General features: G+C 39.1%; 5 protein-coding genes across 11 annotated transcripts in view; 3 read left to right on the forward strand and 2 right to left on the reverse strand.

Annotated features, from left to right (window-relative positions):
- Positions 1–28,786: 28,786 nt before the first annotated feature.
- LOC124879888 (glyceraldehyde-3-phosphate dehydrogenase-like) lies at positions 28,787–41,075 on the forward strand. The gene is made up of 12 exons (XM_047384710.1): positions 28,787–28,943; positions 29,116–29,163; positions 37,658–37,757; positions 37,948–38,057; positions 38,139–38,229; positions 38,474–38,589; positions 38,722–38,803; positions 39,701–39,852; positions 39,941–40,019; positions 40,401–40,484; positions 40,655–40,752; positions 40,905–41,075. Exons 2-12 carry the CDS (start codon positions 29,141–29,143, stop codon positions 40,972–40,974), a joined length of 1,005 nt encoding a protein of 334 aa, XP_047240666.1. The 5' UTR covers positions 28,787–28,943; positions 29,116–29,140; the 3' UTR covers positions 40,975–41,075.
- Positions 41,076–42,587: 1,512 nt separating this feature from the next.
- Positions 42,588–63,068, forward strand: LOC124879344 (non-homologous end joining factor IFFO1-like). 3 transcript variants are annotated; one of them, XM_047383850.1, is made up of 10 exons: positions 42,588–42,709; positions 43,007–44,099; positions 52,092–52,152; positions 54,247–54,342; positions 54,551–54,691; positions 54,765–54,949; positions 55,034–55,151; positions 57,721–57,813; positions 57,934–58,064; positions 60,586–63,068. In XM_047383850.1, the coding sequence occupies exons 2-10, from the start codon at positions 43,150–43,152 to the stop codon at positions 60,731–60,733; spliced, it is 1,923 nt and encodes a 640-aa protein (XP_047239806.1). In that variant the 5' UTR covers positions 42,588–42,709; positions 43,007–43,149; the 3' UTR covers positions 60,734–63,068. The 3 variants fall into 3 exon arrangements, with proteins under 3 accessions (XP_047239806.1, XP_047239807.1, XP_047239809.1); XM_047383851.1 differs by having other exon boundaries at positions 60,589–63,068; XM_047383853.1 differs by having other exon boundaries at positions 57,724–57,813.
- A 331-nt stretch (positions 63,069–63,399) lies between these two features.
- Positions 63,400–78,339, forward strand: LOC124879345 (vesicle-associated membrane protein 2-like). The gene is made up of 7 exons (XM_047383854.1): positions 63,400–63,454; positions 65,245–65,311; positions 67,793–67,876; positions 71,232–71,361; positions 71,652–71,810; positions 75,285–75,336; positions 76,940–78,339. Exons 1-7 carry the CDS (start codon positions 63,445–63,447, stop codon positions 76,954–76,956), a joined length of 519 nt encoding a protein of 172 aa, XP_047239810.1. The 5' UTR covers positions 63,400–63,444; the 3' UTR covers positions 76,957–78,339.
- Positions 78,340–82,042: 3,703 nt separating this feature from the next.
- chd4a (chromodomain helicase DNA binding protein 4a) lies at positions 82,043–111,894 on the reverse strand. Of its 3 annotated transcripts, none has more exons than XM_047384308.1 (41): positions 111,692–111,894; positions 111,135–111,300; positions 109,059–109,171; positions 108,666–108,899; positions 104,254–104,372; positions 103,816–104,081; positions 103,595–103,731; positions 103,343–103,481; positions 102,092–102,261; positions 101,725–101,958; positions 101,397–101,600; positions 101,101–101,309; positions 97,203–97,334; positions 97,023–97,122; positions 96,590–96,781; positions 94,472–94,672; positions 94,244–94,381; positions 93,885–94,006; positions 93,049–93,222; positions 92,813–92,954; positions 92,474–92,605; positions 92,260–92,377; positions 91,552–91,676; positions 91,382–91,474; positions 91,103–91,241; positions 90,569–90,738; positions 90,306–90,483; positions 89,903–89,992; positions 89,615–89,709; positions 89,299–89,432; positions 89,048–89,192; positions 85,520–85,673; positions 85,295–85,404; positions 84,963–85,206; positions 84,586–84,651; positions 84,327–84,503; positions 84,144–84,252; positions 83,902–84,034; positions 82,896–83,091; positions 82,509–82,678; positions 82,043–82,368 (listed from the first exon to the last, which is right to left on the reverse strand). In XM_047384308.1, the coding sequence occupies exons 2-41, from the start codon at positions 111,193–111,195 to the stop codon at positions 82,354–82,356; spliced, it is 5,880 nt and encodes a 1,959-aa protein (XP_047240264.1). In that variant the 5' UTR covers positions 111,196–111,300; positions 111,692–111,894; the 3' UTR covers positions 82,043–82,353. The 3 variants fall into 3 exon arrangements, with proteins under 3 accessions (XP_047240264.1, XP_047240263.1, XP_047240262.1); XM_047384307.1 differs by having other exon boundaries at positions 82,043–82,371; positions 89,615–89,706; positions 111,692–111,892; XM_047384306.1 differs by having other exon boundaries at positions 82,043–82,371; positions 111,692–111,892.
- A 21,292-nt stretch (positions 111,895–133,186) lies between these two features.
- Positions 133,187–144,179, reverse strand: part of LOC124879429 (cell division control protein 42 homolog) — a 15,641-nt gene continuing 4,648 nt past the window's right edge. For all 3 annotated transcript variants that reach the window (XM_047383995.1, XM_047383997.1, XM_047383996.1), the window contains exons 3-6: positions 139,322–139,394; positions 138,992–139,101; positions 138,011–138,208; positions 133,187–136,105 (exon numbers count right to left, since the gene is read on the reverse strand). In XM_047383995.1, the coding sequence (XP_047239951.1) occupies positions 136,016–136,105; positions 138,011–138,208; positions 138,992–139,101; positions 139,322–139,394 (471 nt within the window). In that variant the 3' untranslated portion in view covers positions 133,187–136,015. The remainder of the gene's footprint in view (positions 136,106–138,010; positions 138,209–138,991; positions 139,102–139,321; positions 139,395–144,179) is intronic.

A 144,179-nucleotide genomic window follows, 5' to 3' on the forward strand; every position in this document is an offset into this window, starting at 1 on the left:
CAAAATGGGAAAGACATAAACACACGCTATTTGTGCGGGCAAATTTGTTTAAATTCATAAGTCAGAAATTGCCAAAAGAAAATAAATGCTTAAATAAACTTGTCCATTTTTCAAAGACATTTTACCCATGAACCCCAAAGATGGGATTGCACAGCCACAACATAGAACTTTGGGGAATTCGTTTATTACAGTTGTTACGTCCACTGACCTATAGGGTGCTCTCTTACTAGGAGAGAGTTTCTTGTTTTTCTCTCTCGTTTGTTTGTAGGCCTGCTGTTACACCTCATGCACAACTGAGGTCAATTCCTCTTCATCAGTGGACTGCATAAAAGCTTCTCCTTGGGCATCTGATTTTAGTTGACTGAGAAACTCAATTCTGTGGTTAATATTTTTGTTTTTGTGAATTGTTCGCTTTTAGAGATTTTGTGTGAGATGGGAAGATTGGTTGGGGTTCTGGGCCATATTGTTTGACCCAAGATTTCTTCTGTTTTGTGCCAGTCAGGCAGTTTAAGTATTGTACTTTTGTTTTGGTTGATGAGACTTGCTTTTATTTTTTCAGTCAGAATGGACATTTTTGTTTGTTATTTTGGCCTTGGAGACCCTGGGATGTATTGGTTCCCAAATACAATATCCTGTGAGAACCCTGGTTCGAGGAAATAAATGTTTTTTTTTTTTTTACACTGACCTGAGTTTTGTTTAATATGAATTGTTTGTTAGTTGATAAATTTACTTTATTATGTATTACATCCTGCTACTCCAAGACTAGGGGTTGTAACAATAGTACACAGTAAAGATTCTCAATAAGAAAAATATTTAATTAAAAAAATAGAAGATTGCTGCAATCTACTAGTTCAAATCAATCTAACAGGTAAAAATGAATTAGCAATGATTTTGCAGAAATTCCTGCATAGACAGTGGTTTGGAGAGCTCAAAAACCACTGTCTATGCTGAATGTTTATTTCTACAACCACATAATTCATAGAGCAGAAACCAGAATAACAGTTCCCTTATCTGGATCCAAACTCATTTTAATCCTGCCTGAAAGTAGAAAACCATTTTGAAACTCTTCCTGGTAACCATGGGCAGACCGTCCTCCAGGCTAAAGAGCACAGAGCCTTGCCAGCATCTGATCAAGAATGAGGGTGCATTAGAACACACTGTGTTACTCACATTCATGTGAAGTCTATTATTGCTAGTGTGCATCACAGAGTGTGTGATGTTAGAGGCAGAGACAACAAAGGGTTTTTTACAATTATGGTTTCACATCAAACATCAGTAAACTCTACTTCTACGGATCCTTTCAAAAGATATATCATTAAAAGGTCACTCCACAGGTTTTTTATTACGGTAATTAAGTCTCATGTGACCATGGATGGACATAGGTGGATTTTGTGTCTGGTGAACCATTTCCAAGTATAAGGCTATGTATTGTGGATAATTTATCCTGCTGGAAGACCCGGTGACCAATCATTTTCAGTATGTGACGTGTTCTGGTGTTTCTAAGAGCTTTTAGAAAGTCGGCACTTTAACAAGACTCACAGGGCATTTAGAAGGGAGCTTTTACAACAGGGCGGTTTGGACCACTTTAAAAACACCATATCCAGTTTCCTTCAATCGTGTGCTTCATTTGGGCAGATGTGAAAGCCTATCATTTAAATCTCACATCAAAGTGACTTGTCTCTACCCTGAGACTTAAGGTAGGTTACTTTGAGAATAAATCTTGTTATCACTCCAGGTGAGGAAGCACTTGATTTCTGCATTTTTTTCCTTCAGTGGATTATGGTGATCTGCTTTTTACAAATGCGCCTAACCAGTATCTGAAGAGATTTAAAACTGTCTGATTTCTGTGTTTTTACTGGCTGTGGAAATTGTGCTTATCAATAATCTCTGTATTATGCTGGTAAATTCCCATCTGTGTATTTATGCAGATATTCTCATTAGATGATTTGGCTACCTCCAGCTGTCATTAGGCGAGAGGCGGGGCACATCCTGGAAAGATTGGCAGTCCTTCACAGGGCAAGACATAAACACATGCTAAGCACACATTGATACCTAAAGCAAATTAGATAAACATATTAACCTCCAAATTGGAAGGAACCCAGAGTACCCAATGCATGCATGAGGAGAACATGCAAACACCATGCAGAAAGACCTCTGGCCAGGACTTGAATCTAGGACCTTACTGCTGCAAGGCAACAGTGCTACTTACAACCCCACTGCACAGCCCTAACTGGATAAATAAGCTTTCATTTGAACTCTGGTGTGGGCCAATCAAGCAATCCTTGGTCCAGCTGAAAATGTGGGTTTTAGTTCTCTTGCAAGTGAATGCTGGTTAGGTTTGGTTACAGTGAGAATGCCAGTGGACTATCTGGAGAACCAAAGAGATGCAGTGACTTATGATTAGAAGTGACATATATAGTCAGTCATTTTCTACCACTTATTCCATAGTGGGTCACGGGGGAGCTGGTGCCTATCTCCAGCAGTCTATGGGCAAGAGGCAGGGTACACCCTGGACAGGTCGCCAGTCCATCACAGGGCAACACACATACAACCATGCATACACCTAAGGGCAATTTAGAGTTACCAATTAACCTAACAGGCATGTCTTTGGACTGTGGGAGGAAGCTGGAGTACCCAGTGAGAACCGACGCATGCACGGGGAGAACATGCAAACTCCATGCAGAAAGACCCCAGGCTGGGAATTGAACCCAGGACCTTCTTGCTGCAAGGCAACAGTGCTACCAACTGCCCCACCGTGCAGCCCCTATATACATATATAGTCATATTCATCAAATTAGAATACTGCTGAAAAGTTCATTTATTTCACTAACTCAATCCACTAAGTAAAGACATTATACAGGTCCTTCTCAAAATATTAGCATATTGTGATAAAGTTCATTATTTTCCATAATGTCATGATGAAAATTTAACATTCATATATTTTAGATTCATTGCACACTAACTGAAATATTTCAGGTCTTTTATATTCTTAATACGGATGATTTTGGCATACAGCTCATGAAAACCCAAAATTCCTATCTCACAAAATTAGCATATCATTAAAAGGGTCTCTAAATGAGCTATTAACCTAATCATCTGAATCAACGAGTTAACTCTAAACACCTGCAAAAGATTCCTGAGGCCTTTAAAACTCCCAGCCTGGTTCATCACTCAAAACCCCAATCATGGGTAAGACTGCCGACCTGACTGCTGTCCAGAAGGCCACTATTGACACCCTCAAGCAAGAGGGTAAGACACAGAAAGAAATTTCTGAACGAATAGGCTGTTCCCAGAGTGCTGTATCAAGGCACCTCAGTGGGAAGTCTGTGGGAAGGAAAAGGTATGGCAGAAAATGCTGCACAACGAGAAGAGGTGACCGGACCCTGAGGAAGATTGTGGAGAAGGGCCGATTCCAGACCTTGGGGGACCTGCGGAAGCAGTGGACTGAGTCTGGAGTAGAAACATCCAGAGCCACCGTGCACAGGCGTGTGCAGGAAATGGGCTACAGGTGCCGCATTTCCCAAGTCAAGCCACTTTTGAACCAGAAACAGCGGCAGAAGCGCCTGACCTGGGCTACAGAGAAGCAGCACTGGACTGTTGCTCAGTGGTCCAAAGTACATTTTTCAGATGAAAGCAAATTCTGCATGTCATTCGGAAATCAAGGTGCCAGAGTCTGGAGGAAGACTGGGGAGAAGGAAATGCCAAAATGCCAGAAGTCCAGTGTCAAGTACCCACAGTCAGTGATGGTCTGGGGTGCCGTGTCAGCTGCTGGTGTTGGTCCACTGTGCTTTATCAAGGGCAGGGTCAATGCAGCTAGCTATCAGGAGATTTTGGAGCACTTCATGCTTCCATCTGCTGAAAAGCTTTATGGAGATGAAGATTTCATTTTTCAGCACGACCTGGCACCTGCTCACAGTGCCAAAACCACTGGTAAATGGTTTACTGACCATGGTATCACTGTGCTCAATTGGCCTGCCAACTCTCCTGACCTGAACCCCATAGAGAATCTGTGGGATATTGTGAAGAGAACATTGAGAGACTCAAGACCCAACACTCTGGATAAGCTAAAGGCCGCTATTGAAGCATCCTGGGCCTCCATAAGACCTCAGCAGTGCCACAGGCTGATTGCCTCTATGCCACACCGCATTGAAGCAGTCATTTCTGCAAAAGGCTTCCCGACCAAGTATTGAGTGCATAACTGTACATGATTATTTGAAGGTGTACGTTTTTTGTATTAAAAACACTTTTATTTTATTGGTCAGATGAAATATGCTAATTTTGTGAGATAGGAATTTGGGGTTTTTATGAGCTGTATGCCAAAATCATCCGTATTAAGACAATAAAAGACCTGAAATATTTTTGTTAGTGTGCAATGAATCTAAAATATATGAATGTTAAATTTCCATCATGACAATATGGAAAATAATGAACTTTATCACAATGTGCTAATATTTTGAGAAGGACCTGTATACAGTGCCTTGGGAAAGTACTCGGCCCCCTTGAACTTTTCAACCTCTTGCCACATTTCAGGCTTCAAATATAAAGATATAAAATTCTAATTTTTTGTGAAGAATCAACAAGTGGGACACAATTGTGAAATGGAATGAAATGTATTGGACGTGTCAAACATTTTTAACAAATAAAAAAACTGAAAAGTGGGGCGTGGAATATTATTTGGCCCCCTTGTGTTAATACTTTGTAGCGCCACCCTTTGCTGCAATTACAGCTGCAAGTCGCTTGGGGTTTGTCTCTATCAGTTTTGCACATCGAGAGACTGAAATTCTTGCCCATTCTTCCTTGCAAAACAGCTCAAGCTCAGTGAGGTTGGATGGAGAGCGTCGTGAACAGCAGTCTTCAGCTCTTTCCACAGATACTCGATTGGATTCAGGTCTGGACTTTGACTTGGCCATTCCAACACCTGGATACGTTTATTTGTGAACCATTCCATTGTAGATCTGGCTTTATGTTTTGGATCATTGTCTTGTTGGAAGATAAATCTCCGTCCCAGTCTCAGGTCTCTTGCAGACTCCAACAGGTTGTCTTCTAGAATGGTTCTGTATTTGGCCCCATCCATCTTCCCATCAATTTTGACCATCTTCTCTGTCCCTGCTGACGAAAAGCAGGCCCAAACCATGATGCTGCCACTACCATGTTTGACGGTGGGGATGGTGTGTTCAGGGTGATGAGCTGTGTTGCTTTTACGCCAAACATATCGTTTTGCATTGTGGCCAAACAGTTCGATTTTGGTTTCATCTGACCAAAGCACCTTCTTCCACATGTTTGGTGTGTCTCCCAGGTGGCTTGTGGCAAACTTTAAACGAGACTTTTTATGGATATCTTTGAGAAATGGCTTTCTTCTTGCCACTCTTCCATGAAGGCCAGATTTGTGCAGTGTATGACTGATTGTTGTCCTATGGACAGACTCTCCCACCTCAGTTGCAGATCTCTGCAGTTCATCCGGAGTGATCATGGGCCTCTTGGCTGCGTCTCTGATCAGTCTTCTCCTTGTTCGAGATGAAAGTTTAGAGGGACAGCCGGGTCTTGGTAGATTTGCAGTGGTCTGATACTCCTTCCATTTCAATATGATTGCTTGCACAGTGCTCCTTGGGATGTTTAAAGCTTGGGAAATCTTTTTGTATCGAAATCCAGCTTTAAACGTCTCCACAACAGTATCTCAGACCTGCCTGGTGTGTTCCTTGGTCTTCATGATGCTCTCTGTGCTTTGAACAGAACCCCAAGACTATCACAGAGCAGGTGCATTTTTACAGAGACTTGATTAGGCACAGGTGGATTCTATTTATCATCATCAGTCATTTGGGACAACATTGGATCATTCAGAGATCCTCACTGAACTTCTGGAGTGAGTTTGCTGCACTGAAAGTAAAAGGGGCCGAATAATATTGCACGCCCCACTTTTCAGTTTTTTATTTGTTAAGAACGTTTGACACATCCTATAGATTTCATTCCACTTCACGATTGTGTCCCACTTGTTGTTGATTCTTCACAAAAAATTAGAATTTTATATCTTTATGTTTGAAGCCTGAAATGTGGCAAAAGGTTGAAAAGTTCAAGGGGGCCGAGTACTTTCGCAAGGCACTGTATTCTTATATAGACATACAGACTAGTGTCTTAAGGTCTGTATTTCTGTTAATTATGATGATTTCTCACTTACAGCTAATGAAAACAAGACATTAAGGATTTGAATATTACATCAGACCAATAAAAACAATTTAACGCAGAAATGTGGGCTTAAGGAAAAGTATGTTTAATACCTGTTTAAATGTTGTTAGTTTTGAAAGGTAATTTTAATTTGACAAATGAGCCTCATACTCTAATTTATTGAATATGACTATATGACCTAAAATCCTTGCAGTACTTTACTGTCTGTTACCATAGCAGCATGTCGTAGTCTCTCACTCTCCACCTTCTTTTTCTGTTGCATTGACTGATGTACAGAGCAAAATGGCTAGTTTATTACCTTGCCTGCTGCTCATACTGGGCAGTTTCTTGTGATAGCACCCCAAATAAGCAGCTGTTGTAACTAAATGACCTTATCCAGGCAGTTTGATCTGCTTTCAAAAGTGCAAGATGAAAATGAATCAAACCAAATAAAGGTGTGAAAATTCAAATAAAACCTAGCTCCCCAGACTACCCTGGTGTGAATGTGCTCCAAGAGAACCAAACCCACAGCATGACAGATCCTCCACCATAATTGCCCGTGGGCATGTGCTGCTTCCTGACCAATTCAATTCAGTTTTATTTATATAGCGCCAATTCACAACACATGTTGTCTCAAGGCACTTCACAAAGGGTCTGGAATGGTGTAGGGTTGTTGGGGAGGTAAGAATAAACTGCTGAGTGTTAGTTTGGCCATTTTAGAATGGGCTATGTGTAGGGGTACTACATAAAATAATAAACTAAGGTTTGTCCATCTAGAGCCCACTGCTGGCCATTGTTATACTAAAAACCACAAGGATTGAGGGTACCCGTCTCTGTCAGACTGATTATAACCATTGGTAAAAAATAATTGGTAAAAATAATTGGAGAGTGTTGTTTTCTGTCGCATTGTGTGAAAGGTGGGTAACTTTAAAATGGGCTATGTCAATTCAATCGAATCATGTAGTTTTCAAGTCTGGTACATACATTCCAGTTAATCCTAACCATTGAACAGTGCAGTCAGATTCAGTTATTTATTCAAATTGGATAAAACGTTTTTCTATCTAAGGAAACCCAGCAGATTGCATCGAGTCAGTGACTTGTAGCAGTCACTCCTCCTGGATGAGCATGTAGAGACAGTGGACAGTCACTGGCATTGACTTTGCAGCAATCCCTCTTACTGAGCCTGCATGTAGCGACAGTGGAGAGGAAAAACTCCCTTTTAACAGGAAAAACCTCCAGCAGAACCAGGCTCAGTGTGAGCGGCCATCTGCCACGACCGACTGGTGGTTTGAGAGAACAGAGCAGAGACACAAAAAGAACACAGAAGCTCTGATCCAGGAGTACGTTCTATGGGAAGGACACATAGAGTTAGTCACAGTAGAAGCTCAGTCAGTAGCTATGTCTAGGAGAGAGAAAGGGTTAAACACTGAAAGACAGGGCCATGTGGATCATCGGTAGAGGGTGAGCATTAAGTTGTTGCCAGCAGAAGCTTGGAAGATGCCCCTGTCCAGAAAGGTGTCACAGGTAGACACAGAGTCAGGCCAGGTGTAGCTTCTAGGAAGAGAAAAGAGAGAGAACATAAAGTTAGAAGCTGAAATAACAGCAAATAATGCAAAATTGGAGAGTAGTGTGAGAATGTAGCAGAGAGTGAAAGTGGTCATTATGTCCTCCAGCAGCCTAAGCCTATAGCAGCATAACTACAGAGATAGCACAGGATAATCTAAGCCACTCTAACTATAAGCTTTATCAAAAAGGAAAGTTTTAAGCCTAGCCTTAAAAGTAGACAGGGTGTCTGCCTCACAGACTAAAACTGGGAGCTGGTTCCACAGGAGAGGAGCCTGATAACTAAAGGATCTGCCTCCTATTCTACTTCTAGAGACTCTAGGAACCACCAGTAAACCTGCAGTCTGAGAACGAAGTGCTTTGTTAGGAACATATGGAACAATCACATCTCTGATGTGTGATGGAGCTGGATTTTTAAGGGTTTTATATGTGAGGAGGAGAATTTTTAATTCTATTCTGGATTTAACAGGGAGCCAATGAAGGGAAGCTAAAATAGGAAAAATATGATCTCTTTTTTTAATTTTCATCAGAACTCTTGCTGCAGCATTTTGAATCAGCTGAAGGCTTTTAACTGCATTTTGTGGACATCCTGATAGTAAAGAATTACAATAGTCCAGCCTTGAAGTAACAAATGCATGGAGTAGTTTTTCAGCGTCACTCCTGGATAGGATATTTCTAATTTTGGCAATGTTCTGGAGATGAAAGAAGGAAATCCTAGAAACTTGTTTAATATGGGATTTAAATGACATGTCCTGGTCAAAAATAACACCGAGGTTTTTTACTTTATTACCGGAGGTCAATTTAATGCCATCCAAGTTAAGTGACTGACTAAGCAGTTTCTTTTTTAAAAGACTCCGGTCCAAAGATGACAACTTCTGTCTTATCTGAATTTAGAAGCACAAAATTCATCCAAGTCTTTATATCTTCAAGACATGCTTGTAGTCTATCTAACTGGTTGGGCTCATCAGGATTTATGGATAAGTAAAGCCGAGTATCATCAGTGTAACAGTGAATATTTATCCTATGCTGCCTGATCATTTTACCTATTGAAAGCATATATATAGTAAAGAGAATTGGCCCAAGTACTGAACCCTGTGCTACTCCACAATTATCCCTGGAGTTTAAAGATGATGTATCATGAACAAACTGGAATCTGTCAGACAAATAGGATTTAAACCAGCCTAGCACTGTTCCCATTATCCTTACAGAATATTCCAGCCTTTCTAAGAGAATATTGTGATCTACTGTATCAAATGCAGCACTGAGATCTAACAAGTACAGACACAAGTCCATTATCTGAGGCCAGTCCAAAAGAACACTGTTCCAGTTTAACTCTCAGTAGTGTTTAGTAAACTCCAGATGTTTACATTTGTAAAAGTAGTAAAGAAAATGTTTTTCCTACATGCTTTCTAAACAGCAGGTTAGAAAACTGATTGTATACCATGGGGTTTGATGTTTGCTGAAGGTCTCTAACAGTGGGCTTTCTGACATGGTAGTTTGATGAAACATTAATTTGGGGGCTTTTTACACATATATTTCAGGAATGCCGATAAGTGTGGAGGTCACTATATTTTTTACCTCTGACTGAAAGGTCGTCACCATCCAAGAGTTTTAATGGAATATTTCGGGATTAGTAATAAATATTGAAAAAATTTATTAAGACCAAGAAGTGTCCACCTTTAACTTATGAATGCATTCATGCACTCTGTACCTGTTTAAAGAGCAGGTAACAGACAGACACTGGACTAAAATGCCCTAGACAGAATGAGTCACTTTGCTTTTAGCCCCAGGCTTTGGAATTAATGTAAAACCTATGAGGTCCTGTTGCAGAATTAAGTCCTTTACTGACATGACCTTAAATAACATGAAGGCACTAAAGACATATCTGAAATTCAACACATCTGGTAAAAACTTGCTTTAATTTGACATTTTAGGGAAGATCATCATGATTTTGTGCTACATGTAGTGAGAGGTAAAGATGTTATTTTTACATATACAGACCATTACTCTGCTAAGAGCAAACTGTTGACTCAGATTTAACAATTTAAACTAGTTGAAAAGGAGGTGGAAAACACATGGGAGGTTTTTGGTCAAGATGATGGAAAAAGAAGGGACATAAAGAAGAATTAGAGACAGAGGAAGAAACAGACAGAGCAAGAAGGAGGTAAAATCTGAGCACACGCCCAGGAGAGAGCGCGGAGACGGAGGGATGAGGGAGAGGAGGGGGCAAAGTCTATGAGTCATGCCTGAAGATGAGGAGCAAGAATTCAAGCAGTGAAAATTTATGGGAAACACGAGCTGCTGTAGGAGTAAAAAAAAAAAACGGAGATGGACGGAAAGAGATGCGAGAAACGAGGGAAGAGGAGGAAAGAGGGTTATTTGTATTCCGACTGAGGGAGGAGAAGTCAGGTTGAGGAGTTAGAGGAGTGCAGAGGAGAAAATAAATTGGGGAGGTAAAAGTGAGAATGAAGCTGCAAAATAAGGGCTGACTGTAAGAAATATGTTATGAAGAAAAGCACACTGATAACTGTGACCAACTTTGTGCCTCTGTCTGATGCTGCAATGTGTGTGAACATATGATTATTTGTACAGATAGTTGTTTGTGTGCTGGGAAATACATGAGGACAAAAGGTGATACAACAATCATTAATGGACAGCAGCAGCTAAAATATCTTCATAGTTGCAAAACAAAAAGGAATTTCACTTCTTTCTCTATGTGGAAGCATTAATTTCTTCATGTGGCAGACCAAGCTGCAGGTCCTCAGAGAGACAAAACAATGAAGAATATTTTTTGTTTTTCAGCATTGTCAGTATGAAAGATTTTTTTTCTTTCTTTCAATTCTCCCCTAAAGCACCAAGAACTGTTCAATCCAAACTCACTCACATTTACCTATGATGTACATTATTTATACAGGTTTTTGCAGTTCTTGCAAATATATACAGTACGAATATGCCATATCATTATGGACGGCAGCCTCCATTTTAGTTCGGTATTATTTAAATCTAATCTCAAATGTACAAAAGTACACAACTTTAAACAATAATACATCTGAAATGGAAATGTTATCTGTGAAAAACTAGTTGCAGAGATACTAAACGTACAACCCATGATTTATTAGGTTGTAGAGTCACCTTTAGCAGCAATAACTCTGAGTAGTACTTTCTGGATTTTCTTTTTGACATTATCAGTCTCTCACATTGTTGTGGAGGAATTTTGTCCCTCTCTTTATCACAATGTTGCTTTAGGTTATTGAGATTAGAACAGTTTTCTTAAGGTCCCACAATTGCATTTTAGCCAAGTTGAGGTCTGGATTTTGAATGAGCCAACGCAACAACGTTTTAGTGATTCTTTGGAAATTTGCTGCTGTGTTTAGGATCATTTTCCTGTTGAATAATGATGACAAGTAGTTTCTGCATGCAGATGAGATCAAATTTAGTCATGAAGTGCCTAAGGAAGAGAGAAGCAACAAAATTATTATTACTGCAGTTAATGCGTAGACATTTCTTGTTACCTAAAAGTAATCTGAAAAGCTGTCAGGCGAATCTTAATCTTTCTTTGCATTTATTTGCTGCAGGCATCAGAGTTTCTGTTGTGAGAATCTTGTTTTAAACTTAATATTAGCAGTTCCTGTAAGGTCAGAGCCAGTGACAGAAATCCAGTGAGAATTGTCTTCAGAAGGGGAGTTTGTGGGTGACTGAGCAGGTCATGGTAAGGTGAAGGCGGCAGGGTGGAGGTCTGCTGGGTAATCCTGTTCATGGCAGACTATCCTCAATTGCTCTGCCAAACATTATGAAGACACTTTGAAATTGAGACTTTCAAGTCAATTTATTGAAATAAAGTACATGACAACTTATAGTGACTTTTTTTTAACAATTCTGCTTTAAAAAACATTTATTTTGCACCTTGCTTTTAAAGACTTGTTTAATAAATGCAATCATTTGGAAATAAATTTAAACAGTTTTTCACTGCAAAAAACAAATTTTTGTAAAATGAGAATAAAAATACACCTCAGGTCCCACTGGAATTCCGCTATGTGGTTATAGATCGTCATTCCTAGCTCAATCTTATCTGCATGCAAACCCAGTTTTAAACTACAGGTCCTTCTCAAAATATTACATATTGTGATAAAGTTCATTATTTTCCATAATGTCATGATGAAAATTTAACATTCATATATTTTAGATTCATTGCACACTAACTAAAATATTTCAGGTCTTTTATTGTCTTAATACGGATGATTTTGGCATACAGCTCATGAAAACCCAAAATTCCTATCTCACAAAATTAGCATATTTCATCCAACCAATAAAAGAAAAGTGTTTTTAATACAAAAAACGTCAACCTTCAAATAATCATGTACAGTTATGCACTCAATACTTGGTCGGGAATCCTTTTGCAGAAATGACTGCTTCAATGCGGCGTGGCATGGAGGCAATCAGCCTGTGGCACTGCTGAGGTCTTATGGAGGCCCAGGATGCTTCGATAGCGGCCTTTAGCTCATCCAGAGTGTTGGGTCTTGAGTCTCTCAATGTTCTCTTCACAATATCCCACAGATTCTCTATGGGGTTCAGGTCAGGAGAGTTGGCAGGCCAATTGAGCACAGTGATACCATGGTCAGTAAACCATTTACCAGTGGTTTTGGCACTGTGAGCAGGTGCCAGGTCGTGCTGAAAAATGAAATCTTCATCTCCATAAAGCTTTTCAGCAGATGGAAGCATGAAGTGCTCCAAAATCTCCTGATAACTAGTTGCATTGACCCTGCCCTTGATAAAGCACAGTGGACCAACACCAGCAGCTGACACGGCACCCCAGACCATCACTGACTGTGGGTACTTGACACTGGACTTCTGGCATTTTGGCATTTCCTTCTCCCCAGTCTTCCTCCAGACTCTGGCACCTTGATTTCCGTATGACATGCAGAATTTGCTTTCATCCAAAAAAAGTACTTTGGACCACTGAGCAATAGTCCAGTGCTGCTTTTCTGTAGCCCAGGTCAGGCGCTTCTGCCGCTGTTTCTGGTTCAAAAGTGGCTTGACCTGGGGAATGCGGCACCTGTAGCCCATTTCCTGCACACGCCTGTGCACGGTGGCTCTGGATGTTTCTACGCCAGACTCAGTCCACTGCTTCCGCAGGTCCCCCAAGGTCTGGAATCGGCCCTTCTCCACAATCTTCCTCAGGGTCCGGTCACCTCTTCTCGTTGTGCAGCGTTTTCTGCCACACTTTTTCCTTCCCACAGACTTCCCACTGAGGTGCCTTGATACAGCACTCTAGGAACAGCCTATTCGTTCAGAAATTTCTTTCTGTGTCTTACCCTCTTGCTTGAGGGTGTCAATAGTGGCCTTCTGGACAGCAGTCAGGTCGGCAGTCTTACCCATGATTGGGGTTTTGAGTGATGAACCAGGCTGGGAGTTTTAAAGGCCTCAGGAATCTTTTGCAGGTGTTTAGAGTTAACTCGTTGATTCAGATGATTAGGTTCATAGCTCGTTTAGAGACCCTTTTAATGATATGCTAATTTTGTGAGATAGGAATTTTGGGTTTTCATGAGCTGTATGCCAAAATCATCCGTATTAAGACAATAAAAGACCTGAAATATTTCAGTGAGTGTGCAATAAATCTAAAATATATGAATGTTAAATTTTCATCATGACATTATGAAAAATAATGAACTTTATCACAATATGCTAATATTTTGAGAAGGACCTGTACAGCATCCCTACAGCAAGAGAGTGAAAGCTACCAATAATCTAATTTGTTCATGTTTAAAATAGTTTAATGCTTATTTCAATATTTATTACCAAATGTTAATTTTAAGCCATCTTTACGTCTCACCTATTGGTGTCATTCCACCTCTGATTGTTTCTTTTAGTTTTTCTTCTACATAATCTACCAAGAGGTGGTGCAGTTAGTAGCACTGTCGACTTGCAGCAAGAAGATCCTGGGTTCAAATCCCAGCCTGAGGTCTTTCTGCCTGCATGTTCCCTGTCCATGCTGTGTTTCCTCCAGGTACTCTGGCTTCCTCCCAGTGTTTATTTCTGTGTTTCCCTGTGATGGACTACCAATCTGTCCAGGTTCTCCCCCACCTCTTGTCAAATGACCACTAAAGATCACCAAGGCACCAGACCCCCCTGAGATCCTTCAAGGACAAATGGGTGTTGACAATGGATGTATGGAAAATCTACAGCTGTGTTTTTTCTTTTTTGTAACCTAAATGCTCAATTCTGATTTCCAGCTGGTCTCTAGCTTTTTGGAGTTTTAGGCAAGTGGGGCAATGTTTCTTTTTTTAGAGATTTTCATTCAAAACACTATTGCCACATGCTACAAAAACAAACAAAATTGTCATATTTGTCATTTTGTGTGTTCTAATAAAAATCATTTCTGCATTAAGAGTTATATATTGTATCATCTATAATTAACTTTGCACCCTAAAGGTAGGTGCATCTGGTAAACCTTCCAACAAACAGCCCCATCATTGCCATTATGTCAGTACTGCTACATGGCATGAATAATTTTAGATACAAACACACACCAAAACCCAAAGCCAAAGTCCAGGTTTCACAGAGCTCACAGTAAATGTCATAATGATTGATCTCACTACTGAGTCCAGCAGAATCAATACGGTTTGTTTTCCGCTCACAACATTGTCCTGCTGTTTGTCTCCTCAAAGGCCTGCAGATGCATTAAGGCTAACAGTCAGGTGTCTGAAAGCAAAACAAAACTGCTCCTGGGGGAGGACACTACCAGAACCAAGCAGAGCTGGAGGCAACGCTGTGTAACAGAAACTCACACAGGAGCATTCAGCTGGTAATCAGACAAAACATTTGTAGGGACCCACAGCCATGGATTTCAACATTAAACTCCGGTACGGACTTTTCTGGAACTTTAAAAATAAAGTGCATTAACCTTCTTTTGGCACAGCCAGGAAATGGGATAACTGCGGACTTCCTGTGACGCCACTACCCGAATAAAAGCACAGCTGTTGCTACATCCGCCCTCTTCCACCGGTGATCATTGGGATAGCGGAGACAAGCGCGCTGATGTCTCTTTGCTGGCAAACAGACAAACTGTTCAACTGGATCCAAAGAAGCCATACGATCATATGTAAAGATAAGTACGAATGAAATATTGTCTGTGTATCCGGTATTTTCATTCATGAACGGGGGAATTAAGGTGTAAGAGTTGCTTACTTTTTCCTCTGAGGCCTGTGAAGCAAATTGTCCCAGAGTAGTTCCCTACAGAGACGCACGGCCTCTATGAAGCCGAGCGGAGCGGTCTCCCAGTCTGGAAGGAAGACAACAGAGACCCCATCACCGTGCAGTGGCGTTGGCGGACAACGAGCCGTTCTTCAGCCACAGCTGGAGGTTGGCGGGAAGCTAACCCTTTTGTTCACAGAAGGAACGCACCTTCTGATCGGGAGAAGCTGAGGAGGTTGACGGGAAGCTAATAACCCTTTGTTCACTGTGGATACCTTCTTCAAACTTCATCGTCTTTTGGACAACATTCCTCACCACAGTTCAGAGGTTAGGTTTGGGCAGATTAACAGTTAGGATGAAATGATCTAAACGTTTTTAATTTTATGAAGTTTTGTTTGTGTGAAACTCGGCCACCTTAGTGCTAGCAGTCTATCTGCAGCACACGTGCCTTTTTTGGGTACTTTGGATGTGTTTAAAGTTAAGACAAACTTTATTTAAAGGGTGATTTTAAACAGAACATTGATCATAACGCGCGTCCGCGCTTATGCATTTTAACCCTTTTATTAACCCTGGTATTTTAAAAGGTATGTTGATTCTGGTGCAAAGCTATTAGCTTCTTTGTTAACTCAACTGCTAACCGGTAAGAACACGTGCTTGCTACTGAAGAGTATTTAACAGAAAGGTTGTTAGTTTTCAAGCTAGTGAATAATAGTCCCTGAACATCATTTACTAGATTTGGTAAGTAAACACCATTAAACCCACTTCTCCAGAAAGATTTGGCTCTTCCAAAATACTCTCTTCATAATATTTCTTGAAATATTATGGTTGGTTTTATTCAGCAGGTCATTATTTAAAACATTATTTTATTAAAATATTTTATCTGATCTTACATTGTGAGTGGTTGTCTAAACATTGCTGATTATTGTGTAAATTGGTTCCAAGACTAACTTAACTTCACTTCCAGATTCTTCAAGATAATCCTTGGTTCTCAGACATAAACATTGTATGGTAATGTTGCATCACTCTTTTGGTCATGATTTCCAATCATCTTTAATCAACTTGTTTATATTGTACATAGTCCATTAGTCTTCCCTATTCTTTAATTCTGCTTGGTAGTTAGTTGGATTGTTTTAGCATAGTAAAGAGTTTGTTGATTGAAATATGTTTGACTTGACTTATTTTTGTTAATAAATTATTGTATTTTAAGAAATTGTGTGAATTCATTCCATGTATGTGCAGAGTTTATGCTGTTCAATAATGTCAGAGCTTGTCTCACACCTTTCTATTTTGTCCTAATACCATCGCCTTACTGGGCCGGTATTCACAGGACAACCCTTAACAGACCGAAATATTATTTGATAAAATATTAATATTAAATAATCTCAGATTCATAATCCTAACAATTTTATACAGATCATGGTGCTTTTTAACTTGTCTAAAAACGGGTAAATCTTCTGTAGACTTGGAAAAACTTTATTTTAGATACAATTATGTTTATAAAATATGTTCATATGTTTTTCCTGAGTGCATCAGTTTTTTTTATAACCTTGCCTCATATGCATTGGCTTGTGGGAAATAAATTACAGGTATTGTTTCTAGATTTCTACTTACAAATCAGGTAATCAGATGATATAGTCATAAAATGCAATTTCAAAGTGATATTTCTGTTTATTTTACATTCAATCAATATATGAAATTATTCATTCGAATTATTCAAGCCAAACTTTTTCCTCGTCCATCCAACCATTCATCCATTTTCTATACCCGCTTCTTCCATTATAGGGTCGCAGGGGAGCGCTAGTGCCTATCCCCAGCAGTCTACGGCCGAGAGGCGGGGTACACCCTGGACAGGTCATCTGTCCATCACATGGTGGCACAGAGACACTAAGGATTAACAACCATGCACACATCCATTCACACCTAAGGGCAATCTAGAGAGACTAATCTAACAGTCATGCTTTTGGACTGTGTGAGGAAGCCTGAGTCCCCGGAGAGAACATGCAAACTCCATGCAGAAAGACCCCTGGACAGGAGTCAAACCAAGTACCTTCTTTTACAGGTTTGCTGTGTCTACCTGGCTTCTGGCAAACTGCAAACAGGATTACTCTTGATTTTATTCAGAGGAATTAGAGGGAAGGGTGCTGACTAAAAATGCTTAGATTTTTATTTGTGAAAAAAAGATAGCTGTTTATCCTTTCCTTTTTTAACTTTGTGTTGGTCTGTCACTTAAAATCCATTTTAAATACATTGACATTTGTGGTTGTAACATGAAGAAACATGGAGTGTTGGACTGAGCCATGGAAGGAATAACACACAGAACAAAAAACACTGGTACATAACACCTCACCAGGTTGGTATTCATAAAACAATAATTGACAGAGACCGGGAGCCATTTGGCTATTAATTCCTGTTAATCAGGTGGTGCCCTGACTTGGTAATTGTCAAGTGGTTTCCACTTTTTTTGGGATTACACTGCAGGTTTCCCCCCACTTGAAAAAACAGCTTGCTTCAATAGAATTCAAACTGGATTTCACTCAATAACCCAGAAATATTTTTTCTTTTTCTCCTTTCCTTTATTTTTAAAAAAAGGTAACAGGTGGTCACAATAGGTGAAAAACCTTAAACACAAAGAAAACACAAAAGGGTTAATTAAAACCCAATAAACCAAATTTAACTATAATCAAAATTGAATTGGCCTTTAAATAATTATAAATTATTCTTGAAACTAAGTATAACATATCCAAATCAAACAAATATATTTAAAGCACTAAATATGTTTCTGCATGTATTCAAATACAGTCTGCAGCTCACCAGCTCCTTCCTTTCCTTGAAACAAGCTTTCTCAGTCATGCAGTGTCCATTTCCCAGCATCTCTCTCACACATTGCTAGCAGCTCCTGTATTAGTGAGTACCTCCAAACAAATCATTTAATCATCTCCACCTGGAGCACACAGCCTGCTGCCACCAGGCTGGGAAATACACCCAGACCTGCACTCAGCAATTTTGATTAAAATTGCAAACTTTATTCAGTGCCAAAGGCAAATATTCATAGCCAAATCAAACATGTTGCACAACATGGAGAAGTTCAATGGGTATTTTAATATTTTAGAAAAAATGATTTAACATACAGCAGCACCTGTAAATAACTCAGGAAATTCTGTGATAACAGGAATTTCCTGGAAGAGGTCTCCTTTATGTTTGTAATTTCTAGAATACAAATAAGACCAGAATGCAGTTGAAAGATAGACAGCAGGAGAATTATACTAAATGCCAAAAGTCACATAAAAACAATAAAGATCATGCTGCTGTTGGGAAAACAACCCGTTTTCTACATGTGCTGCAGGTCCTTCATATGTTCCATTTCTGGCTCTGCCCTCACAAGGCTAAATACAGATCTCAGACCAGCTGTAGACATGATGAGTTTCTGGAAATATGCACCACTGTCCTCCATGTCATTCAATTGATTTACCTCCCTGCCCATGCGGACTCCTGTTCCAAGAAATGCAGCCTACCATCAAAATGAAATGAGGTGCGATATTCTTCCTAATAGCCCATGTGGTAATCTATCATCACATTTAGCTGTTAGGTTGTGTGGGGATGGGGGAACAGCCTCTCATGACTAAAGAAGCCAGCAGGTGCAGATGAGTTTGCAGGATTACAAGCCAGGATTTTAAGCATGTAGATCTAGAATGCAGTTTTTAATTCAAATTTTAAATTCAAGATCTAAACTCATTAAATTCAGTTTTGTTTTCTTATATAGTGCCAATTCAGAACAAGTGCCATCTCAAGGGACTTTGAATTACTATGCCTTTAAACAATTTTCAAGTTTCTGACTGGTTTATTTCACAACATTTGAGTTAATTGGACCCACTTCTATGATTATTTTCTATAGCGCATCTCAAAGATGCTTCTCCTTTCTGACATCATAGAAAAAGCAAAAGAAAGAAATCAAGAAAGATATCAGAAAAAGAACTGTGGTCCTCACCAGGTCTGGCTAATCTTTGGGTCCCCTATCCAGATGCCTGAAGGTGTCACATTCATTTGTTCAGAAAACCATGCAAATGTACAGTCAATACACCATTCAGAAAGAAGACAGGTTCTGCATCCCAGAGGTGAATGTGTTTGGTCTAACATGTGCATATCAACCCCAGAACTAAAGAAGAAATCCTTGTAAAGATGCTAGCTCAAGCTGCAAAGAAAGTGTCATTGTCACAAAGCCCTGACCTCAGTTTCATAGAAGATTTGTGAACAAAGCTCAAACGTTGTGTGAGCAAGGCAGTCTACAAATCCACCTTAATTCTCCCAGTTCTGTCAGGAGAAATGGACCATAACTCCAGCAAAGTACTGTGTGAAGGCTGTAAAACTATACCGAAAGTCTTTCAGTTTATATACTATGCTACCAAATCAATAGAATGCATGTAAACTCAGATGAATGCATGTAGTAATGTACTCATCCTGATCATTATCATGTGGCAATTACCATTTAGTGAACAAAAACTTGCACTAATTATTATTATTTAGACAATCAAAAGTAGTAAAAAATGAAAAACAAACAATATTGATTGTGACTGCCCTGGCAGCCCAGGTTTATTATTAAAAAGTACAGCATATATTTCTGTTGATTGCATACAGCCAGCTCATAAAGTGTTTAGTCTCTAATGGCAGCAGGGGTTAACTGCTGGAGCTCACAAGCAGTTATTTAACTAGCTCTTGCATGAGTCAAACAAAGACAAGTTGAACCAATGCATGGTTGATAGAAAGAGGGCTTTGTGAAAGGATTTATACCTCTTTAACTTTTCCATGTTTGTCATATTACATTCATGAACTTCAATGTATTTTATTGCATTTTATATTATAGATCCACACAGGAAAAAAGCAAGAAAATGTAATATAGTTTTCATCATTTACAACACCTAATTAGTTAACAGAGTCCAGCTGAGTGTGATTTAATTCAGTTTAGAAATGCAGCTCTTCAGTGAAAATCTCAGAGGTTTGTTGGAAAACATTAGTGAACAAACAGCATCTGAAAGACCAAGGGACACAGCAGACAGGTCAGGGATGAATGTGTGGAGAGGTTTAAAGCAGGGTTACGTTAAACCATATCACAAGCCTTGAACATCTAACAGAGGTCTGTTCAACCTGTCATTTGAAAATAGATCTCCTGAGGAGCTGCAGAGATCCACAGCTCAGGTGGGAGAATTTATTCACCAGACAACTATTACTTGTGCACTCCACATATCTGGCTTTTATAGAAGAGAGGTAAGAATAAAGCTTGTGTTCTGTTTGAAGTTTGCCAGAAGAAATGTATGGAATACAGCAAACGTGTGAAAGAAGGAGCTCTGATCCCACAAGAACAAAACAGAACGTATTGGCCATCAAGCAAAATACTGTGTGTGGCAGAAAACCAATGCTGCATACCATGAATATGTCTTCCCCACAGTTAAACACTTGGGGTAGCATCGTACTTTGGGGATGGAGCTAAATACAGGGCAATCCTACAAGAAAAACCTATTAGAGGCTGGAAAAAGACTTAAGATTGTGCACAGCTGCTACAGTGAAAAGTGGTTTTACCGAGTATTTCAGATTTCTAATCTTAATAACTTCTGAAAAACGTGTATCATTACCTTTCCACATCGCTAGTTACTTTGAGTTGGTCTAACACATAAAATCCTAACACTGAGATGATTGGTTGCAACATGGCTAAATGTGAAAAAGTTCAACAGCTATAAGTACTTTTGACAGGAACTATAAAACGGTTTACCAATCTGTACAGTGGATTGTTTTCTGGTGTACTTTTTTGGCTTATTTATTCTGGAAGACTGATTGCTGCATAGACTGGGTTGGCTATCAGAGATCTAGCTGACTAAATGAAATATGAATGTAAAATCCCACATGGTCCAGACCCAGCCTTCAACAGCAACATCTCATTTAGCTCCCCTCACCTGGTGTCCTGCCAGTTATCCCCACATCCTCGCTGCAGAGTTGATTAGAGGCCCCCTTCTGTAACAGAGGACGAGACAAGGTCAACACGTTCCCCGCCTGCCAGGAGAGCTCTTGCATTTAGTCACTCCAGCCAAGATAGATGCAGAGGCAGAGGCTGCAGCTCGATGAAGAATGATGGCCTAATCCTGCAGGGGGAAAGGTGGGTTAAAACTGAGGTTTGCTGGAGGGTGGAGGTTGCTGTCACACAGGACTTCATTTAATGAGATAACCACAAAACTGATCTAGCCTCTTGTCTGGTTCAGCTGGGTAAAATTTAACTTTTTCTGAGCACAATGTAAATAAAATAAATGATCTCTGGCCCCAAGAGCTTTTGGGAAATTACACTAAAACTTCATTAGAGCTAAAGTGACACAGAAAAACAAATGTGCCATACCAAACAAACTGCAGTTTATTAGCAGCATTCAGATACATTTCTTGCTTCCCAGCTCATTGCTTTGCAAATTCCAGGATTTAATCTAATTTGTCAAGTAGGTTGGATTTGTTTCATAAAAAATAAATATTTACAGGGAAATGATTTTACTCTGCCGTTCCGGTGCAAAAACCTTGCGAAGAAATAAAGATTTTGGTGCAATCAACACGACTCCTTGGGACAAAAACCTGGAAGCATGTGTGCTTATGTAAATAACACCATTCAGTCCAACTGGGTTTATTTATAGAGGGCCACTTTACAACAAATGTAATTGCATCATCCCAATTTCACCTTTCCTCCTTGCCTGCAGAAGAACTCATCACATGTTTGCTTACAGCATGAAAGGTTATAAAGGTCAAATAGCAAAGGTAATAAAGAGGAAATGTAAGATAAATCTATATACAATTATTCCAGCAAAATGACACATCCAATTCTTAAACAAAATTAATCTAGTCTGTCAAATCAAATAGACAATGTAGTTTGATGCCATGATGCCTTCCTAGTTGGAAACCAAACATTTGTTATAATTTAGCATATGAATTGGATGTGTCATATAATAATCTGAACATTTTACCTAAGGAACGTAATCGAAATTGTATCGAGTTTACTTTAGGTTTTTGCTGCCCTCTGAAGGCCAGCACGAGGCAGCAGAATCTTAGTTAAACATATTTATTTTAGTTATAAGTTTCACTGAAAAAAAGAAAAAACAAAACAGTATTACAGATAAAAAATGCTATACTAGGAAATATCAGCTGACAAAACCTGAAAACAAGTGTCTTTAATTTGTTTTAAAGATTTATAAACAAATAGCAAACATGAATTTGTACTTTTTTATTCCCTTGAAATGTGTTGTCTTGATTTAGGCTTTGCAGAAACAATAAGCCAAATGTTACAAACCAAATGATGTGAAAACTGCCAAAGATTCCACTATTAACATGGACCAGGACAGTCTACATTGCTCAGTTGCCTTTCAGAGGTCTTAAACCATGTCTTGTTATTTTCTTTAACTTCGGTTAACCCCCTCAGAGGTAGCATAATGGTGGCATTGATCAGATACTATTATCCTCAGTATTTCTTCTTTATTTCAACTAATAATTTATTTTCATAAAGTCCAACTCAATCTTAAGTACTGAAAAAAGTTTCTCTGCATCTAAAAATAAGAAAGTGAAGACAACAAAACTCCAAACTAAAACGTTTCTATATAATGATAAAGAAGAACATTTGGTGTTATTTTAAAATCTTATTAAAAACTGTTCAGCAGTTTATTTAGCTGCTCACTAGAGGGCACCATGCAGTAGTCAAACAGAATGCTCCACACATGTTTTAACTTTAATCTGTTTGAGATATGATTTTAGCATGGATGTTTCATCCTTTTGACAAACAGGTCCGAAGAATTAGACCAAACCCAGAACATGATATATTTTCATAGTTTGCTTTAATTACATGAAATGAAATGCTGCAGTTAGATTTGTGTCTATAAGACAGCTAAGGTCATTTTAAATCCATCAGTGCAATTATTTTACCAACTGTGTGAACTTAAAATAAAAATATTGCTGTAAAGCTGATGTCATCACAAGCTTTAGTATATAAACTGTAAACTGCCACATTGTAGATATTTCTTTTTCTGCTTTTTTTGTCTCACCTAAAAACAAAATGTCGTCTTAAATGATGATTTTATTTATCAAGCGGAAAAAAATTATCCAAACCAACCTGCCTTATGTGAAAATGTGTTCACTCCTCTTGTTAAATTATGAATTGCCTGCCATAAACAGTATTTTCTGGAAAGCTAAGTTTTTATTTACTTGCCATTTCTGGCACTAACCAATGTCCCCCTTAGAATGAAGAAATCACTTAATTAGGATCTGTCTGAAAACATGAACTAGGCTCAAAGATCTCAATATGCAACACATCATCCACTGGTCTAAAACAATTCAAGAGCAGATGAGGAAAAAAAGTCACATCTATCTGTCATCTATCCGTATGAAAAGGGTTACAAAGCCATTTCTTAAACCTTTGGACTCCACTGAACCACATCAAGGACCATAATTTACAAATGGAGAAAACATGGATCAGTGGTAAACCTTCCCAGAAGTGACATACCTACCAAAACTACTCAAGAGTGCATTGATGACTAATCCAGGAGTGTCACAAAAGAATCTACAACTGTAACAAATTGCTTCCATGGGAACCTTCCAAGCCAAAAACCATTGCTGACCAAAAGGAACGCAAAGACCAGTCTCACATTTGTGAAAAAATAAAATCATATATTACATGGTCTGCCAGAAAATTTTGAACCAGAATGATCAGCTATCAGGTTGGGACCATAAACTCAAGCATACTTTTATGTTGCAGGACAGCGATCCAAAGCACAACAGCAAGTACACTTCTGAAAGGTTTAAAAATGGCGTAGTAAAAGTCTGGACTTAGATCCAATTAAGATGAGGTTGGCTGACCCTAAATAATCCGTTCATTCACCCAATGTGGCTGAAATTAAACCAATTAAGAAAAAGGGTATAAAATTAATCCACATCCAGCGTTAAGTTGTTACCACCTAAAGTGGCACAACCAGTTAATATACCTTCTAACATAGAGCCGGGATCTTTTAAATATCTTTTTTCCATTAATTAAAAATAATCATCACTAGACATTTGCATTTATGTGGTTAACTGGTCATTTAGATTTTTAGGAACATTTAAAAGTGATAACAAAGGGAAGAAACAAGATAACTGTAAGGGCCCGAACATTTAACACAGCACTTTGCATTCTGGATTAATCTGATAATCTTAAAATAAAGTTTTTTCTGAAACATACTGGAGAAACAGCTGTGTTCCATTTCCATCCACAAAAGGTATTAATTATATTTATACAATGTAGGACACAGTTTAAATATATAGGCCAATTATAGAGTTATATAATTGAAGAGAGTATTATTATCTTTTTAAAATACATACTCTCTAAAACAACAGCTAATGCAATTACTGGCACTTGTTTCTATTTGCAGACAGAACCGTGCAAAGATCTTAAACAACCCCTAGTTTCATTATAATTTGACATACAAAATTGACATCACACAGGATTTTTCAATTAAGGTGCCCACTTCAAATGCTGCACATTTATTAAAGACATCAGCACATCTGACTTTAAAGAATAAGGGTATTTCACTGCCATTATTTGTAACTTTGGAGTTATTTGGAGTTCTTTTGAGTTTTAATTCATTTGAAAGCATTATAGGGAAATTGTTGTATTTTTTTACAGTTACATAATACTGTAGTGTTGTACCAGAGAACCTACCTTGTTGAAAAGAGTTCTGTTTTGTAATGATGTAAAACATAACTAAGCCTCTAAGTGTTGCCCTGTTAAAGCTCAGTGCAGGAAAAGGGACTGACTCTGTGCAAAGGGACTAAAACTGTGGTGTGTTTAGTCCTGGTGGCTCAGCAGGTTCCGGCCGCCTTTTCCATCATCTAAGTTATAATCTGATTCTTGACCTTTGCAGCATATCTCTCTCTTACTGCCTTCCTCCCCCACTGTCACATTCATTCCTTAATAAACAAAAATACAAGAAATGTCACCAGTTCACGCTCATTAGAAAAAGGTCACCCACACAGACAGTTGGAGCTTCCTGGGGCGACTGAGATTTAATCGTCTGATGGTAAACCATGAAATCTGTCAAAAAACTTCGAAAGTACTTTCTTATTGTATTTATAAATGAAAAATATGTTCATATGACAGCTTTATTTATTTCTACCTTATGTTTTGTTGTTAAGGGAGAGTTATATCTTTTCTGTAGAAACTAAAACAAAATCTGTTGCAAACTTAAATTTTCCTCTGTGGACAAACGGGGAAGGACAAAGGCACAAGATACATATTATACTGTTCTGTGTATGCTGTAAATACATTGGATTAATCATATGGATTTATTTATTCGAAGTATATATACAATATCAGTTTAAACATCTGTAAAGATGTCTTTTAAATATCTTTTATGGTTTGTAAATTTAATCATAACTAACTTGACCATATCTAGGATTAGCAAAACTTCTGTTATGTGCTATTGAGGGCAGAATGAAAAATATGCAATAGTAAGGGTTCATATAATTAAATCTAAGACAACATCAAATGTGCTTTAAGTAAAAAGCTCTGAATAAATAAATAAAAAGGTGTCACTTGACTAAAAATGTCAGTCCATTATCCTGAGGTAGAATGTGATGACAGTGGAAAGGAACCACTTCATCTTAACAGAATGAAACCTGTTAAAATGCATGAGCAATAATCAACCTAAATCAGCTAGGGTTGACGCAGCATAAATGAGTCCCAAACCCCAACGCAATGAGAAGAATTGTGAGGAAAAGTGGTCAGTATGTCCTCAAGCAACCTTAGCCTCTAGCAACATAACTACAGAGATGGTTCAGGATAACCTAAGCCACTCTAATTGTAAGCTTTGTTAAAAAGTTAAAGCTTAGTTTTAAAGGTAGATAAGGGGTTAAAGCGTGCAACCAAATATGGAGGTTACAGTCCTCGAAGTGGCCGTCCCGGATTCGAGTCCCGGCGACATTTGCCGAATGTCTCCCCCTCTCTCTACCCCTCTTTCCCCTCTTTAAAAGCCACTAGTGCTGAAAGAAATTGCAAAAATCACATTTTTACAATTCTCCCATTCAAATTTTTAACAGAACTTTTGTAGCAGAATTTTGACTCAGCTGAAAGCTTTTATAAAATTTTATTTGACTTCTTAAGTACATTTAATACCAATTACATGTAATTGTCATAGACAGTGAAGTTAGTCATCAATTACTGAAATAAGAGTAGAAAAGTAATTTATTTTAAATCTGCAATAAATTTATTGAATGCAGATTCCTAAGAAATGTGCAAGGGAATGAATCAATTTAACAAGCAAGTTACAGTATAGTCAGTGAAACTCATTGTGACACAGTATATGACAGAATATATTATAAAAAACAATGATTTCATCTTTAGCCCAGTGGAAACCAAAGGTGAAAATGGAGGGAAGCTAAAGATGAAGAGCAGCCTTATGTTTGAGTTCTCATGGTAAAGCTGGGAAACCGTGGCTGAATTGAATAACCATGTTTATACAGTCTTAGCTGAAGAAAGACAAATATCTGACTGGAGGAAGCCAGACTTGGATTATTAACCAGCTGTCTTACCTCTGGGGTTGTCATAGCAACCAGGTGCCCCTTTTGTTTAATAAGGCATGACTAGGGTAGATCATGGGACTCATCAAGATTAGAAACAGACCCCTGACCAAAGACAATGCCCTTATCAACCTGAAATTTATGTAACCTCCAATAAGTACACTGTTGCACCATAACGTGGAGCAACTGCATACAGGTTAAGGCAGCTTTTGTTGAGGCTTTTCTAAGCGCTCAAAACAAAATGCAATGTCATCTTTTTTTCATGTTCTTGACCCTGGTGATCTGATGTGGGTATTTTTGACAGTGATGAGAGCTGTCCAGCTGATCCTGCTATCCTGCCAAATGCTAGACTTTCTATGAAGACTATGTAAAAGAAAATGTGGCTGCATTCATGAGGTGATGCAAGCTGACCATTATGTATTTTCCAGGGACTGGGGTTTATTGGTCCTTTGTGGTTGTGGACACTGTGACAGACAGTGGACGTAAGGTTGTCGGGGTTAACTTTTCTGAGTTTGGTCTTTTACACTGAACTGTTTTAACTGTTGTCTATGGAAAAATGTTGCTGCTGTAGATGTTTAAAGAAAACTATAACTCATCATTATGACAAATCTAAGTCTAAAACGTTGTGATATTTAAGTCAATATTATGAGATACAATTTCAGAATTGTAAGACTCAATCTCACAATTATGATTTTACATTGTCATGATGAAATGAGACCTGTCTAGGGTGCACTTCACCTCTTGCCCAATGGCAGCTGGACATAGGCATTAGATCCCACCCAACCCCCAACCCGGTTACCCTGCAAGGACAAGCAGGTATAGACAAAAGATGGATGGATTGATGGATGGATGGATGGATGGATGGATGGATGGATGGATGGATGGATGGACTGACAAATACATGAAAAGGAGTACTGTGCCTTATGCATTATCTCCAAGTGCTCTCTAGTGCACTACATTGAACATCTCAGCCTTCAATGGAGTTGGTTCCAAAATTGAGGAGTATAGAAACTAAATGCTGCCTCCCCTTGTTCAGATCTGGTGCTGGAAACAATGAGCGAACAGATGACTGACGATCTCAGAGTTCTATAGATACTTACCAGCAGCTCTTAAATGTGTTCAGAACCAGGATCCCTCAATGTCTGATGGACCATTAACAAAATTTTTATATATATAATTTACTAGCAGCCAGTGCAGTGCAGTGCAGTGCAGTGGTAAATGATTAATTGTCCTGATGTTTGCCAGTACTGTGACAGCAGCATTTTGAATAAGATGCAGCTGCCTGACTGATTTTTGTAGTGCTGTATAGACATCATTACAATAATCTAACCTACTGAAAATAACTTTTTCTGGGCCCTGTTTTTACAGGAAACTCTTAAATCTGCAAATGTTTTTTAGAAAACAGTTTGAAGAATTATCAACAGTCTATATGTAGATGTTAAAACTGAGGTCTGATTCCAAGATGACACTTAGGTTTTTTGCATGTTGTGTGGTCTTTAGCTTGCAATGAGTCAAGTTAAGTGCTGATCTCTAACCTTTTCAGGAAAAAAAAACAGTGTCTTCTGTCTTTTCTGCATTAAGTTGCAAAAATTGCAGATCCATACACTCATTGATATTATGGACACACTTATTCAGTGACTAAAATAGACTGTAGTTGTGTGGTAACAAATATAAAGGTGTGTGTCATCAGCCAAGGTATAGCATGAGAGGTAGTACGTAGGTAGTACTTCATAATTTCAGCTAGGGGAAGTATGTAGATGTTGAATGAAATTATCCCTTGAATGGACCCTTGAGGAACCCCACATGTAATCTTGGTTCATAAGGGTTAAAGGAGTATAAAAAATTGACGGACGGATAGATGGAAAATTATGACATACTATTTTGTAATTCTGTCACACTATTACGACCCTACAATCTAGAGAGAAATCTACAAATAAAACGAATAAAAAATAAAAAAATTAAGAATTATAAGGCCATAATGACATTTTTTTATTTTAAAAAGCAGTCATTGCAACATAGCTTTCTCCTTCTTCTTTTTAAACTATTGTGGCTGAAATCGACTTCCACAAGAACACTGAAGGTCACTATGATAAAATAAATACCTGCTTCATTTATAAATGCTTCAAAACATTTAAAAAACAAAATAATTGTTTTTTTCCTGATTTAAAGCTTTCACTTCCCTTAGCAATAAAACTGATTATAAAGTTTAGTAAATAAAACAACTTTTGCATTTTGTAGCAATCAACCTCTGCTTGGGGTTCAGTGGCGTCATCTGATCTTGACGTCATCGCTCAGGAGGTGTGGTCACTGCAGCTGCGATAAATTGGAGTGACTCCTACTTTCTAATTAAAGGTCTGTAAGGCAGTGGTCATTTCCAACCGGTTCAGGTGATCCTCTTTCCATTTTTTCTTATTCAGCATTTCACTGCTGTTTGTCCGGGACTTTATCTTCGGTTCTCCTTGGTGGAACAGGTGAGTAAAAAAGAGATGTGTTCCCTGTGAGATCTTCTTCAGGAAGCTTTAAAGCTGAAAACTTAAAGCGCTCAAGTGTTACAGTCTGGTCTCGGTTAACGCGAACATTACTGATTATGTGCTGAGTTAGTAACTACATTTTAAACTTTTTTTTTTTTTTTTACCCTTTTAGAGGCAACAAGATCGCATCAGACGAAATGGTGAAGATTGGAATCAACGGGTGAGCTCGTTTTTTGTTCTTCTCTAGAAAAGCTTTCAGCAATCTTTCACTAAAGCACACATCAGATTTTCTTTTTCTAAACCGTTACGAGTAAATAGAGGGCTGCAAGTTTGTTTAGCTATAATTGTGGTTTTGAAGAAGCTACTTAAAGGCTGTCTAGACTGTTAGGCTTCAGAAACAGCAACGTTCACCTTAAAATACTTATTGGGACCTGCCATAGCATATGGAAGCAAATCGTTACCATATTTCAAATGAAAAAGCATTTTCAGAAATGCTTTTTCATTTTAAGAATGTGGCTGCATTGTTTGACTCATAAATGAAATTGGTAATCAATAATCCTATTTGCATTTTAATTTTCTTCCTCAAGACTGCTCATTCTTTCACTTAATTAAAATGCAAAAGAAAAAGACATTTGAGATTTATTTTTCAAAATGTACCCCAGCAAATAGATACCAAAATTTGAAAATGAAAAAGCATTTCCAGAAATGCTTTTTCATTTTAAGAATGTGGCTGCGTTATTTGACCCATAAATAAAATTAGTAATCAATCATCCTATTTGCATTTGCATTTTCTTCTTCATGACTGCACATTTTATGCCATAATCAAAAAGAAAACAAAGCAGACATTGCTTTTTCGTTTTCGTGGTCTGCCCGCAAAGTACTGCCCAGAACTCGAAAACAAAATAGCATTCCGAGCGGCGGGCGCAGCAGAGTGACGTCAGCAGCCGCTCTTGCATGATGACGCTCTATATATATATATATTATATATATATATATATATATATATATATATATATATATATATATATATATATATATATATATATATATATATATATATATATATATATATATATATATATATATATATATATATATATATTATATATATATATATATATATATATATATTATATATATATATATATTATATATATATATATATATATATTATATATATATTATATTATATATATATATATATATTATATATATATATATATATATTATATATATATATATATATATATATATATATATATATATATATATATTATATATATATTATATAATATATATATATATATATATAATATATATATATATATATATATATATATATATATATATATATATATATATATATATATATAATATATATAATATATATATATATTATATATATAATATATATATATATATATTATATATATAATATATATGCGCATTGGCTGTGGAACTGCCACAGCCAATGCAGACATGCACAGTGCCCCCTAACGAACAAAATCCCACTCCTACAGTGGAGATGGCAGTTACTTGAGTGTAGAAAGCGGGTTTTTCTTCCACGAAAAATGATTTTTAACTCGCCATCACAGCCACAGGTTTCACTCTGACAAATTTGCACAGCATTTTAAGTCCGTGTTGGAGATTTCCCATGCTCACAGCATCTAGCAAAAGAACCACCAGACTAAGCGGCGGTATGAAACCAGATGCAAAACGAGCCGGTATTTTCACAGCCAGGGGCAAACTGGCATACGGGTCAACCGGGGGAATCTCCGGTGGACTGCTGGCTTAGTGGGACGGTGGTTCACTTCACCACCGTCCCACCCCCCTGCACAGACGCAAGGCGAGCGCAACATCAAGTACGCAAGAGGCGACAGTTTCTGGGGTGCTGATATTTTGCTGGACCATTTGTGCCCTAAACATTGCCATATCAAACTGTTAGGGATAACCTTTATTTATGTGACTCATAGCTGTTTTTCTCACTTATACCATAATGATATTAAGCATAAATTCTAATGTTTCCTTTTTGTTAGAAAAGAATGCTCATCAACACACATTACAAAGATAAATGGCCCAAGGTTTGTCATGAATGACCTGTGGCTGGGGCACTGGGTTTGATGGTGGATGGGCTGTAACTGGTTTGATTAGAAAGCCTCAGCACACTTAGATTAAGGATGGATACCAGCTACTACACAACCTACCAGATAGACACCACAATGGTTACACATAGTCTACTAATAATCACTGAGGGAGGAAACATCCATTGCATTGGAGTGCCAGATGTAAAACTACATGCGACCTTCTTTCGGGGCTCTTCGTCATCCTTTTACAAACTGCGACGGTCCGAGACGGGAGACTCAGCGCTGATCTCTGTAATCATTCCTCTCCTCTGCCTAATTTAGATAAAAGGAGCTGAAAGTTAGAAACTGTTTGAGAGTCGTTCCTTTAAGAGTCAGTGTTAGAGTCTGATCGCCTCTGGGAATCAGGGACTGGAGAGACTCCCGAGAGGTCTGACTGCCAACAGGGTGCGGTAGCTCAGACAAACCTCTCCTCTGCGCCAGTCAGGCAGAACAGCTCTACTGCACACTGGTGAACAGCTGATCTATAACGCATAACATGCACTGCAGGGCGGCCAGCTGAGCTGACAATGAAGAGTGGAGATCAAAAAAAAAGCCCAGGCTTAATTATGCAGGGGTGTTCGGAAAATACCGGCTCATTTTGCATCTGGTTTCATTCCCGCCGCTTAGCGATTCGTTTGCTTTATGTTGTGAGCATGGGAAATCTCCAACACGAACTTAAAATGCTGTGCAAATCTGTCAAGATCATATTTTCTCCTCTGAAATGTGCGTCGTGTATTCACGTAAGCTGCTTCTATCGATGAAGCATGTTATCATTCAAAACCAATCACATATATATAGAATATTGATGATGTATTACAGATAATTCCAGTTCCCATGGTCCCTGAATGCAACAGCTGGGAATATGTTGTGTTGAGCAGTCAGTCATGATTCTGCACCCCTGTGATCTGAGGCCCCGCCTCCCCACGCCAAAACAGGGCCAAAGGTTTGAAGCCGAAAAAAAAATCTGCAAGTTCGAAAAAAAAACTTGAATCTGAAAAGTACTTTTGAACCAATTTTTTTTTTCCAGTTTCACAGCAGTTTTTTTTTTTTTTCAGTTGCAAAACTTTTTTTTTCCAGTTTTCACATTTTTCTCCAAAATAATTTTTCAGGTTCAAATGTTTTTCTTTTGAATAAACTTTTATTTTTCAGGTTCAAATTGTTGGCCCCAATTTAGCTCTATACTTCTCCCATGTATTTTCAATGAGAGTTTGACCAGTAGTCCATGAGTGACACCATTTCTTTCCATCGTCCTATTTTATACTTTGAATGACATAAAGCTCCATCATTGGGGATGAGGGATAGCTGTCGCCCACAGTTGGAAAATTTTCAAATACCATATACGGTTTCCAAGATATTAGACTTTGTTTGGGAGCATGTTCAGGCATTTTTGTCTTTTTCTCCATTTTCTCTCTGTTTTCACCTAGTGTTGTGTCTTATTATTTTTTCAACATAAAAGTATTGCTATTATCGATCCCCTGTCTGTTCTGAGAAAAACGGTCCAAGAATGACATCGATCGCCCCTACGGTTTCAGAGTTATGGCCAGTTGTTCGGGAGCATGCGCCTCCATGTTATAAAGCCTAGACCAGGGGAGACACAGAGTGAGGTGCTGCGTGAGTGAGAAACAGCAGGTGTCAAGTTACACTGACGTTCTTTGCTGATTGGCTGATTCATTCCTCACTGTTCTATTTATAGCTCTGTGTATCTCCTACTGTATATGTCTGGATGTGATTCTGTCTTTCTTTCTGCCTCTCTGTGTCTCACACTCAGACACACACACACATGCATGGATTACTATCTTTTTGAGGACTTCGCATTGACTTCCTTTGATTTTCATTCATTTCTATGGCTTAAACCTGACCCGACCCCTAAAGGGGCCTAGGGGTTAGAACAGGAGGTTTGTGTTCCAGAGGGGACACAAGGGGCCAGGTTAGTATCCCACAGATTACCACTCTGGGTCCCTGAGCAAGACCCTTAGCCCCAGAATGCTCCCCGGGCGCCGCACAATGGCAGCCCACTGCTCCCTGTAAGGGATGGGCTAAATGCAGAGGACAAATTTCGTTGTAATGTACATGTGCAATGACCAATAAAGATGATTATAACCCTTTGAACATCTTCATAAGAGAGAACTACATGGTGGCCATTTTGTGTGGGGTACTTAAACAGCATGAACTGCTGTTCCAACACCTAGACAACAGTGATTAACCCTAAAGGGTATTTTCTTTCACCAACCCTCCATGGTTACTAATGATTTTTGAAAGCTGATAATAGACAATGGTTTCAGAAGAGCAAGCAGGTTCTACAGGTCCTTCTCAAAATATTAGCATATTGTGATAAAGTTCATTATTTTCCATAATGTCATGATGAAAATTTAACATTCATATATTTTAGATTCATTGCACACTAACTGAAATATTTCAGGTCTTTTATTGTCTTAATACGGATGATTTTGGCATACAGCTCATGAAAACCCAAAATTCCTATCTCACAAAATTAGCATATTTCATCCGACCAATAAAAGAAAAGTGTTTTTAATACAAGAAACGTCAACCTTCAAATAATCTTGTACATTTATGCACTCAATACTTGGTCGGGAATCCTTTTGGCAGAAATGACTGCTTCAATGCGGCGTGGCATGGAGGCAATCAGCCTGTGGCACTGATGAGGTCTTATGGAGGCCCAGGATGCTTCGATAGCGGCCTTTAGCTCATCCAGAGTGTTGGGTCTTGAGTCTCTCAACGTTCTCTTCACAATATCCCACAGATTCTCTATGGGGTTCAGGTCAGGAGAGTTGGCAGGCCAATTGAGCACAGTGATACCATGGTCAGTAAACCATTTACCAGTGGTTTTGGCACTGTGAGCAGGTGCCAGGTCGTGCTGAAAAATGAAATCTTCATCTCTATAAAGCTTTTCAGCAGATGGAAGCATGAAGTGCTCCAAAATCTCCTGATAGCTAGCTGCATTGACCCTGCCCTTGATAAAACACAGTGGACCAACACCAGCAGCTGACACGGCACCCCAGACCATCACTGACTGTGGGTACTTGACACTGGACTTCTGGCATTTTGGCATTTCCTTCTCCCCAGTCTTCCTCCAGACTCTGGCACCTTGATTTCTGAATGACATGCAGAATTTGCTTTCATCCGAAAAAAGTACTTTGGACCACTGAGCAACAGTCCAGTGCTGCTTCTCTGTAGCCCAGGTCTGGGGAATGCGGCACCTGTAGCCCATTTCCTGCACACACCTGTGCACGGTGGCTCTGGATGTTTCTACTCCACACTCAGTCCACTGCTTCCGCAGGTCCCCCAAGGTCTGGAATCGGCCCTTCTCCACAATCTTCCTCAGGGTCCGGTCACCTCTTCTCGTTGTGCAGCATTTTCTGCCACACTTTTTCCTTCCCACGGACTTCCCACTGAGGTGCCTTGATACAGCACTCTGGGAACAGCCTATTCGTTCAGAAATTTCTTTCTGTGTCTTACCCTCTTGCTTGAGGGTGTCAATAGTGGCCTTCTGGACAGCAGTCAGGTCGGCAGTCTTACCCATGATTGGGGTTTTGAGTGATGAACCAGGCTGGGAGTTTTAAAGGCCCCAGGAATCTTTTGCAGGTGTTTAGAGTTAACTCGTTGATTCAGATGATTAGGTTCATAGCTCGTTTAGAGACCCTTTTAATGATATGCTAATTTTGTGAGATAGGAATTTTGGGTTTTCATGAGCTGTATGCCAAAATCATCCGTATTAAGACAATAAAAGACCTGAAATATTTCAGTTAGTGTGCAATGTATCTAAAATATATGAATGTTAAATTTTCATCATGACATTATGGAAAATAATGAACTTTATCACAATATGCTAATATTTTGAGAAGGACCAGTATATAACTCATACAAATAACCCAGACCTGAAAGGACAACCATGCTGGATTTTCAAAATAAGACAAAACATGCTCTACAAAATAAAAGCCTTTACATTTTAAACAATAGATGATTGCAAGACTGGGCTTCACACTACTGTTGGAGCTCCCCCATTGTTGGAAATGGGACCATGTTGGCCTTTTAAAATAAAGCCAACTGAAACATTCAAAATAAAAGCCTCAACCTTCCATAGTTATTATTGATTTTTTTTTTTATCCAATGATGGCATACACAATGATTTTAAAATAGCAAGCAGGTTCTATATAACTAATGGAAGTAACCCAGATCTGAAAGGAAGACCATGCCGGATTTTCAAAATGAGACAAAACATGCTCTACAAAATGAAAGCCTTTATATTTTAAATTATAAATAACTGCAGGACTTGGCATTACACTAATGTTGGAGCTCACCTAGTGTTGGAAATGGGACTATGCTGGTCCTTTGAAATACAGCTTAGTGAAACTTTCAAAATAAAAGCCTCAATCTTAAATAGTTACTAGTGAGTATACATAATGCAATAATAGCATACATAATGATTTTAGAATAGCAACCAGGTTCTATATAACTAGTGGAAGTAACCCAGACCTGAAACGACAACTATACTGGACTTTCAAAATAACACCTAGACATACCATACAAAATAAACGTCTTCATGTTTAACACAGCAATAATTGCAGCACTGGTCTTAAAACTACTGCTGGGTCTCAGTGATGGAAATTGGTCCGCTTTATCCTTTCAAAATAAAATTGACCTTTACAAAATAAAAGCCTCAACATTCCTTAGTTGGCGCCTGCCATAGCAATAAAGGGAGAGGAGAATGGTCTTGCTTCACTGCCTCCAATGCTATTGCAAAGAGTCATCTATTATTATCCATGTCTAAACTGGATTGTTTATTGCGTATATTTATTGGGACCTACCATGGCAATGCAAGGAGGCATAAGCTTAACTCGGCTACAGATTGGCTCTGGGTCGAGAAGCACGCACCAAGAGGCAGGCAGTGGACATGCAGGATGTTCTGATTGTTCAGGGAGTATCTCAGAATACAATGTAGTTAATTTACAGACAAGAGTCCAGTGAGCAACAAAGAGAGAACATTTCAGAATATGATATGTTTAGGGATTGATGGGATTATTTTGTACTCTTTTTGATGCAAACTGTTATTCACAAGTTGAAGTCTGGAAGGTTTTATAAAGCATGGTATAAACCAAACTTTTGTGTTTTATATGATCTGTGTTAATATGAACTGGTATTAAAGCCCAGCAGTACAACCAAAACTTAAGTTTAAGATGCTGTGTGTGCTGGACCAATTTTTCTGGTTATTTTGGATTGTCTATTCCCTCGTTATTTATAGCCCTCTGGTGCTATGGCTCCACACTTGGTGTACCTCAGTTCACACCCTTCAGGCCCCTCCACTGTCTGTATCGCTGTTTTCCCTCAGCTGTCACATTCCTTTTATTTTCCCCACTTGTCTAAATTTAACTCTAACATATTTGAGGTCCAGTGATCATCCCTGCTGCAAAATATGGATATTGCTAAGACCTGGAGATGACTGAAACGGGTTCAATATTGTGTGAACCAACAACAGCTGCTGCTGGGAGATTTGGCTTGTTGATCCTTGACGGATGCAAAACTCCCGTGTCGGACACAAAAGATGGGCCATGGTCGAATTTGGCCTTCTGATTACCTGTTTGCTTCCCAAAACTGTTAAGATTACATAGCTCTCCTATCCTGTCCTGTATAGATGAGCAACATTCTCTTTGCTGTGCACTTAGGCTGGTACAACAGAGAGATAGACTTTGGGGATGTTGGTCATTTAACTCCTTTGTCATTTCATAGTCTTCAAATTTGATGATTCTAATTTTAAAATTCATTTTGTCAAAACTCTTCAAAAACTGAAAATCGCCCACTTATCTCGGATTGGGTACATCTGTTTAAAACATTTGCAACAAAATGACTTCTTTCCGGCTTTGTTGTTACAGTTTCAGGGCCATGACTCTTCTAATACATCGATTGTAGCAGAAACTATTTTACTTTGTTTGGACATTAGATCACTAGGTTGCCTTTATTTTTTGTTGCATATTTCCAATCTCGCACTTCATCTTCCTCTGTCTACATATACCATCTTTTTCTTCCTCTGACACTGTATCAACTGCAGCTCTTGGGTCCTGACGGATGCAGTAGGTGGTGCACTCCTGATTTATATCTGTTCTCTTTTTTTCCAGTTTAAGGATCACTGCTGAGGTTGCCTTATAAGGAGTAAACTGCCTTTTGGTTTCGAGTGCAAACATCTTTATCTTCAAAGTGGGCTGACCTTGTATGGTCTGTCTGCGGTTACCTGTTTTAGGTTGGGAGTGAGTGCCACCTACTGGTCAATAGAAAATATAAAAAATGGTAGCTAATTTGCTGAGGTTGTTCAAAAATCTGTGTCTGGAGCAATTAAGTTTGGAATCTAAACCCAAGCTTTACCCTTTCTACAAAAATTAGTTTTGCAATATGTCACTGTAGCACTAACTATTCTCTCCTGGGCCATCAAATGTCACAACTTTATTCCATATTTATGATCTTTTTTTTTTTTTTTTTTAGAAGCACCAAACAAAAGATTTTTCTGTTGCACAACAACAGCTGGCTGGGAAGAACCCAAATGCTCTCCATTTATATTTTCTGCTTAATGATGCATTTCAGATTTGGACGCATCGGCCGTCTGGTGACCCGTGCTGCAGCCATGGGTGGGAAAGTTGAGGTTTTAGCCATCAATGACCCCTTCATCGACCTTGACTACATGGTGAACAACCTTCTTTAACCCTTTCTTTTTGTTCTTTTGGTGTAAAACTTTGCAGTGCCCTGCTTAAATTGTTACTTGGAAGGGTTAAAGTGAGCCATTCTAGAAATCTAACATGTTGCATCATGTAGTAAGATGGTATTTGAACCCAAATAACCTTTGTACAGTTTAAAATTTCTAAGTTCTCTTTCAGGCCTACATGTTTAAGTACGACTCCACTCATGGTATTTGGAAGCATGAAGAGGTGAAGGCAGAGGGCGGCAAGCTGGTTATTGGCAACATGCACATCATGGTCTTCCACGAGTATGCATCCCACTTGTTAATTTTTATATGCTTCCTGAATAGTATGGATTCTGTATAACCTTAAGGTGTAAAAATGTACAGGAGGGACCCTGCCAACATCAAATGGAGTGATGCTGGTGTAGACTATGTTGTGGAGTCCACTGGTGTGTTCACCACCATCGAAAAAGCTTCTGTAAGTTCCCCAAAGGCATTTATTTTGCTAATGGATATATAAATATTCATAAAGCAACTGGATTTCAGAAACATTTGGATTGTATGGCAAATTTAAGACTTGATTGCAGATTTTTGTAATGCAATAATTTCCCTGAAGCGGATGAAGATTAACTCTACAAATATAAAATGCAAAATGACCTAGTTGTCTTAATTTAGGGGATTGTTAAATTGCATTAAGCCAACTTGTTTTTTTTACCATCCAGGCTCATTTGAAAGGTGGAGCAAAGAGGGTGGTGATCTCCGCTCCAAGTGCCGATGCTCCCATGTTTGTCATGGGCGTAAACCATGACCAGTATGACAAATCAATGAAGATTGTCAGGTGAGTCTCAACCAGTTTTGTAATATTTGCTTTTAAAAATATGTTCTCGCCTGAAATTAGGTGGGAGGAATAAACCGCACAGTGTTGGAGCAACTAAAATTTAACGTTTTTGTTTTTTTTACTTATTTTAAGCAACGCTTCCTGCACAACCAACTGCCTGGCTCCCCTTGCCAAGGTCATCAATGACAACTATGGAATCGTTGAAGGTCTCATGGTAAAAACATTTAACTAGGTCTAACCTTCTGAGCTTCTCCCATGTGTAAATTATTTTGAATATCATTAAAGAAAGCTCACCTTGAGATGCAAATTTATAAATGACCAGTAATAGGAACTTTTTTTTTTTTTGTGTGTAGAAGCTTTCTGGATAAGGAATATGTATTTAGCCATTTTCAGTATGAGATGTTAAAAACAAATTCACAAAGCACAGAAAAGAATCAGTTTAAAAGGGAAATGTATTTTCTAAAACAAGCCAGCAATATGTCAATATATGTTCAGACTGCAAGCTGGTGAGACAGACTTTAAGCAGCTACCGGGAAGGCTGAACAGCGTACAACAAAGTTGTTTTGGTTCTTTTGAATTGAGTTTTCTTATGGAACATGGAGACCTTGGAAGTCTTGGCAGCCTTTTGTAGATCTACTTTTGGGTAAGGATCAATATTCCCTGGGGAATACACACATAGAGGTTTATTAATGCTTTACTAATTGGCAAAATTGAATGTTAAAGGCTGTTTAAAAAATTTGATAATTCAATAGTTTAAAATGCAGGTGACGATCTCCAACAGTCCATTATGGAAGAAGCTGTAGAAAATGACTGACTAGTTTAGTTTAAAATGATAAAACCATGTTTTACAGCAGCCCCTCCCTTACAAATGACATGATGTCTTCTGCTTCAAATCTAAATGATTGCTCAGATGAGGGTGGGTAAGAAAGGGAAAAAAAAAAAGCATGTTGAATGCTGATTTTTACCTTGAAGCTCTAAAAGAGAAACTGGAATCAAATAAAATCTGTTGCCCTTTCAAAGCTTTTATTTGCACACCTATACTCTAAACCCAGAGCCTGCTTCACATGTAGTAGCAAAATGTGTCACTGGAGCCATCTGTCCTCTTACCCAGAGCACAGTCCATGCTACCACCGCCACACAGAAGACTGTTGATGGTCCTTCAGGTAAAATGTGGAGAGATGGGCGTGGTGCCTCACAGAACATCATCCCTGCCTCAACTGGGGCTGCCAAGGCTGTTGGCAAAGTGATCCCTGAGCTGAATGGGTACAGATTTCCTTTTCTTCCGGGTAAATTTAAAATGGATTATAATAATGCTGCTTTCAGGTTCACTTATGTTGTAAATCTATAACAGAAAGCTGACTGGTATGGCTTTCCGTGTCCCCACCCCCAACGTATCTGTCGTTGACCTGACGGTCCGTCTGGAGAAGCCTGTAAGTATCGCATACATAATATAACCTGAACCGTTTGTCTCAGATGGCTGATCATTTTACCTTAATTTCACATAATCTTTAATCAGAAATTTGGATTCAACAATGTACATTTCTTTTTCCTCATTATTTTGGAGTCTGAAATTTTTAGTGGTTCAGTGGGAGGAGTAGTTGTCATGTAAAATCTTCCTTCCATTTGTCGATGTACCCCGGGCAATGCACTTAACTTCAAGTTGCCTACCTTTTGGTGTATGAATGTGGCTGTACTTTAGTGCTTTGAGCAGTCACTATGACTGAAAAAGTGTTGTATAAATTCAGTCCATTTTACCAAATTTTAAGTGCCATTATTTGCAGTCTTAATCCTTTTTTTGCCAACTTATTCAGGCAAAGTATGAAGACATCAAAAAGGTTGTCAAGGCTGCTGCAGAGGGGGCATTAAAAGGAATTCTAGGATACACAGAAGATCAGGTACAAGAAATGAGTACTTTTGGATTTGAAGTAATGTTGTGTATGCTGGTGTAGCCTGACTCTCAGAGGCCAGCAGATGGCATCACATCTCTAAACATTAGAGTTCAGTTGTCTCTTTAGCATCTTACTTAGGAATCATGCCTCCTAAATGTATATGACTCTCTGCTTAGGTCGTGTCCACAGACTTCAATGGTGACTCTCACTCATCAATCTTTGACGCTGGAGCTGGCATCGCATTGAACAACCACTTTGTCAAGCTTGTTTCATGGTGAGTTGGTTTTTGAGCTGTGTGCCACGATCAATCATGTCATTATTAATACATCTTAAATCAGATTTTGAAAGCAGACGATCCAAAAATGTCTGTTTTGGGGGAAAAAAAGAGTTTTGTAACTGATTCAAACTTCTGTCATTTGCATGCAGGTATGACAATGAGTTCGGCTACAGCAACCGTGTGTGTGACCTGCTCCAGCACATGTTCTCCAAGGAGTAAAGCTGATTTGGGTTTGTCTGGAACTGGATGCTGGGAATCTGCCCTGGGATCAGACTACCTTCTTGAAAGACACTGAACTATAATAAACTTGTGAAATTACATTACAGTTCTCTGGCTTTTTTTGTTCGTGGGACATAATAAAGTCCTTCCGATAAGACGTGACTCTTTACTTTGCATTTGTTTTACAACGTAGGGTGCACTCTCCCACCTGAACTTAAGGAGCTGTAATTACAATAATGTGTAGCTTTTATAAGATTAGAAAAATAAAACATTTCTGCAATGAATTTACTAATTTCTAAACTTTTTTTTTTTCCTTTTTACCAGTTTTATTGTTTTTGTCTTTTAAAGGCAGATTGGCATGTTTAAAAATATATCATTGACTGCTTCACTAGCTTTGGGTCCTATAATTGCCTCTTTTTCTTTGGTTGAGCTTTGCAAAAATATACAGACTGAACTGTAAAGAGAACCTAAATGTGATGGACTTGGGGACCCCTGTGTGTTTTCCTCTTACCTATAAATGTTTTAATGTCAATGATGTCATTTTCTTCACTGCTGTCCTAAACTTGAGGTTTTTTTCAAAGGATGTAAGCCTGCAAAGATGGACTTGCTCAACACCCCAAACTTCAACCTGAATACAACTGCAGTCTGCAAGAGTGGTCTATAGAGGCTGGATGTTTAACAAACAAATTTTCTTTCATATTTTAATGTAGACAAAACACAGTTTTCATCTTGGTGAGTCTGATTTAAGGGGTTTCCTTGTCTATGATAGCATTTCGATGTTCAGCAGAAATGTTCTGTGTAATGGAAATGTAACTGACATACAACTGTAGATTCTCAAAGGCAACCTGCGGAAGGCTGTCAGTTTAACCAGTCATCTGATCAAGTTAGATATTCAAGCTACACCGGTGTCAAAGTGCAATAGAAATACAGACTTTTTCCCCTTTGTTATGTGATTCATGCTTTATAAATCAAATAAAAACATCTACTGGGGGTGTAAGGGGAAAAAAATGAACCCATAAGTGCACAGGTGTGCACAACATTAAACGTATTACTTTTGATCCAATTGGAACATATGGAGTCTTCTAAGCTACAAACCTAATATCAGTTATAGTGAATCTGTTTAACTTGAAATGAAGTTCAGCTGTGCTAGTAGGCTTTATCTGACATGGCAACATTTGTTTCCTTTAGCTGAAGTCCGTTTGCACAAAGTCATGGAGCAGAGTATGTCAGAAATCCACAGCCCAGTGAAGACACTCAACATTTAAAGAAAATATAGGAAACATTTTTCCAATGCTGAAGAAAACGACACAGAAACTGGTCGGACAGGCAGCCAAGGGGCCAACAGTAACCCAAAAGAATCTGAAATGTATTTAAGGTTTTCTATATTTTTTAAGACTCTACTGCATTCTCCATGACCTATGAGCTCAGCTTGTGGTTGATTTCAACTGAGGTCACATGCCGCTTAAGCAATACATCAACTTTTTGGACCAATAAAATAAAAGCTTTTTTTTTTTTAACCATCATTTGTTAAAGAAACAAAGACCTCACTAACTAATAAGCTTTCTCTAATGTCTGAAATACGGTAGCTTCGTGCCCCTCTTTCACAGTTATTACGGCAAAGCACCGCCGCAGTCACGCATTGATGTTTATCACTGACTGGGCTCCGCTGCACAGCCGCTCTGGGCTGATTTCACCTCCTTAACTGGAGCCTGAAATAGTCGCTCACTCCTTCCAGGTATGCAAGTGGGAATCTTTATTAGAAAATGGAAAATATTTTCTGTTTTTTGAAAGGCTTAGAAAAAGGCGTTTTGTTAGTGCGCATCGCTACTGCGTTTTTCCTCTGCTGCGTAAAAGTAAGCAGAATTTGGCTGCAGGATGCAGCTATACGCCTGAAATTAGAGGCGCCTTCATATATATTGTACTAAAAAGTAAAAGGTCTGTGTGTTTACTGCGCTTCTGTTATAGGATTTAGTGTTTTTCTGCAATGATGTCACATCATCCTTGTAATATGCGTTTCTGATTCATTCCACAGCTCAACAGAATTTTCTTCAGGAAGTAAAGGCAGGAAGGAAAATAGTGAAAAAACGGGCCTCCAGGTTTTGGTTTGATTTTGGTTCGGATCAAAGGTTTTACTCTGAATTACCTGCCGAATTGAATCCACAGAAGACTGGGTTCATGCCGGATTTTGAGCATTTTAGATTTTCCTACTCAAGAATGAATCCTGTCCTGGGGGAGAGCGGCTTCCTGGCTCCGCAGCAGCATCACCAGATGACGGGCCAGAATGATGCAGCCATCCCGGACCCAGGCTACTTCCTGGGGGACAGTGGTGGATTCGGGCCTGATGGCTGGTCAGGGCTAGACCTGGGTGTCCTGCCGCCGTCGTCCAGCCTGGCCTACCTGCATCTGAGCAGCCCCCTGCACCGGGCGCCCCCTGCGGCCACGGCGCTGCGCAACGACCTGGGATCCAACATCAGTGTCCTAAAGACACTGAACCTGCGGTTCCGCTGCTTTTTGGCTAAAGTGCACGAATTGGAGCGCAGAAATAAAGTGTTGGAGAAGCAGCTTCAGCAGGCTGGGGAGAGCAGCAGCGGAAGGGATGTGTACCAGAAGCCACTGACCAAAGACACAGGGGTCCAGACTGGATTTATCGGTCCTATTCCATCCAGACCGAACTACATCCCGCTCCATAATGTCAGTAACTCGGCCTACCTACCTGGTGGCCTCCTCTCCCCCACCCTGAACCCCCCTCCACTCCTGGGAAACAACCTGAACACAGTTTCAAACTCCAACCTTTCTTCTAAGGGTGTACCCCTTGGTGCAGCTCTGAGTCCGAGCGACGCGACCAAAACCAAGACCAACATTAACGAAAAGCACACCGCCTACACTGGGTCAGCCCCCTGTAACACTCTGCCTCCACCGCCCCGCTTCCTCCCCGGAACCATCTGGTCCTTCAACCACACCCGCCGCTTCGGCACCAGCAGGGAGTCATGCGTCACGGGGCCCGGGCTCTCCTGGACTCACCCAGACGGTATCGGCGTCCAGATCGACACCATCACACCTGAGATCAGAGCTCTGTACAACGTGCTGGCCAAGGTGAAGAGAGAGAGGGACGAATACAAGAGAAGGTATGGACTACGAGTCCTTCGTTTGAGTTAATTTGAAATAATTAGTTTATTTTTGTCCTAACGAATGTGTTGAATCTTTGCTGTTATGGTTAAGCTTAAGTTTTTTGGGGTGAAGTGTGGATTTCTTTTTCTTATTCGTCATGGGTGGCACACAGAGCAGTAAGGATGAACTCTTTATTTGGGATGTATTATGTTTAAATACATCAGCTTTATAAAAGTTAAGAGCAATTATAGATCCAGTGATTGGAAACGTTTTAGTGTCAACTTTGTATTCAGCTTAAACTACAATGCAATTCCAGTAAACGGTGCAGTTTGGCTGTGGTCATCATGAAAGTTTTACCTTTGATTGAAGAGGTTTATTGGCCCTTTCAGAATTTGAGGACAATATAAATTTAAAGGTTTGGAAAGATCTTGCATTTTATAATTTTCAGCCATGTCTGAAAACCATGTAATTACCTATCAAATAATTTGATTCATCCATCTCAAGCATCAAGGTACGATGTTTTATTTGTGGTCCTCTATGCTTATTGTAACACTGTTATCAATACTTGGGAACCTAAAAAAAACTATAATAACTAAAATGTTTTAAATGATGTTTTCCCATTAAGAAAAGACATTAACATTTACACTTATTAATTATCTAATTTAATTGTAACAATGGACTTATATTCAAGTAAACAAATCCCCAAAATGTTAATAGTCACATGCTTTCTGTTTATTTCACTATGAATTTTTAAATATTTAATCCAATTCCTTATGCATCATTTCATGTGAAATACTACAAGTTCAAAAGGTCAAATCCTCATGAGTTTGGAAAGTCATTGAAGATTATTTGAATAAAAATGATATGGCAACAGGGTAATTATTACAGTAACGAGAATGTTCAAAGTAACACAGTGGAATAGAAACATTACTTTTGATTTCACATTATAACATAAAAATCTTACTTTAATGATAACATAACGTTATCAATAAAGTAAGATGGTAGAAAATGGATGTTTATGTTGGAAAAATATTGATTGGAAACATATTTTTAGAAAAAAAGAAGACAGAACTGACCTTTGGTTGACTAATGGTGTTATTTTATCCTCTGTGTAATGCCAGTCACGGTTGTTCCTCTTCCTCTACTATACTAAATAAGTTTTTTGCTAACAGGTTCCACACATTTTGTGTGGAACAACTTCGGGGCATTATTACTTTTGTTTAAAACATTCAACTAATTCTTTTAGGTACTACAAGACAAACATCAACAAAATAATAAAACTTCTTTTAATGGTTTTAGGTGATGTGTGTGTGTCGGACAAAAGGAAATCCATTTTATGGGGTGTTTGAGATTTGGTTTTTTAAATATTTTGGAAGACATTTATTTGTCACAGGGCATGTATAATTTACACAATAAGTGCATGTGTTTTGTGTCCGGTGTTATTTCAAACTTTATGGGTGGGACAGAAAATATCCTATTCTGGAATGGCATTTTTTAATATCTCACTAACCTTTTATGTCATAATACCAAACTAGTGCTTATTGTTTGCTTCTTTTTAACAGGAGAAATTAGCAAAATGATCTTAATATAAAATTAATATAAACTTTTTCAGAATTACTTGCTTAACTTTTTTTTGTTAAACATACATTTCTCTTAAGTGTATTTTAGCTATTATGGTTTCAATGCAGAACTGTTGATTAAATTTTACTGATGTGAACCATAAACAAATTGTTGCGCTTTGTGGGATATATTGAGATAAAAATCTCCACCGGACATATCAGCCTGAGTGTTCTCTGCTGGACAGTTCACTGAACTAACAGACTGTTAATGGATTCATTAACTCCTCCTTCGTTCATTCATAGTGTTGTTAGAAAGTAATACATCACTTTCACAAACTAATAAGTTTGATCAGAATTTTAATGGCTAAATTGAAAACATGATATAAAATGTGTCAACTGATGTGATGGTAAGCATTTGTCCAATTTCATGGTGGTTCCCTGTACAGTTTAAGTCCAAGAAGCTTTCTGGCATTCAGAGGTCAGTGAAGGGAGGTTGTTACAGATCCCGTTGTTTAGAGAGGTAATGTTACAATAAATGCATTAAAGCCAGTAAGAGATTAGGCATGTTTATTTATAAAGCACCTTTAATACACAAGGTCATCTAATGTGCTTTACAGGACATCAAAGGAAAACAAAGAAAAAATAACAAAGCATCAGCATAAAAGCATTGCATACAAGAAAAATATGGTCAAATACAGATATTACAAACAGCTCATCAGTCAGATTGTTTGATCAAAAGCTGCTGATAAACAAAAATGATTTTAGTTCTGATTTAAAGGAGCCAACTGTTTCTGCACAACTCAGGTTTTCAGCAAGTTAGTTCCAGAGCTGAGGAGCATAAAAAGCTAAATGCTGCCCCACCTTGTTTAGTTCTGGTCCTGGGAACCCTGAGAAAGTAGGTCTCTAATGACTTGATGGCTCTACATGGTTTATACTTGATGAACAACTTAGAAATGTATTTCAGAGCAAAACCATTTAATGCTTTACAGACCAATCGTATTGTTTGACAAACATAGAGACACTGCAGTGGTTTGAGAACTGGTGCGATATGATGCATTTTTCTTGTGTTGGTCAGAACTCTGGCAACAGCATTTTTAGATGAGCTGCAGCTGCCTTATTGATTTCTTACAGAGACCAGTAAAGACACTGTTGCAGTATTCTAACCTACTTAAAATAAAGGCATGCACCAGTTTTTACGTGTCCTGTTTTGACAGGAAACCCTTTATTCTGGCAATGTTTAAGCTCATCTTGCAACAGACTTTAAGTTGTTGTTAAAATTTAGATCTTATTGTGAGAGATAACTGGAGCTGTGTTACTCTTTTCATGTCTTCAAATAAGCACCATGATTTGTTTTTCTTGTTTTTTATAGATTAATCAAAAACTGTATTCTTGATTTATTCTTCAGTGAATTCTGGGAAAGTTCATTATTTCTCACTTTTTTCTGATACATATTAGTTAATTTCCATTGCTTCATTAAGCCTGAAAAACACTGACCTAATTACTTTGTGTTCACACCTTCTGAGGCACAATGTGTCTGCTAGACAAACCCTTCAACCACATCGATTCAGAATGTAGTTTTTTTCTTTTATTTCATAACAAGGGGTACAGGTTTGGATTATTCTAATACATTTTCAGTCATTTTTATGAGCAACAGCTCTAATTTTCATGGAGCCACATTTGTTTTTCTCACTGCAGAACCAGATAAAACGCAGGACATTTTTGGCAAATTTCGGATCTTTTTGGTTATTTTCTGAGGCTCCTTGCTTTAGAGCTGTTGTGTCATGTTGAAGTTTTTAAATTGAGATGCCAAACAGAGTCGTTTTAAGCAAAGTTAGATTCTCCTGTAAGCTGTTATTGTGAAATTATCACTGTGGTCATTCATTAAAAACCTGGAACATCTGACTATGTAAAGTACACAGATGGTTAAAGTCTTGTGGAAGTTGTTTACTTTAATCAGTTATAAATTGACATAAGTCCTAATGAGATACTTTGAATCGGTAACATTTAAATGCAACTCCAAAAGCCAAAAAAAATATATTTATGTTGTCCTTTCTCCTAATTTGACTTCATCTTTTTAAGAATAAATAAATAATTTACTCAAAGCATGGTGCATGGCACTACCTCTGTGAACCTGATGCCCCAATTGATTTTCTGTAGATTAAATTTGGGGAGATTTGTCTTAATGGTGCAGACGGACTGATCAATATGAGATGCTGTTAGTTGTGTTTAAAATTATTTATTTATTTGTTTAGATTTTATTATGCAGTATTAGTCGGTCTAAGAAAAATCTTCCAATGCCAAGAAACATTTTTACAATATTTGTGGAAAAATCTTGACCCTGATGATTCCTAATCTTAATGTGTGTTTGACACATGAGAAACACAGGGGTGCTACTCTGTCTTGGAATGGTTGGAGAAGAGTGAACATTTTTTAAATATTTTCCATTTCTGGATAAACAGGAAACTTTAATATAAAAGTACTTGTATTTCCAGATTTAATTCCCCAACCTCTTTTTGTCTGGAATATAAAAATCTAATTGATTGGAACAAAAAGCTAAAAGCACTTTTTATTTATTTTTTCCTTTGCTACATGTAGTTCATCATTTTCAGAAAAGCTTTCATGTTTTTGTTTGTTGCTTTTCTTTGAGAACATTCCTACCTCCATGTGTTTCATAGAAATAATATTTTCTCAGGGGGATAGAATGCCAAGGGTTATGCCAAGGGCAGATCTTTTACACTAACGATTCTTCAATTATGTTTATTTAATTCTCTGCAATATTTTTTCATGCATTTGCACTTATATATTTAAACCATGTACTTACATTTACATCAGGAAATGTAATTTTGAAAAAAAAAAAACTACAGAGACATTTTTGTGGCAAAGTCATGTTGAGTAATAAGCTAGGAGATAATCTATTGTTTACTTAAATATATCAGATTTCTTGGAAAAACCATTTTTGTCCTTTAAAATATAGTAAAGCATGAATATGCAAGGCTTATTGTTCAAATTATTTTCCAGTAGAGAAACATATGTTTCTTCTTATGTTTCCTGATTAAAAACTCAAACGGGCCGTATGTGGTCCGCGGGCCACAGTTTGCCCATGCCTGGTGCTCTCCATATTTGTCTGCCGTTTCCCTGTAAATGATTTGCTTATTTTGTGTAAATATGTGACACCTGAATTTAACACTGATGGACAATACCTTTTATTTCTATTCTATTCTTTTAGATTGTATCCTTTATTTTCTCCATTTTTATCCTTTCCTCCTCCTCTTCCTCTTCCTCCTCCAGCTCTCTGCTGACTTTTGTTTTGCTACCTGCAATGCAGCACCAGCCTGTGACTGCCAGCGGTGACGTAACCCAGCCTGCCATGACCCTCACTGTCTCCTCTCCATGCACTTCTCCATGTTTTCCCTTCTGTCTCCTGCCTCTGTGTGTTCACTTAGCAACATTTTTTCATCTCTAGCTTTGCTGTGCTCTGCATATCGTCTCAGAATTGCTCTCTGAACCTTTTCTTTGCATCTTTTACATCCCTTCCTACTGTCTTTGCTGACTCCTTCATTTAAAAAATGGGTAAAAATAGGAAAAGGTGCTACACAGTTACTGTTTTTCACTCATTTAAGAGTTGTTTCTACTAATGGAGGCAGCAGTCAGTCTCAACTCTGAGAACAATGTCAGCGTTGGCTTCAGCAGTTGATGCTCTAAGGCGTTATAATAACTCATATTCTGTTTGCTGAAGGAGAAAACAGAGAAATGAAAGCATAAACATTTCTGTTTATTTATAAGGCTAGTCATGATGTGATGTTTTGCTTTGCAGCTCATTTTTTTGACATTAGAACCAAAAGCTTTATGAATGTGACTCAACATTAGTCTTGACATATGCAAAATGACTGACCAGAATATTTACAATATAGCTATATAATGACTGTTATTGATTGTAGTCAATTAACTGAGACTGTATAGGGTTTGAAATACATACGGATAATCCATAACATTAAAAAGTGATAAAGATTTAGCAAAGTCATTACAAATGTTGATGTCAAACTGTGGCTTGACATCCTTGGTCTTCTGTTTGTGTGCAGACTGAGTGCCAGGTTAGGTATCCTCTATGGTAAACCTTCATGATAAGCTAAATTAATTGCTTTGTGGCTTTTAAATGTACAAACCAAAGAAGTTGGTTTGTGATGGTCGACATTTTTAATTTATTTAAATTGAATTTAATTTTAAAACAATTCCGTCTATTCACATAATCCCAGTTTGCAAAAATTACATCATTGGCAATGTAAACCGAAAAGCAAATAACCCAAATCCAGTTATATGCTGTAGAGTTCAATTAAATTCAGTGTATTCAGTCCAAATAAAATTGGGTCCAATCAAATTCATATACAGACATGTTCAGTTCGGTTTAACAGAGTTTATTTCCATATCAGTTCTGTCTATTTATATGTTCATTTTAATGCACAGCAAAGCTGATTTCGGCCACTTTACAAAAGCAATTAAAATTGTCCAGAATAAATCCAGTTACAAACCAATTCAGTCCAGTTCATCTGAATAAAGGTTTATTCAATCCTAATTTACCAGACTAGTCCATTTCAGTTTAATCCACTTCAATTCAATTCAGTTCAGTGCAATGGACTGAATTGAATTGTTAATCTCAGAAGTGAACTACAGCGGTGCTCATGTTTCATTCTTCAAACTTCTCAGCCCCTCTGCAGTACCTTGAACACTTTAACTGCAGACATCATAACCAGATCAGACGTCAGCCAGCAGTTTGACATCATCAAAATTATCCAGCTGGAATAAAATGTGAGTCAGTTAGGCAATCAATCAGAGACCTCCCCGCAGAGCAACGTGTTGAGACTTCAAAACGGACGCGCCACAATGACAGCAGCACTCTCTCCTTGCCTCCTCCGCCCCCCTACTCTCCAACTACCAGATCAGAGTATGCGTTTCTCACTGGCTCTGGTCACTGCAGCTGAATTAGGCTTTTATTGTTTCCCTGAGTAGACTATGATATCAGATCAGTTAAACATCTGGAATATTGATCTGGTCTGTAGTAGAGGGTTGGTAATCAGCGTCAGCTGTTTTGGTGTTGGTGAAATTTACAACAGACTAAACAGGCAACCATGAGATGACCTCAAAAACAGGTGGAGGGCACAGATATTTTATCCCTCCTCATTTTTTAATTGCTTTTCAGTAGTTTTGCATTTGACTAGGGTCAGTGTCACTACTGGGATCAGTAGGACACTATTTAAATCAAAGGCCTACATCTTGGTGGATTAACATTAATCTTTACATTTTGTTTTTATCTCCACTAATCGAGTCTTACAAAGAAAGACCAAATGTATTCATTTTCCCCTATTTATAGCATTTTCATGCACACCGCCATCTGCTATTTATTTATTATACTGCTTTTAAATGTTTTTATTACAATAATATTTAATTTCATTTTGGGGTTATTAAAATATTTCAAATTTAAATAAATTTGAATTGATCAATTAATCAATTATTTTATTTTTTGTAGACTGAGTGAGATCAAGGACTGGGTGTGTTGTAACAGTTTTGTGCACAATGTGCTTAATGCATATGACAATAAACTTGATCTTAAACTTGAATGTCAAGACATGCAAAGTCATTTATGACAAATTATTATAAGACTTTGTAACAAGATATAGAAAAAGATCGATCATTTTAATTGAGGTGACAATTTATAATTGTATTAATGAGATGATCTTAGACTAGATGCTGTGAAATGTAGCAACAGCATCTGATCAGCTGCATTTTTTTTCATAGTTCTCTACACTGCATACAAAAGGATTAAAAATCTGTTAGATTTGGGCATTTTAAAAGTCAACATGAGGCATTATTTACACTCAGATATCATTCTGGAATAACCAGCCAATTTATTGGTCCAAATGTAACCTTATTAATGCTGCACTCAAACATCTTTTGTGTGGCATTGCTCTGTGTTTTTCTGCATAGTCAAAACATACCAACAAGCATCTAAGCATGTGCTCCTGCTGTAACTTCTGTCTGTTTTTCTTTATTTCTGTCTTCTCTCCATGGTGACTGTGAGCACTGAAGCAGCCACTGTGAATACTTCCTGCTTAGGCAACACTTGGGTAATATTATCACTTAGACGAACCTATACACAGCATAGGTCAGACAGAGGGGGATAGATTTTGTCGCAAAGCTTTAGAGGAAAATTCTTTATCTGTTTCACCTAAGAAATATTTATATTGCTCAAATTGTGCAACAAAAAATCAATATTACAGTTCAAAGCAAAAATAATAAGTATGTAACTAGTTTTTAAAATTTCAGATTAGGTGGCAAATGTGTTCTAGTAGATAAGTGATTTCCAGTTGTGAAAATGGATCTAAGTGTTAATGTTACAAAGAGCTGACCCTTTGTTATCATTTCCTGTTAAAACGATTTACTTCTGTCTGTTCACAGATGGGAGGAAGAGTATGCAGCCAGAATGGATCTGCAGGAGAGGGTTGCTGAACTTGAGGACGTATGTAACCATTTCACAGCTTGATTAAAGTTAATATGCTTAGGTATCCGTTATCTTAAACAAGGTTGGTGTGGTAAGATAATTTTTCCCTCTAATAAATGAAATTGTGATTTGAAAACAGCTTTTTGTGTTAACTCACATCTTTAAGCTCACTGAACTCCAGCATGGTACTATGATAAGATACTATCTGGGCATTAAATCTGGTTGTGAAATGTCCCCACTATGACATATTCCACAGTTAACTGTGAGTAGTTTTATAACAAAGTAAAGGTGATTGGGAACAACAACAACTCAGCTATGGACACATAAAATCACACAACGGGATCAGCAGATGCTGAGGTGCAGTCTGCACAGAGGTAACCAACTTTCTGCAGAGTTCTCCAAACTTCATGTGGCCATCAGATTAGCTTAAAACCAGTGCTTCTAGAGGAATGGGTTTCCATTGCCGAGCAGATACAACCAAGATTTACATCAACGGCTGCAAGGCAAAGCACGCCTCCACTGGACTCTAAAGAGGTGAAGACGTGTTTGCTGGAATTATGAATCATCCCTCTCTGCCTTTCAATCCAATGGATCAGTCAGGCTCTGGGAGTTGCCAGGGGAATGACGCTTTCCTGACTCCATTGTATCAGGTGTAAAGTCAGGTGTCCATAAAGACATGGATGAGCAGGTTTAGTGTGAAACAACTTGGCCTTTAGGATGACTATGAGCAGAGAGCTCTAACCTCACAAATACACCTTTCAAAAGAATGGTCAAAAATGACCTTAAATGCACTTCCCAGAAGAGTTATAGCTGCAGAGGTCAGGCTGACATCATATTAAACCGTATAGATTAAAAATGGGATGTCAATTAAATTCTTGGGTGTATAAAGACATTTAACCCAATACTTCTGGCAATGCAGTTTATATTGAAGTTGGAGTTGAAATGACTCCCCTTGCCCCTGATATCCCCACAACCTAACAAGATGCAAAACATCAAAGAGTGATGAAAAAGGTGGGTTAATTGCACCCAACCTAAATATCCCACATTTCTATTTAAGGGTGAGAAAATATTATATCTGAGTTGTCTCATCTTTTAAAAATAGGTCTTCCAATTTGGAAAATACTTAATTCACCACTGAGCAGCCTTAACAAACAAGAGAAGTAATAATTAGATTGAATGTGAAGACGTATGAATGGCAGATAGCAATTGGCCTGTATTCATGTAGCTTTTTGTAGTTTTACCAACTAATCAAGCATTTAACGCTGCATGTCACATTTACCCATTCTTCTACACCACTGCATGCATATTGATTCCTGGTTAGGAAACTTGGGCTTCCACTAGTGATGGTAGGTCTGGAATTTAACTCACAGCTGTCACTTATCAACAGCTGCTACTATCAGGAAGTCACTGTATTGCTGTATCATGTAACATTAGAGACAGAGACAGAAGAGGTGAAAGATAAATATAAAAAAAGATCACGTTCCCACTGTTGAATAGAACTGCATGATATTAGGAAAACATGTAATTGCAATAATATCGCTAAGCTTTTTAATAAAGATTTTGATTGAAATTAACCAACATTTTCCTGATTCTTTTCTTTACTTTTCTTCCTTAAAATGTCCACACCGCTCTTTGTGAGTTTTAGTATCTTGGCCAATATATTCTTTTAGTAAACTATATAAGTTATTGGACAGATATTATATTTGTCAGGTTTGGGCTTTGAGAGCAGTGGAAGTTGTTCCAACAGGCCAAACATATGTTAGACATGCAAATTGCATGCATAGCACTTGAAATATAACCCTACAAAGTATTGGATGCAAACAGTCCTTTGCAGTTGCAATATTGCGTTGGTATTGCAAAAACAATTTTGCACAGATTATCTCTAGAATATTTTTTTTATTTATTTCTGATTTTTGTTATTTATCATTATGTCCACATTAGTTTCTGTTAACTATATTCCAAATTGGTTTTATCTTCTTCAGTGCTGTTTCAGCATTGCTTGTAGGTGGGATCACTTCGAATTATCACAAGTATCACTACATACTGTACATGTGTCCATAGACCAGATGATATGCAGTCTTTTTACTTCATGCAATTCTTTGTGTTTTATAGGACCTGCAGGAGAGTGAAGTGTGTCAAGATGAGCTGATTCTCAGGGTGAAGCAGCTCAAGGCAGAGCTTGTTCTTTTCAAAGGACTTGTTAGCAACGTAAGTCTGTTTTAGTGTGTCTATTGTTGTTAAAAATGCTTTTAACTATTAGAGCGAGTTAAAAATGAAAGAGATTGGACAGACACGTCAATGCATCCAGAATTTGTGAACATCCACTACCGAATGACATCTTGCCATAGTTCAGCAACTTATGTTTGTGACCTAAATCTGTGCCAACAGAATTTTGTTTTTAATCGTTTTTCTTCAGGACCTGTCTGATCTGGAGAGCAAGATTCAAGAAAAGGCCATGAAGGTGGACATGGATATCTGCCGGCGTATTGACATCACAGCTCGTCTGTGTGAAGTCGCCCAGCAGAGGAACTGCGAGGATGTCATTCCCATCTTCCATGTACGTCTGCATCAACGATTGTCCCATAAAAACCCTTACGACTGGGTTAAATCTACATGCCTTCACCCATCAGGTTCCCACTCCCCCATCAGCTTCCAACCGCCGCACCAGGAAGCCGAGCGGGCAGTCACAAAAGAGCGGGGATGGAGACGAACTGAGCATGTCAGAGAGCGAGGGGGGCGGAGCCAGAGACGAGGAGTCCAGCAGCACGTCAGCCAGTCTGATAAACGAACAGATGCAGAGGATGCTGAATCACCTGTAGGTATTATTTGTCTGAACATTAACAACGTTAAAGCAATGATAAATCATCATGTAGCTGATGGGTCTGCATCTGCTGTGAAGGAGGGAGTGTGAGTTTGAAGATGACTGTGACAGTCTGGCCTGGGAGGAGACTGATGAAACTCTTCTGCTGTGGGAAGATTTTCCTGGATGCACACTGGGAGTTGAAACACAGGGAGAGGTACGCACACATGACATTTCTTTATTTTTTCCCTACTTGTCTTTTGAATTACTAGCAAAAATCTTAGGAAAGTTAGGAAGCATGTGAACTGCTTCCTAAAGAAATGTGTGGAAGAAAATGCTCTGGTCAGATGAGAACAAAATGTAACTTCTTGGTCTACATGCAAAAGCTCTGTGTGGAGGAAAAGTATCACTTCGCATCACCCTGAAAACACTATTCTCTACAATGAAACATAATGGTGGCAGCATTATGCTGTGTAATGCTTTTGTTTAGCAGGGATAGGAAAGCTGACCAGAGTTAACAAGAAGATGGATGGAGCTTCATGCAGGGCCGTACTGGAAGAAAGCAATCTTAAAGATTTACTGAGTGGCCACTTTATTTGATGCATGTGTTCATTTCCTTGCTCACTGCTAGGAAATCAGCCAATCACTGCTACTTAATGCATTAAGGCATCTAGATGCATTGAAGAAGACTTCAAATCGAGCATCGTAAGGGGAAGAAAGGGGACTTTTAAGTCACTCTATATGCAGCCTGATTGTTGGTTTCAGAAGGGCTGGGAAGATTTTAGAAACTGCTGATCTACTGGAATATTCACAAACAACCATTACTGGGATTTACTAAATATCTGAAATGAAAGGAGAATAAAAGCCAACAGTAAGAACAGGAAAACGGAGCTATAGTTTGTGCAGACTCACCAAAATTGGATAATTGGCTGCTGGTTTAAAAAACCTAACTCAGAGGAACTGGAGAACTTTAGTTCACAACCATTTTTCAAGATTCAAAGTAGGCCTCAGTACTTTTTAAATCAAATTAAAAATAAGGATCAATTTATCATTTTTACACAGTATTATCTGAAACATCAAAATGACTCAACTTGGAAAGAAAACGGTTTAGAAACTTTACTGTTGTCACCTGCTTCCATTTCTATAGTCTCTACAGAGCTTTTATCCCCACGTTCAAGGAAAGAATTTCGTACTGTAGGCAGTTTTACCTCCACCCATTTAGATGTCCTGGGTCCATGAGCTATTTTCAGTCCAATGTCTTATCTTCAGTCCAATGACGTTGATGACATGCCTTTCCTGGTGACCAGTGACCTGTTAAATAAGATAATCCACCGGAGGTAGCCAGCGACCTGCTTAGTGAAATGCCAAAAAGGAAACAGGGCAACCCCAAGAGATTACTGACACAGGTGTTTCAGGCATTTTGTTTCTATATGTTATACCTGCAGGCTTAAGGTTAAACTTGGACTTAATTGTTTTGTCATAACAATAAAAAAAAAAAGAACATTCTCATTCTTGTTGGTGCATGACTGATTGAAGGATCCAGTTTATATGTTTATTCCGTTTTTATTCCATTATTATTTCATCATTTCCCATTTCCAAGTGAAGCAGCTGGAGGTTTCTCACCGACCCCAACCTCCAAAACCAATATGGCTGCCTTGCTTAGAAAACCTAATTATAGCTGCAGGTAAGCAGTTTATCTGCACATCTGATGAAATCGTTGATGGTAATGTTGTCCAGTTCAGTTCATACTGGAATTTCTTGACATTTTCTCAACTGCATTTCTGTTTCTGAGAAGTTTCTGATCCTTGTCTGTTGGTGTTTATTAGCTCTACGTCACAATTAATGTATCAAAATGTGCCTTTTGTATAACTGATTCAAACATTTCTTCTGAGTATCTTTCACTGGTATCTGTACCAACCACAATTCAGTTCGGCAGAAATTTGACCCACCAATACAGGCAGTTGTTGCAGATGAACGCTTCTTTAATTCTTTAAGACAAGATTTTCAATGACAAAATAAAGTATTCTTAAAATGTAAAAAAACAAGTTACAACACAAAATATATGTGTTTTATTAGCTACGTTTTTTTGGTTTTACTTATAGTTCATAATAAATAGGAACACAAACATCCTGGGAAAAAGCAGAATGTGACGTTTCCATTTGTAAAATTTGGCTAAATACACATATGTTGTCGAAGAAAGAGCGATCCATATCTCAGTCTTGTGGTTGAGAGCAGACTAAAAAAAATATTACCTGTAAGAATCTATTTATGTTCTGAAATATTTTACAGATTGTTTTCCTAAAAACAGCTAAAGCAAATCAGGCTGCTTTGTTTGTTTCATTGAAATATTTCATGTTTTCTTCACTGTTGAGCAGGTAAAAATGAATAATTTCACAATACAATTTGTTCTGGGTTTTTCATTTAAAATGAATTAGAATTTTTGTGGCCATTGTATACTTTCAACTTGAGGATTTTAGTCTACGTGGCACAAAGTTTGGATGAACAGTTTCATCAGTACCATAAATTTCTAAATGAAATGAATCAGTTGAACAGATTAAAGATGGTCATTGGTTCAAGTTCTTGGTATTTATATATAATTTAGAGGTGACTAATCAACAGCTTCACATGGATTTTTGTAGATTGCTATTTTGAATGAAAAATCCATCCCCCAGTTCTGTCAAATGTGTAATTCAGGCATTATTCTTATTAATTACAATGAAAAAATATTGTGTACACGTCTTTTTTAAGGCTTCACAACACATTTGTTTGTTGTGTCATTCTTCCAGCAGGATGAGTCCATTGAGAAAGTGATTAAAGACACAGAGTCCATGTTTAAATCCAGAGACAAAGAATACCAGGAAACTATTGACCAAATAGAGGTGAGACGGTTACAAAAGTGAAATGGGTTGCTTGGGACTTTAACTTCTCTGATTGATAAAGTATCTGTTAATGTAAAGAAACCCAGCCTGGGATTTTAATGTGTGTGGTGTTCTTCTCAGCTGGATCTGGCCACAGCCAAGAGCGACATGAACCGCCACCTGCACGAGTACATGGAGATGTGTTCCATGAAGAGAGGGCTGGATGTTCAGATGGAGACCTGCAGGAGACTCATAACGCAGAGCGGAGACAGGTAAACCACAGGAATTTAGCCTTACTTGTTGGGACACAAAGAAATAGATGTTAATGTGATATTACTTTCATTTAAAAGTTTATTTTGATTATGTGCAGAAGTCCCGGGTCACCCTTAGGTGTTATTTAATTGTTTTATGCAACATTTCTGCTGGTTTAGAGTAAAAGCAACCGAAGTTCACAGAGAACCTTTTAAATACAGGGGTTGGACAATGAAACTGAAACACCTGTCATTTTAGTGTGGGAGGTTTCATGGCTAAATTGGACCAGCCTGGTAGCCAGTCTTCATTGATTGCACATTGCACCAGTAAGAGCAGAGTGTGAAGGTTCAATTATCAGGGTAAGAGCACAGTTTTGCTCAAAATATTAAAATGCACACAACATTATGGGTGACATACCAGAGTTCAAAAGAGGACAAATTGTTGGTGCACGTCTTGCTGGCGCATCTGTGACCAAGACAGCAAGTCTTTGTGATGTATCAAGAGCCACGGTATCCAGGGTAATGTCAGCATACCACCAAGAAGGACGAAGCACATCCAACAGGATTAACTGTGGACGCAAGAGGAAGCTGTCTGAAAGGGATGTTCGGATGCTAACCCGGATTGATTCCAAAAAACATAAAACCACGGCTGCCCAAATCAAGGCAGAATTAAATGTGCACCTCAACTCTCCTGTTTCCACCAGAACTGTCCGTCAGGAGCTCCACAGGGTCAATATACACGGCCAGGCTGCTATAACCAAACCTTTGGTCAGTCATGCCAAAGCCAAATGTTGGTTTCAATGGTGCAAGGAGCGCAAATCATGGGCTGTGGACAATGTGAAACATGTATTGTTCTCTGATGGGTCCACCTTTACTGTTTTCCCCACATCTGGGAGAGTTACGGTGTGGAGAAGCCCCAAAGAAGCGTACCACCCAGACTGTTGCATGCCCAGAGTGAAGCATGGGGGTGGATCAGTGATGGTTTGGGCTGCCATATCATGGCATTCCCTTGGCCAGGAAACGTTTTCCTCCACCAGTATCACATAGTGACCTGGCCACTATCCTGCAAGAAGAATGGCTTAAAATCCCTCTGACCACTGTGCAGGACTTGTATGTCATTCCCAAGACGAATTGACGCTGTATTGGCTGCAAAAGGAGGCCTTACACCATACTAATAAATTATTGTGGACTAAAACCAGGTGTTTCAGTTTCATTGTCCAACCCCTGTATATTTAAAACACTCAAAGATCTTTTATAAAAATGTGGGATGACTCAGGAGATTTGCAGAATATAACAGGTAGCTAGCTATAAATAGTACTCTCTAAAGCCATATCCTGTTGAACATAATGTGAGAATGCAAACGTCGACAACCTTTGTTCTAAACCTCTTTGTGGATCTCTTAAATTCTCTCGAATTTAACCAGACAAGGCCATTAATGAATTCAGCAAGTAATCTTCTAGAGCTTTTACAACAATTGGGTGACAACGTGGAAATTACAGCTGCTTTATATGCTTATCCAGCAGTTAGCAACAGCCAATACATTTGGCTAAGAATGAACAGATTAATGTTAGATTTCCTGTAAACATGGGCCCAGAGTCCCAGAGTGTAATACTGCTCCACATTCTTTTTCTACAGTGAGCTGTCCCTTAACACCACAAATATTTACCAAAACAATCCAGTTTAGATGACTGAAAACAAGTCCATGTGAAATCCGTACAATAAATCATTCCTCTTTTCATAGTCAAATCCATCCTATTAAACTGACAATCATTTGCTTTTTGATCAGATAAAGTTTTGGACCACATATAAGGATAACCTCAGTTCCAGTCAAAATTAGAGCAAGACAAAAAATTAAAGATTGAAATGAGTTAAGATTTCAAGTAATTTTCAGTTTGAGATTAATGTGGAATTTCAGTACATTAGTTTTATCAATGTTAAAAAAAAAAAAAGCAACCAAGGATGTGTTTTTCTTCTCAGTGACTTGGAAAAATATCCTCATCCCTTAAACCTTTTCACACTTTTATCACCTTGCGACCAGAACTTAAAAATTATTTAATTAGGATTATGTATAATAGACTAGCACAGCCTGGAGCAGGTTTTCTTCCAGGATGCTGGTGATGGTGTATATCCCCACACAGAGTATTTTCTCTGTAGTCCAAAAAGTTCTCTTTCAATCTCATCTGGCGAGAACTCCTTATTCCACATGTTTGCTGGGTCCCCTGCACAGCTTGTGGGAAGCTGCAAATGTGGCTTTCAGTTGTTGTTGTTTTTTTTTGTATAAATATTTTTGCAAGGTATTATAAATCAAAACACAGTGCTTAATATCATGATTAATTTCTAATAATGATGACTATGACCTAAAGTTAAAGTTAGTTTTAGGGAGCATGATTTTATCAGCATTACGTTTATGTATTTCCTAAAATAATCTTCCCATTTGGCCTTTAGTTTTGTACCTGTCCTATATGAGAGGAAGGAGTCATACGTTTGCAGTGGTCTCCAGCCTATTAAACATAAAACTTTGGTCCTCTGTGCTTCACTACAGAAGATCCAACCCTCTCATCATACCAACAGTGGACGACTCTGAAAAGGAGGAGAAGAAGAATCCGGCTGTCCCTGCTAACTCTGAGAGCAGTAATTCCTTTTGCAACATTAATGCTGGCGTCCCACCTATGAACTGGAGAAAACCCTGACACTCAACCCCACTCTGCTGGTTCCATCTCGAGTGCTTCAGGACAACTGAAAATAAAAACAACATCTTTATTAAGATTTTGTTTTTAGGTAAAAAGATATCTTTGGCATTTCTGAAAACTGCCTACATTTGTCTAGCTCTTTTGACCACATAGCCAGAAAATCAGCCAAAGCAGCAAAATGGAAACAAAAGTAGAGACTTGGGTTTTGTTTTCTTCCTAAATTAGAAATAAAATATTCTCCAGCGTCTCTCAGAAGCAACATTTAGTCACATTCAGTGTCACCTGGAGAAATATAAAAGGAAAACAAAAATACACCCACTGATCTGTAAATTGCTGCCCTCGTGTGGTTACCAACTGTAATTACATATAAAAGACAAAAACGCTGCACTTAAAAAAATAACACTGACGTTAACTCTGTGAGATGGAACGAATGCGTATTATTATACACAATAACATGATGATTGTTTAGTGTGGAAGCTTGTTATTTGCACAGTCCGTTAAAAAGCTTTCAGCAACCGTGTTTAAACAGAAGGACAATAAGGCAGAAAAGAATGTAGTTTGCACACATCTCTTAAAATAAATATGAAAAATATTCCCTTCATTTCTTAGCATTTATTTTAGATTTTAAATTGTTTATTTTAGAATAATAAACCTTTCCAGGTGTCATTTCTGGAAATGTCCTCTAAGCCCGTAAATACATTTAAAAACAAATTGCAATTTGTTCACCGTTTGGTGAAAGGTGATATTGACTATTAATACAAATATTAAGATAATGTTTGTTGAACTATATAAGTGTTTCATTTACATGGACAGCCATGATCAAAATGTAATATTTAACGCAGTTTTTAACTTTCTGACTTTGCTGTGAGGCTGATCTGATTCTTAGTATTTTAAATTGTTTTGGTTCTAGGGTTATAAGGGAATAGTTCTGTTGTGCTGTCCCAAAATACTCATTGTAGGTTTGATTTTGATCAATTCTTTGAAGGCTCTGTTTATAAATGTAGCCAAATTGTTTGGGGTAAAACTGTATATCTTCAAAACTAGTTAAGTCTCTGAAAAATAAAGAAAAACAATATTAAGTTACAAAAAAGATTTATTTTCATTTTAATTATGAAGAAAACCAAATGCCAAATGTTTGTTTTGGAAGATCATGTAAAATTATACATAATTAGCTATTTAGTCAAACATTTCTTATAAAAATTAGACTGATTATGCGTTTTATTAATTTCCTTTTTTATTTGAAGTGTTTTCATTCAATTGTTTAAGCCTAAGAAGTTTTTATACATGAAACACAATTACCCATAACTCAGTGGCTTATAATGTTCATTTGCTATATTTAGTTTACCGAAAAACTGCACAATTTGCCAAAATAATAAAAGAAAAAAGGTTTTTGTGTTAGACATGAGGAGGTGGTTTAAACTAAAAGTAGTTTGCCCCTCTGTTTAGATCTGGAGCCAGGATTAAGAGTAAATACATGTTTTTGTTGATCTCATGCCAGGCCACATAGATTTGCTTTGAAGTATTTGTCTGACCTGTAGATTGCCCATTTCTGTGAAGAGCTGTAATATTGTATTTGATCACAGCGCTGTGTGCAATGTTGACCTATTAATGCTGCAAGCTTTGTGTCTTATGATGTAAACTTTGCTGATTTTTAATGCAGTTTAACTGGTTTTATGTTTGGCCAAAACCATGTTTTGAATAACTTGGGTCCTAACAGCAAAGCTGGAGTCAGGGCAATGTACAAGTAGATTTCTAGAAGCGATTAAAGTTTAAGTTAAATCTGTACACCTTACATTTTTTTCAGGCTGTTTTTGTTTTTACTTTGCTGAGATTGTGGACTAAATAACAGTTTATATGTTTTTTTGTGTTTTTTGCTCTTCTGTACCCATGATCCTCAAATGTTTTTAGTTGTATCTTTCTTTCTAACAAACACATTTACGAGTGTACGTACCTGAAACGTCTTGGTAGATTCTGTTACTCTGCACTATTTTTTACGCATTCTACTTTTCAGCCAAAAAATGTACAGACGTTCTGCCATACTGGTCGTTTAATGTTGAGGCCACAACAGAGTAGCTGCAAGTTTTAGAAAACAAGTCATTAGCAAGTGAAAGAAATCATGAAACAAGATTGTCTCAGGCTCAAACCCTATTACCTGAAGATTATCTGCTGCAAGCTTGATTCTGAAAAGATAACAATGTGTTGAGAAATTATTGAATCTGAGCTAAACGAGAATTGCTGGAGTTTTTTTTATGGGTTTTATGCTTGATTTGCAGAGCTGTATGTTTGATCACAACAAAGTCATATGATGAACAGAATAAATTATATTGCAAAGTTGTATCCTTGTTCATTGTGACAGAACTATCTCTGTTTACTATTGAAAAAAAGATTTTACCTGGGATTTAACTTCCATTAAATAATCTTTATTGCTTTTACCAACATATCAGAATCGTGATAAAGTTATGTTTACATCTAAACATGTTGTTTTGATAGCTTAACTCTTTAAGTGTCTGATTGAAATTCTGTGGTTTTACACAGAATTTTATGAGAATGCATTTTTCAAGGCATAGTCATGGAGAGGAGGGAGTCATGTTTAGGAACTTCAAGGTCTCATCTGCCTTTTGCAGATAATGCAGTAATTTTGGGTTCGCAGACAAAAGTGAACGGAGCAGAGATGAGAGCCAGCTCTTCTAGTTCTTGGCCATAACCCTCTAATGAAAAAAGGTATATTTCCCTTTTTACCTTAAGGTGAGTTCCTTTCTCTCTCCTAGACATGGCGATTGACTGAGCTTAACTGTAACAAACTATGTGCTCTCTTTCAGACTCTAACCTTGAAAACTGGTTCAGTTTATCTGTTCTTTCTTTCTAGGTGAAACGACTAAAGGAGCTACATCCATTAACATTTACTTTTCCTTCCCATAGAAAGTACTTCTGGATCAGTGCTTCTGTGTTCTTTTTGTGTCTCTGTTCTGTTCTCTCAAACCCCCAGTCGGTCGTGGCAGATGGCCACTCACACTGAGCCTGGTTCTGCTGGAGGTTTCTTCCTGTTAAAAGGGAGTTTTTCCTCTCCACTGTCGCTACATGCATGCTCAGTATGAGGGATTGCTGCAAAGTCAACGCCAGTGACTGTCCACTGTCTCTACATGCTCATCCAGGAGGAGGGAATGCTGCAAGTCACTGACTGGATGCAATCTGCTGGGTTTCCTTAGACAGAAAAACTTTTTATCCAATTTGAATGAATAAATAACTGAATCTGACTGCACTGTTCAATGGTTAGGATTAATTGGAATGTATGTACCTGACTGTTCTGAAGTGCCTTGAGACAACATGTGTTGTGAATTGGCGCTATATAAATAAAACTGAATTGAAAGTGTCTGAAGTAACGGAAGGACAGACTGTGAGATAAGATAGTTTGGGGATCCATCAACAGTAATGCAGCCTATACTCCGGCCTATTATGGGAAAGAAAGAGCTGAACTAAAAAGAAAATCTATGAGCTCAGCTTAAGCCTCTGCTTCTCAATATAAAAGAGGATTTACTGATAATCAGGGAAGAGATGCCCGTCAGACCCAGAATTCATTGAAATGAATGTACATCTTTCCTGACTTGGCAGTGATTTGGGATTCCATATATTGACCTGGAAAGAAATGTTCGAGTTTCTCTCCTGAAACTGTTATTACTGCACCCCAACCTCAGAAAAATAAAAAAAGATGTATGTTAAATCATTAATTAACTGTGATTAACCTGATTTATTTGTTCAGTTTCACTAGACAAACCCGGGCCTCTTTCCTGCCAGACCTGTTGGTAGTACAGGTATGCACTTGGCTAAGTTAAGGTCAAAGTTCATGACTCAACAATAAGGAAGAGACTGGGAAAGATGTCATTATTGGAAGAGTTCTAAGGTGAAAACCACTGCTGGCCAAAAAAAACACAAATACCCATCTCAAATTTCCCAGAAACATCTTGATGATCCTCAAGACTTTTGGAAAAATGTTCTGGGGACTGACAAGACAAAAGTGAAACTCTATGGAAGGTGTGCATCCTGTTCCTAAGAGAGCATTTTAGAAAAAGAACCATTATGGCAACAGTAAAACATGGTGGTGACAGTGTGATGGTCTGGGGCTGCTTTGCCTCTTCAGAACTTGGACAATTTGCCATAACTAGTGGAACCATGCTCTCTTCTGTTCTCTACCAGAGAATTTGCAGTCATCATTTGTGATCTTAAGCTCAAGCACACTTAGGTTAAGCAGCAGGACAATGACCAGAGTGTCCACCTCTGAATGGCTCAAAAATATATATAGACAAAGAAAGGCTTTTTTACTTCAGCATATTAAATCATAATTCAAAAACTGCATTTTCGTGTTCAGGTTCAGGTTCAATTTTGTTGTTAGACAAATACATTTGTTGATGTGGAACATTACAAGACAAAAAAAAAAGAAATTTGTAAAGGGGAAAATGTTTTTTCACAGCATTGTATCAATCCATCTATCTTTTATATTCACTCAATCCTCCCAGGGTCCCAGAAGAGTCTTCTAAGAATCTCCAGCAGTAAATGGGAGAGAGGTCGCCAGTCCTTTCCAGGGTAACACAGAGACACATGCCTCAGCAAAACATTTTACTGCTGAAAGTTAAAATGAGAGAATATGACTTTTTCACTGCTTGCAGGCAGAACTGCTTTTGTCCTTTACAATCAGTCAAAAGAATAGAAATCGTATTATCTGTTCATCAAATACAATAAAAAACGCAAATTTTTTTCGAGCTGCACTGATTTAGAATCAGATCAGTCTTTCTGTTCCTATAATAATTTAACTGTGATTACTTCCTTTTCACACAGTTCAATAGGCTGAGCGAAAAGCCGGGAGTCGAGAGCTGCAAACCAACAACTTCACAGCAGATCAATAAAGAGGAGCAAACACTGAAACAGCCAAGAGAACAAATAGCTGCCGGGGGAAAACAGCTGTGCTGTGTCAACACATTACACTCACTGGGCTCAGTGTAAAATTATGTTTGATGGGTTTGCCTCACCCAGCACTGTGGGGGGCTTTTAACAGGCCTTCAGACACATCATATGTTAAATTTTAAGCCAACCATTTAGGACTTTGTAGACAAAACAATTTGTAAATTATGCAGAGCACACACACCTCAGATTTGACTTTTCCTTGACAAGACTTTTGCTTTTCTCTAGGTCACTTTAAAATGTCCCTGTAGAATTATATGATTTATTAAAGCAACGTCCGAGAAACATAAGACCTTGCCATTGTCATCCTGAAAAGTTTTTTTTTTCTCTAAGTGCCAATCAAAATATGCTAGAGTTCGTCTTATGCCTTATTTTGATGCTTGATAAATTCAGCAAGATTCATAGTAATTCATGATTCAATGTAGTAACTGGACTATTAAATGTCCTCTACAGACTTATAGCAATATAAAAGTAAAAGATGTACCAATCATCTAATTACCAAAAAAAAACATTTATATCAAAAATCCAGGACAAAAACAATCATGGTATGCGTTCAGTAACTTAGTGAAACCAAACAAGCTGATTTCTGATTCCCCTTGCTTTATTTTTTATGTCTCTCTGCTCTTCATTGGTACAGCACAGCAAAAAAAAAATTGACCAAATCCAATCAAGGTTAAATTTATAAACACCAAAAGGTTCACTGCTTATTTAAAATATTATGGCTGCTTAAAAAGTTTTATTGGCTTACATTCACAGTTATTTGCATTGCATCTTAAATATTTTCCTTACCCAAATATTATTAGAACTTAATTTAATTTAACTTGACCTAAGATTCTAGTGTAATTTCAAGAACTATTTTAATAAATACCATTGTTTGTCTTTTTGCAAAAACAGTATCCTGAAAACTATACTAGCTCATAACACTAAACAGTTAAAACTCCTGTAAAAACGAACTCTTTCATTTGTTTATTATAAGCAGATACTGTACTGACATACCCCACCTCTTTAAAGCACTGAATTTCCTCTACTGGTTGCTAAAAAGAAAGAAAAATCAGATTTTACGGTAAAAGACAATAAAACCCCAATTAAGATGTAAAAATGTACACACTTTTCTTCATAAGCAACAGAAATAAATTCAATTTAAATTAACTGAAGAAATGTATACTCAACACGTAAACGAATTTGTAATTCTAACTAATTAACTAAATACATTTTTACATAACTATCTTAGAACTAAATTAGGAAGCCCTGAGGACACTGATTTCAGCCAGTTGTTAAAAACAAAATATTTTGGTACATAATTAAATTAGTAATAGACCATTAAATTATAACTAACACTTTACAAAGACATTGGATTATCACACCAGGTTGTGTTTAGTTTATGTAACATTTCAAGTTCAAATTAATTAGCTAAAAACCCATCTTTTTTGGCAAATGCTATAAACAGCATTTGCTTTCGAAATGTTATTTATTCAAACATATTGTTTTTTTTATTATTCTGATACTTTGTCACCTTTTGATACATTTAAGCAACAGTTTTGTCTCGTGCTTATCCGGAACAGTATCAAGGGTCGGTTGTTTATTGGTTGAATTAAGTTTTCATGCGCCCTCTAGCGGTTCAAAGAGCAGATACACAAGTAGTTTTAAAAGCGCATGCGTTGAATGAACGTTGGCATTCCAGATGTTCTGAACGGGTTCCCCCCAAATTGTTTTAATTTCTAACCAAAGTAATTACCTTTTTCCCGACTGAAAACGATCAAGAAGTGAAATAAAGTAATTGAAGTTATGGCTGGGTGATTAGGCTAAAATAATCTCCAACTGGAACAATTTACTAAGCAACGCACTGTAGTTCATGTTACTTATACCCCAGTGATTTATGGTATTACAGCCACTGACGGGGACACTGCGTGTGTGTGTGTGTGTGTTTACATGTGTGTGCGCGGTTGTAGGGGCGGGGCTTCTGGGTGACGGACAGATTTTTGTTTCTTTCATCTGCGCAGTTTTGTTTCTCTTTCTTCCTTCTGCATAAAACGAAAAGGTGAGTTAAGACTCACCTCACCGAGCGAGGACAACAGAAGTCATTGTCATTTTTTTTTTTTTAAACAGAACTGGGACCACTCTCTCTGTGCTCTCCTCACCCTCACCTTTCCTCACCCTCTCAGATAATCCTCATCGTCCTGCCGCTGAGATGTGAGTACTCTGATGTTTTATTCCATTTTAGTTTATATTTAAACCTATAATGTCTATGATAACCCAGCTTCTGTTTTAAGATGAACTAAATTTAATTTAGTGTGGATTGCAAACTCCAAATCAACGTTGATTAACCAGAAAAAAAATGTAACTTTTACTTTTTATGAATTTAGTTTTGGGAATTGTATTTATCTTTTCCTAAACTAAGTTTGCAAGCAGCTGGAAATTTCGGGGATGCAGCACTTATACCCTGCAGGAGTGTGACTGTGACTCATCGGCTGACTCGCCTAAAAAAGCTATTCATCAGCTGTGACCGGGAAAAGCTAAAGTGTGGTGCTTTTGCATCAGCTGCGTTTTAATAAAACAAATTAAACTAAATTAAAGAGCCAGACACAACTGCACCGAGTCAATAAAGGCCAAAACATTCGATCATAAAATATGTGACAGACTTCTGCTCAATAGAAAAGCAAATATTGTAAGACATGTATGTTTTGTTTGGGGGAGGGGATTGCAGAGTTTTAATTCCTGCATGTTGATCTCCATCAGTCAGGAAGCTGCTGCACTAATCTTTCTCCATTTTGCTTCTGAAAAACAAGCCTGACTGTTAGAGCATGGCAGGAGCTGCTGATTAGTGTGATTCTGCTCTGTATGTCTCAGTGAAAGTTCACAGACCTCACCACAGGCACATTTTGTCATGGATATACATCCGCAGCGATTCTACAGCCTCTTATACATTGATTATGTGGACAAAAATCAAAATTGGATGAGTCATGATTCTATAGCACTTGATGTGATTTTTAATCAGTTCTTTGTGTTTTCTTTGTTTAGAAGCAAATTAATTATTCATATTTGCCTAATTGAGAAACAATTCCTAAATGTGAAAACATGCATATTACCATTGTTACATTGTAGTGGCCCTATTTAATTTGAGGCTTCAATCCAATTATAAATCTATTACTTATGAACAATACAGAGTACATGCATGAAATAATGCTGTTTATAGATTTGCCGTTAGTCCTTATTAACAAATAAGAATTGAATTTGGTTAGGGTGTGGTATATTTGGATCTGATGACCAGTTTGATTCTCTACAATTCATTTTAGTTACTTTAAGGAGTCAAAAATGCATATTTTGTCCAATCACATAAAGTGATGAATGCTAAAATTAAATTTTGTTAGGTTATCAGGTTGTTTGGTTACTTTGTGATATTAATTTGGCTGATATTAAAACAAATAAAAGCACAAACCATTAAAATTGCACGGATAAACATGGAAGAGGAGTTGTTCAAGTGCTGGCAAAAATGATGTCAAATGAAATCAGGGCTGCAGGGTGGCAAGATGGCAACAAGCTCCCAGATTTAAAACCTTCCTTGGGTTTTTTTCCAGATAAGTGGGTTAAACAAACAGATAAAAAATATTAAAATAAGGAAAAATGAACAAGCAGACTCATAAAACTTTCAAAATATAATTGTTAATATGATTTGAAAATTTCAGTCTAATAAAAAAAAGGCACAAATGCAGTAATGACAAAAACATCGATCTTTTTTGCACTTCTGCAGATGTTGATGCAAATAAAAAAAATAAAAATCTTAATTACCAGTTTGGCAGAATCAACCTTTTGACATTACCCATTTTATTGTTAATGTGTACTATGAATTGTGATTGAGATTAGTGCTGACTCAATGTTATTTTGTGATTTTGTTTTAGGGCTGCATCAGGCAGCATATAGGTGTGTCCATGTGTGATGCTGTGTGTCTAATTAGGCTTGGGTGAGGGACGAGTGCACAGTTTTTACCCCTTGTCACACAATGATGGTACGTTATTGCATTTAATTAAGTTTTTGAACATCAAAATAATCAGCACAGTCAATTTAAGCTGTAACCAGAGTAAAAATGAATCTCGCCCAAATAAGAAGATGGTTGGATAATTGAAGCAGGCCACAAACACCCAGCTCAGTGACTTCAAAGGAAAATTCACTACAGTCATTGAGTTGACATGTCTTTGTCTTCCAAAAACCAATGACTTGGATTTGGATTTGCATTTTAAATCTTCATTTTAATATGTGTTTCTTGTTATGCAATGCTTTTAGGTTTTTGAGATATTACGTTCTCTTTTTAGGTAAACTTTAATGAATGGTGCTACAAAAATAACTTGCTTTTTTTTTGCTTTGCCTTCACCAAACTTACTTTCTATTGAGGAATACAGGATCTGCAGAATTTTGCTGTCTACGCTGGCCACCCTGTATCATCAAGACACTTGTTTTCCTCCCAGAGTTATCATTATATGGCTCATTTAACCTGCATCAAACTAAAGTTAAGCATGATCTGCTTGTTAATACAGATTGCTCCTTCAATTACATTTCAGTTTTATTGATATAGCGCAAATTAACAACACCTGTCGTCTAAAGGGACTTCACAAAGGGTTTGGAATGGTCCGGGGTTGTTGGGGAGGTTAGATTAAACTACTGAGTGTTAGAGTTTGGCCATTTTAGAATGGGCTATGTGTAGGGTTACTAAGTAAAATAATAGACTGATAAAGTTTGTCCATCTAGAGCCCACTGGTGGCCATTGTTATACTAAAAACCACAAGGATTGGGGATACCTCTCTCTGTCAGACTGATTATAACCATTGGAAAAGAGAAGGGGTCGCACAGGTAGCAGAAATGGAAGGTGTGTTTGCACCTCATTCTTATCTGAATATCCCTTTCACATTTAATAACTCCTAACTCAGGCTATAACATATCCAGTTTAGCTCCTAGGTTGCCTGCTGTTTTTCTCTTTTTTGTGTGGTAACTAAAGTATAGCTTGGGTTCTCTGCTGTAAATCAGGTGGTTCTTCCGACCCAGTGAAAAACATAAATTTCCACCACCTTTGATGTTTTCCTTACTCTACCTAGATCCATCCTTAACTTTACATTTATGCCCAGTTGACTGGGAAAACTGGTCTATTATTGATTTCTTTCTTCTAATTGATCAGAAAAATCTGTTAATGAAAATTTAATTTTGAGGAAAGCCTTATAAAACAAAAGCTGGAGAATTTAGTGAATATTTAAACTGTTTGGAACAAAATCAGAGTTTTGTTTGATAAAACCTCAACCTGAAGATCTTCTTTTGTGGCCTATAATTTTATTGTTTCACCTCATTCAAAGTCATTGCCTCTATTTAATGCCTGCTTTATTATTTGAGATGTCTGCAAATAATGTTCAGGAGCCTGTTCATTGGACACAGGCTCCTGGTTTGTAAGAACATGAGACCAGTTTCATCCTTTCTCATTTTGTGATGCTTTTACCCAAGACATCTTTGTACCTGAAATGCCCGTTTAAGAAAACTCTTCTCTGATCTTCACATTTCACTGCAGGTCGACTCCAGATGCAGCAGGTACTCCAGGAACTCCTGGGGGCCCAGAAGGTGAAGGAGGCCCTCCGGCCGCGGCCCCAAACCTGACAAGCAACAGACGACTTCAGCAGACACAGGCGCAGGTGGACGAGGTGAGGAAACGAGTGTGAGCTAACACAATCTCAGTGAATATGTTAGTGTACTTTTTGCTTATAAGAAGAACCCAAATATAGTCTTAGCAGCTTATGGCTGCAGTTTAATTTTAAAAAAGTATAACATTGTAACTGTGTTGTCAAATTTGATAAAAATCCATAATGGAAAACCAGAAATCAAATTATTAAACAATGATAACTGTTTGGTATATTTACTGGTTTCTATCAGGTGCATATCAGCTCAGTTTTTACCACTGGGATAGATGCTGACTGGTGTTTTTGTCCCTCAGGTGGTGGATATTATGCGTGTGAATGTGGACAAAGTCTTGGAGAGAGACCAGAAGCTGTCAGAACTAGATGATCGGGCCGATGCCTTGCAGGCTGGAGCCTCTCAGTTCGAGAGCAGTGCTGCTAAGTTGAAGAACAAGTACTGGTGGAAAAATTGCAAGGTGAGAAGATTTTATCCTGTACCTGCAACACAGAATGCTGCGCTGGCCGTATGGACAGTGAATCCAGCACCTGTTGTTTTAGGATTCAGGAGTTTTTTTTCCCAGAGAGAACAAGAGATATCAAATTAAATTACTTGATGGTAAAGTGTAAGTAAAACGGATACTATGCAATCTTGGTACATGTCCTGAAAGACGTTTAACAATTGAAATGAGAATTGTTTAACTAAATTTAAAACAGAAATGGCTGTCAACATTTATGTAATGTATTAAAACTGCTGCAATTTTGTGCCCTGCTATTTTAAAGTGCTTTTTTGGGAAGCCAGAAAAATTCCAGGACAACTGGAGTTTTCTACACTTGTGTGGATCAAAATGCAGTGTTCCCCTTCCCCCACTTGTTGCTGCCAACTGCTGGACAATGTAGAAGCAGCATTTCTGTTAAGCAGCAGGCTTCAGGCTTGCACCCCGAGCAAATTACACCAGTAATTTACCAGCTAATAACAGCTTGTTGTATTGGTGGTCCTAAGAAATTTTGAAAAAATTAATGTTCGACTACAAAATTGTCTTCTGGTCAATGGTGATGGCAACACATGTCATGACCCTAAGGACAACCTTTCCTGTGGTAGCAGAAGGTGCTAATTTAAAAAAAATAATATGTCTTTACTACAAAATTTCTCAGGTATTTATTATAGTTTTAAAATAAATGTTACATATACAAATTTTAGATAATGTTAAACTTATACTTTTGTATTATTCCTGATGCCCTGATACCATAAAACAGTTACTTTGGATTAGCCTCAAACAATTGTTAGAATCTTAATCTGCCTCAAATAGCAGAAATAAAGAAATACATAGTATTTACAGTATTTATAACAAAATGACTAATCTGAAAGAAATGCAGAACACATTAGTTAGTAAGTACTATGCCCAAAGGCTCCAATTTATTACAGCGGACTAAAATCAAAAAATTTTCTACTTACTTGTTTAGTCAGGATAATACAGCAGAATGTACTTTTACTCAGATTGACATTTAAAAAAACGTTAACACTTTACCAGTTAATTTGTGACAGACATAAAGTAAAAAAACTTAAACTTTTACACAAAGTGCTAGCGGTGTAACTATTAGATAATGTATAATGAAGCTTGTTCCAACTGTAATAACTGCTGTATAACATATGTACTGCATTTTATAAATATAACTTAGGAAGCCTCTTATTTTCACCAACATTTTGGTTTATGGAATCAGATATTTTGATTAAGTTGGCGATGTGAAATAAATGTTTCACATAAACAGACATTCCTTGGATTAAAACTATGAGATTTTGTCTGTTCTGTTTTGTTTATGGCTGCATAGGCGCAGTTGGTAGCACTGTTGCCTTGCAGCAAGAAGGTCCTGGGTTCGATTCCCGGCCTGGGGTCTTTCTGCATGGAGTTTGCATGTTCTCCTCGTGCATGCGTGGGTTCTCACCGGGTACTCCGGCTTCCTCCCACAGTCCAAAAACATGCCTGTTAGGTTAATTGGTCACTCTGAATTGCCCTTAGGTGTATGAATGAGTGTGTGTATGGTTGTATGTGTGTTGCCCTGTGATGGAGTGGTGACCTGTCCAGGGTGTACCCAGCCTTTTGCCCATAGACTGCTGGAGATAGGCACCAGCTCCCCTGTAACCCACTATGGAATAAGCGGTAGAAAATGACTGACTGACTGTTTTGTTTATGTTTTTTTGTCTTGGAAATGCTTCATATCCGCCCCATACTTGTGTTATTTAAATACCTTCTTTACGTTCCTCTTCCTCAGCGAGTGTAAAAACAAAAAACTTAACCCTCCAATCCAACTTTATTTACCTGAATTAAAATAGAAAAATGAAACCCTGCATAAAAATAGAAACGCTTCCCAGCTGCCATCTTCAATCTCTCCATCACCATCAGTTCACACCGTTTATCCATCCATCTACTCTTTTTTTTTTTGTCCTGGTTTCCGGCAGCTGGGCTCCACCTCTATCAGTCTATGCAGTTCTCATGGCCCAATCAGTGGCAAAGTGGAGGCAGATTATTTTTGAGGGGTAGGTGGAGAGTCTATTTGACTGACAGGGAAGTCAGAAATAGATGAAGGAAAATCTCAATCTGGATTACAGTGACAGCCAGGGATTAGAGAGCCAGCTGTGATCTGTGATGTAACTCCTCCTCTCCAACATTTCGACTTGGCTTCGCTCATGAGAACCTGCACTGATATAATATATGTCGCAATAAATGCAACATGTAGGTTATAACCCGATGAAGTTCTTCATTAAACTGCAGTAAACTGTGGATTTTACCACTTAAGCATCAGAACTCCAAACGTTGGTTAAATCAACAACACAATAATCCAGTGCAATGAAAACAAGGGTGTGTTATTTAAAAACCCTACTACACACATTGCAAGTACTATTATCACATTTATACCAATCTCTCTCTCTCTCATGCTTTTATATTTATTAATCTCTCTCACCCCCACCCCCGCTCAGAAGGGATGTGCTTTCCTGTCAATTTGACAGGTTTTATTCATGCAGTAGTATTTATATTTATTAATTTATTGGGAAAAAAAGTGAGAAATTTGCGATAGGTCAATTTAATACTTCTTGGCAACACATCTTGTACCATTGGAAAAGCAGTTTATTTCCGCTTAAGTAGTTCCACATTTGTTAGGGAAATGCATTTGTGGGCTGAGCGGTAGAGATGGGTATGTGGATTGTGTTCATGAAAAACTTAGCAAATCCTCTCTTCCAATGACAAACAGTCTTTTGTGGAGGAATTATGATAATATGGGCCAGCATCTTCTTCACTGGTAAAGCAAGTGTCGTCACTGTAGGCAATCTCAATGCAGGGAGATATCCAGATGAGATTCTGCAACCAGCTGGAATCCCATTTATCCACTCTTAGGGACCAAACTATCTTCAAAGATGACAACGCTCACCCCCACAGGGTGGGGTTATGACAGTGACTACCTCCAAAATTTGGGAATGGAGAAGATGAAATGGCCTGCCTGCAGTCCGGACCTCAATCCCACTGAACACTTGTGGGATCATCTTAGGTATGCTGTTCATCCCAGAGTTTCCAACACAACCACTTTAGCTGACTTGCAGCAAAACCTGGTGGGTAACCAGGCTGGTGACCTGCATGAGTAGGTGGTGCCAGACTTGTATTGTTGTACTGGCAGAGAGCATTTGGCAAGTTTTTCATGGGCGCCACCCACAAATGCATTTTCCTTACAAATTTGGTTTCATTTAAAGGGAAGTAAACAGCAATTCCAACTATATACAATTTATTACAAAGAGCCATTGTTACTACAAAGAAGAAATCAATCAAACACAAACTTTCTTACTTCTTGTGCCAAGTTTGCATTTTGAAATCTGCCCTTTCTATTTGTTCCTGTCTGACCTAAACAGAACTGAGGTGCTGTTTGCCTTGAAAATGTTGTTATTGTTGTTTTTTTTTCCCCAGATGATGATCATGATGGCAGTTATAGGTGTTATATTTGTCGGCGTCGTCTTCTGTAAGTATAATACAACAAGATAAAACATCTAAACGCCATTAAAGTGCACTTAAATTACAATCTGTTGTGTTTATACAATAACGTAACGCAGTTTTCTAACTAAAGACGTGGGACACTAAAATGTAAGGGGAAAAAAACATAGAAAACGATGATATTTAATTAAACATTTTACACAAATGAGCTATCAGATGACCAAACTTTGATATTTTAATTAAATAATATGCAGTAAGACTTAAACATTGGGGAAAGAGTTGCTCCCTCTCACACTGAAAGAGTTTTTAAAGTAAACGTCTTCCTTTTTAAGAATGATGCACAGTACCTTGCATAGTGTGGCATTATAAATAACAAAATGTCATAACCACCATGTAATATGTATGTATTACTTTGACAGTGTTCAAAAACTTTGAATAATTTTAATACTGTCACATTTTTCAACTCTTCGTGGGACTTTAATTGAATGACCAAAACAAAATGTTGCATAATTGTGAGAAGGAAGAAAAGGATATGTATTTTTTTAGGACTTTTACCAAAAAATGATGGTATTTGTGTTCCCCTTTACTCTGATTCCCCTAAATTAAATCCACTGACTCAGTGAACCTGTGTGTAATTTAATCTCGTAACAAATACACATGTTTCAAAGGTTTGGTACAGAGCATAAGTAAGAAAACAGTATCATGAAGATCAAGGAACACAGCAGAAAGGTGTGAAGAAGTTTCAAGCTGGGTTAAGTTCTAAACATATGACGCAACGCTGTTAAATCCATCATCTTCTAAGATAGTAAAATAGAGAGTAAGACACAACTACAGTCACCCATTCCTTAAGACCAGTATATATTGAAGCAGCAAAAAGGCCCAAAAGAACTCTGGAGGAGCTGCAGAGATCCAGAGCTCAGGTGGAAAAATCTATTGACTCCACAAATCTAGTCAGACTCATTTGGAAGATGGACAGAACTAAATATATAAAAACCCTAGAAGAAAACTTGTAGGAGGCTGCAAAAGACATGAGACTAGGTTGAAGGTTCACCTCGCAGCAGGACAGCAACCCTAAACAATCAACCAGAGCAACAATGGAATAGTTTAGATGAAAGTGTATTTGTATGTTGGAATGGCCTAGTCAAAGTCCAGACCTAAATTCAAACTGAGAATCTATGACACCACATGAAGACACATGTTAACAGATGTTCTCCATCCAATCTGAATGAGTTCTTCTTCAAAATCTTCTTTTGCGAAGAAGAATGAACAAAAATGTCATTTTCTAGATGTTCAAAGCTGGTGGAGATGACCACAAAAAGATTTGGAACCGTAACTGCAAAAAAATCCAAAAATTAAAACCAGGTATCTTTTTCTTCTTCCTCACAAATACGCCACTTTGTGCTGCTATACCTCATAACATCTCATTGACATACTTTAAGGTTTGGTGGCAAAATTTAAAAAGTTTCAAAGGAGATTTTAACCTTTGCCTTTTTGCTTCCAGAGATTACTTGACAATTATGTCTTTATTTATGAAAAAATAATATTTTATTTTCTAAATTGGAAAACCTTTACCAATGCAAGCGTTCAATAAAATTTCACCATGGTGTTACTTTTGTGTTCACTATATTTAGTATATTTCTTCTACTGAGCTGCTCTTCAAGAACGAAGATACAAGTCCCAGGATGAGTCTGCACCAACGAATGGCACCGCACCAAATCGAGCCTTTCCTCAGACCTTCTTGTCCTCCTCTTCCTCAGCGATGCCTTCCTCAGAAACCTCAATGCATGGCCTTTAATGTGCTCCTCCTTTTCTCTCTGCAATGCGAAGGTTTACAGACCAAAATAAAGGGTCAATAAAATTATTTTGGTTCAGTTTGACCTCACTGAAATGAACGTTTGGCTGAGTTGGACATCATCAGAACAGTTTACAGGTTTTAGTGATTGCAGAAAGGTTGGGTAATCTCACAAAACCTCGGATCAACTGTAAGTCCACTTGTGTAACTTGACCACAACTTCCTAATGCTGGTCTCCTTCAGGAGCACAGTCAGGTGCCATGACCTTCATTTCTCAGAAGCCACAGTCACATAACTAATTAATAACATTATAAATAATAACAATAATAGATAATTCACATTGTCAAAATTAGGTTGATCTTTACCTGCTTTTTGAGTTTTAAAGCAGCTTTGAGGATTTATGTGTAACCGATCTGCAGCATGTCGCTGACTGATAAACCAGTGGCGTTTGCTAAATGCTCAAGTTTGGCAAAAATGCATAAGGAAACCCTTGCTTATTAAAATTATGTACAAAAAAAGTGTCTTGTGTGTTGAGCCAAAGAGGACCATAAATGACAGAAGTGGTGAGCCCTGTAGAGAGCATTTTTGGCTGATTGTATGTTAGAATTTTACTTTTATTATATTATAAAGAACTTAAGTTGTGCATTTGGTGTCATGTTTGTACATCATGTGTGGGTTATTGTTTGTGCAGTTACATTAAAACTCAATCATACCTAAAATGTATCCCTTCAACCTGCCCTAAAGCGTGGTTGAAACTCCTGATGTCGAACATATAGTTAATTTGCAAACATGTGCAAAGTGTAGCTTACCAGCATCATCGACTCCCGTCTCCACCCTCTCTTCGTTCAGGTGGTGCTGTACAGCGTTAGTCGGTTGGTGCTTCTACTGATTTTAAACACCTGACTTTTGTTTGGTCCTCTTTCTGTCTGCTTTTATCCATCCTGTGTTTATTTCTGTGTTGTGGGCAGACGTGTGGTTTTCTGTACTTTGAGTGTGCAACGCTTTTATTTGTTCCCAGAACTTTTTTTCAGAAATTTTCATGAATGAAAACACTTATTTATTCTATGTACCATTGAAGAAAATAAACTATTGTATTCAAGCCTGAATGGCTGACACTGGATTCAAATTCAAATAAATAAGGATCAGCATCTACAACGGCTCTTTGAAGAAACCTACATAATATGAGCTATAACAACATTTAATTTCCCTTTGGGATTAATAAAGTATTTTTGAATTGAATTGAATTAAATTTTCCTTTTTCTTGACTGGGTTGTTTTGTATCAATCTTGATTTTCTTCATGTAAAGTTAAGGTCATTTTTTGTGCTCTCATATTTGAGTGAAAAACCTTAACATACAGAACGTGAAAAGACACGATACCTTTTCTCTCAATGTCAGACATTAATGAAACTAAACCTTACTTGTTTTCAGGCAGTTAAGATTACCAAAATTATGTCTATTTGCCAAACTCCAGAATAATAAGCAAGGTAATACTTTAAAGATTTGTTTTTAAGATCAGGTCTGTGTGATGACTATTCCAAAACACTGTCTTTGGTCTCTTTTAGCCACTTTGTAACTAATTTGGAGGTATGTTTAAGGTCATTTTCCACTTGGAAGGCCCAGTTATGGCCAATATGTTATTTAAATCTATTTTGTGAAATGCATCAGTCCCTCCTGCAGCAAAGCACTCAGACATAATGCCGCCACCTCCGTAGTTCACAGTTGGGTTAGTGCTCTAGGATCTCCAGGCCTTCTGCTGGTTTTTTTTCACCTAATGTAACAGAACGAATTGTGGACAAAAACTTAAAAATCTTTGTCCCCTGAATGCATGGGCAAACGTTAGGAGTAATGGCTTCTTCCAAGCTGAGTGACCTCTCAGCCCATGTCAGTACAGGGCTTGTTTCACTGCTTCAGCAGCTTCAGTCAGCATCTTCTGAAGGTAGTTTGCTGTTCTTCTAGGATTGATACACACATTTAGCTCCAAAACACGTTCATCTCTGGGACACAGAACCTCTCTCCACCCTGAACAGGATGGATGGTCCTTCTCGTGGTGTTCATACTTAGATCATATTGTTTGAAAAGATGAATGCAGCACACTGAAATGAACCGGGGTTGTGGAGAGTCACAGTTCTCTTCCTGATATCTGGAACAATTTCTTTATTTGATGTTCGCACTTTGTCACACAAGCTAGCAGTATGTTCAAAGTGTTGCCTGAAAATAAATCCAGTTGTGACCCTAATTAACTTCAAGGTTGCAAAGCCTCAGGGTGCAGCTTTCAAGCGGTACACAAGAAAACATACTAAAAACTGAACTTTTTGCAATTCATTTTGTACAATTTGTTCACCTGTCCAAAGAACATTATACAAGTCTGTCTACAGTCTCTGTAGCAAATATTAGCCTGGCACAGAGGCTTTTCCAAATAGTTTATAAACGGTAATCTCAGCATATGGAATTTTAAATAAATAATTTTAAAAAATCTCATTCTCATTATTCTGGCATTTAGCAAACATAAAATTGTTGGTAATCCTACTTGACCTAAAAGGAATAGTTTAGTTTAATAACAGAGTGAGATCAAAAATGATTGGCCTTTTTTTATACACATTTAAATGTCTTTATTCAGTGCTAAACCTTGAAACATGGAAACATTGAATCTAATGAATAAATATTGTCTTGAATCTGATCTACAGATTAATTAACCGTTGTTAAAAGTTTAGTGTAAAAACAAATGGGAAAAGTCACCCTAAGCCAACATCATCCATCCAGCAGCAGATTGTTGTGAATATTCATATTTGTTTATTTTTTTGCTTTTGAAAAAAGTAAAAAAAAACTGCCTTAAAGCTTTAAAACTAAGACATCGTACTGCATTAGGTTTAAGTCAACTTCTGACAGTGTTGACAGATCCTGTTTAAACAAATTTAAATTACGAGTCAAACTGCGACTTAATTTAGAAAAGATTTAGGAAAATAAAAAATATTTTAAAATTGTCTGGGGACAAAGGTCAAATAGTATTTCTGCATTCATAATCGTACGAAATGCCTGAGAAGTGATCATGTGGACTTCACTCAACCTTCATGTTTTACCTCCTTGCACAGCTCCCACATAAATCTAATTATACAAGCATCAATTTTCAAATCAGCAGTAGCAAAAGCCTGCTGTAGGCCCCATTACTTTTTTTTATTTCTCAGTATTGTTAAAGAAGATAGTAAATGTTTATACAGGTCCTTCTCAAAATATTAGCATATTGTGATAAAGTTCATTATTTTCCATAATGTCATGATGAAAATTTAACATTCATATATTTTAGATTCATTGCACACTAACTGAAATATTTCAGGTCTTTTATTGTCTTAATACGGATGATTGTGGCATACAGCTCATGAAAACCCAAAATTCCTATCTCACAAAATTAGCATATTTCATCCGACCACTAAAAGAAAAGTGTTTTTAATGCAAGAAACGTCAACCTTCAAATAATCATGTACAGTTATGCACTCAATACTTGGTCGGGAATCCTTTTGCAGAAATGACTGCTTCAATGCGGCGTGGCATGGAGGCAATCAGCCTGTGGCACTGCTGAGGTCTTATGGAGGCCCAGGATGCTTCGATAGCGGCCTTTAGCTCATCCAGAGTGTTGGGTCTTGAGTCTCTCAACGTTCTCTTCACAATATCCCACAGATTCTCTATGGGGTTCAGGTCAGGAGAGTTGGCAGGCCAATTGAGCACAGTGATACCATGGTCAGTAAACCATTTACCAGTGGTTTTGGCACTGTGAGCAGGTGCCAGGTCGTGCTGAAAAATGAAATCTTCATCTCCATAAAGCTTTTCAGCAGATGGAAGCATGAAGTGCTCCAAAATCTCCTGATAGCTAGCTGCATTGACCCTGCCCTTGATAAAACACAGTGGACCAACACCAGCAGCTGACACGGCACCCCAAACCATCACTGACTGTGGGTACTTGACACTGGACTTCTGGCGTTTTGGCATTTCCTTCTCCCCAGTCTTCCTCCAGACTCTGGCACCTTGATTTCCGAATGACATGCAGAATTTGCTTTCATCCGAAAAAAGTACTTTGGACCACTGAGCAACAGTCCAGTGCTGCTTCTCTGTAGCCCAGGTCTGGGGAATGCGGCACCTGCAGCCCATTTCCTGCACACGCCTGTGCACGGTGGCTCTGGATGTTTCTACTCCAGACTCAGTTCACTGCTTCCGCAGGTCCCCCAAGGTCTGGAATCGGCCCTTCTCCACAATCTTCCTCAGGGTCCGGTCACCTCTTCTCGTTGTGCAGCGTTTTCTGCCACACTTTTTCCTTCCCACAGACTTCCCACTGATGTGCCTTGATACAGCACTCTGGGAACAGCCTATTCGTTCAGAAATTTCTTTCTGTGTCTTACCCTCTTGCTTGAGGGTGTCAATAGTGGCCTTCTGGACAGCAGTCAGGTCGGCAGTCTTACCCATGATTGGGGTTTTGAGTGATGAACCAGGCTGGGAGTTTTAAAGGCCCCAGGAAACTTTTGCAGGTGTTTAGAGTTAACTAGTTGATTCAGATGATTAGGTTCATAGCTCGTTTAGAGACCCTTTTAATGATATGCTAATTTTGTGAGACAGGAATTTTGGGTTTTCATGAGCTGTATGCCAAAATCATCCGTATTAAGACAATAAAAGACCTGAAATATTTCAGTTAGTGTGCAATGAATCTAAAATATATGAATGTTAAATTTTCATCATGACATTATGGAAAATAATGAACTTTATTACAACATGCTAATATTTTGAGAAGGACCTGTATATGTAAATATGTTAGAAAAGCACACAGGCTGATTTAGGGTGCACACATTTTTTCATATCACTATATGTCTTTATATATGTGCTTATTATTTTGGCAACTATTTCTTGTTCTCATCTTATTTTGACCATTGAAGGTTCAGAACTGACTAAACAAACAAGTTCTTTATTACATTTTTTATTTAGGTCCCAAAAAAAACCATCATAATAACATTATATCAATAATATTAATAAAGAAATTGAAAAAAGAACGCAAAAAAAAACTAAAAACTTCTGTCCACAGCCTCATAGATTTGGGACAGGGAGGAGATCTGATCCTCCAGAAAAACTCTGTAAAGTCCGCTTTTGGGGTGAAAAGTGTACAGGACGTGGCTTCAAGCTCGGGACGCGACGACCGTCGTTCTGCTGTGCACCAATGAGGAATGTTGATGTGAGGCAGGGGGGTGGTTCTTGAGGTTAGAGACATTTTCAGTCTACTGCTGTGGCATCTGCTGCAAAATACATGACAAAACAGACAAATGTACATGTGCATCAAACTACATCTGTTTGGCAGTCGCTTTTAAGCTATTTTAGGTTGTGAAGCAAACAACCAATGTATATAAAAATGTATAAGACTGTGTCCCATTACCTGCTGCGTCTGTGCCTGTGTTTCTGGTCCTCGGCTCGCTAGGCGGCTTAGGATGTTCCTCTCAGACATCTGGAGTCGGACGGCAACCGGTGGTATCCGGGCGATGGTTGCTGGGAGGCGGGTCACATCCGCCTTCATGTCACTCAGCAGCTCTTCCAACTGCTTTAGCACTAAAAGAGAGACAACAATGAGGATTTGTGATTTTTCCATTAAGCAACTTCTGTTTCACATTTTACCACAATTTCACGATCGCATCTTATTTCGGGGAAGTAATTTCATCAGCCAAAGCAACTTTCATTTATAAAATCAGCAGATCTCCCACAAAAAATACAAACATTGATGCCACTTAGTCATTACTTTCTGCATTTTTGGCGCCATGTTTTCTACCTTTGTGCAGGACAGCGTTGGCTGGTTTGTTCCCGGACATGGACTCCTTGCTGAGGTGCTGATGGGACTCGGCCAGACACTCCACCTCGCTGAAGCGGGTGTTGAGGGCCATGGAAGGGTGGGAGGGGTCCTCTGACATGTTGAGGTAGGCGGCGCGACGCAGCTGCTCCTCGATCACCAGCGCCTGCTCCAACAACTGGAGAGGACGAAAAGTTGCATCTTTAAAAATATTTACTGTCTCAGTTGTTTTCTGACCAACCATTATAAAACAGAGAACCTCCACATTTTAAATCCAAATTACACACTTTTACACCTTAACCATCCTTTATAGACTATTCTAAAGTATAAATACAACACATCACTGTGGATTTGTAGCAGATCTCTCTACAGAGGTCAGGCTTAAGATCTAGAACTGGATGGAAGTAAGAAAGAAAGGATGGATAAATGTATGGATAGATGGAAAGGATGGTTGCATAGATAATGTACACATTGCTAGAAGGATGGAAGAGTGGTTAAATCAAAGATGGAAATGTAAAACAAAATGGATAAAACAAAATAGAGAGATGCAAAGTTGGGTGGAGGAAAGATGGATGGAATCAACGAGGGATATTGTAGAAATGAAAGTACGGATTGAAAAACAGACAGATGGTCAAACAGATGGATGGAAGGACCAGATACACAGACAGACTGATGGATAATATACAAACGTATGGATGAAATGATGGATTATGTTTACCTGGATTGAATAACAGAAAAATATTTGAATGGAAAAACTGAGGGAAAGATAATTTACAGATGAACAAGCGAAAAGATGGACCGATGGAATGATCAAAAAATGTACGAACAGATGGAACAATGGATAATGTATGGGTAGATGGGTGGACAGACAGACAGAAGGATGGATGGAGGGACAGAATCATACAGGTAGATGGAATCATAAATGACTGATCAAAATTAATCTATAACCCAGCATTTTCTGAGTTACATCCGTAAAAAAATTGTCTACCTTGAACCTTCGGGCCAGGAACTTGTTCTTTATTTCCAAGAAGTTGCCCCTATTCATCTCCCCTTTGAACGGCTCGTTCAGGATGGCAAACCTCACGTCGTTCTGGATGTCCTGCCAGCGAGCGTAGCCGTGTCTGAAGTACGGAACGGTCAGGGGGAACAACAAACATAACACGGAATCTGAACATCCTCAGGTAAAATTACATAAACGACTCAGGAATCACTCAGGTGGGAAAAAGATACTGTATGATGCCGGCCAGCAGCCAATAGTCGTGACGACGGTGCCAGATCTCATTGGTTTTCTTGGTAACCGTGGCGGCGCGCTCCTCATTCTGCCATAAAGAGTGGAGCTCTGAAGATAAAGGTGTTGTTAGTGATTTGAAACGGACTCCTAAAAATAAATGATGTTCCTGTCTGGGATTGCACCTGTGAATCCGCCGTCTGCGATGTTGAACATGAATCGGGTTTTGGCCTTCTTCTTCTCCTCGCTCACTCCGCTTGCAGTGGAAGCGGCTGTGGAAGCCACGCCCTCTTTACCGCTGTCTCCGTTCTGAAGTTTGGTCGCCTCCTCTGGTTTCGGAGCTTCTTTCTCCTCCTTCACATCTTTGAAACGCCGAGGAGGAGGAGTCATTACCAGACCCGAGAGCACAGTTGACATCTGATGTGGGAAATATTTCAATCGTACCTTTCTTTTCATCTGTAGGAGGAGTGGTGTCCATCTTTTCCATCTTCTCTTCCTTCTTTTCTTCTCCTGTAAAACAAAATGATATCAACTAAGAACAGACTTTATAAAGATTGCAGCAGAACTAGCACAAGACTTTAGATTTTAGAAATAGCACAAAATCAGAGGACAGCTAATTTCTTTTTCCAAGTTTCTCATAAAATAACTACAAGATATTGCAAGATATTTCTTATAATTCTAAATACTAAATTGAAGCCATATTATTATTTTAAGCCAAAGTCTATTAACATAAAACCAAAACAATAAAATACGTTGTCAGCATTAATGCTAATAAGACATCAACCTTAATTTTAAAAATAAAAAAAACTGAAAAATCGTACCTTTGACTTCCGGCTCCTCAGGTTTGACTTCTGATGCCTCCATCTTTGCATCTGCAGATGGTTTGTTTTCCTCTCCTTCCTCTGAACTCTTCTTCTCGCCCTCTCCCTCCTTCTCATCTTCCTTTTCCTTTGAGCTCTCCGCTTCTCCGTTGCTCGGTTTGTTCGTCTCCATCGGCTCCTCGCCGTTTTTCTTCTCCTGCTCCCCCGACGAACTCTTCTCCTCGTCGTCTGGGATGGCAATCACCTGTGTGCAGCACGGATGAATGAAATTCATATCTTTTCATATTTTTCTCCAACTTAAAACCTACCTATCACAGTATAATAGTCTTTACCTCATTGCTGGCTTTAACTGGCTCTTTGCCATTTTTCTCTGCCTCGCCCTCTTTTCTTGCCTCTTTCTCTCCCACCTTTGATGCCTCGTCATTTTTCGTCGAATCATCAGCTAGAAACGGAAACAGTACATATCACTTCTTTTCCTCGGTACCCTTAAACAATAGATTTTCACCTTAGAGACAAAGCTGCCCACATTGTAAAGAAATATGTGAACACCCCTGTACCTGGGGCAGGAGTGTTGGGTTGTGTGTCAGCAGGTGTGCCGGTGGACGGCGTTTTCCCTGGAGAGTCCGGTTGAGCTGCGACCCTCTTGTTCTCCTCCAGGTCAGCCATCCAGGGCATCGACCACTGTCCGTTCACATGCTCAAATTCCTGGACCTGGAAGGTAAAGAGATGACATCTGGTCAGTGTGATCTGTGACAGATAGAGCAGACCTGGTAGGGAAAAAGAATAAATTCATCTTTTATTGCAACATCATAATTCCAAGCTAAGAACTTTGTACCCCGATTCAATTATTCAGTTGTGGGAAAAATCCCACATTAAGAAATAATGAAAACAGGCAGAGTTGCTAAATGCTGCTGGAATTTTAACTGGAACCATGTGCTTTGTTTGCGATTGAATTTTTCAGCAAACGCTGAAGGTGGGACTGGTATAAAATAATACACGTGTAAAAGAAACACATGTCTGCTGTTAAGTACAGTAGACAATGTGTGACACTTTCTCTTCCTGAGGCGATGGGAGAAAATACCCAGGAAACGGAAAATAATTCATCACTGGATCTTTCAGCACAGAAACTTCCCTCCATCCAGGACTTATACAGGTCTAGGGTCAAGAAAAGAGCTGCTAAAATCTCTGCAGACCCCACACACCCTGCACATAAACTGTTTAGTTTTACCTTTAGGCCGCCGCTACAGAGCACTGTTCACTAAAACCAGCCGCCACAGAGACAGTTTCTTCCCCCAGGCTGTTTCTCTGATGAACATTTAATAGAGTACAAAACAACAGCATACAGATGTTGCAAATGCGCCTTTTTTATTAGATATATGTATATTGTACATTGTAAATATGTATATTCTGTAATGCAAAAACAGAACAAAAGAGCAAAGTGTACCGGAGGCAAATTCCTTGTTTGTATGTATGAACTTGGCAATAAAGCTGATTCTGATTCTGAGAAACGGTTCAACAGACATAAAATCCACCTTCTGCCACGGCTAAGTGCCCTAACCTAAATCCTATTGAAGAGCTGCTGGGTGAGACAACCTAAGAAAGGAACTTGGTCGTCTTCTCTCTTGCATGACATGAACTTGCATTGTAAAAACATTTGTAAAGAGGTTGAGGTCACTAAAACTTAAGGAAAACTGACACAATCATATGGTAGTCTCTCCATTTCACTCACAATAGCTAATGGTGTCCCTCAGGGGTCATCTTAGGACCACAGCTTTTCATTTTCTATATCACTAGTGTTGAGAGAAACGTGACTGCTGCAGATTTTCATTTTTATGCTGATGTCATCTATAGTTCAGCATCAAGACCAGACCTGGCTCTCCTCCAGCTACAATTGGCTTAATATTGTATAATCGAATCTTTGGGGCTAAAACTAGTTTTAAACTCAGAAAACAAACATTATGTTGTTTACAAAATAAAAAAATAAAAATCTAACTCCCATAATTAGCCATCAGTCACTACTTTACAAGGTTTACAGACTGAACGTGTCTTCACAAAAAACTAATTTCTGGGCTTTCTACTTAAGGAAACTTTCTCAAAACTCAAACAGAATAGTGGGTAAAAAAAAACAAAAAACAAAGAGGCTTGCTGCTGCTACATTTATCACTGTACTAGAATATGGTGGGGTTTTATATACACCGTTCTTCTCAGAGGTTGCATGCTTTGGATATTATTTATCATGGAGTGTGGTGATTGGTCACAAATTTCATATACTGTTGTATGCTCAGCTGGGTGGTTTAGTGTGTCCATTCGCAGACTGAGGAGCTGGTATTATTTAATCTACAGGGGTTGGACAATGAAACTGAAACACCTGGTTTTAGTCCACAATAATTTATTAGTATGGTGTAGGGCCTCCTTTTGCGGCCAATACAGCATCAATTCGTCTTGGGAATGACATATACAAGTCCTGCACAGTGGTCAGAGGGATTTTAAGCCATTTTTCTTGTAGGATAGTGGCCAAGTCACTACATGATACTGGTGGAGGAAAACGTTTCCTGACTCTCTCCTCCAAAACACCCCAAAGTGGCTCAATAATATTTAGATCTGGTGACTGTGCAGGCCATGGGAGATGTTCAACTTCACTTTCATGTTCATCAAACCAATCTTTCACCAGTCTTGCTGTGTGTATTGGTGCATTGTCATCCTGATACACGGCACCGCCTTCAGGATACAATGTTTGAACCATTGGATGCACATGGTCCTCAAAAATGGTTCGGTAGTCCTTGGCAGTGACGCGCCCATCTAGCACAAGTATTGGGCCAAGGGAATGCCATGATATGGCAGCCCAAACCATCACTGATCCACCCCCATGCTTCACTCTGGGCATGCAACAGTCTGGGTGGTACGCTTCTTTGGGGCTTCTCCACACCGTTACTCTCTCGGATGTGGGGAAAACAGTAAAGGTGGACTCATCAGAGAACAATACATGTTTCACATTGTCCACAGCCCAACATTTGCACTCCTTACACCATTGAAACCGACGTTTGGCTTTGGCATGAGTGACCAAAGGTTTGGCTATAGCAGCCCGGCCGTGTATATTGACCCTGTGGAGCTCCCGACGGACAGTTCTGGTGGAAACAGGAGAGTTGAGGTGCACATTTAATTCTGCCGTGATTTGGGCAGCCGTGGTTTTATGTTTTTTGGATACAATCCGGGTTAGCACCCGAACATCCCTTTCAGACAGCTTCCTCTTGCGTCCACAGTTAATCTTGTTGGATGTGGTTCTTCCTTCTTGGTGGTATGCTGACATTACCCTGGATACCGTGGCTCTTGATACATCACAAAGACTTGCTGTCTTGGTCACAGATGCGCCAGCAAGACGTGTACCAACAATTAGTCCTCTTTTGAACTCTTGTATGTCACCCATAATGTGTGCATTTCAATATTTTGAGCAAAACTGTGCTCTTACCCTGCTAATGGATCCTTCACACTTTGCTCTTACTGGTGCAATGTGCAATCTATGAAGACTGGCTACCAGGCTGGTCTAATTTAGCCATGAAACCTCCCACACTAAAATGACAGGTGTTTCAGTTTCATTGTCCAACCCCTGTATATGGCTATTTTGAGCCAGCTGCCTTCCTGTTTTCAGATCTGCACTCACTGATAAAGATCAGAAGGTTACAATTTGGTCCCAAACGTTTCGCCTGCTCTCTTTTTTTCCCCTTACAGAGTTCAGAACAAAACTGCGCCTCACACCTGGACATCCTCCATCTTCTCTGTAACGTAGACTCAGAGACATCTGCCCGTAGATGCTTTGCCTAATATTATTAGCTTAAAAACATAATTATGTAAATGTATATGGATTTGGTTTCAATTTGTCGTGCCCTAGCTTGTACGGCTGTTTGGACTGTGTTATATAAGAGGACATTAAGGATTAATGATGTTTCCTGGTTAAAAATAAATAAGTAAATGCAACTGCTGCCTGTAAGGATTAGTCCATTAACAAATCAAATATCTATGATTTGTCACCTTTATTTAGTTTTTAATGAGTTAAAACAGTAAAAAAAAAAAAAAAAAAGGAAATCTACCTTTTTGCGTATAAGTGACATGACCCCAATGCGTGTGAGGACATGTTGCCGGGACAACCCTTCTCTGGGGACGCCATCTGCGAAAGTCTCGGCCCCGTCTGCTCCGGGTTCGCACAAGTGGCGCATAAACAGAGAGACATAGGCCCTGAGGAGAGAGACATGATACGATATCGGTGAAAAAAAGCTCGTTTCCGTTTGTCTTTTTAGAACAAAAATAAAACATCCCAAAAATCCATCCCTAAGTTACTTACTTGAATTCTTTCTCAGATTTCCCTCGCAGGTCTCGGACCAGCCACTGGGTGGTGAAGGCGTCTTGGGGAGGCATCCCGTAACGCATCACTGCGTTCAGGAAGGCCTTCCTCTGCCGAGAATTGAAACCCAACACCTGGAAAACAGCAGGAGGCTCAAACTTCGCTTTACAAACAGAAGAGCTCTCGTTGGATTCCTTCCGACTACTAGTCGCCGTGATGCTTTTTGAAATGTTTGTAGGATTCATACAGAACACATTGCACTGGCTCAGTGTGACAGGGATATTATATGTTCATAAACAAAAGAAGAGCACCTTACCTCAATGTTGCCTCCAACCCTGGCCAGCAGGGGGGGCAATGGTTTGTCTTTGTCATTCCTCAAGCTCTTCCTGTTAGGCCTGCGAGAGTTTGCTGCTGAGAAGAAACAAATTCCACTAATTGCTCGACAAAATTTCAGCTAAATAATACATTTTATTTTAATTTCATGTAGTTGATCTTGTTAAGAGATAAGAAATGTAGCTGAAAGAACCAATATTACAACATATGTTTGGATTAGGACATATGTGTCATAATCCAACAGATAACAAAATACATTTTGGATTCTTACCCTCTGATCTCTCGTCGAAGTCTTCATCACCCTCCTCAGATGCCACAGAGTAATCTGACTGTCCATCGGACTGGTCGTCCTGCCAATCAGCTGTGAGGTGGCAACAAAAGGAACTTATTCTCAAGCAATAAAATGGCGTCTGAAGTGTGACTGCAGCTCAGTCTAATCGAAGAGTCTAAATTTAGGTATTTACGCTTATTCCTGTTTTGTAAAGTTCATATTACAGGAAATGTTTGCATGTGTCTGTATGTGTTGGGGCAGAGATGTGAATGAGATGAGAAAACTTCTTTAGACTTTATTCTTTCAGGGATAAAAATCGCACAGAGGAAGTTAAGAGAGATCAGAAAGGTGAAATTTATGTTTAATATAGCCACTGCTCAAAAAAATAAATAAAAGTCTCTACCTCTGTCTTCCTGTGATCCGTCGTTGTAGTTGACCTGCTTGCGGATACGTTTGCCTTTACCGAGGTTGCGAGCCAGATCCTCCTGCTGCTGCTCATAATGGTGCCGTAGCAGCTTCTCCCAGTAGTCTGGGTCAACACTCTCCTCCTGCTTGATGATTTCTCGCTGCACCTCTTCTTCCTGAGGGTCAGAAGAAGATAGGAATGAGAAAAGCAGGTGGATCTGAAGGGGTTTCCATGCCCACTCCAGTTGGCCACAGGCTCACCTCTTCCTCCTCGTCTTTGACCACATACTGAGCCACTTTGAAGGAGCTCAGGTATTCATTCATGCTTTGCAGCTCCGTGTCATCGGTTGCATCCTGATTCCTGTCAAGCAGTCGCTCGATGGCTTTGTCATCGTAATGAATGATGCTGCTGTCTTCCTCTTTGTTCTCACCTGGGCACAAATATCCCAACATTGCTCTAATCAGGATTCCTAAACCCTTTCCAAGTCACAACTCGGTACTTTTTAAGGGTCCAGATTTCTCAGACAGTTTAAAGTTTGGGTTTTAAATATGCATGGATTGATGGATGGGTCTGTGCTTTGATGGATGGGTGATGGACAGCTGACAGTTTTATTCACACATTCACATCAATCATGTAGACAAAGGTCTGGGAATAAATTCTGGAATTACATTTTCTATAAGCCATTTTATTTTTTCCAGACCTGGAAAAAAAAAAAAGAAATCCCATACTCTCCCAGACTTTTTAAAACCACCTGTCTAATCTAGCTATATTTACACAAACAAAGCCATCTTTACCTTCTCCGTCATCCTTGAAGAGCTGCTCTGTTCCAAACTTGAGAATGTCATCCAGCTCCTGTTTGGACATAGAGCCCGTCTTGGATCCAAGACCGGGTCGCACCACCAGGTGAGTCAACATCATCTTCTTCTTGGCCACCTAAAACAAGAGATCCAAAGATGAAGATATGATGCGTGTCTTTCACAGTGTTACAGGTGTAAAGGAAGTTATGTTACCTGAGGGCTAAGTGTTCATTTTACATACGGCAATAAAAAAAGAAATAAAAATATGCCAATTACCTGAGTAATCCTTTCCTCCACAGAGGCCTTAGTGACAAATCTATAGATCATCACTTTTCTGTTCTGACCGATACGATGAGCTCTGCTGAAGGCCTGAATGCAAAGAGGCAAACATGAATAACCTGACATGAACCATGTATTTAGTAAGAGAAGGAGTAACGACGCTTTACCTGGATGTCATTGTGAGGATTCCAGTCCGAGTCGTAAATAATGACCGTGTCGGCGGTGGCCAGATTGATTCCCAGACCTCCGGCCCGTGTGGACAACAGGAAGGCAAACTGTTGAGCACCAGGAGCTGAGGAACAAAGGAGGATATAGTAAATATTTAGAATCTGGCTGTAGAAGAGATGCAACAATAAGAGTTTTTTAGGTAAATTTACAGTCCCTGTGTTTATTAAGCTTCTGATGCAGATTTGAATTTCTTTTAAGAACTATAACATAAAATATATAAATACATTTTTCTAGTCTCTGTTATGAGTGACCTCAAATCATTTCTATTAAAGAGCCAAGGCATGACGCATGTGTGAGAGCAGTCACTGTAGATCGCTTTAATCATTCCTCTTCAGCCTTCTTGTTATCTGCTGAAAGTCTTGCTCTCTGTCGCAGCCTGAATGAGCCGCAAAAATCTTTCAATGTGTCATAAGAGAAACAGCTTTGAAAAGCTACTCATGTCTCTGTGCTTCCTCTGACTTCATTCTAAGCACTGTACCAGTAATGAACTAATGAGAATGTTTTTTCCTACTGACAAAGAAAAAAAAACACATTGATTTTCCAACCAGAAGCTCACCTATCAGCACCCATCAACCTAAGAAATTATCCAATTCTGGCCAGCAGCCGACTTCTAAGGCCATTTCCAGTAGATAACGAAAAAATCTCACCATTAAAACGATCTATGGCTTCCTGTCTCATCCCGCCTGTGATTCCTCCGTCAATCCGCTCATATTTGTACCCTTCGTTTTCCAAGAAGTCCTCCAACAGGTCCAACATCTTGGTCATCTGCAGAAGAACAAACAGCAAATTGTTGAGTAAAAAAAATAACTGACAATTAAAACAAACTTAACCTGTTATACCACATTTATTCAAGTTGCTGACCTGAGAGAAAACAAGAACTCTGTGTCCTCCCTCCTTCAGCTTCCTCATCATCTTCTGCAGCAGCATAAGTTTTCCAGATGACTTCGTGAGAGCGCTCCCATCATACATCCCGTTAGGCATCTTTGGAGCTTCCTGTTTGGTGTGACAAATTAAACAAGATTTTTAAAACAAGAAATAAATGGCTAAGCAATTAAAAACAACCATAAATTCTCAACTAAAGCTCATTTGAAGGATTTATTTCCTTTCGTGCTCTCCCAAATAAAAGAGTGCTGTGGCAAATACTAGGGATTTTTGTTTTATAAGAAAGACCATGGTTTCTCCTGGGTCTTTGCTCCATACCATAGCTGCGGCAGGAAAGAGGTAGGGGTGGTTGCAGCATTTTTTGAGGTCCATGACGACATTCAGCAAAGAAACCTGGTTTCCTCCACCTTTTGTGTTGAGGGCCTCAAAGTTTTTCGTCAAGATGAATTTGTAGTATTTTCTGCAAGAGGGCAACATGAAACATTAGATGTCACCTGTATTAGGATTGTAGCCCTACTGGACTAAATCATTCTGACAAGTAGATTCAGACTAACTTCTGTATGGGACTGAGCTCCACTCTGACGATGAGCTCAGTCTTGGAGGGCATGTGCTTGAAGACATCAGCCTTCAACCTCCTGAGCATGTGCGGACCCAGCATGTCGTGAAGCTTCTTGATCTGATCTTCCTTAGCGATGTCGGCAAACTCTTCCAGAAACACATCCAAGTTGCTGAAGATGAAAACAAACATGGATGAAGTTCAGATTTTTACTACATAAAGAAAACACTGAAGACACACATCTATATCGAGTTCGAGTCAGATCTCGATGATGTGTCTGAAAAATGTCAGGTTCTTGTTACACGCTGGTTTGTTTTCTTTTCTTAAATAAGAGATTTGGAGCCCTCCTGCAGATAATGTCAGTGTTGCTGAGTTGCGTTTAAACTATTTAAACTACCGGAATTCATGAGGGACAAATCTACTAGGACATAAACGCAGAGATGGTACATTTCTTAGTAACCCTACTCAGCTTTCACAGTAAAGTTGCATGCTTTGCAAGAGTTTTTAGCCCATTAAGTACAAACGCCACTTAATTGGTGGCAGACATTTTTACAGTGGTCAGGCTCTGGGTATGGAACATGAAACATGAGGACGATACAGCTTTTAGATCCTTTTTTTTTTTTTTGGAAGAAAGTATTTATTTTTACCTTCCCATTCAAATGAAATCCCAACAATGTCAATACACTGACGTTTGTGATTGCAATGTGATAAAATGGGGGAAAAGTTCAAGTTGTGTAAATACTTTCCCATGGGACATGTGATCCACCTTGTTTGCCTACAACTTCAACAAACTTCAGGAATCAGCTTCTTAAATTAAAACGAGGCTCGACTTACTTGAATCTCTCAGGCGTGAGGAAGTTCAGGAGGTGGAAAAGCTCCTCCAGGTTGTTCTGCAGAGGAGTTCCAGTCAGCAGCAGCTTGTGTTGCAGTGAATAGTTGTTCAACACCCGGAAAAACTGCAGCAGAGGACACAAGGGAGACATGTTTACAACAGTTTTAAAGTGAAGAACAAACAGCTGCATGTCTGAACTCAGAAATATGTACAACAGTTTGACTAAAGTGGTTTACAAATAGACGAGTGCAGACAATGAATGACAAAGTAAACAAGGAAATGTAAAATTGTACTTTGATGCAACAAGTTCCAAATAAAATTGGCATTTTCTGGTCATAAATCGATAATATAGTTAGCATACCTTGGACTGATTGTTTTTCAGCCTGTGGGCCTCATCTACCACCAGGCAAGCCCAGTCTATGGAGCCCAGAACTGCCATGTCGATGGTGATTAACTCGTAGGATGTCAGCAGGACATGGAACTTGATGGATGAATCTTTCTGTTGGAGGAAAAGGAAGAACCTTCGGCTTCAACTCAACCTTTTCAAGCATTTCCATCCTTATCTTCATCCCCGACGTTTCCGTCTCACCTTCAGCCTCGATGCCCTCTTCCCGCCTCGGATGGCATTGTCCTCGAAGGAGAACTCGTTCTCCCTGATGACGGCTCTGCTGTCTTTGTCTCCGACGTACGTCACCACGTACATGTCAGGTGCCCACATCTCAAACTCTCTCTCCCAGTTTATGATGGTGGAGAGAGGAGCGCCCACCAGGAATGGCCCCTTGGAGTGACCCTGGAAGTGGAGATGGGAGTTAGTGTAACAAGAAACAGTAGAGGGCAAATTTATGTCTGTAAAACAGAATAATTATAGTGAAATCCATCTGCATTGCCTTCTACAGACTAATTACGTTATGCCTAATTTGAGTATTCTTATGGTAAAAATGAAATGTATCCTCTTTCTATTCCAACTTTTCAAACATACATTATAAAAACAACAATAATTCCATGTGTCGAAAAACACTAAGCATACTAGCAAAGATCTTAGAGGACCAATTCTCCCCGTCCTTCAATCCTGGGAGGATTATAATGACATTGCCAAACAGTCTGAAGTCTATCATTCTACAGTGACATTATTCACAAGTGAAAACATTTAGGAGAATCTCCTCGCAGTGAAAGTCAAAGCAAATTTACTCAAAAGGTCAGACTGTGCTATACTCCAGAGAAATAACTCAAAACAGTGCAGCTCCATCTCGGACTCCGCAGGCATTCGTTAGTTTGTTCAACGTAGCAGTTCATAGCTTCTTATGGAAGAACTACTTGGTGTACAAAGTCTTGTGCATCAATGCCCTTTACACAGATGAGACCAAAGTAGAAATGTTTGGCCATAATGTACTACAAATACCCAAACAAAGTATTTCAGCACCTTTAATACCATCAAGTGTAGTGGAGGAGAATCATTTATATGGGATTGTTTTACAACCAGCACATATTTGGTAGTAGTCCCTCATGCTCACACACAGACAAACGAATACTGAAAACTCCAAAAAGTGTTTTACAAAAGAAAGATAACGAAGCTCTCAACTAACCAACATATATATTTCTATAACAATTACAACAAAAGATAATAGTTGAGTTTCTTAGTACAAATTTTGATGCACAATTAAACCTTTTTTCTGAATTTAAAATTTCATTCAAAAAGGAAATAAGTTTATTAAAAAACAAACTTCTTAACTTTTACATTCTGTCTTTATGACCTTGTTGTAATTGTTATTTGTGCGTTTTTGCTCCTAGTTGATAAATAGTGTTTGATTGAATTAGCTTAATGGAATAAAATACTTAGAATTAATTATGTTTTTCTATCCAGCCACATTTCACAGTAAAGTCAGCAGAGATATCTGACTGGAAAAAGCGAAAAGGATACCAGCTCTTGACACCACTTGTGAGCTCTCCTTAGACACTCTGGGTCAGTAATTACATGACCTGTTTTACATGTTACTGATGCACTCAGTCCAAGTGGTAAATCTGCATGCATTTGAATACTTGGATAGATATATATATATATATATATATATATAACTGTTATTTGCATAATTACAAACAGAAATGTGTGGGTTCAGAGTTTTGCATTTAAGACACAAAGTGGGTCAAAGAAACCTCTGAGCTATAAGGTCTGCCGTGACCCAATTCAACCCTTCATTGGCTGTGATCAACGACTCTCAGACAAAGTCTACATCCTCCCCTCAACACGGAAAAACCTGCTCATCCAATTTTTAAAAGCATCACATTCAGTTACAGGATACCTTGTGAATTCTCTGAGAAGTGCAATCTGACCTCCCAACTTTAGGTGGCAGCAGCCACACACATGAAAATCATCCGTTTACCGTTCCAGATCCAAGTGAATGTCTTCAGACTTCACCTGATTTATACAAAATGGCTGAAGAGCCCCTGACCAATAGGAAAACAGCCCTGCCAAACAGGCCATCTACCGGCAATACTGAAAACAGAACATTTTAAAGTAAATGATTCATACCTTCTATGAAAATCAAAACCAAACCTTATGACTGCTGCGTCTTTACAAGATGACCTCGTCTTGCTTATATTTCCAACAAAGTAATTGAACAAAAAACTGAATTTACTGTACAGCGACCAGTTCAACAAAAGCAGCGCAACAACTTAAATACACATAACCCAGCTTCTCACAGATACTCACCTCCTTATACAGCGAGTAGAGGAAGACTGCAGTTTGGACCGTCTTGCCCAGACCCATCTCATCAGCCAGGATGGTGTCGGTGCCCTGAGCCCAGGAGAACCGCAGCCAGTTGAGACCCTCCAGCTGGTAAGGATGCAGCGTCCCCCCAGTGCTGTCCAGGTAGTCCGGCTGACGCTCAAACTTTATTGTTGGCTGCAGACAGAAGCAAGAAACGTATTTTAAAACTTCCACTCCTCTGTGGAAGGAAGGAGAAAAAATGTCCCTGAATGGCAGTTGAGACATTTGAGACAAACTCACTGCTTATTTAAAAAGTGTCTCATAGACATAAACACAATGAATAACACAAATGTCTGCAGGTACACTGACTTAGAGTTCAGTGATCCACTAGAAATACTGTCAGAAGTGTGGTCTGAAGTTAAATCTCTCTACTTACATCTATCACCGGGTTCTCAGGGGGTCTCTCTGGTCGCTTTACCCTTCCTTTCACCTTGATCTTCTTCCCGGGTCTCCCATCATCTCCCATCATTAGCTCCCTGAAACAAACAGATGTTTCCTCAGTTAGAAAAGCTCTGTTTTAGGCCGGTTATGGTAGTGATGAATGAATATATCGTACCTGTGATTCCAGTACTGCACCTTGTAGGGGTCAAACTCGGGTATGTCCATGTCCTCGGACTCCCAGGTCGCCTGGTCGTAAGGCAGCTCACGCCATTTGATCAAGTAGTGGACGTTGTTCTTCCTGTCCACACTGGAAAACGATGAAGAGACATTGAAATCTTATCGTTAATGTTCAAGTTCTTTACAACACACTCAAACAGACCACTCTTTAGTTCCTTATAACAGCTGGGTTGGGTTATAATAGAGCTGCATAATATACCTATCAGTAAGTAATTATCGGGACCCAGACTAATTTAAAAACATAAAATAACCTACTAACTATTAACTAAAAATATAAAAACACAAACTACAGGTGCACCATTGATGCTTTTCCTGCAATAATGACTGAATCTGACTTTCTAATGACCGTAACGTGTAAAAATAATATTCTGCTGGTTTTGATTGAGATTTCTGATTGAGTTTTGAACCCAACAAAAAAATAAAAATAATACAAAATTATCCTCATTTATGCTCTAAAGCGTAGGTCCCTGTAGGGAAAATCTTGTGATGGTTCTGATTTTTATTAAACTCAAGCAAGCGCATTGAAGTATATGCTGTTGGTTCATACAATAAATAAACAACAGGAGTTCTTAGTTTTGATGCATTGAATGGATATTAAATTAAATTGTTTTATTTAATTACTACTTGACATGTTGATCACCACTTAAACCTCAAGACAGTAGACAACTTGCATAACATTGGTGACAAACCCTTGTTTACGAACCAAACTTAAATTCACACTCCACCATGACAAAGGAGCTTGTAGTGGATGAAGTGAAGTTCTCCAAATAGAATAATAAGGAGCAGAGTTATTTTGCTGGTGATAATCAAAGATCAAAGCAGCAAGAGAAGCTACAGTGAGAAGTTTAAGAACAGCCTTTCTACTGGTGACACTTCAGCTGTATGGACCGGTCTGAGAAACCTGACTGCCTATAGGAGCCCCCCCACCCTTCCTGAACAGAGTCGTCTCCTGGCCAACCGTCTGAATGGCTTCTACTGCAGACATGACAAGAAGCCATTCACACCTCAAATCATCTCCTCTACATCCCATTCAGGAACAAGTTCTTCCCACAAAACTACCAACCCCCTACCTTCAGATCCTCTGCCTGTACTAAAGATCTCCGAGGAAGATGTAAACAGGCTCTTTCAGCGCATGAAAAAAAAGAAAGCTGTAGGACCTGATAACGTCTCCCCATCATGTCTGAAAGCCTGTGCAAATCAACTCGCTCCGATCTTCACAAGGATCTTCAAGTCACTGGAGAAATGTGAGGTCCCCTCCTACCTCAAACGATCCACCATCATCCCGGTTCCCAAGAAGCCCACCATCCTAGCAGTAAATGACTACAGGCCTGTAGCCCTGACATCTGTGGTCATGAGCGGCTGGTGTTGAAGCACCTGAAAGACATCACAGGCCCCCTGCTGGACCCCCCTGCAATTTGCTTACTGAGCAAACAGGTCGGCAGATGATGCTGTTAACTTAGGTCTACACTTCATCCTGCAACACCTCGACCACCCAGGAACGTACGCCAGGATCCTGTTTGTAGACTTCAGCTCGGCCTTCAACACCATCATACCAGACATCCTCCACCAGAAGCTCAACCAGCTCAACATCCCAGCCTCCACCTGTCAGTGGATCAACAGCTTCCTGACGGATTGACAGCAGCAGGTGAGACTGGGGAGCATCTTCTCCTGAACCAGATCAATAAGTACTGGTGCCCCCCAGGGGTGTGTTCTATCCCCACTCCTCTTCTCCCTGTACACAAATGACTGCAGCTCATCGGACTCGTCCGTGAAACTCCTTAAGTTTGCAGATGACTGTGGAAATGGTGGTGGACTTTCGGAGAACACCACCCCCATACACCCCCCTCACCATCCTCATCAACACTGTAACGGCCATGGACCACTTCAGGTTCTTAGGAACCACCATCTCTGAGGACCTGAGATGGTCTTCACACATAGACACTGTTCGAAAGAAGGCCCAGCAGAGACTGTACTTCCTGAGACAACTCAAGAAGTTCAACCTTCCACAGGAGCTGCTGGTCATCTTCTACACTGCAATCATTCAATCTGTCCTGTCTTCATCCATCTCAGTGTGGTTTGGCTCATCCACAAAACAGGACAGGTCCAGACTGCAACGAATAATCAGGAATGCAGAGAGAATAATAAGAGCTGACCTTCCCTCCATCCAGGACTTATACAGGTCTAGGGTCAGGAAAAGAGCTGCTAAAATCTCTGCAGACCCCACACACCCTGCACATAAACTGTTTAGAGTTTTACCTTCAGGCCGCAGCTACAGAGCACTGTTTACTAAAACCAGCCGCCACAGAGACAGTTTCTTCCCCCAGGCTGTTTCTCTGTTGAACATTCAATGGAGTACAAAACAACAGCATACAGATGTTGCAAAAGCACCTTTTTATTTATATATGTGTATATTGTACATTGTAAATATGTATATTCTGTAATGCAAAAACAAAACCAAAGAGCAAAGTGTACCAGAGTCAAATTCCTTGTTTGTATGTACGAACTTGGCAATAAAGCTGATTCTGATAAATCCCTTCCAACTAGTGTTTCCTGGTCTGAATAATAAAGATTGTACAGCACAACATCATCTGAATTCCTCAACCAGAACTACAACACCCAGAACAAATGCATGTCACCAGAAAACCAAACAAGACACAACAATAAAATCTAAGACCTGTTATGGAAAATATGGAGTTATTGAAGACTTAAAGATCATTAAACTATGGACTTCTTAGCACTTCTGAGATACTGCAAAAATCTTATGAAATGCAACTGAAATTGTAATATTCATACTCAAAAATCTGCTTAGAAGCAATATTTGGCAATTATAAGCAAGTACAATGAATTCACACTCTGCACGCCAACAATATCTCTAAACAGTTTAAAAGCCCAGCGCTGCTCCTGAGGTCCATAACTGATGGGAAAACCACAATGACAGAAAACAAAGAAGGAGACTGAGGGAAATATGTGTCAATCATAACAGATATTGTCATCGCAATATTCAACAATAACATCACAATCGCATGTTTTCCATATACAACTCAGCCCTGGTCTATAAACTGATCAATAAAAAGACAAGTAGGATTCATCAAAAAGATAAGTTTTAAAAACTCATCTCCTAAAGGTCAAGTCAGATCACACAGCTAGGAGTAGTAGAACATAAAAATCTTTGTTTAAAAACTGTTAAATATTATTATTCACCCATGGGGAAGCAGTCTGTCTCTGCCTAAAGATAACATTAAGAGAGCTGACTGCAAGTCAATGTGTTAATTCAATAAGGTTTCCCAAAGCGAGGCAACCTTTCTACAGCAAGTGATGGTCAGACATTGATCCTAAAGGTCTGAAAGTTACAAGTAAAGATCTTTTGAATCCACAGAGGATGTGAATAGCCTGTCAGCGAGTTCTCTTCAACAGTTTGTTACTTAAATCATCGGACAAAAATACATTTTCAATGAAACTTAGCCTTATCTGTACAGACTGGGCCAACTACCAGCCAAGAAAATTCAGAGCAAAAGATTTCAACAAGTGATTGACAGAGAAATCAGCGGGTGATCAATCCTACTCAATAAATTTAGGTCTAAAAGGTTCTTCAAACAGAGAAAAGCTAAAAGAAAAAGAAAAGCAGCAAAATAAAGGATTAAATAAGACAAAAGAAGAGACACAACAGCATTTGGACTGAGTGGTCTGAAGCCTACAATTCACAATATTTTTCAATCACCAGTCAAAAATAAGTTAATTTGAGGGGCGGTGTTTTAGACCAACATTCTCTCTCCATACATGAATCTTCCCCACTGATTTTGTGAACTTTAATGTGTGGATGTTGTGTGTACTCTGACCTGTGGTTTAGGATGCGGTGGATCATCAGCCACTCAAACTTGATCCCATAGCGGAGGTATTTCTCTTCCAGGTGAGTGTACATGGGATCCTTGTGTTTCCTTTTGAGGCACTTGTCCTCCTCTCCCTCGCCGAAGTCGATGGGCGGAGGGTCGTCCATATCCGTTTTTCTCTGGTAGTTCCTGAACATCACCTGGCACTGCATCTCCAGCTGTGGAACATAAAAAGGAAGACGGTCACCGAAAAAGTTCAGAAATAATATGTTTGTTTCCAAGTTGGGTCATTGTCTTGCACACACCTGGAGCTCTGTGACCCAAGAACAATGCCAGTAAGACAGGTTGCACCATTTGGCGAAGAACTCCCTCTCAGACCGCCCAGCCAGTGGCGCGGGGTCTGGGGCCCCAGCAGAGAGGTCAGGAGGGCGTGGCACAGGTGTAGGAGGAGGGGGGTCTCCCCACCGCCATGTCAAGATCTTCTGTACCTTTCCTTTCAAGGGCGGACACTGAGAATGCAACAAAGAAGTTGAATATTTTAACTATGTGGACTTTGGTACCAATGCACAAAGAACCAACAGACTGAACCCTTCATCCATCAACAGATTTGACCCAGAACTGTATCCTACTTACTGTGCAGCGGGGGCAGATCCACTCTCCGTTGGGAATCTCAGGGAGTGGGGGGTTCAGGCAGTGGATGTGGTACGATGATGGACACGAGTCGCAGCAGAGGAGCTCTCCTCCATCTTTGCAAACCCTACAGAACTCCATGTGGTGGTCGTCCTCCTCCATCTCTACTGTCTCGCCGTTGTCCTCCTCTCCCTCCGAGGCGTCATCTCTGGCTTCCCATTGGATGCCCTCCTTCTCCTTTTATTGAGGGCCAATAAAAAAAAATTAAAAAAAGAGAGAATTAGCTGTTCTGTATCAAAACAATCTGAAATAATTTCACGATTTGTATCAAAATGTATCAACAAAATGTTATATTGGTAAATGAACTCACACAATGCGGGCAGCTCCAGGTACCCTCTGGTGCCTTCTCCATGTCTGGGTCCAGACACACCATGTGGTACGCTCTAGGGCATGTGTCGCACAGGATGATCTCTCCTCCCTGCTGGCAGACCTCACAGTAGTCCTGATGGTCCGTCTCATAGCCATCACCATCTTCTTTTTCTGATGCGGGGAAAAACATTTTATACATTCCAGCTGACAGGGCTGGTGTGCTTTCTAGATTCCAGCCATGTGCACCGCTTTGCAAAAATATTCATAACGTTTTCACATTTTATCACATCAAAACCAGAACGTCAATATATATAATGGACCAACTCTTCGTAGTAACCAAATAACAGTTAATTGAATAGTAATTCCTGATCTACAGTATGTTTTTAAAAATGAAAAAGATCCTGAATGTGGTGATCATATATGTATAAGACCCCTTTACTCTGATACCTCCAAATATACCCAGCGCAACAAATTGCTTTCAGACGTAAAAAGAGTCCACCTGTGAAAAAGTAAATCTCAGCATGAAAACAGCTGTTCTGTGAAGGCCTCAGAGGTTCGTTAGCAAATATCTGATCAGAGATGAGCAAAATTTTACATGTTCTTGTACATGCAAAATTCCAATTTCCCCTGATTTATTATCTGCCCCAGGAGGGTTGGTCCACACTAAACATACAGCCAGAAATACAATGGAAACTTTTAGATCACAGATAATTCATGTGTTAGAACGGGCCCAGTCAAGGCCCATACCTAAATACGACAGAGATTCTGTGGCAAGACAAGATGTTTGATGTTCACATATTCTCCATCCAAGAAGGATGGGATAGAAAGTTCTATCTCTACATATGCAAAAACACTTGGAGGTGCCATTCCAGCTAAATACAGTTTAACACAAAAGCATGCCAAACTTTCCAGATTTTGGTTGATTGGAGCTTCGATCTTGTGACAGCAGCTAGAGAGGAAGCCTCGGCAGGCGACAACCCAGAAGATGTTGCCCATCTAAATATACCCATACTCAACTGACTCAGCTATGATGAGTAATGCGTGCATCTGCACAGCTTGTTTTTCTCCGTTCTGCACAAGCTCTTAAAGCTTTCCCTGAACCGGTTATTATCCTTCTCTACAGAGAGGTTGCTCTGCAGTCTTCAACCAGCTGGTTTATTTGTAGCTAGTAACTGTTCAGTTGCAACATCATAAAACGTTTTTTAAATATGTAGAGAAATGGTTAGTAAAGGGAACAAAAACTAAGACATACCCTTCTTTCTCTGGGGTTTGTTCTTTGAGAGCTTCTTCTTGCTGCGGCTGCTGCGGCTGTTTGAACCCTCTGAGATGGAGACGCTGTTGATGCTGCCGTTCTCGAAGTCGCTTTCAACATCAGGCTCGTCCTCCTCGCTCTACGCACACGAAAAACAAACACTAAATGTTCAGCTTCGTTGGGAGATCATTCATACCAGCGCTGTATATGCAGAATAAGTTTTAGTAAAGGAGACGTGGAGAGTGTTCGTACTGAGGAGCGTTTTCTCTTGCTGTTGAAGCCTCCTAATTTGATTTTCAAAGGTGCGACCTTCTTTGTCTTGGCATTATTATTGTTCTTCTTCTCTTGTGGTTTTGGTGCTGGTTTTGATTTTTTGCGGGCGTTGGGACCTGTGGACCCAATAACAGATCAGTTTCACAAACTTAAGAATAATGAAACACCTGTATATGCCCAAGCCGTCTGGCCAGCAGTACCTTTGCCTTCCTTGGTCTTGGCTTTGCGGAGAGGTGGGGCGGGGGTCTGCAGAGGCTCAATCAGGGCCACTGGCGGTTCAGCTGCAGGCGTGACCTCTGCCACCATGGTCTCTACAGCAGCTGGTATGTTAGCGGTAGCCAGCGCAGCATTTGCAGCTGCTGCTCCTCTCAGAGGGTTGTTTGTGCTGAACTCCCGCCACTTTGCCCCCAAAACCATCATCATCTTGGACACAGCAATCTTGGGGTTCTTGGCTGCAATAAGCGGCCTGTAGAAAAGAAAACGCTTTCTTAGCCCAAAGATTTGCCAAATGTGCAGAAAAAAGAACAATTGTAGAGAAAACAGGATCTTTCTGTGAAATGCATTTTTCAAAAAAGAAAACATTTTGTGACGGTTAACAACTGGTTCAGTATTATGGGTAAACTAAGGCAAGAACCTACCTGACAAACTGGCTGAAGGCCTTGTAGTTGGTCAGGGACCTGTAATCTTCCTCAGTGAACACATGGGCAATGTCCTCCATTCCCCAGTCATCCAGCAGCTGAGATGAAGACTTTGGCTCCTGCAGGAAATAACAAGAACAATTTAGGTCTGATGCAAAGATGAAAATGTTAATCGGAAGTTAATAAACATAGCACAGAAAGGTCAACAGAAATCTGCATCTTCTCTCTAAAAATTGGGATGCAGTTATAGGTGGTAAATAAGTATTCGGGGTTACTACTGAAAGTTTATCTGTGACTGTGGAAAGCTGGTCTTATACAAGCCGTTAAATAATGTGGGTGTTAGGGACGGGCAGTATGGACATCGATATGTTGAAGCATTTATACAATATGACAAAAAATATATGTTTTAAAAGTTCATCTTTTAGGCTTTAAACCTAAACTCTTCATTGTCAAATTGGCTACTTTAATGCACCAGTGAGATTTGCAACTGCACAGAACATAAATATAGCATTCAATCATATTTTGCATAAATGCAGCATTCAGTGATTCTCTCATGGATCTAATGACAAAAAACTGGTTCAAATAACAAATAATCCCAATCGCACCATCAGTTTTTTGTGATTTGCAAACATTATCAGTTAAGAGATTATTTCATATCAGATATTGATGATTATTAAAACGTGCTAAAATCTTCAAAAATCCAAAGTGTCTGGAGACTACCGCTACAAAACCGATTATTTCAAGAGAATTTGAGACACCTGCCTTGACTTTTTCCTGAGACCTGTTCAGTGTTTGTTTAGCTTTAAAAGCAAATGCATTTGTGCATCACAAAAAGCCAGCTTTTACATCTTCGTTATGCATCAGCAGGAGTTTCTTCCCGCAAGGTTTGAGACATTATTTGTGCTTCAAGTAATACAAAGATATTAAGCTTTAAATGACTGTATTAGATGCGAAATAATAATGAATCTCCTCTACTAGAGCCAATTTACATGTAAGAGAGTTGAGTGACCAGTGAAGAGCCTCTAAAATTAGCATCCAGCATGCAAGCAAGCAAATGCTTTAATAATTGACACCGACCAGCATGTTTTCAAAGGCAATTGCGGTAAATTGCTTGGTGATATGTGCACCATTTTAGCAACTATACTGTTGAATTGGTGGTTATCTGGAACAGTGATTTTTTCACTTCTGTTTTATGCATTTAAAAAGGGCATGTGCATACATATGATACCTATTAGTCACAGATATAGATGCACCAATCAATCGGCCAGAGATTGTAATAAGGACAATTTTTCCATAATGGGTTCCAGAAAGAAAAAAAATGGTACAAAAAAAGGAAGAAAAAAATCTGAATCGGCAGGTCAGGTGAAAGAAAAAAAAAAAATCAATATCAAGAAAAGCTCGATCAGTGCATTACTAGTTACAGTCTGATTTTGTGCACCAACCTCGGCTCCGTTAGCTCAAAACCGAACACTTAACAAGGAAGCATCAGCAAGTCACACTATAACATAAACAGAATAGGTAACATCTGTATCAGTTAGGGTTCAGATTACTAGAAAATAGTGACAACTCAAACAAGAGTTCAAAAGTTCACGGGTGCAAACGTTTTTTGTTTCTTTTAAATGGCTGTAAAAAATTAGCAGAAAACAAAAAAAAGAAAACCAGCAGAACAAGGGTCTAAAAAAAGAAACTAATGGACGATCAAATAAGTTTATCTTTTCAATATAACTTTACCCAACACCCCATCCCTCACGAAGTAGTCCAGACTGGTTGCCTCGATGCAATCGAAGCACCTTTTTGTTTAATATATAGATAAGCAGGATCCAGGCTCTGCCAACTCTGGTCTCCCTGAAGCTCAATGATTGAAGAACAAAGAGGTTCATCTCAGGCAGTACAAGTAGCAGATAAAGATTAAGATAAAGCACTGCTCGATCCACCCCCAGCTGCCTTTGATCAAGGCTGCAGCCCTCCGTCTTCTACAGCAGGCTGCAGCGCGGAACGGGGGCAACAATCAGAATGTGTTTATCTAACCAAAAAGAAAAAAGGGTCAAGAATGCATGGTAGTGCTAAAACTAGGGTTGCCATGGTAACAGCATATTATACTGTATGTGTATCTCACAAGCCAATTCTTGACATACACATAGACACACTTACACCCCCACCCCACCGACCCCCTCCTTTTGCATAACTGTCATTAACAAACAGGCCCCCTATTGGCCGCCAGGTTCTCAATCCACCAGGCTGTTCTTTGTTCAAGCATCGCTCATTTCACATGTGTTCATCACACCGCAGGACTCCATTACAGAAGTCAGAAGGTGCTCATCATGGACCCCACAGAGGACAGGTACAACAGTTATTTTCCCACAGAAAGGCCACCTTTTAGAAACACAGATGCTTGATGTTTCAAGTTCCTAAAAAAAGCTAAAGGAATTTAAAAAAAAAACAATAATTATAAACTACCAATCTACCACAGACCCAGAAATATGATGAGGTTCCCTCTAACAAAACTGCATCAGCATAGCTTCTATGTCAGTAAATGCTGTAAAAGACATATGCAAATAGCTGGGCATGTTTGCAACAATAACGGCGCCTTGTTTTAGAAATAAACATTTTTTGCCACCATTTTGATGGAATGTTAAAATTCAAACGCGCATGGCTTGTTTAAAGAAACGGTTTACTTTACTACAAAATGTGATACATTTTGTCTTTGACTTGAGTGAACGAGGAACAACTGTTTATGATGCGAACACCTGAAGCTTAAGAAGGGATCAGAAATAATGTACCATGAAAAGCATTTCCCTCTCCCAGACCTGCTCTCTTCTCGCTTTTTTTTTGTCAAGCTCAAATGTTTCAAAAACATTTTAATATCAGACAAGGGCAATCTGAGAAAACACAGTTTTCATTTATTAAAAACACAATCCAAACCAACCTAGACTTATGCGACAACATAACTGCCCCCATTCTAAATCATGAATTAACCTTCATTAAATCACACCTTTTAGCTCATAAGCCACACCCAACTGATTACTGCCTGACCTGTAGAATTGAGAACACTGACAACACGAAGTAGGCCAAAACATGTCAAAAGGCAACACACCATGCCCTTTTCTAAAGAAATCCCAAAACTAAGGATATCCGACCCATATTTTTATTACTTTTTTCTTTCTTTATCATTACGGGGTCCCCACCCCTCTCTGCAAGCTTTAGTATTCCAGTCAATAATATTATTCATCAGGTGTGGGCATTAATAGCAGTAAGTCAATGCAATTAACCAAATATATGCTTGATATGAAGATATTGAAAAATAACATCCTGCCAAATGCTGCATCCAAGCATTCCTTTGGGATTCTAATTTTGCAATGATTGCTATTAAATATATGATGCAGCTCTATAAGCCATTGACTTTTATCAGTCTAGATAGGGTTACAAAGCCATTACCGAGTTTATGGCACACCAGTGAACAACAGTGCAAGCCATTATCCTCAAAAAGAGAAAAGAAAAAAAGGAACAGCAGTGAACCTTCCCAGGAGTGGTAGTCCCATAAAATTTGTCTAAGATTGCATCAAAACCTAGGAGACTGCACAGCAATTGCAACTCCATGGAGGAATTACAAGGTAGGAAGCACCGCTGGTCCAGAAGAACCAAATGGCCTGTCTCACATTCACCATACAATACATCCTGATAATTCCAAAGACTTTTGGGAAAATGTCTTTGAAACCGGTGAGGCAAAAGTGATATTTGGTGTAAAACAAACAGCGTTTCAAAAAAGGAGTGGTGGTGGAGGTGTGATGGTCTTGGGGTACCTTGCTTCCTGACACATGGACAATGTGCCATAATATATAGAAACATGAATTCTGCTCTCTATCAGGAAAGAAGAGTTTGTGACCCATTCACAAGCATATTACGGTTAGGTGGAAGGACAATGATCCTTAGCACACCACAAAGTCCACCTCTCAATGGTTTTATAATCTGATTAGGATGCTGTGAAGTGACCCAAAGCAGACTTTTCATGCTCGAAAACCCTCCAGGATAGCTGAATTAAAACACGTCTGCAGAGAAGAGTGAGAAAAAAAGTCCTTCACAGCAATGTACAGCACTGACTGACAGTTACCATAAACTCTTGACCAAGGGTGCAATTGCTTTTCTACATATGACCTTGTTGGTTTGATAGTTTTTTCCTTAATACCTGAAATCATTTTTTGAACAATGAATTTAATATTTACTCAGGTTATCATTGTGTGGCATTAAAATTTCTTTGATGATCTGAAACATGAAAGTGTGAAAAAAGGTCCAAAACATAAGAGATCTACAAAGGGGCAACTCTGGTCATCCTTGAAAGAGCCATTTTTTTGTTTTGTTTGGTTTTTTTTTTGGGTGGGGGGTCATCTGCTTTGAATACTAAAGTTGTTTCTTACAGAGTCATCGTCATCATCATCCTCATCTTCCTCTGGCTCTGGTTCTTTCCTTTTGGAACTCCTTTCGGGAATGCTGTTTCTTTTCTTCTCTTTGCCACCGCTGGCTTTCTTTTTCTTCTTGCGCCCTGGAGTGTAGTCACTGCCCTCGCTCTCGGAGCGTTGGGCAGAGCCTGTATCTTCTACGTCTTCTACTCCACCCATGTCCATGGGCTCTGGGGAGCTGATCGCCAGCTCCTGGGACAAGAAGAATATAGACAGGAGTCAGCAAACCCAGGGAAAAGGTGGAGTAAAAGATCTCACAGTAAAATTTATCTAGGTTATTGTTAATTCCTGCAAAATGATGCAGATTAACAAGTTAGCTCTTAAGAAAGGCCTTCACTGGCTGCTGCTTACCTCTCTGCGCGACCGTCTCTTGCTGCCCTTGCTCTCCCGGCTCTTCTTGGCCTTTTTCTTCTTCTTCTTCACCTTCGGAGACTCGTTCTCCGAGATCTCCTCTTCCTCATCATCTGCAAATCAGGCCAGCGGACACACAAAATAGTTAGGATTCACACCCGCAAACAGCGTGTCAGCACATCGTTACTGAACAGTGAGCTCTGAGGATATCTTGCATGTCTGAACTGTTGCATACCCTAATGAAAATGATGCACAGGCCACACGCTGGTGAAACAACCGGTGAACAGCAGTTTTTATCTTGTCGAGAGCCACTACTAGTAGCTGTTAAAGGTGAGCATTTACATGTGAGTGTCTATCAGCATATTAACAAGCCTTATCAGGTAAAACGTCTCGTCTTGTAATGCCCCTTATTAACGGTTTTAAGTGTAAACAATGTCAGGAACGAAGTTTTCACTCATGCAAGTCTATTTGTCTCTTGATTTAACCATGAAAGCATGTTAACATAGTATGAACAGAAACTATGGTCCACTTTTAGAGGGTGGAAGAAGGTGAAACACTAATCAACAGTGGATTAGTCACTATGATATACCTACTGTCCCAACAACCAATAATCCTAAAGATGCATAGAGTTTATTAATGTAAATGGATTTAACTGCAAAATAAATGAAAAGCCACAGATGAGGATACTTCTTGTAACCAAAAACATTTAACAGGATGTCTTTTAAGGCAGAACGTAAAAGGCCCAATGCTCCATGTACGTCCTGCTATTATTCTTGTGGAAAAACAGTGCTGTATAATTTTTATATACAACATAGTATAGATCAACTATGATTTTATTATAGTGCAGGTGTTAGGGGCTTTATAATTATTATAATTAGAACTTATACAACCAATTGATATTTACCATGTCATAACTTTAGTTCAGAAATCTATCAAAATACTTTCCCAGTGGATCAGAGACTGGAACAATCAATTTTCTATTGTTTAGCGCTGAATCGTGATCGACAGCTCAAAAACTTAAAATCTGTTTCTTTTCAGATTCTTAGCCGCATCAAAACTAAAAACACTCACTGTTTTTGATCAATTTGACAACATGGGCCTAAATTTTTATTTTTGGGCTCAATAAACATCAATTAGGAATATTTGCTTTGATGCATGAAAGTGGGTGAAACTACCACCCCTATAAAACATCCTAGGGGTGGGATCTACAGCCATCTTTCTTATGCATTATAGTATTGAGAATAAAATAATTGGTCAAAACAAGAATTTGCAGGTCAGACCCCTGGAAAAGTCTGATCAGTGCATCTCTACCAGAGAACAATTAGAGGTTCTGGATTTCTCTAGAACTACAGCCTCCTTCTTACAAGCTCAAACTCAACAATACACGTATAAAAGGAAGAACATAAACGCTACTTTTAGTTTCATATTACACTACTATTTGATTTTATAACAAAACGTTCTTACAAAATACTGTTATTTGATATAGAACGATCGTGTTGAAACTGATCTAGAAGACTATTTGTTCTCCAAGGTTCCGCCGTGTTTGTTGCGGCTGCTTGTTGAAATCCGACTGTAAACAACGCTATGTTTGACCACAGCACATATAAGGTATATTCCAGAGAGTAATTAGTACGTAATATGTAAAAATGGCTAATTATTGTCAATTATTATTCGTACTTTCCCTTCCCCAGTCAAATTAAAGGCGCCGGCTATGAGGAGGGGAGCGCTACAGAACGTCATCCGCCAGCTTCCAAGCTAACTGGCTGCCTCCATCTTGTCATCGACACGTAAAAAATACCGGTAGCTGGCTAATGTTAGGCCCCGGGAACATGCCGGTTTTTGAGCGTGACAGCACAACAGCGCATCCACCGGCTTTACAACCTCTGACTGCGGCTGGGGTAAAACAGTTTGACTTCTTAAAAACATGTTTGGCTCCCGGTTTGCTACTGGAAGCTACGCAAGCTAGTTAGCCGCATGGACGCGCTAGCGCTAAGCTAACACTGCATGATTGATGCGAACGTCAAAAACACACAAGCAGCGTGAACATTAGCGGCTAACAAATGAGCCTCATCTTACCTTGCATTAGGCGGTCGTCGGCGGCTCCATAATCATCTCTGTAATCTTCACTTCCAGACATAGCGGACTGCAGAAAACTTTCTTCTAGTAAGTTAGCCAAGAGTTTAGCTAACTAAATGAAAGTTATTGTTTATTGTTAATCCAGAGTTCGGACCCAGTCTGAAGTCTGTCCAATCGTAACCGGGCCAGGTTTAACAGGGCAAAAAATAAGAGCATAAAGAAAGCGGAAGTTAAATATCAGGACCAACGAGCACCCGGTAAAACATAAAAGGACATCAACACTCAGCACATGGGACAATAACTTTATCCGCCTGTGAAGTTGACATATTTATATCCTTTCACTCCATCTCTGCATTCAGCTTACACCATCATTACTATCCGTCCCATTAGCATGCGTGCTAGCCGGAGCTGAACCGGTTGGCCAGATTTCAGACCCGAAACAGAACCGAGAGGCTTCACGAGGTGATATCTTGCCAGAAAATGCCCCTGTGTGACAACCCGAGCCTCTTTAACCCTCAATCAAATCAATTCACAAACCCAAAAACTGACATACTCACAACTTAAAGCTTCCAGAAACAGTAACTCCACGCTCAGTTTGCCACTGATTTAACACTCAGATGCTCTTTTTTCCCTAATAGTAGCGGTGTACATATCATTTAAATATATTTCCGTATTTTTGGTGGTAGCGTGTGCGCACGACGCCGTCTCCTCTTTCTCTTCCTCGCGCGCACACACAAAGAGATCAGGGGGCAGGCATCCCATAATATTCCCCGTACGCACCACGCACACTCATACATATACACGCACATTTCATTCACCCCTCCCCCACTCTGCATAGTTACCTTGCAACGTACAGACCATAATAGTCAACTCACCCCCTCCCTCTTCTACAGTTTCTTCCCCATTCCTCTATGCACATCACCCCCCCCACCCCCCCCCCCAAAACACACACACACACACCTCCACCCCTCTTAGCAACCACGGTCACTATGGAAACGCTCACCCCCTCCCACTCCTGTGTGGCATCCCATAATAGTAATGAGCGCAGTCACTGACATCCAACAATAAGCATAACTCCAAAAAGAGAGAGATAGGAGAAAGAAGGTGGGGGGGAGGAAAATGCGCTCACATGGCAACTGTGTGTGCCACATGACTGCTCAACTTCAGAGTGCATGTTTGCATGTATGCGCAGACACTCGTCTGTGTATGAGTATGGCTCCTAAAGACTGCGCACCAGGTTCAGATGCAATGGAAACCTGGTACCCACCATTACAAAACTCCGGGGCCACAAAATGTGGGGTGACCTCAGCGCAACCCCTATAAGAGGCCTTATGAGCGCAAGCATACGTTACTCAGCTTGACAGCAACTGTAAAGTCCACACACTAAGGCCGACAAACTTAGTAAAAGGTTGGTGCAAAGTTAAAAAGCCAGGTTTGTCCGTCCAATGAGGGCAACAGAAGGAGGTCACAGGGGTCAAAACTCCAGTCAAACTGCCTTTATGTCTACAGCTGGAAGTGACCCCTTAAAACCTTTTGGAGAAAGCCTAGAAGTGCAAGCGCCAAGTCAACAGCTGAGTTAAGCTGTCTGTACGCATACACATGCTGGCTTGCTCCACAGACTGCAAGGAAATGCATTGCAGTCAATGGTGGGAAAAACGTCTGGGTCCTAGACAGCTTTTTTCCCACCATTGACTGAGTGTAATACATTTAGAATGTGGGGGGAAATGGAGAAATCCCTGTGCTGTGTGGCAGAGATGCTTCAGAATGATGTTTCAATACATGGGGAATCAGCGGTATATATGTCTGCTAATGGGGAGCTGCCTTCGGGCCCTGGAGACGATCAGAATTAGTTATGCACTGTTGTTGTTGGACTCTGGGAGAAGTTTGCTCTGCAGATGGTGTTTCAATTACCTAAAAGATAATAGAACAAATGCAATGTGAATTGTTTGCAGCCATGAATAGGAAGCTGGGAGAACACTAGTGTGTGCTTTTTAGAACCAAACCGTTTTGCTGGCTTGCAGAGGGTTAAAGAGCTGCCAGAAGACAACAGCACAGCTTCTGAAATATTTTCACTAGCAGTTTTTTCAACAATTGATAAGCTGACCAACATGTACACTGCAGAGATGACAAAATGACACTGAAAATGTTCCTTTTGATATTATCTTTGTAAAATCTTGAAGTTCCATAACCATAGATTTCTCAGTGTTTTTATTAATTCCATAGAGACCAAATTTAAGAACTCTCCCCTTTATGCTTGAACAGTATACCCAAGTTCAAAAGTTTTGGTAATGTCCAACTCATGACCATCTATGCAGAGTCGAGGGGGTGCTGGTCCCTATCTCTAGCGGTCATTGGCAGAGAGGTGGAATATACCATGTACAGGTCGCCAGTCCATGTTCAGAATTTGCATATCCTCATATTGATTTTCTCCAAATATTCTGGCTTCGTCCCACAATCCAGATCTATGCATGTTTGGCTATCTGGCCCCTCTCAGCCTGTTCACACCTGTCACTAACATCCATCAGATCAAGCTTAATAAAGGTATGAATACACAAAAAATTAGGATGATTGTGTCACACGGTCTCAAGAAGGGTCTGGCACACTTTTACTTGCATTAGTTTAGCAGACTGTATGCAATCTATCTAACTTAGGCTAGACTGACACAATGAAACACCATTCAAGCAGCGTAGTTACCAGGATATCTCAATGGGGAAAAAAATCCAGTTTTCAAACTAGATTTCTAAAATCAGAAACTACTCCTATTTAATTTGGGATGATTAACAGTTATCTGAAGGGATATTTTGGATTAGTTGTTTTTATTGGTGTAATGGTTTTTATCATTTTGTAGAAATTTCATCAGTGAAAAAAATGCACGAGTCACAATTCGAGATTAAACTGATCTGTTGGTCACTGGTAATGGTGAGTTTCCTCTGTAGTTTCAACTTGTTTTTGTGTGTTTTTAAAAGCATTGTCTGTGTGTGTGGGAACTTAATTGTAAAATGTCACCTGTAAATCACATAACAGTAAGAGCTCTAAAGCATTGTTCCACATATTTACTGAAGACAATAAACAGGATTCTGACACATTTTAATGTCAAAATTACATATTTAATTTTCCAGACTGAGATTTTCTGAGTTCTCAATCAATTTCCTAAAGCCATATTTAACCATATATTTAAGTATCTTCACTGACTGTGGCAGATATTGTCACAGAGGTAAAACATATACAGAATGTGCACAAGCCACACTGCAAAGTTCATTATCTCACTTTAATTTTTATTGGGTTAAAAACTTTACCGTGTTGCTGATGCTGACCTCTTAAAAGTCACACCTTCTTCCGTCTCTCATGTATCTTTGCAGCCCAAATAACTAATAGATGGGTTACTGTCTATAATTAGTTAAAATTAGTTGATTAAATGGATGTGTGACGTTAAAAAAACATTGTCCTGTAGTTGCTCAACTGACAGCCCACTACATGTTTATTTGCATGTAGGCGGGTAACTGAGATCTAATCATTCAGGCCAGATTTTAATGGCACGTGAGAATTGTCAGGCTAAGTGATATACTTTTGTCTAAATCAGCCAGAATGTGTGTTAATGCCAGGTCTGTCCAGGGTCACAGAGTCTCTCTGTTGGGCCTATGAAGGGGCTGTGTTGGTCCCCTCTCATCCACTGACCTTTAGAAAAAGGGACCACCCCCCCGTAGAGTGTCACTGGAGAGAGGGAGGTCCGGGTTTTCCTCCTTGACCCCAGATAAGCAGCAGAATGAAAGGATAAAGTACATTTATGCACATACTTCATACAAGAAATTTCACAACTCATTCCACATCTCTTTTTATTATGGTCTCACATCACAAAATCAAATACCTCTTTTTTAAGTGAAATTTAGGAATTATCTTACCTAACCTCAAATTACGATTGCCCACTGTGGACCAAAACCCTAAGCAGGACTGTCCTTGTTTGTTTTATTAATGCAGTTTAAGCTATAGAGGTAGAAACGCAGGTTCAGACTGGGGTACTTACTTAAGGTTTATTCAAGGATTTGTGTCATTTATGTATTGTTAAGAAAAAAAGAGTTTGATGCGGGAGCAGAATTCATCAAAGTCACAACCTGCTTAACAGTTTTCCCCAAAACATAATGATTATGAGGCAGTTTTACTGTCTGTAACTATCTACGACTAACCTTACAGATTATTTATATCAACACATTGTTGCAGTGGCTATAACTCTTTGGACTTTAACTCTCATCAAGCTGTCTGCCCTGGCTGTTGGAGGCCTCCCATCCTCTTTTTTGGTCTACCTTAGCCTTCTCACCATCCTGACTCAGCAAACCATTTTGACTCTGTCGTTTTCTTTGTCCTCATGCTCTTTTACTCTGTCCTTAACACAAATGACAAACACAAATGCTTAAAAAATTACTTTTGTCCTTTTCTTTCCCAACTGCCTGTTTCGTTGTAGACCTTGCTTATCAGCCTACCTCCTCCCCCACACGTCTCATTTTCTTGACTATAGACAAAGTGTTCATGCTTGAATTTGGAAAGAAATGGGGGTAGGTTGGGTGGGTGGGTGTAGGTGGGGTGGAGGGTAACATCCCATAATCACCAATCAGAAGAAAACTAGGGGCAGTTGTCATAGAAACCTCATGCATAGTTCTTAATACCCCTCCCTTCCCCCCACCTCTCTGCTTGCAGGATTGCATATCTCATAATGATAATAATATCATTTCTGAGGCAAAAAGAGAAAAAAAGGAGGAGGCTGAGGGGGGAGACTACAGACCATAATAGTGCTCCTGTGCTGCTAGTTGCCATGGAGATAAGCATAGGGGTGGCAGTGGTGGCAGAGGGAGGAGAGTTATAAGCAGGGTCAGATTACCATGTAAGTCGAAATGCATGCCATTATATTTCCTGACTGCCCCACCAGCCTGACCCTCACCGTGTCTCTGCTCCACCTTTCCTGCCCTCCAGCCCTCACTCTGAAGCCACATCAAAAAGTGCAAATAGATTTGATAAGCTTCAACATGTCTACCGTATCAGATAGCATGCAGCACTAGGAGTCTGACAGAAGGAGAAAACAAAAAACAGATAATAAAATTGGCATATCGGGGTTGTCTGGATGTGCCTGAAGACTCAACACTGCCACTGTGTCAAATATAATATGTGCCTGTTTCCTCCTACTGTCTCTCAGTTGTGCCATTTCTCCAGTCATGGCTTGGTTACAGGTGTAGTACGCAGATAATAAACAAGAAAAAAAAGAATTGTATTTAAGCATGAATGTTGCTGGAGTTGCTTCCATTAGTAATGGTTTTTGCTTTGGTTATAACCACTATACACTTTAATTTGTTGCATGTTCGAGCAGCAACAAAATCATTGTTTTTGTATCTCATTTTGCAACAGTTTTAACCTTTAGTGGTTAAAACCCCCTTGCACCATCAATAACCATCTAAAATATCATATTGAACAGCAGAAAGAAAATGTGGTCCTCCTGAGTAAAGCAGAACCACCTTTTGCTGCAATTACAGCTGCAGGTGGTGTTGCCACTAGCCCTGTACATCTTTTTGTTCATTCTGCTTTGCAATCTAATTCAAGCTCGGTTAGATTGGATAGAGATATTCTATGAACAGCAATTTTTAAGTCCTGCCTCAAATTCTCAATTGATTTTAGGTCTGGAATTTGACTGGGTCCCTCTCACACATATGTATACTATAGGTTTGGGTTAAGGTTTCAAACACGTTCACATTATATCAAGTAAGTCTCATCTTGACATACATTTCCTCCTTCTCTGTTTGAAAAGCAGAAGGTTGAAATATAACCATATACAGTACAGACCAAAAGTTTGGACACACCTTCTCATTCAAAGAGTTTTCTTTATTTTCATGACTATGAATATTGTAGCTTCACACTGAAGACATCAAAACTATGAATTAACACATGTGGAATTATATACTGAACAAAAAAAGTGTGAAACAACTGAAAATATGTCTTATATTCTAGGTTCTTCAAAGTAGCCACCTTTTGCTTTGATTACTGCTCCGCACACTCTTGGCATTCTGTTGATGAGCTTCAAGAGGTAGTCACCTGAAATGGTTTCCAACAGTCTTGAAGGAGTTACCAGAGATGCTTAGCACTTGTTGGCCCTTTTACCTTCACTCTGCGGTCCAGCTCACCCCAAACCATCTTAATTGGGTTCAGGTCCGGTGACTGTGGAGGCCAGGTCATCTGGCGCAGCAACCCATCACTCTCCTTCTTGGTCAAATAGCCCTTACACAGCCTGGAGGTGTGTTTGGGGTCATTGTCCTGTTGAAAAATAAATGATGGTCCAACTAAACGCAAACCGGATGGAATAGTATGCCGCTGCAAGATGCTGTGGCAGCCATGCTGGTTCAGTATGACTTCAATTTTGAATAAATCCCCAACAGTGTCACCAGCAAAGTACCCCCACACCATTATACCTCCTCCTCCATGCTTCACGGTGGGAACCAGGCATGTAGAGTCCATCCGTTCACCTCTTCTGCGCCGCACAATGACACTGTGGTTGGAACCAAAGATCTCAAACTTGGACTCATCAGACCAAAGCACAGATTTCCACTGGTCTAATGTCCATTCCTTGTGTTCTTTAGCCCAAATAAGTCTCTTCTGCTTGTTGCCTGTCCTCGACAGTGGTTTCCTAGCAGCTATTTTACCAAGAAGGCCTGATTCACACAGTCTCCTCTTAACAGTTGTTCTAGAGATGTGTCTGCTGCTAGAACTCTGTGTGGCATTGACCTGTTCTCTAATCTGAGCTGCTGTTAACCTGCAATTTCTGAGGCTGGTGACTCGGATGAACTTATCGTCCGCAGGAGAGGTTACTCTTGGTCTTCTTTTCCTGGGGCGGTCCTCATGTGAGCGAGTTTCTTTGTAGCGCTTGATGGTTTTTGCGACTGCACTTGGGGACGCTTTCAAAGTTTTCCCAATTGTTCGGACTGACTGACCTTAATTTCTTAAAGTAATGATGGCCACTAGTTTTTCTTTACTTAGCTGTTTTTTTCTTGCCATAATACAAATTATAACAGTCTATTCAGTAGGACTATCAGCTGTGTACTGTATCCACCTCCTGCACAAATGGTCCCAACCCCATTTATAAGGCTTAAAATCCCACTTATTAAACCTGACAGGGCACACCTGTGAAGTGAAAACCATTTCAGGTGACTACCTCCTGAAGCTCATCAACAGAATGCCAAGAGTGTGCGTAGCAGTAATCAAAGCAAAAGGTGGCTACTTTGAAGATCCTAGAATATAACACATATTTTCAGTTGTTTCAGACTTTTTTGTTCAGTATATAATTCCACATGTGTTAATTCATAGTTTTGATGCCTTCAGTGTGAAGCTACAATATTCATAGTCATGAAAATAAAGAAAACTCTTTGAATGAGAAGGTGTGTCCAAACATTTGGTCTGTACTGTATATTCCTACCCTATTACACAATCATCTAGATAGATACTACTTTTTACCCCTTTCTTCCCCAAAACAAATTTAAATAGAAAAGAGATAACTTCTTGCAAAACAGCAAGAAAAAAACACGACAGTGTACCAACAGTATATGTATTTTTTTATATTGACAATTCCATTGTACCATTTGGCTGCATGTTTAGAGTTGTTGCCCCCAGTTTCAAGTCCTTTGCATCCTCTAACAGATTTTCTACCAGTCCTACCCAGTATTTACCTCCATTCATTTTCACATCAACTCTGACCAACGTCTTTGTCCCTGCTACAGAAAATCAGGCACACATCATGATGCTGCCACCACCATGTTTCACATTGTAGATGGTGTTCAGGGTGATGTGCAGTGTTAGATTTCTGCCTCACATAGCATTTTTAATAATGACCAGAAAGTTCAGTATTGGTCTCATTTGACCAGTGGATGTTCTTACGCTTGTCTGGTGTGTCCTCTGCAGGGAAACGTAACTTCTTATACCTTTGCTTCAACTATTGCTTTCTTCAAGTTACTTTAATATTAATGCCAGATTTTTTACGCTGTGGCTATTCGCAGCTCCTCCTAAATTACCATTGGCCTCCTTGCCACTTATCTGACTAATGATCTCCGTGCCCTGGCCTGTCAGCTTGAGTAGACAAGCCATGTCTTGGCAGGTTTGCTTTTTGTGCCATACTCTCTCCATTTTGGATAATGAATTGAACTTTGCTCTGTGAGCTGTTTAAAGCTTGGAATATTAGTTTTTAACCCACCATCTGCTTTAAACTTCTCCACAACTTTATCCATGATCTGTCCGGAAGTTCTTGGGTTTTTGATGCTGTTTATTCACTAATGCTCTCTAAAGATCTCTGAGGCCTTTGTGAAACAGCGGCATTTATTCTGAGAGTAAATTACACACAGTTGGACAACTTCTGAAACAGTTAGCTGAGGTGGATTTTTAGGGGTTTCAGGGTTAAAAGGGATGAATACAAATGCACATCAGACTTTTCAGATTTTTATTTGTGAACAGTTTTGAAAGCCATGTATCATTCTCCTTTTTTGTGACAGACTTTTGTCAGTCTGTCACAAAAATGCATTCAGGTAGTATGTGTAATGAGACAAAATATAAAATGGTTCAAGGGGTACAATTACTTTTGTAAGGTGCTTTACTAACTAATATTACTGCATACTGTTTAAACAAGCCCATCGTACAGCCAGCTAAGGTTAAATGAGCTCATTTTAATAGTAAAATTAATTAGCTGGGATTCTTAACAAGGCCAATCCCTGCATATTAAGATGTATTGCTCCATCTCTGCCTCAGTCATTTACATTACAGAGAACAGGGGTGTATTGTACTAACTGTGCTGCTGAGACAGTTTACGAGAGAAGTTTCTTTGATTAATTCTCAGCCACCAGCCTGCCTTTGTGCTGGCTTCTCTCTCAGCCCGGCTACCTTGTTGTATTTGCAGATAGATATTACTTCTCCCGACATACACAGTCTGTGCACGTCTGGCTGCAATGTTGACGCACATGTGGAGGGGTGTGGAGGGAGCCACCGTACACAAAAACAGTCCTCGGCCAGACCAAATTGCCCCCTCCCCCCAGCCGACAACACAGACATCCCATAATATTCTTTTTGCCTGCCCCCCCATCATCACGTCCTCCCCCTCCCTTCTTCACCGCTCGGCCTGTAGCTCCATAATAATCACTAATTCCCTCCTCCCATCTCAACCCCCCCCCCCCCCCCCCCCCCCCCCCCCCCCCCCCCCCCCCTTCCTTCACCATCATCATTTCCTGTGTCTCATAGCGTCTTCAAGTGAAGAGTACAGTATGCCTCTCCAAACAGCAGCCACTTACAGAGGCTCAAAATACCCAGGTTTACAATCTCTGGCGCCTTCTTTGAACGCCTTCAAGCCGGGGTTTTCTCTCACACTCCTCCCTCCCACAGCCAAACAGTATTACAGACAGTCACAGAAACTAATTCACCAGATACAGCTTGCTGATTTGGTCCAATAGGGCACAGAACAAAAGTGACCTAGCTAAGCTAGACTAGACTTAAACAGGTCTCTCTTCTAAATGATAACTTGTGTCTCAATGAGACGATCTGTATAGATGAAAGTTTAATAACAGGTCTCCCATTGTTGAAAACCAGCCATATTATTATGACCATTGACAGTTGAAGTGAATAAGACTGGTTATCTTTATATCATGGCAAACATGAGTAGGTTGCATGTATTAAGCAGCAAATTAACAATTTCCCCTCAGAACAGATGTGTTGGAACCATTAAAAATGAGCAAGGTTAAGCATTTGTGGGAGTTAAGCAAAGGTCAAAATGTAATGACTAGACAACTTGATCAGATCATCTCCAAAATTCCATCTCTTGTGGGGTATTCCTGGTATTTAGTGGTCTGTATCGATCAGAATTAGTCCAGAAACGGGGGGGGGGGAACTGGCGACAGGGTCGTGATGCACATGGGAGTGAGTGTTGGCCCATGTGGTCCTTTCTGATAGATGAGCTACTATAGCTGAAACTGCTGAAGAATAAATCTGATTCTGATAGAAAGGTGTCAGAATGTGCAATGTGCACCGTTTGTTCCGTATTGGTCTCCATATCCTTAGACCAGTCAGGGTGCCCATGATGGCCCTTGTACACTACCAAAAAACCCAACAATGGGCCTGTAAAAATCAGAACTGGACAGGGTGCAAGCAAAAAGGTTGTCTGACCTGATGAATCACATTTTCATCACATAGATGGCCAGGTGTCTATGTGTGTAACTTACTTGAGGAACACATAACACCAGCAAGCACTATGGGTAGAATTCAAGTCAGTAGTGGCGGTTGTATGCTTTGCTCTGCTGGGAAACCTCGGGGCCTTCCACCCATGAGGATGTTGCTCTGAAACATGCCCTAGGCTTTGTGGCAGACCATAAACTCCATGCCATGGAAATGCTATTCCCTGATGGTTTCGGCTACATTCAGGCAGATACTGCCACAAAGTAAAAATGTTGAGTTTAGAGGTTTTTTTTTGCTAGTGAGGCTACAGGAGCACACATTTTCTAGTAAAATTTTAAATAAATTCAAATCAAACCCTCAAGTATTGTTTTACAGTCAAAAATCATGGAGTAAGAACATTAATATGCATTACCTTAAAAAAATCATTGAAATTTATAGAGGTTTGCAGGAATGTCTTCACACTCAATTGCAATAGTAAATATCAATCTAAAAACCAGCTATAGCGCATAAAGTAACAACGGTGTCATTTAGTCATACATATTATAATCTAATGCAGTTACAATCCGGCTGGCCTAAAAAACACTTTATTACAAATTGTCTTACTATCGAACCTCTCTCAGAGGTATAAGATCCATTCTGACCAGAAGTCTTTTAATACTTTTATTTTTGAGGGGACTCCAAATATGGATTTCTTTTTTAACTATAAAATAAGACCTCTTATTTTTCTGGCTTTTCAGACATTTTTATGAAAATTGTCCTGTTGTTAAGCCTTGATCCATCTGGGATTTACAAAAGATAAAACATATGTTCAACTGTGCATGAGGTACAAATGTAACAGATCACTTGAGACTAAATGATGTGTTGTGAGTGCCGTGTAGAAGTGAAAGTCACGGATCAAGGTCGTATAGGGTTGTACATACTGATTGTTGAGCAGATCAATGTCTTAGTGGCTGAATGGGGGTTTACACAGGCTTAGAGAAGGTACAACATCTAAAAGGCAGATCCGCGCTGAAGGTAATGTTAGGTGATCTAGACTGATTTCACCAGTCCAGTTCAGGTTTATCATTCATCAAAGTTCATTTTTTGTCATTTATGTACATGATTCAACCAAATGCCTTTTTCAAATCCAAACATTATTGAACTGCTGAAATTCCTAAAGTTCTATTTAAATATAACCTAGTATGTGGTTTAAGAACAAAAACCCTTTGCCCATCTGGCCTTCCAGACACTGTATAAATTGCTTATTGCTTCTTCTGTCTTGCCACCATGAGGAGATTTTAAAATAAACAGATGAATCCAAATCTCCTTTACGTACATATTAAATGGTATCAGCACCCCTGTTAAAAAGATGAAAAAATAATAATCTAATTTAAGAGGCATAATTTCTCATAGAAAAGTTTAGTAAAACTCAACATTTAATATGAATACATTTATCTAGAGAGTAGCAACACATATAAATCCTATGCACGAATGTATCTTAAGCATTTTTTATGCTATACTTTTGGCATTAATGACAATGTCTTTTACCATTCAACTTGTCTGGTGACTCACAATTCCCGTGAGGTATGATGTGACAGAACTATTTCCTCTTGTTACACTTCGAAATGGGAAAGACAAGAGAATATGACGCTAAGTAACCTAAAAAAGTGATCATTCTGCATAGAATAGTTACAAAGAAACAGCTACACCTCTGAACTCACTCATATCTACAGCCGAAGCGAAAGGTTTAAAACATCTTAAACTGTAACAAAGCTGGGCAAGGTCTTGGGTTTATCTTGAAACCATGCTTTGCGAGACAGATGGAAAGGGAGTTTAAAAAATCTCCATAGTGTCTCCCTTACAATCATTTATTTTAAGGCCTTTTTTTGCACATCTAGTGCCAGTAATTGTTGAGGGCATTGTTATTCGTCAGTGTTATTAAAAGATAGATTTTAAACCTCATGTTTTTTTACAAGTTTAAACAAGTTGTGCCAAAACCAGGAAATATTATGTCATAAATGTTCTATGGTGTTCACAAGAAATGCAAATATATTGCTCAAGGCTTCCTAGAAAAAAAATATTAGTCTGTTTGGTTTTATTTTTCAGATCTTTTCCACTTCTAAACTAGCCTTGGTAGACAGTGAAATTGTGCCTGACACCTTTTACTGGGTTTGGTATTTTAGGACCATTACGGGCTTCCCTCTCAAGTATCCAGTATGTTGAAATCATAAAGGAATGAGTCACAACTGTCTTTCCAAACAAAAACAGGAGGCCTGTTTCATATTGGCAGACCTTTACAGGACACGCAGTGGGAAACTGAGGCAGAATAGTGAGGTTAAAAAAAATCCACTTTAATGCTGCTCAAGTGACAAACCTGAAAACTTAGCTGTTGAGAAAATATTTGTTTTTGATCTGATTGTTTCAATCTTTCAGTTGACAGTTTAGGTGCTTGATTGTTTTTGCTCTTAGTGTTGTGCAATGCTTTCCGATTAAGAAACAGGAGTTAATAACAAAACCATCTAATAAAGTTGCATATCTTAGTTATGGATGTCCAGACTGAAGTGTTGAATGAAGGTGTTTATTTGAACTTAAAGGCCGGCACGAGCGCACACAGGAGCCACCATTTTATCACACCTCCTTCAAATACTGGCACTCTCTCACGCACACATTATGTACTTGCAAGCCCCTCCCCCACCCGATCCTCAGCTCAACACGCATGCGAACACGCACTCTTTCCCCATAACACCCTTCCAACACACACAAACACAACAAATTACACACATATCTCCCATTCGCACACACATACACACATGGATGAACCCCCTGTTCATGTACACACAATTCTGTGCTCAGACACACGCGCACACACACACGCCCTGCTCCCCTCCCCCTCCCAGTCCATACCAGGGCACGTCATGACAAAACAAAGAACACCCCATAATAGTCAGAGTTGCACTGTATGCATGGTAACCAGTTATGTCAGAGATGAAGGCACTATGTGTGTTTCACTGTATACTGCATATGAGCACAAACACAGTCACACAAATTTTATAGACTAACTGGCAGAAATCCACACACACAAGAGTGCATGCAGCCGCATGTACACACCCACACAAAAAGTTCCCTGCATAACTGGTGATGTACACATTTGATGAAGCGCAGAGGCAAAGTTCCCAGTGCACCAAAAAAACTCATGCAATGAAAGCAAAATAAATTTAAGAAAGATGCAGAAAAAAGATATAAAAATAGAACTACAAACTCTTTGACAAAAACATACATCTCATTTTAAACAATATAAAAGATGTAAATGCATCAATTTAAATATGAACAAAATATGTGGAGAAAATACATTAAGACGACATACAAAAGTAAAAAAGTAAAGATATGGACATTAAGAAATCATATGAATACAAAAAACAACATGAGAAACTGATTTAAGAGTTGTATGACAGAAAAATATACACTCCCCAGCCACTTTATTAGGTACAGCTGTCCAACTGCTCGTTAATGCAAATTTCTAATCAGCCAATCACATGGCAGCAACTCAATGCATTTAGGCATGTAGACATGGTCAAGACGATCTGCTGCAGTTCAAACCGAGCATCAGAATGGGGAAGAAAGGTGATTTAAGTAACTTTGAATGGGGCATGGTTGTTGGTGCCAGACGGGCTGGTCTGAGTATTTCAGAAACTGCTCTGAACAGTTCTGTGGGCGCAAATGCCTTGTTGAGGTCAGAGGAGAATGGCCAGACTGGTTCGAGCTGATAGGAAGGCAACAGTAACTCAAATAACCACTTGTTACAACCAAGGCAGGCAGAAGAGCATCTCTGAACACACAACACGTCGAACCTTTAGGCGGATGGGCTACAGCAGCAGAAGACCAAACCGGGTGCCACTCCTGTCAGCTAAGAACAGGAAACAGTTCGCACAGGTTCACCAAAATTGGACAATAGAAGATTGGAAAAATGTTGGTCTGATGAGACTCGATTTCTGCTGCGACATTCGGATGTTAGGGTCAGAATTTGGCGTCAGCAACATGAAAGCATGGATCCATCCTGCCGTGTATCAACGGTTCAGGTTGGTGGTGGTGGTGTAATGGTGTGGGGGATATTTTCTTGGCACACTTTGGTCCCCTTAGTACCAACTGAGCATTGTGTCAACGCCACAGCCTACCTGAGTATTGTTGCTGACCATGTCCATCTCTTAAAGACCACAGTGTACCCATCTTCTGATGGTTACTTCTAGCAGGATAACACGCCATGTCATAAAGCACGAATCATCTCACACTGGTTTCTTGAACATGACAATGAGTTCACTGTACTCAAATGGCCTCCACAGTCACCAGATTTTAACCAGTCCTTGATAATTTCTTTAGAAACAAAGGATTCTGTCTTATAAGCACACTGCCTAGCCCAGACATATGGAAGTACAGGACATTGCTGTCAGATGTAGAACACATCTGAGATGTTGGAAAAGCTCCTTCAGTGTTGTTGGCTGCATGGCTGCATCCAAGGCCTGTTTCCATCGGACTTTTTTGACAATTCTGGTGACGTGCATCTTTTTTAACGTCATTACTGCTACATTTTCTATAAGTATTGATGACTGTCTTCATTGTGTCAGGGTATCAAGACTTTTTCTGTATCCTTTTCCTGACTGACTGACCTTAATACAATGACAACCATCTGATCTTTTGCAGCCTTTCTGCAAATTAAGGCATTTAGCTAAAAGATGCAAATAAGCAAATGTCTGTAAAATGCTTAACTGTTTTAAGGTTAATAATTTTTACTATGATTAATTGCTGGCGTGAATATAAGCTGACTGAGTTCTCTAACTGAATCAGAAAGTTAAAGAATACCTGTGTCCACTTGAGCTTCCAGGTAATCCAAACTTTTTTTTTAATCTATGTATCTATTTAAGTTGAATTGGGCTGGACATACTTGTTTAGATGCATCTTTATTCTACTTTACTGATGTGAAAATGGAAGTGCCTCTATTCTCATATGCCTCATGTTTTTTTTTTCCAAGGTTCCATCATAACATACTGTTTTGTATAGTAATGTATTAAATAGTTAAATTTGGCATGCAAGCACATAAAAACACAAAAAGTGATACATTGTATGCATTCTGTTACAGCAGCAGCCAATCTGTGCAAGTTTATTGTTGCATATTGCGATTTCTTTCTTTACATTTGACCACAAACAACATCTTGAGACACAATAACCAGGCTCAACATACTGCTCCTCCTGCATTCTAAGCCATCTTTGCTTAGACAAACTGTGTATGTGTGTGTGTGGTGTGTGGCTTCATTTGTGCACGTGGGCGTCTTCGTGAAGAAAAGGGAGAGGTCAGGTTTCTTTCCCATAATGCAACACTCCCTACCAACCCTCACCCTCCTCCCTCTTCTTCATCGTCTTCAAGCTGGTTGCCCACGGCAATGTACTTATAATGAGGTCAGGTGGACATCCAATAATATTCAACAGTTAAACCAACAAACAGCAACAAGCAAGGTGCTTAGGGACAGACAGCAACACAACATTATTATCAATGGCTCATTACATAGGAGGAAAATGAAACTGAAACTGATCTGGACAAATTTCTCTCACTTTTGTAATGAGATGATTCTGTACATGCAAACAAGTTTGACTTGAAAGGATTGGTTAGGAATAGAAAATTCACAAAATGGCTGGTCAGCAAATACCAAGAATAGAAACTTCCCAGTTTGAGGTAATTAAAGACGAACTGGAGATTAAAAACTGTAGTTTCACCGACAAAACTCAAAGTTTTACACAGAAATAACCATGTTGCATAACTTGTCTTTAATTATAACAGACCTTAAAAGGTTCAAGTTGTGGTTGCAGAGATTTTCTCTACCCTTTGAAACAACAGACATTATTTTTCTGGGTAAAAGTAATACATGGATGGCAATGGCAGATCAAGTCCCATTACCCAAATATCCACACTTACTGGCAATTTTTAGGTACATGTGACGAATTGCTTGTTAATACAAAACACAAATGAGCCAATAGTATGATAGCAACTCAGTGCTTTTAGGGGGAAGGAAGTTCAATGCAAATATCAGAATGGAGAAAACTCAAAAGCTGGGATGACTATTGGAGGCAGATGCTCTGAGTTTATGAGAAACCACTAACTTACTGGGATTTTCACGCAAAACTATCTCTCAGGTTAACAGAGAAGGATTCAAAAAAGAGAAAAATATTAAGTGAGCGTCAGCTGTTTTGACGATGTCTGAGGTCACAGGAGAATAGATAGACAGGTCTGACAAGAAAGGCAATAGTAGTTTAGGGAACCACTTCTTACAAACAAGTTACAAGTAATAACATCTGAACTCACAACACCTTGAACCTTGAAGCGGATGGGCTACAGCAGCGGAAGACCACAGCAAGTGCCTCTCCTCGAAGCTAAGAGCAACTGGACTCCAATGGCCTTAGCTGTCACCAGATCTCAAGCCCCTTTGGGTGTGTTTGGAAAAGGAGATTCACATCATTAATGTGCAGCTGACAGAACAGCTGTGTGATGCTTTCATGTCAAAATGGACCTGAGGAATGTATCTGAGACCTTGATGAATCTGTGGCATGAAGAATCGAAGCAGTTCTGAAGGGAAACATTGGTCCAACACTTTACTAGCAAAGTGTACTTAGCAAAGTAGCCAGTGAGTGTATGTCTTCTAAACAAAGAGTTTCCATTCATGATTTCACAAACAAAACTTTAATAGCAAAATCTGATAAAACAATCAGGTAAACTAATTCAAATAAGTAATTCACTATTCGCTTATTCCAAGGCTGCATGTGAACAATAGGCAAACATCCTCCCATTAGGAACTCCTAATGGGAGCTAAATTTTGTTACGAATTTTCAATTCCGTCAAGCAATCAAATCAAAGAGTACACTATATTCCAACTAAAGAAGGAATCTTTAAAAATAAATTGAAGATACAAAGATACAATAGGTTAACTGACCACAAAGGGATTTTTTTAGCTATAATAATTCTCTTGTATTCTTTTTATGTATGTATCGTAGATATTGGATCCTACATTATAAAAGAAGTGCGTGGATCTAAATCTGTGAAATGAGCCTTAATTTCATTAAAAGTGGTTTGCCTTGTTTATCGGGATCCCTATTTTGGTTAATTATCCAAATAAAAAGGATAGAGGAAGAGGTGAATTCAAGCTGCCAATGGGCATGGAGAAATAATCACTAACTCACAGGAGTCCATATCTGTAAAAACCCTGTGGTTGGAAAATGTTGCAAAAAGAAGTCCTAAAACACCCGAGAAGACACAAACACAAAGAGCTCCAACACCAAACAAAAGAAATGGGAGTTAAAGATGTGAGAAGAAAGCTAAAATAGTAAGGGATTGAAGGGAGGCTGCGAGGACAAGAGGAACCAGAGGTTGTGGTGAGGCTGAACAGTTCAACATCTTTTTGTTTTTCCATCTCATTCTCGCTGTCGTCACGCAGACAAAGGAAAATGCAGCCTCCATGCTGAGTCGATCTGAAGGATCCATTTTAGAGTGCCAATCAAAAATGATTCTTGGTCATTTACATACTGTAACAACTGAGCACCATTCAAAACCAAGGGGCCAACTCCTCCTAGTGTTCACTGTTGGGAAGTCCACCTCACAGCTTTTCAAAAGTATTGGTTCACACCAAAAGGTCAATGAATCCCAGTGTTACAATCAGTTCCATGGTTGCAGGTGTATAAAGTTTGGTGTAGAGAAACTTGACTGGCCTGTCCTGAATTCAGCCTTCTTGAACACCTTTGGGATGAATTACAGTAGAGGCTGTAGTCCTGGTTTTGTCATCTAACTATGATCATACTCCTTAACCTTGTGAAATATATTTACAGAATAATTGAAGTTGCAATTGCTGGCAACTGAGGGTCCATCAATAAATTGGACCAAGTTTATGTACATGGAAAAGTAAACATATACTTTTGGCAATATAGTGTACACGTGTGGCAAATGTGTCACAATTTAACAATAAAGAAAATAAATAAATAAAGAAAATTCATTAGGCTGCACGGTGGCGCAGTTGGTAGCACTGTTTCCTTGCAGCAAGAAGGTCCTGGGTTTGATTCCCGGTCAGGGGTCTTTCTGCATGGAGTTTGCATGTTCTCCCCGTGCATGTGTGGGTACTCTGGCTTCCTCCCACAGTCCAAAGACATGCCAGTTAGGTTAATTGGTCACTCTAAATTGCCCTTAGGTGTGTGAATGAGTGTGTGCATGGTTGTTTGTGTGTTGCCCTGTGATGGACTGGCAACCTGTCCAGGATGTACCCTGCCTCTCGCCCATAGACTGCTGGAGATAGGCACCAGCTCCCCCGCAACCCACTATGGAAAAAGCAGTAGAAAATGACTGAATGAAAATTAATTAGGCTAATTTTAAAAATAAACTATTTTTTTCATACTTGCAGATCACATGTTTACCCTGTTTTTGTAAATAAAAGGTCACATACACTCACCGGCCACTTTTTTAGGTACACCTGTCCAACTGCTCGTTAACGCAAATTTCTAATCCGCCAATCACATGGCAGCAACTCAGTGCATCTAGGCATGTAGACATGGTCTATAATATGAGCTATAATAACATTTAATTTCCCTTTGGGATTAATAAAGTATTTTTGAATTTGAATTTAATTGAATTGAATGGTCAAGACGATCTGCTGCAGTTCAAACATCATCAGCACCAGAATGGGGAAGAAAGGTGATTTAAGTAACTTTGAATGTGGCATGGTTGTTGGTGCCATACTCAAATGGCCTCCACAGTCACCAGATCTCAATCCCATAGAGCACGTTTGGGATGTGGTGGAACGGGAGATTTGCATCATGGATGTGCAGCTGACAAATCTGCAGTATCTGTATGATGCTATCATGTCAATATGGACCAAACTCTGTGAGGAATGTTTCCAGTACCTTGTTGAATCTATGCCACAAAGGATTAAGGCAGTTCTGAAGGCAAAAGGGGGTCCTAGCAAGGTGTACCTAATAAAGTGGCCGGTGAGTGTAAATACCTATTTCTCTTAGCCACTTTTTCAAAATGGGAAAGACAAAGGAACATGCCATTCTAGTAGTGGATGTTGATCTTAATAGGCAAGAAGACAAGAGCTACTCACTTCAACTCACCTATACCTATAGTCTGAATCTGTGCTTGTAAAAGACCAACGCATATGGAGAGGTTTAAAGCAGGGTTAGGATATGAAACATTATAAAGGGACTCGATCAATAAAGTCCTTTTTAGTCATACCGACCATTCAAAGCACTTTACACTAGAGCTACATTCACCCAATTACACAAACACACACACATTCATATACCAATACACAGATCAGTAGGCAACTTGAAGTTAAGTGTCTTGCCCAGAGGCACACAGACTTCTGGATGCAGGAAGCTGAAATCAGACCACAAATGTTTTAGATTGCAAGATGACTGTTCTACCCACTAAGTCACAGTTGCCTATATATCCCAAGTGTTGTACATATCACAGAGCCCTGGTTAATACACCACCTGAATAATGAAAATACTGCAGAACCTCAAATCAGCCACAAAAATGGACATCCACTTAAAATGAGAGGCCAAGCAATGAGAGTTTTAATCAAAAAGATGCCAGAAGCTTATGGTAAGTCTGAAGGTGCTGCAGAGACCTTCAGCTAAGGTTGGATTATCTGCTGATGAGAAAACTATTAGTTGTGAATGCCACAAATCTCACCTTTATGGTAGAGTGGCAAGAAGTCATGTTAGCAGTTCACCTGTAGGGGAAACATCAACTGTGCGAAAAAGGTGCTCTGCTCAGATGAGACCAAAATTCAACCTTTTTAACAGCGGTGGTAGCATGATGCTATGGGGATGCAGGGAGTGCGAAGCTGGTCAGACTTTATGGGAAGATGGATGGAGCAAAGTACACTGCTCAAAAAATAAAGGGAACACTCAAATAACACATCCTAGATCTGAATGAATTAAATATTCTCATAGAATACTATGTTCTGTACAAAGTTGAATGTGCTGACAACAAAATCAGACAAAAATCATCAATGGAAATCAAATTTATTAACCAATGGAGGCCTGGATTTGGAGTCACACACAAACTTAAAGTGGAAAACACACTACAGGATGATCCAACTTTGATGTAATGTCCTTAAAACAAGTCAAAATGAGGCTCAGTATTGTGTGTGGCCTCCACGTGCTTCTATGACCTCCCTACAACACCTGGGCATGCTCCTGATGAGACGGCGGATGGTCTCCAGAGGGATCTCCTCCCAGACCTGGACTAAAGCATCTGCCAACTCCTGGACAGTCTGTGGTGCAACATGACGTTGGTGGATGGAGCGAGACATGATGTCCCAGATGTGCTCAATTGGATTCAGGTCTGGGGAACGGGCGGGCCAGTCCATAGCTTCAATGTCTTCATCTTGCAGGAACTGCTGACACACTCCAGCCACATGAGGTCTAGCATTGTCCTGCATTAGGAGGAACCCAGGGCCAACCGCACCAGCATACGGTCTCACAAGGGGTCTGAGGATCTCATCTCGGTACCTAATAGCAGTCAGGCTACCTCTGGCGAGCACGTGGAGCGCCGTGTGGCCCTCCAAAGAAATGTCACCCCACACTATTGCTGACCCACTGCCAAACCGGTCATGCTGAAGGATGTTGCAGGAAGCATGTTGCTCTCCACGGTGTCTTCATACTCTGTCACATCTGTCACATGTGCTCATTGTGAACCTGCTTTCATCTGTGAAGAGCACAGGGCACCAGTGGTGAATTTGCCAATCCTGGTGTTCTCTGGCAAATGCCAAGCGTTCTGCACGGTGTTGGGCTGTGAGCACAACCCCCATTTGTGGACATCAGGCCCTCATACCATCTTCATGGAGTCAGTTTCTAATCATTTGTGCAGACACATGCACATTTGTGGCCTGCTGGAGGTCATTTTGCAGGGCTCTGGAAGTGCTCCTCCTGTTCCTCCTTGCACAAAGGCAGAGGTAGCGGTCCTGCTGCTGGGTTGTTGTCCTCCTACGTCCTCCTCCACGTCTCGTGGTGTACTGGCCTGTCTCCTGGTAGCGCCTCCAGGCTCTGGACACTACGCTGACAGACAGCAAACCTTCTTGCCACAGCTCGAATTGATGTGCCATCCTGGATGAGCTGCACTACCCGAGCCACTTGTGTGAGTTGTAGAGTCCGTCTCATGCTACCACGAGTGTGAAAGCACCACCAACATTAAAAAGTGACCAAAACATCAGCCAGAAAGCATAAGTACTGAGAAGTGGTCTGTGGTCCCTACCTGCAGAACCACTCCTTTATTGAGTGTGTCTTGCTAATCGCCAAAGATTTCCCCCTGTTGTCTTTTCCATTTGCACAACAGCATGTGAAATTGATTGTCAATCAGTGTTGCTTCCTAAGTGGACAGTTTGATTTCACATAAGTTTGGTTTACTTGGAGTTATATTGTGTTGTTTAAGTGTTTCCTTTATTTTTTTGAGCAGTGTACACAACAATCCCGAAAGAAAACTTGTCAGAAGCTGCAGAATACAGTGGGACAATTTTAGGCTGCTTGTTGGTATATAAAATACATGAAGTTCATGATCATAATGTGACAGCATCTGGAAAGGTTCAAGAGAAGTATAACTACTGTTTGTATTATACAAAAAAACAGAAATATGTTAGGTTTCTTTTCTACCATCAAAAGATGTTTCCCATCTTTTCTCAATTAAATAAATATGATTTAATTCTACTGCCATGCTTCATTTATTTATATATTTCTAAGAGGTTTATACCAGGCTGCATAATACTATACTTTTTTAGTTTTGATTATAGAAGAACAAAAAGACAAAAAAACCGCTCGTCTAACAAATGAGCACAAACAATAAAAATAGAGTCAAGTCAAGGTGATAAAATATTCAAGTACTATTTTTATTATTTCCATACACCCACCACACCACACATTCAAATTGTAATGCATAACAAATATTACTTGATCTGCAAGTATTGCTTGAAAATATCTTTCTTTTCGACAGGACTTATTAAGCTTATTTTAAAGATGTTTTTGTTTGCCAAACCAACCCAGCGATACTTTAACTGTTGGCACTCTGTGTTCATCAAGTAGTTGTAAAAATATCTAAAAAGTGCTAAAAAGAAATAAAAACATAAATGTCTAAAACCCTGCAGGAATATTGTCCCCAAAGAAACAATAAGATGCAAAATATCTATATAATACTCGTAATAATTCATTCAAGATCTGATCAAAATGTCAACATCAACAGATTGGTTTAAGAAAATAGGAATTTCTATTTGTCAGTGGAAAAAATACAATCAGCTTAAGGGTTAAAACAGTTTCCTCGGCTCAGGACAGTCAGTGCTAGAGAACTCCAAAACTCCACAAAACATTAAATATCACTTTTACTCCATTCTATGCAACAACAAAACAAATAGTCCTAAGGGGCAATTTGTTAAATGAGCATAATTGCGGAGTGAAAAGGTGAAGCTCTGCTAACAACACATATTTCAATTTTTATTTTGTTCAGAAGTTGGAGCCTAAGAAAGTAGTAATCATTCAGAATGGACAGACGTTTCCTCCGTCTGTAACAGCAACAAAACTAAATCTGTGAAGAACTTATTTAATAGTAATTATATTAACGTCTATGTCCACATTCTGAGGTCTGTTAAGCTATGATTTAGTTAAACTTTGGCAGAAGAAACAACATAGAAGGACCATTTGAACTACATTGCAGTCCCCTTTAAGGCGTTCAGGTGCTAAAAACTCTGGAGATCTTTGTAGAAGAAACAATAATCAGGATAGAACAATACATTACGAGGTCATGTGTTAAACGTTTTCTACTTGATGAACCAAAGCTGCTAAATATCTGGACATTCTAGTTGATCAAACACTTTAAAGATACTAAAAAGAATCAGTTTTTACAAATAAAAAAAGGTAATTTCCACCATTTGATAAAAACAACCGCATTAAACCGTAACTATTAGGAGTTTGACTGGTTTTGTTCAGTAAGACTTTCAAGCACATTGAGGAATAAATATTGTTCACAGCATTTTTAGAGCTGCAAGATTCGAACATTAAGGTTTCAGATTCTCAGCTGGAGTGATGCGTAAAAATAAAGGCACTTCAGATTTGTCTTTTACTTGACGTCAACAGTGTAACGCAAACCACTTTAACCATAGGTCTGAAATGCGCCTGGAAATGCCATCCTTAATTTTCACAGCCTTAATGTCTCATCTGTGATCTGAGAAAGTAACGTTTAACAATCGAATTGTTTTCATGACTGGAACGTTTTTTCTCCAAGAAGACATTTCTTTCCTATGCAAGCCTGAAACTGATAAATTACAGCGCTTATATTAAGAAGTAAAAACAACTAATGGACTGGTCAGTTAAATCTAGGACCTAAAAAAAAAACTGAAATATCAGATTGATCAGGGTATTTTGGTTCAGGATGTCACATGCCATCTGCGGATATGTTGGGAAAGAAAAAAGACTATGTGACTGCTGAGAACGAGAACCCATTGAAGGCTCACATGTGTGTTTGCTCCACCTCTGGTCAGACACGAAATATTCATTCTTGCCATGTGGACAAACCTGTAATAGTGCTTGTCATGTTTTACATCACTCCAGATAGTTTGTTCTCGTTGAGGGCAAGGCTTCCACAAGTTCAGATGAATAAGAGTTAGGTCACAGAGTTGCATGAGTGAGCGCACATTTTTGGGTAAAAACTGGGGAATCAGTGGGGCTCTTGTTTTGTATAAATGAAGGTAAATGATCGATATGTCTGAAGGTGGATAAGGCTGCAGATGAATTCTTTTGATTTCTTAAGATTACCGAAAAACAGCCTCATGTAACAAGAATTAAAACAGCATAAATTGAATGTGTAGATTCGAACATTTTCATATTTTATGCTTGAAAATATCTTTGTTTTTTTAAACGTACTTGGACATAGCTAGTTGTTAATGTAAAATATTGATTTGCTCCAAAAACTACCTTGAACTTAATTGTGGCATAAAAAGAGCACCTACTGTGTTTCTATTAACCTTTTAGAATGCTATTTTGAATAAATATACCAGACATTTGGTATGGTATATGGATCCAAACACACTTTTCTCTATAGAAAAAGATTTCTGCTGGATGAAACAGAAACGAAAATTAACACATGTTGGTGTAAACACCTCCACATTTATGTGCCAGCTTTTACTTCTCTGTACATCAAGTATATATATAAAACTTGATGTACAGAGAAGTAAAAGCTGGCACATGAATGTGGAGGTGTTTAAACACCAACAATGTAGTCCTCCTTTAGTTTCCTGCAGACCATCACAGCCTGATTTATGCTCAAATATTTCTCCTAATAAAAAGGAGCTGATTTCCAGTTTAAGCTGTAAACTTGTCTCCATCCATGCCTTGCTGTTTCCAGGTATCTTAAGGTTAAACCTCTTCGTTGCCTCCCATTATCATAAAAAAATCCTATTTACTTGTTAGTGTGGAGTGTGGTTCATACATGTTAACCATATTAGAGCAACTTATATCTACTAGGAAAATAAAGCGCCAGTCAGTTCCAAAACCAAACCCATGTTAGGTCACTAAGACTGAAGGCACAGTTTAACCGCGTTTCTACACCCCCCCTTTGGTGCTTCCTCCCGCTGTTCCCATAGAGGGTTGATCTCATTCTTCTCCATCTCAACTTCTGCTCCTTGTCATCCTCCTCTTCTGGAAGGCTTCTATAGGAGCAAGCAGCGCTTTTTGGGTTTGATGTCTGGGGGCTCCAGAGCTGCCAGGATGGCCTCATCAAACACATTCTTTAGTCCTCTCTAAAAGTGAGAGAATAAGAGAAAAGTATTTATTTTTGAAAAGCTGCAAATTCTGCAAACCACTCTCAGGCCTGCTGGAATGCAAAACAGCTCTCTATACCTACAAATTTAGTAAATAATAATAAGATATACTGCATAATAACAGTGATAAAAAGAGTGTTTTGTGATCACCAATCATTCTGGAGTTCTTTGAAAATGTGCACCTATCAGTTTTAGTCTTCTGTTTTGTTTCATCTGTTGCAAGTCGCTTTTGTTTAAATGAAAGTCCTAATACGAGTGTATATTGAGCAATTAACATTCTATACCCCTTCCTTTATTCAATAGTCCAGAGCCACAAATATAACCTAGTATTTCATAGGTTAAAAAAGAGGTGCAGTTGAATTATACTATTATTTTGCTACCATCAGATCTGCAGAGTTCTGGTAACGAACCATTCAATTATTCAGGAGGTCGGAGAAGGGATGCATCTAAACGTTGCAGGATATTAGCTCGAGGTTTGGAGTTGTGCACGATATCGGGCTCAACAGAACAAGATTTTAGCGATGTTTTAAAAAAAACAAAAAAAAACACTCCAGTCTTTGCTTTTTAGCGCTGAGAGGATGCTCTAAAGTTGATGAAGACTTCAGTGTTGTTAGCAGCTACCAGTTAGCCAGTCTTGGTATAGTCACAGTTCCTACACATCATTTGTATCTTGTTTGTCAATTCAAAACAATTCGATAGTGGTGGGAGCTTCTTCAATCCTACAGCTGTAAAATGTCATCCAGCTAACTCAAGAACTACCTTTCTTACTCCAAAATAAGAGTTTTTAAAAAACAGATGCGAGGTGTTAGAAACGTCATACCCAGAGCTCATAACAGGAGCTTACACAGTGATCGCAACTAGAAAGCACTGTGTGAGATTTTCTTCCCTCTGACAATAAATATTGTGGCTTTTTAAAATCATATGATCTGGTAGCAGGAGATCTTTTTACACCTTTATGCTCCATTAGTAAAATCTTTGCAACATAAAAAAGGGAAAAATACTTATCAAGGGCCAACTATATTTAATGCTAAGTTAACATTGGATTACTGAAATTACTTCCCAAAGGTTAAACAGTATCAAAAACTGTTGTTCTATGTTGCTCAGTCACCTTACCTACAAACATTTTAATGAAATTACAAATGTCTTCACCACTATGTTTTTCCTTATAGACAGAGAAACATGAAAAATCCCTGAATAAAGCTGACCAGCAGTGCTATGCAGGGGCAAGGATTTATGCAGAGGTTTTCACTAGTGTTGGGGACTCGTTTTTTATTTTTTAGTAACTTCCAGAACACTTCCTGCTCATCCAGGTATTGTTCAAAGCAAATGTAATCATGCACAGTTCCCTGAAATGTCAGGTCAGTTACATCCAGTCAAGTCCTGTCTTGTGAAAAATTAAGCAAAGAACTCAGAGCTACTAATACCAATCAGTTTGTTTATGCTTGGAAAGTGGACATTTATACATGCTTCTTCTAATAAAAACACATGCATTTATTTACCTTTTTGACATATTTAATGGTATAGTCATTATGGTTTATCATACCATTAGAAAAAAAATGATCAACATGTCTCTCGAGTTCCCAGGCCCCCCACATTCTCAGGTCCCTAACTCCCGAGGCCCTTTTTTTTAGTTAGGAAATGATTTACGCTCATGGCTTAACTCAACCTAACCTTAATTACAAACTACATTAATAAATGGACAGATCATAAATTGTTTATTAGCCTTTGCGTAGTTGTGAACAAGAAGAAAACTTGGACAAGTTTTCCTCAGCGCATGGGCAAACTGGAAGTAACGTCATTTACGAATCTAAAAGGGCTTTGGACTGCGGGGCCTTACAGAGGTGGTGAGAGTCGGCAACGAGATTCAACTCCCTCCCTGCGTACCTGCGTCAGAGCTGAACACTCCACATATTTGACAGCTCGGAGATCTCGTGCCAGTTTCTCTCCACCCTCAGAGCTTATGGGTCGTTGTTTGTTCTTGGCTAGCTTCTCCATAGTGTTACTGTCGTCTCTCAGATCCACCTGAGTTCCAACCAGCAGGAAGGGTGTCCTTGGGCAGTGGTGTGAAATCTCGGGCACCCACTGTGGTAAAAACAAACAAAAAAAAAACATGCTCAGGTCAACACTGACAGACTTTATGTTCAATGGACTAAATTTATAGCTCTTTATTTACAGAAAAAGAAGATTTTTCATATTAAACGCAAAATTGATATATTTTTTTGTATGATTTTGGCCTAATTACTGCTCTGAGTGGGTTGGTCTTTCAGCAAATTGCATATTTTAGTCTGTATATTCCATTTAAGGATTATTTGGTTACTAAATTAGTTGTCGATTAATTGTTTCAGCCCTGGTGCTAAATTTAGATTCTGGGTCTGGGGTTGTTCTGTTGTTAGTACACACATCAAATTACTTGTGTTTTTTAACAGCAGCCTCCACATTTATTGATGTCTGTGGAAAATGTTCAGAAAGACTTAAACTACATTTATCTTTTCTTGCACCACTGCGCATCTAGTAAATTAAATTTTATGTCTACAGCACACCTCGGTTATATAGCTGCTGAATGCAACTCTAATTTTAGTAGAAAGTCATCATCCTCTGCATATTGAGGACTTCTATAAGCAACAGAAAAATCATTTATTTACTAATTCTGGCTGTTGTACCTGTATTTTAAAGCCAAAATCTTCTTGTTTTACTGCGAAAGAATAAAATATGGATTATAAAAATTTTGAGCTCATCAAAAAATATTTTTAAACTCCACTGTAATAAAATTTCTCTCAAATGATATTTGCTTAAATTTTTATAAATAATCATCTCTTTGTAAAGTTAAGAAGAATGTTCTTTGGTACAGGATCCAAGTAACCAAACCTTCTCTCTGACGTTCTCAAAAGAGGAAGGCGATACGACGGAGAAACAGACGAGGAAGACGTCAGTCTGAGGGTAGCTGAGGGGTCGCAGTCTGTCATAGTCCTCCTGACCTGCAGGGGGAGACAGAGACATTTAAAACTAAAATAATTCAATAGCAACACGGAGAAGAAGAAAAGTACATGTTACTTTAATTTTTCAGACGAATAGAAATGAAAGTCGCTTAAGTACGAATACCAACACTGTCTTTACTGTTTTAGTTGCTTTAGCTGATAAAAACATCTAAGTGATAAAACAACAAAATGCAATAAATATATTCAGATTTATTGTCACCTGCAGTGTCAAACAGTCCAAGGGTGTACGGCTCCCCGCCGATCATCACAGTCACGGCATAGTTATCGAAGACCTGGGGGTGAAACATGGAAGGAGATGAAACACAGACGTAAATACTAAGCTAAGAGAAAGTCTGGGAAGAGGGAAGTGAAAATGTAAGACATAGCAGGAAGAAAACTCCAATAATGCTTACTCATCAGAAACCTTGACTGAATTAAATCTGTTTGTAAGCAAATACAAACACACCAGGTTTATATATCAGGTTTATGTCATCAAGACATAACTTGTTAGAAAGGGTGGCAAAAAAATCCAACTGTAGACCTTCAGACCACTTCATAAGCTGCAACTCACCTTAAATACTTTATTTTCAATATCTAAGCCATTTCAAAACTATGGAATATGTTTTATTCAAAGATTTAGATTTCCATTAACCCTCCTTTTTTACAGTCCAGACTCTCCATTGGTCCCACCAATATCCTGTTTCAGAAACCAAATATATAATTAATGACGCCAGCTAGCTGGAGGTGTAGCCCTAAGTTTCTGTCAAAGAGACTGGATTACCACCAAATGAATAATATCGTTTTCCTACACTGTTTGATCAAATACTTGTTACAGTTGGTGACATAAGAGCAGTTTTGGTGGCCTAAATCTGGAAAACAGCAGGATGTATTTGCTGTTGTTCAACTGATTTAGAACCAAGATGCAGACAGTAAAACAATCTGACATTTTCAGCCATTGCACCTCTGCAGTAGTGTAATAATAATAATAATAATAATAATAATAATAAGTAATAATTTAAATGTGCATATTTTTTAGGGAGAGAGAGGGTTTAATTAAACGTTGTTTGAAAAATATGTTTGTCCCACAATTAAAATATACAGCCCAAATAAACTCAAGCTTTGGTTTCCAGTACTATTAAAATAGATGACCCACCCACCCCGCTATTGTGAGACGATTAGAAAAATTATGCATTACTCTTTGACCTTTTTGCATACCTTGCTGTGACTCTATAGCCAATTATTTCATCAAGTATGTGAAACATTGACCAATGAGTTGCAACAACTAAACTATTTGAATTTGTAAATAAATCTGAGATGTAGGTGGCCTTTAAAGCTCTGAAATGAGGATGTGTCTTTGTGTCTCTGTGGGCATTTCAAATGCATTGTTTACGTGTTGCCTCCATGGCAACATAACACAACTTCCTGTTTACATTTAACACTGTCAGGTGAGTTTTGTTTCTAAAACAAAGCCCCACCCTTATGCAGGCAGAAATCATGTGAGGCAGCCTTATACTATTAACTGGGTTAAAGCATTTCATAGTGGCTTCAAATATCTCCGTCACAAGAAGCAAACAATAAAAGGGAAGCTAAATTTTTTAAGCTAAAGATAGTTTGCCGTCTCTCAGCTCACCCATTTCTCTTCCCTCATAAGTGCGGGCTGCTGCCATGCGCATTAACATACAACATGGTTGCAACATATGTGGGTAATACCAGTTCTTCAAATGTGGAAATGAGCTACAGCATTTCTGTGCCTGCATGAATGCAATCAACAAACACCCAGCCCTTCCACTGTTTAAACCAAACACGTGCCTGCAGACGCTAATTTGGTTTAAATTAAACCCTATATGCACAGGTAGTTTTCAGGTGAACCAGACAATGGATCTTAGGAGATACCTGAAGTTTCACTTAGCTTTAAGTTAGAACTAATCTGAAGAAGCTCCATGAGATGATCTGATAAACCTGTTGCATAATTCTACGGTGTCTGCCTCAAGCAGAGGAATTTAAGTCTTTAGGTGCATCATTCATGAGTGACAGCAGGATGGAGCAGGAGATAGGCAGACGTATCAGGGCGGAGACAGTAGGCCATAGGCTTGGAAGGAAGGACGGAAGGAAGGAAGGACGGAAGGAAGGAAGGAAGGAAGGAAGGAAGGAAGGAAGGAAGGAAGGATGGAGCAGGAGATAGGCAGACGTATCAGGGCGGAGACAGTAGGCCATAGGCTTGGAAGGAAGGACGGAAGGAAGGAAGGAAGGACGGAAGGAAGGAAGGAAGGAAGGAAGGAAGGAAGGACGGAAGGAAGGAAGGAAGGAAGGAAGGAAGGATGGATGGATGGATGGATGGATGGATGGATGGATGGATGGATGGATGGATGGATGGATGGATGGATGGAGGATGGATGGATGGATGGATGGATGGATGGATGGATGGATGGATGGATGGATGGATTTTTAGGTCAGATACACTGTGAAAATAAAGTTCAATCAAAATTTTGCCCAGTCATCTATTTGGATCCATGGAAAGTATTTGCCCTCCAACAATTTTTAATGTCAGACAAAGACACCATGAGTAAAAACAAAAAGCTATTTTTAATTCGAAGGGACCAAGCTATCCAAACCAACATGGCCCCATTTTAAAATAAAATATCCTCCGTGTTAAATGAGGAATTAATTGTGATGAACAGCATTTATTGCTAGGATTTTCAGACAACATGAAGAGGGCTAAACAATCTCGAATAGGAACACATCACACCCCAACCTGAGGAAATTCAGGAACTTATGTCACTGCCAATTATCAGTCTTAAAGACTCCAGCAAACCACAGTGAGAGCCATTATCCACAAATGAAAATATAAATAAATAAAAAAAGGCTAATACTTTTTTATGGTTCTGTGTGCTGCGGAATAATCCTTCCCTATGTATTCTGAAAGAAACGTAGCAAGTTATTTAGTGAGGTCTCTTTTTAGATCTAAAGCAAATTAACCTCATCTGTGTAAATCTACATCACAATTTTAACAATAAAAAAAAATACAAATCCTTAAATTATCATAAGACTTCTATTCAATAACATTTTACTGCAATATACTGTTATATCTAGTTAAATCTCTTTGAATTTTTGTGTGTGATACTTTTATGTAGTTAATGACTAACTGGGTACTATTTAAAAATGTGGATTTTATACAGTTCCATCATTACTTCCAGAAACCACAAATTAACAATACTTCGGTTGAAGAAACTGAATTGGAAAGACAGCCTGATGTGAATCACGCTGACATGTATAGACAAAACCAGGCAGAAGAAAACAGAGCAGAGCAGAGGAGCGAGGCGAGGTGAGGGAAATATGATGCCTTCAGTAAAACACGAACCACACAGGGATACAATGCGGCTTGGGCTGGATGTATACTCATCTAACCTAATCCCATTAATCATTAACCTTGAATTAAACACAGAAACAGGACAGCAAAGACACAATGCTTCGCATAAATATATTTGCTGCTTGAACCTTTACAATTATGTCACATCAAAACTCCAACTATAAATCTATTTAACTGGGTAGACCAACATAAGGTAATATAAATGTGAAGTGGGAAGACAATTATTTGAGATTTGTCAAATAAATGTCAAATCTGTGACTGAATATTACACATGAGTACTTCATGTACTTAGAAGACATACCAAGGCATTTGGAGGCACTGGATTTGATGTATAGGTTTCAGAGTTTGGGGTGAAAAAAAAAATACATGGATGTTTTTTGCTATGACACACATGGAAAAGGTCAGGTGGTGTGAGGCACTTGACAACACATAAGAGTATCTGCGTTGGATTAGATTCGGACTAAAGCAGCTGCCGGAAACAATCGGATCAGGCGGACGATAAAAGGTGCACAATCTACGTGATAAAATGAGACAACCCGATCAGGTCGGTAAATTCTGCAAAAAAGAACTTTTTCAGAGGAATTACTTTCTGGTGGAAACTTCCTCTCTTTCTATTTGATTTCATATAGTGGTGACTGTCAGCTGACTAACAGGAAACAACATACCAAGATGCTGCAACAACACAATGAATCAAAGAGGAAGCAGGAGGTTTTGCATGCATTTGCTGTGATGAATTTGTTGACAAGGCTCCAGTTGTGGCGACTGCTTTTAAGGCTGAGAAACAAACACCAATATATATTAAATAAAACTGTGTGCAAAAATGGACACTTTAACTGAAAAACGACGTACGTTCGGAAGTCCTTGTCCTTAATCCTGGAGGCCACAAGGAAATATGGATCAAAGGTTTACCATAAAGTAGAGTAATAAGGTTGTTGCTAATAATAGGATAACACAGACAAGGCAGAAGATGTTGTGTATATGATAGGAACTCTAACAATAAAATCATGGTGAGAAAATCGCAAATAATATTAATAAAATTGTATTACATGAGAGTTCTCAGACAAATGAGTTTGGAAATAAATATGCTATTTTACTGTAAATAAGCAACAGAAGTGTATATAAACTAAGAGAAACAGGCTGGAAACAGAAGTAAAAGGTTGAGTCAACGTTGCTGGTTCTCATCAAACTGCGCTGAGAATTACCAGGAAAAGACGCTGCCTATACACTAGATGTTTCCCACTCAAAGCGCCTGCTAATCAACAGTAAGACAGCTGTTCTACTCGTACAACCCAAAACTCAGAGTTTACATCAACAGCAGAGAATCTGAACCACATTTTGTAGAAAGTTGCAGAAGTTTGGGGTTCTGTTACTCAGCAGGATGCTGCTACGTCACTGACCCAGAGTATATGCATGATTGACTTCTTAGGTACAATAAATTGCCATCAAGAGAAGTTTACCTACAAAATACATAAATGAAATATAATAATACCAGTTTGGAATGTTGAAAATATATTTTCAATACATTTATATTCCAAACGTAATATCCCAAGAAAGAAACTAGTTTAGAATAAGAATGAATAAGAATAAGAATAAAACTAGCAACACAAAGTTTTGATCTCGCCCACTTTACCAAAACATTTTTTTGTTCAGGGAGCTAGTAGTAAAAGCGTAGGTAGGTGAATCTGTCATTTTGAAACGAGGCCAGGCAAGT

Source organism: Girardinichthys multiradiatus, chromosome 13, assembly GCF_021462225.1.
Source record: "Girardinichthys multiradiatus isolate DD_20200921_A chromosome 13, DD_fGirMul_XY1, whole genome shotgun sequence".
Classification (NCBI taxonomy): domain Eukaryota; kingdom Metazoa; phylum Chordata; class Actinopteri; order Cyprinodontiformes; family Goodeidae; genus Girardinichthys; species Girardinichthys multiradiatus.

What these genes read in the sequence shown, in the direction of transcription:
- LOC124879888 (XM_047384710.1), top strand. Translation starts at nt 29,141, where the DNA reads ATGGTGAAGATTGGAATCAACGG. An exon ending in TCATCGACCTTGACTACATG is followed by an intron (nt 37,758 to 37,947) that starts GTGAACAACCTT and finishes GTTCTCTTTCAG; the next exon opens with GCCTACATGTTTAAGTACGA. An exon ending in CCACCATCGAAAAAGCTTCT is followed by an intron (nt 38,230 to 38,473) that starts GTAAGTTCCCCA and finishes TTTACCATCCAG; the next exon opens with GCTCATTTGAAAGGTGGAGC.
- LOC124879344 (XM_047383850.1), top strand. Translation starts at nt 43,150, where the DNA reads ATGCCGGATTTTGAGCATTTTAGATTTTCCTACTCAAGAATGAATCCT. An exon ending in AAACTATTGACCAAATAGAG is followed by an intron (nt 57,814 to 57,933) that starts GTGAGACGGTTA and finishes TGTTCTTCTCAG; the next exon opens with CTGGATCTGGCCACAGCCAA. An exon ending in ATAACGCAGAGCGGAGACAG is followed by an intron (nt 58,065 to 60,585) that starts GTAAACCACAGG and finishes GCTTCACTACAG; the next exon opens with AAGATCCAACCCTCTCATCA.
- LOC124879345 (XM_047383854.1), top strand. An exon ending in CATCGTCCTGCCGCTGAGAT is followed by an intron (nt 67,877 to 71,231) that starts GTGAGTACTCTG and finishes ATTTCACTGCAG; the next exon opens with GTCGACTCCAGATGCAGCAG. An exon ending in ACTGGTGGAAAAATTGCAAG is followed by an intron (nt 71,811 to 75,284) that starts GTGAGAAGATTT and finishes TTTTTTCCCCAG; the next exon opens with ATGATGATCATGATGGCAGT.
- chd4a (XM_047384306.1), bottom strand. Translation starts at nt 111,195, where the DNA reads ATGTCTGGAAGTGAAGATTACAGAGATGATTATGGAGCCGCCGACGAC. An exon ending in GAGCTCAGTCCCATACAGAA is followed by an intron (nt 92,955 to 93,048) that starts GTTAGTCTGAAT and finishes GCCCTCTTGCAG; the next exon opens with AAAATACTACAAATTCATCT. An exon ending in TCCTGGCCCGAAGGTTCAAG is followed by an intron (nt 83,092 to 83,901) that starts GTAGACAATTTT and finishes CGTCCTCTCCAG; the next exon opens with TTGTTGGAGCAGGCGCTGGT.